This window comes from Osmerus mordax, chromosome 15 (assembly GCF_038355195.1).
Source record: "Osmerus mordax isolate fOsmMor3 chromosome 15, fOsmMor3.pri, whole genome shotgun sequence".
Taxonomy (NCBI): domain Eukaryota; kingdom Metazoa; phylum Chordata; class Actinopteri; order Osmeriformes; family Osmeridae; genus Osmerus; species Osmerus mordax.
Window position 1 is genome coordinate 11,343,763 of NC_090064.1, and position 141,005 is coordinate 11,484,767.

At 44.5% G+C, this 141,005-nt stretch overlaps 10 protein-coding genes across 13 annotated transcripts; 4 read left to right on the plus strand and 6 right to left on the minus strand.

Annotated features, from left to right (window-relative positions):
- Positions 1–10,624: 10,624 nt before the first annotated feature.
- LOC136957830 (zinc transporter ZIP12-like) lies at positions 10,625–17,534 on the minus strand. Its single transcript, XM_067252031.1, has 12 exons — positions 17,271–17,534; positions 15,775–16,098; positions 15,352–15,559; positions 14,970–15,127; positions 14,505–14,676; positions 14,170–14,342; positions 13,669–13,821; positions 13,092–13,187; positions 12,180–12,249; positions 11,831–11,989; positions 11,510–11,697; positions 10,625–11,330 (listed from the first exon to the last, which is right to left on the minus strand). Exons 1-12 carry the CDS (start codon positions 17,532–17,534, stop codon positions 11,202–11,204), a joined length of 2,094 nt encoding a protein of 697 aa, XP_067108132.1. The 3' UTR covers positions 10,625–11,201.
- Positions 17,535–19,771: 2,237 nt separating this feature from the next.
- Positions 19,772–30,437, minus strand: mrc1a (mannose receptor, C type 1a). The gene is made up of 30 exons (XM_067251430.1): positions 30,368–30,437; positions 29,682–30,083; positions 29,350–29,523; positions 28,522–28,677; positions 28,229–28,342; positions 27,929–28,072; positions 27,605–27,781; positions 27,090–27,247; positions 26,707–26,823; positions 26,401–26,516; positions 26,134–26,282; positions 25,732–25,931; positions 25,477–25,592; positions 25,249–25,324; positions 24,972–25,122; positions 24,843–24,881; positions 24,487–24,650; positions 24,328–24,392; positions 24,076–24,176; positions 23,807–23,946; positions 23,450–23,558; positions 23,147–23,316; positions 22,474–22,579; positions 22,120–22,352; positions 21,721–21,886; positions 21,342–21,494; positions 21,048–21,164; positions 20,712–20,867; positions 20,581–20,613; positions 19,772–20,351 (listed from the first exon to the last, which is right to left on the minus strand). The coding sequence occupies exons 1-30, from the start codon at positions 30,435–30,437 to the stop codon at positions 20,113–20,115; spliced, it is 4,311 nt and encodes a 1,436-aa protein (XP_067107531.1). The 3' UTR covers positions 19,772–20,112.
- Positions 30,438–35,660: 5,223 nt separating this feature from the next.
- Positions 35,661–38,884, minus strand: LOC136957999 (transmembrane protein 236-like). Its single transcript, XM_067252219.1, has 4 exons — positions 38,613–38,884; positions 38,004–38,076; positions 36,870–36,993; positions 35,661–36,349 (listed from the first exon to the last, which is right to left on the minus strand). Exons 1-4 carry the CDS (start codon positions 38,882–38,884, stop codon positions 35,661–35,663), a joined length of 1,158 nt encoding a protein of 385 aa, XP_067108320.1.
- Positions 38,885–42,283: 3,399 nt separating this feature from the next.
- On the plus strand, positions 42,284–48,069 carry hacd1 (3-hydroxyacyl-CoA dehydratase 1). The gene is made up of 7 exons (XM_067251597.1): positions 42,284–42,427; positions 44,027–44,144; positions 44,244–44,262; positions 44,364–44,452; positions 44,629–44,750; positions 46,083–46,261; positions 46,404–48,069. Exons 1-7 carry the CDS (start codon positions 42,309–42,311, stop codon positions 46,484–46,486), a joined length of 729 nt encoding a protein of 242 aa, XP_067107698.1. The 5' UTR covers positions 42,284–42,308; the 3' UTR covers positions 46,487–48,069.
- A 97-nt stretch (positions 48,070–48,166) lies between these two features.
- LOC136957564 (collectin-12-like) lies at positions 48,167–72,865 on the minus strand. The gene is made up of 10 exons (XM_067251596.1): positions 72,636–72,865; positions 71,595–71,645; positions 56,211–56,333; positions 52,212–52,298; positions 50,986–52,029; positions 50,311–50,796; positions 50,008–50,144; positions 49,709–49,818; positions 49,386–49,531; positions 48,167–49,200 (listed from the first exon to the last, which is right to left on the minus strand). Exons 1-10 carry the CDS (start codon positions 72,640–72,642, stop codon positions 49,151–49,153), a joined length of 2,241 nt encoding a protein of 746 aa, XP_067107697.1. The 5' UTR covers positions 72,643–72,865; the 3' UTR covers positions 48,167–49,150.
- A 2,711-nt stretch (positions 72,866–75,576) lies between these two features.
- LOC136958000 (clusterin-like protein 1) lies at positions 75,577–79,013 on the plus strand. The gene is made up of 8 exons (XM_067252220.1): positions 75,577–75,676; positions 75,810–75,958; positions 76,733–76,903; positions 77,096–77,537; positions 77,827–77,955; positions 78,092–78,306; positions 78,450–78,648; positions 79,003–79,013. Exons 1-8 carry the CDS (start codon positions 75,577–75,579, stop codon positions 79,011–79,013), a joined length of 1,416 nt encoding a protein of 471 aa, XP_067108321.1.
- Positions 79,014–79,115: 102 nt separating this feature from the next.
- tyms (thymidylate synthetase) lies at positions 79,116–81,267 on the plus strand. Its single transcript, XM_067252079.1, has 7 exons — positions 79,116–79,365; positions 79,567–79,640; positions 79,797–79,971; positions 80,102–80,203; positions 80,275–80,450; positions 80,591–80,662; positions 80,813–81,267. Exons 1-7 carry the CDS (start codon positions 79,143–79,145, stop codon positions 80,948–80,950), a joined length of 960 nt encoding a protein of 319 aa, XP_067108180.1. The 5' UTR covers positions 79,116–79,142; the 3' UTR covers positions 80,951–81,267.
- A 108-nt stretch (positions 81,268–81,375) lies between these two features.
- On the minus strand, positions 81,376–85,103 carry enosf1 (enolase superfamily member 1). Of its 2 annotated transcripts, XM_067252078.1 has the most exons (15): positions 84,943–85,103; positions 84,679–84,781; positions 84,014–84,129; positions 83,793–83,879; positions 83,642–83,668; positions 83,423–83,495; positions 83,303–83,341; positions 83,065–83,147; positions 82,843–82,965; positions 82,397–82,531; positions 82,258–82,299; positions 82,031–82,160; positions 81,817–81,916; positions 81,650–81,731; positions 81,376–81,471 (listed from the first exon to the last, which is right to left on the minus strand). In XM_067252078.1, the coding sequence occupies exons 1-15, from the start codon at positions 85,021–85,023 to the stop codon at positions 81,379–81,381; spliced, it is 1,314 nt and encodes a 437-aa protein (XP_067108179.1). In that variant the 5' UTR covers positions 85,024–85,103; the 3' UTR covers positions 81,376–81,378. The 2 variants fall into 2 exon arrangements, with proteins under 2 accessions (XP_067108179.1, XP_067108178.1); XM_067252077.1 differs by having other exon boundaries at positions 83,303–83,495.
- A 233-nt stretch (positions 85,104–85,336) lies between these two features.
- LOC136957417 (tyrosine-protein kinase Yes) lies at positions 85,337–101,511 on the minus strand. The gene is made up of 12 exons (XM_067251335.1): positions 101,376–101,511; positions 94,595–94,879; positions 93,188–93,287; positions 92,764–92,862; positions 92,282–92,385; positions 91,990–92,139; positions 91,172–91,327; positions 90,410–90,589; positions 89,603–89,679; positions 89,089–89,242; positions 88,189–88,320; positions 85,337–87,083 (listed from the first exon to the last, which is right to left on the minus strand). Exons 2-12 carry the CDS (start codon positions 94,869–94,871, stop codon positions 86,875–86,877), a joined length of 1,638 nt encoding a protein of 545 aa, XP_067107436.1. The 5' UTR covers positions 94,872–94,879; positions 101,376–101,511; the 3' UTR covers positions 85,337–86,874.
- A 2,702-nt stretch (positions 101,512–104,213) lies between these two features.
- Positions 104,214–109,622, plus strand: adcyap1a (adenylate cyclase activating polypeptide 1a). Of its 3 annotated transcripts, XM_067251626.1 has the most exons (7): positions 104,214–104,268; positions 104,527–104,631; positions 105,308–105,442; positions 105,843–105,947; positions 106,551–106,685; positions 107,170–107,290; positions 109,156–109,622. In XM_067251626.1, exons 2-7 carry the CDS (start codon positions 104,534–104,536, stop codon positions 109,162–109,164), a joined length of 603 nt encoding a protein of 200 aa, XP_067107727.1. In that variant the 5' UTR covers positions 104,214–104,268; positions 104,527–104,533; the 3' UTR covers positions 109,165–109,622. The 3 variants fall into 3 exon arrangements, with proteins under 3 accessions (XP_067107727.1, XP_067107725.1, XP_067107726.1); XM_067251624.1 differs by lacking the exon at positions 109,156–109,622 and having other exon boundaries at positions 107,170–107,326; XM_067251625.1 differs by lacking the exon at positions 109,156–109,622 and having other exon boundaries at positions 104,238–104,268; positions 104,530–104,631; positions 107,170–107,326.
- The last annotated feature ends 31,383 nt before the right edge of the window (positions 109,623–141,005 follow it).

The following is a 141,005-nucleotide window of genomic DNA, read 5'->3' on the forward strand; positions in this document are numbered from 1 at the left end:
GAGGGGGAGAGAGGGAGGAAGGGGGAGAGAGGTAGAGAGAGAGAGAGGCACGAGGGCAGGAGAGACGGGAAAAGAAGTAGTGGAGAAAGAGAGGAAGCCCACCCCCCACCCCACCCCCAGCCGCAGGGGATGAAAGCAGAGGACTTGTCGTATCCCGCGGCGCGACCCCCCCACCCCCTCCTCCTCCTCCCCCTCCTCCACGTGCGTCCTCCTCCTCCTCTATCGGGCTCAGACACCAGGCGACTCTCGGCGGGACGCTCTCCATAGACAGACGCACGCCGGTGTCTCCTCCGGCCCCCAGCCCTCCTCCATACCCTGTGGCGAAGCACGGACACCGGGAGCTTGGCAGCGAGGCACGAGACTGTCGTAGTCGCCCCACCCTAAATCCTCATCTCCTCCCTGGAACGCAGCAAACGGCGGGGTTAATTCCTCTTTCTCCCCAACTCTGCCAAATCCTCTGCAGTGTTGCTGTGTGAGCTGTGCCCGCCTGTGTGGTTGACTGGGTGACTTGGCGGCTAGCTGGTTAGTTGACTGACTGATGGGTTAGCTGGCTGGTTTGTTGGCTGACGCCTGGCTGGTTTGCTGGCTGGATTTGCAGGCAGCCTGGTTCAGGTCCTTGCGGGTGTGGAGGCTAAGAAGGGGCACCCAGCTCTGATAGGTTCAGACTCCACCGGAGAGGCGCAAGTGTCCTTTATTGACCGCTGTCCCTTCACCGAGGGGGGCGTCACCTTCGTTAGACCCGCCTCCTCTCCCTTCCGTCGCTCCCTCAGGTCCCCTCACATGAATAGACGTGAGCAGGATTCTTCCTGGTCCTCCTTGTCTCTCTCTCTCTCTTTGTTATCTCTCCTCTGTCTGGGACAGAAGTGCTGTGTTGTTGACTCTGCTGGCACCGAGCTGTGGGGCGGTGGTCAGGGCAGAGGCATAGGGAGCGGCTTGCTGGTGGATAAGTGTGTGCGTGTGTTTGTGAGTTTGAGTGTTGGGTGTAAGTGCCTGTCGATGTGTCTGTGCGTGCGTCTTTGTGCGTGCGGTTGAAGTGTGTGTCTGCATGAGAGTGCGTGTGCCTGTGTCTGGTGCAGAGCAGGACTTACCCAGTGGTGCAGAGAACACTCACTCACACAGCCCCTCTGTCATGTCAGACTAATATTGGGCTTGAACCTTTCTTTCCCTCCTCCCTCCCCCTTCTCCCTATCCCTCCCTTCTCTCTTCTTTATCGCTCCCTCTCGCTATCTCACCTCTCCACTCTCCCCACTTCCTATCTCTCACTCCTCCCTCAACTCCTCCCTATCTTTCTCCTCTCCTCCTTTCCCCTACTTCCCCCGCCTCTCGCCCGCCGAGGGCTCTAACAGGATTGAGACCAGACTCAAATATATCTGCAACAATAAAGCCTTCAATCAACTACCTTTTTACTCTATTGCTCCTTCTTTCTCTCTCTGTCTCTCACTCTCTCTCTCTCTCTCTGCCTACCATCCATCCCCTATTGTCTTTGGGTGCATGTTAAGTCACTTTCCATCCGAGTGTTTTGTCATTGAAAGGGACAGACTGGAGAGAGAGGGGACAATAACAAGAGGGAGAGAGGGATACAGAGTTATGGTTGTGCATGCATCTTGGTTGTACAGTCTCCTCTGCATGTGGTGAGGCGGATGCTGTTGTCTGCTTACACAAGAGAACACACAGACTGAATTTCAATGGGCAGCCACGTCTGCCGGCTACAGGATTAGCTTTCCCTCACTGTGTTCCTCTAAGTCACACGCTCTAACTTCATGTCTTTTTTCTATAGTTTTTTTGGGTCTCCCCACCCTTCTATAACAAAGAATCCTTGCTTATGTTGCAGTCTTAGTGTGTATTCACAGCCATGTATTTCTGAGTCACTGTAGGCCAAAATGAACTTATGATACACAACTTAGGTTAAACGCTGGCCGTCCTTTGTGTCACTTGTCCTTTGTGTCACCCCCTGTGGTACCCTCCTGTTAATACAGACAAATGTATTATTATTTATGCTGTGCAGAGGTGACATTGATGTGAAGGCAACTGCTGTGCTGTGACTGAACAGCAGGCGGGAAGCAGCAGGGAAGCTCACAGTAAGTACCGCTGCCCGTTCACAGGGCAAGGGCATCTCATCACTCCTCCTCCTCCTTTTCTCCATGTCCCTCTGCTTCTCAGTCATGCTGGTATCCTCTTCCTACTCCCTTTTCTCTTCTCCTTACCTTTCTGTGCCTCACTGCAAGTCACCGTCTCTTCTCCTCTCCTTTTCCCTCCTCTCCTCTCCCCTACACTCCTCTCCCCTCCTCTCCTCTCCCCTACACTCCTCTCCCCTCCTCTCCTCTCCTCTCCCCTCCCCTCCTCTCCTCTCCTCTCCTCTCCCCTACACTCCTCTACCCTCCTCTCCTCTCCTCTCCCCTACACTCCTCTCCCCTCCTCTCCTCTCCCCTATACTCCTCTCCTCTCCCCTCCTCTCCCCTACACTCCTCTCCCCTCCTCTCCTCTCCTCTCCCCTACACTCCTCTTCCCTCCTCTCCTCTCCCCTACACTCCTCTCCTCTCTCTATTCAGCAGGTGCAGCTCAAAGAGCCATTTGTGACCAGGATAAGCTGACACTGACCAAGTGCATACGTACAGTAAATACAACATAGGGAGCCTATGGTGAGCTTCTATCACGTACAGAGATCCATCAGTCTTATCTAGTCACCTCCTAAGGGTTAGTGAAGGCTCTACAAGGCCCTGGTCAGACATAAACACGACCGGCTCTTTCATCAGTTGATCCATCTGCGTTCCATGTCCATATTTCAGTTGGGACAGTGTGTCAGTGCTGTGATTGAGGGTCGTCATTACAGCCAGTGACCCAGGCAGAGGAGCCAGGCAGGGGGAGAGGGAGAGGAGAGGAGAGATACCATCAGTAACTCTGTCACATCTCTGAACATCCTGTCTCTCTCTCAGAGGTGGTCATCACTCACCTGCTTGTGACTGGCCGTGACATTGACTTATAGGGGAACAAGAGCACGTCCTGGAACACAGTCTGAGCTATCTGAGTTAGAGCAGATCAAATCAGAGATTGTCCATCAGGGTGCATGGTGGGGCGTTCTCTATGTAATGGGTCTCTTACATTACCAACTTCAGTTATTACCATATGCATTGTCAAGTACGAGTACTGCGTTTGATTAATAATCATTAACATTTTACTTACACACTTACATCACTAAGATAAAGCAGTAATGAAATGATCAATCAACAGAGCGATATAAGTCATGGGCCCGGTGAGTCATGGCGATCTAAGGAGACAGCGTACCCCTGAGCGAGTGGTCAGGGGAACTTGGCAGGTCTTTAAGCACAGCCTGTCCCGCAGACTTTCTCAATTGATCCCAGAGACAAAGAGAGCCTGGGTGGGACAAAGGCTGCACATTCTACTGAGGACGTGGACATGTAATGGCTGCCAACAAGAAAATTATGCAAAAAGGAATCCATCCCACATTAAGGTAAACAAGACAAGGTCACCACTGAATAAGATCCCTTCTATGGTTCACCAACAGCTTGCCGATATGTGAGGGAGGCAGAGGCTTTCTTTAAATGTGAACTGATTAAAATCCGTACGATACAGTGACAACCTTATCCTCTTTAATCTGTGACATTCATCATTTCAACATGAGTCATCAAACAAGTAAACCCTGCCAACAGATGCCTGTTAGCATGAATACACTCATGAGCCCTGCCTTCGCTGTTGCATTGACGCCTGCAGATGGCGGTCTTGCTATGCTGCACGCACTCCATATCTGGAGAAACAAAAGGGGTTTTAGGCACCCCCCACACTGTGCATCCCTCTGGTAGTACAGTTACAGGTATGGCAGGCTGAATGAATACTAACACTACATACTAGAGAGGTGTCTGAAAATCTCATTGATTCAGTGTCCTAGAGCTGCTGGTGGAGACACCGGTGTAGCCAAATTCCATAGGAAATGATGTGCTCTGGACTCGGTCCTAACTCTTCCCCTCCAAGGTCTGCGGTGTGCTGAATGGCAGCCACCCCATTCCTCCATACCTCAGAGTCCCTTGTGTGGGAATGGGAGACAGGGCGGTTGCCAGATCTGATAAGTGGCAGAGCCAATACGCAATCTTACGTAATACTCAACCCCCCCCCCCCCCCCCCCCCCCATCCCTTCCCTCACCCCCCACCCATTTCCCCTACCCCAACCTCCCCCCATTAAGATGAGAAAACATAATCTGGGGGATACAAAGAAAAAGATTCCGTAATCAAGGGAGTGAGAAGGAGTTTCCTGCTTCCCCCATCACACTCCCTCAAACATGGCCACCCACCCCCCCCCCCCCCCTCCATATGTACAAGATGTCCAAGCATGGAAGCTATAGCAGAATTACAGTACATGCTACAACAGTAAAGAGTGAAATGCTCCTGAACTGATATCAAGAGATTCACACAGCCTGAGCCACAGTCACAAGAATACAGGGGGTGAGAAAGAGAGGGGGAGAGGGAGAGGGAGAGTAGGAGAGAAAGAGAGATAGAGGGAGAGAGAAAGAGAGTAGGAATAGGGAAAAAAGAGAGGAAGAGGTGGGCGAGAGAGTGAGAGTGGGAAGTCAAGTGAGACCTTTCACATAAACACAGCAGAGAGTGGGAAGCGGCAGGAGGTAAAGTATGACATAATTCCATGAGTATTATGTAAACCCGAGTTTCACAAACAGAAAATGCGATTATACCAGACAGCACATCAGACTGGCCTGCCATGGATTCCACTGAATAAACCTGAGACACATATAAGCTTGTGTTGGTTTACAATCCAATGCTGTATTGCACATTACTATATGTGGCCCCAGTATCTAATTCTGTTTTTCAAATCTATTAATAAATGCCTACAGAGCCTCTGGAGACCTGCAATGAAGTCTCTTAAATCCCACAAAGACTTGGCAGGGCTGAGCTTGGTTCCATTAAGGCCCCAGCCGAGGGCCCGAGAGCCCTAGACAAATTAGCCAGCAGTGCCCTTCATGCTTTCATCCTGGCAATTACACATACACAGAAACACAAGGTATCAGCTAACATCCCCTCAGAAACATCCATCTGGGTTTGGCGGGCCGCAGAGAGGCGCACTGGCCTTTCCCTCCTCCGTGACGAACTGGCGGAGGCCGTGCGGGAGCAGAGAGGGACCCCTGGACTCCCACAGGCTGACTCGTCAAGTGGACGTGGACCACCACTGAATGTGCTCCACCTACCACAGACATCACTCTGAGACCCGCTGGGAATGAGGGGTTAGAGGTCTAAACTTTCTTTTCTTTTTGCTCTCTCTCCCTCTCCCTCTCTCTCTCTCTCCCCCTCTTCTCTCTCTCTTTCTCTCTCTCTGGGCTAAGTACATTTGATTTTGTTTCCCGTTTCAAACCCCTCCCCATCACTCCTTCACCTCACCCCTCTGTCTTTCTCCTTATTTCTTCCATGGGTCACGTAAGACTTTCTCTCTGAGTAGCAGCTTAACAGTAGAGTGCATGTTCATGATGCTGCCTGAGGGCTGTGATGGATCGATGTAGCGGTAAGCCCTGCGATCCTCTCATGCACTCAGCACGCCCACGTCAACGCTGCCTTTCTGTCATGCTAACGTGCCACCGAATGAGAGAAACATTTCTTAGGGGGAAAAAAATGTAACTGCGGTTTTAAACAACATCTCTTAGTTTGAAAAGATGTGCCATGTTCACTGAGGTGGAGAGGAAGCACGCCGATGACAGAGCAGAAGATCATTACGGTGGAGAAAGAAATCGTTTTATAAGCATTCCAGGTATGACGTTAGTTTAAAGGTTTAGAACCCCAGTGTCATACTTGTGTGAAAAGTGAAAATAATCACAGCCCACATGATTGAGAGAGAAGAGAAGGGAAAATAAGGCATTCTAAACCACTATTAGGATAAAACTCATTCAAAAACGGCATATTTACATTTATTGCCCAAACACATGAGTTACTGGAATGGATGCTATCCCTTCCCTCCCGTGAACATCTGCAAGAGGATATATCTGTTGATTGCCATAATGGAGCCCTATCAACCCAAACACTTTGGCAACTTCTTCCTTACTCTATTTCTCTCGTCTTCTGTCTGTTTTTCCTCTCAATCTTTCTGTCTCCCTGTGTAGTTTTGTTTCTCAGTTGCTCTCCAAGTAATTGAGTTTGGCCACGATGAATCAGTCGGTGGGGGATGATGACAGCTAGTCTGGGGGAGTTTGGGGGACGCTGCTTAATGAGACTGTTGGCATACCCTGGAGGATGGTGGGAATGGACATGTGGTCCTGGAGTGGGGGGTGAAGGGATGGGGGCGAGTCACTGAAGACCTCTATTACCAGCATCCCCCTCCTCCTACGCATCCAGCCACTTCTCATCTATCTGCCGAGAATATAAATACTCGATAATAATAGCCTGTTTGAACTTCCTCGCGTCTCACACAGTGCACATTTTCTGTATCCCTGAGACAAAACAGACGAACGGTTCACCGGGTACCATTATTGTTCCGATCCACTCTAGTTCACACCGGTTCTGCTGCCGCGAGCCCACCGTGCCAAAGCGGGAGGCCGTATCTGTGTTGCCTCCTCTTCCTCCAAAAAAGGCAGAAACATTTTTCGGGCAGCGGCGCCCATCCTTAACCCGTCCTATCCTATTCCCGGCAGGTTCATCTCAACAAAGACCAGACACCTTGGGTGCTTCACACATTGTGTACCTCAGAGGTTCTGCTTTATAACAGGCCGCAGTGTCGCCTCAGTCAAGCACCAGCTGCATAGTTGCAGAGCAGTGCCTCCTGCTAGCCTGGATGGTTAACATGCTGTACCCATGACGTGTTTACAGAGTGGAGGGCTTTCATCGCAACGTCTCAACAGGACATCTCATCTTTGATATATGATAATGACATGACATTTTTGCTCTCACAGGAGATGACCCTTAAAGATATTGGGGCTGTGAGTGAAAAACAAAGTTCTGCAGACAGTCAGAGAAGGAAGATACATCTCTGAAGCTTTGCAGAGCGTGGTTCATTTCCAACCAGATAAACATGTTATTTGTCCATCTCTCAATGTTGGACAGACAAGTGGACAGTCTCAAGAAGACCGACTCAACACAATGTCTATCCATGACTCCACAAGTATCACAAGTTCAGTTGGTTTGGGAACCTTGTGCTCCTGATTCAGTTCAAGCCTACCTGTCGCACTAGGCTGTTGGTCGTGGTGTCTGAGGAGGTGCTGCCATCGGAGCCTTTGAATCTGCCTTTCCTCCGGGCTCCTTTTCCATGAGACTAGCGAGGGACAGAATAAAGACTAAATGAAAAGATGGAATTACAACTGGTAGTTCATTCATTCATTCAGTCATTTGGCAGACGCTCTTATCCAGAGCGACTTACAGTAAGTACAGGGACATTCCCCCGAGGCAAAGTAGGGTGAAGTGCCTTGCCCAAGGACACAACGTCATTTGACACGGCCGGGAATCGAACTGGCAACCTTTAGATTACTAGCCCGATTCCCTAACCGCTCAGCCACCTGACTCCCATGTAGTAGTAGGTAGTTATTGGAATGTTACAGTGTATCATTTGGCATGATCACAACCCCTTGTACTGATTCATAAGAAGCTCAGGCTCCAGTTCAGTTGTTAAACAGAGACCGGCAGGTACCGTTGGAAATACATGAAAAGGGTAATGTATAGAAATATTAACAAGAACAGGAAAATTCATCATGGTGTACTTTATGGGTACTTAAATTAGTTACTTAATTACTTAATATTAGTTGGTAATGTGGCATGTTTAGCCCAGGACACTGAAGCACCACACATGTATTCACGTTCACGTGTGGCAACCGGAAAAATCTGGCTTTTTATTCCAATCCATCCTCTCGGGGCATGTAAATCATGCTCATAAAATGACAGCTTTGGTGTCAGTTACTTAGTAACCAGTTATGTTATGGTAACATTTCTATTATTTACCTACTAAATAGACAACTTATTTTCAGGCAGTCGGTAAATAACAATAGCCTACATAAGGAAAAGAAAAACCTTCGGTCAACAACATATATAATTCATATTGAAGTTGAGAAATGAAAAAGTATTATTCTCAAGATAAGTTAAGTTGTTAAATTAATCAACTGTCTGGTGCACCTGTTGACGTGCTTTTCAATGGATTTGATACAGGCCATGCCACATGCCCCGGAGGCTATGTATCCAGTTTACTTTTTATCCTAGTGGAACATTTGGCGCTGACCGAATATGTACTGTAATTGAGAGCAACATGTGTGCTTGCACAAACTACGCTGTGGAAGATGATTGATTGCTTACAACCAGGTTTTCTGTTGTGAAAAAAGCATAGGCTACTCACTTGTAGCACCGGGTTTTCGAGGGAGTCCATGTGCCGGTCCAAAGGTGTCTTTGAGGTGTTGTTTAGGACCATTTGACATCCGACTGTCTTGGAAATATATAACAACTACATTCAAGCGTACAGTATCTGCCTCTGTTATTTAACATGCTATCAAGCATTCTGGTACATCCTTGTGAGTAAATGAATTTAGTGGTGGAAACGAAACAGTTGGTCTAGTCTCCGCGCTCTCTGACGTATAAAATCTTGAAGTTTGAGTCAGCCTGCAACCGGGAAGACTAAAGAAGGAGGAGCAGTTCTCTTGTGTTTCTGTCCTCACTCCCACACTATGCTTCCGAGAGCCCTCTCTGTTCCACGTGCTCTCTCAACTGCGTTGAAGCTGACCCAGGTAGGTAACCTCGCGCTTAGTCTGCAAAACACTCAGGTTAAAAGCGTTGGCAAGAAAATCGCACTTTTATGGCTTACAAGACATGTTTACATGGTTTTTATTTATTCATTTTTTACATCACTCACAGTGGGTGACTGTTTTATTAGTCAACTGCAAGCATTTATTACCTAAGATGGCTTTTTCTGTATGCTGTTTATGTTTGTGTCTAGACAGTGGAAATGTTCCTTCAAACCCCCAGTGGGTTTTCAAACTCTCTCAAATAAGCCCACAGGTACATTGTATCTCTTAAGATTTCTCAGTGTGCCAATGACTACATGTATTCATACATGTAGTCTGGCTTATTGGTATCATCCTCATGAATGTATGCTTCTAGAATGTCCGTTATACCTACATTTCATGATGCACTTGAGACCTCATTTTCGTGACCTTTAGCCTGGGTTATCATGGCCCATGTGAAGATGTCAGAGGACAGAGACCCTTGGAAATGGTCCCTTGCAACATACAGTATGTATGTTTGGTACTGCAAGTGGGATAATTCCCACAGTTTTTGAATGATTCATTGCCCTCTAGTGGTTGTCTTTGCTTGTTAGACTGGACTTTCAACATGACCAGAGTTCATAATGGTTGATATTTAGAGAAGTTTCATACATATATCCCTCATATTTTCCTTTCCCATTGTATATTTAATATTGGATAAACTACGGTTGGGCCAAAATGTCCATCTAACTATACAGGCAGGTATTTCTGTGTGTGTGTGTGTGTGTGTGTGTGTGTGTGTGTGTGTGTGTGTGTGTGTGTGTGTGTGTGTGTGTGTGTGTGTGTGTGTGTGTGTGTGTGTGTGTGTGTGTGTGTGTGTGTGTGTGTGTGTGTGTGTGTGTGTGTGTGTGTGTGTGTGTGTGTGTGTGTGTGTGTGTGTGTGTGTGTGTGTGTGCTTGTCTGTGGCTCAATTGTCAAACAGTAGCAAATACTTTTAAGGTCAAAATGTACATTCATTAACTGTATTCTTTGGTGTAGCGTTTTTTTAAATGAGGAATAGAATGTATCCGTTTCATACCAGAATTGCATTTTGAAATCAAAAAGGAAAGGAATGGACTGCATAGCTAGCGTTTCCCATTGTGTGTCGGTTTTAGCCTTTCCCGTCTGATCCCCATTCTGCTCTGTACTCATGACTTTTAACCTTTTCCTCTTCTTTGGAAGTTCTGTGCCGAGGGAATGATGATGATGGCTGCATATACAGGGTGAGGTCACGGCACATAGCCAAGATTAAAAGCCTTTCCTTCCTTCCCAATAACGCCTTTCAACACACAACCTTGATGAAGAGGGTCTTTAAAACAAAATATCCGCAATTTTAGCATGCACACACATGCACAGAAACACAAATCATGAAACCCATACTTTTCCCGGATATTCCAAAAGGGTTTACAATCCAACAATAGGCTAAAATAATGCCACAAACGTCCTTCTATTGTTAGAAATTGACTTAGTGGGAAGTAATAAATGCTGTCAGCTGGTTTCTCCTTGCTTTGACACATGCTGATGGAGAAAGTGATACTTTTGAAGAGACCAGGTGATGTTTCAGCAATAATTCAATAAATCACCATCCATTTTCTTATTATATGCCTGGACCATTCACTAATTTATCATTCATTCATGCATTGGTTCCTTCAAGTGAAACTACGAACCATATTTGTTTATATGGCATTGTTTGTGTGGGTTAGGGTTAGGGTCTTTGAAAAACAAATACTTGTTTTTCTTGGTGCTGTTGTACAGCCATGAGGGCCATCACACGCCGAAAGAAAGAGAGAGGGATTATTAGAGGAAAAAAGTGACAGTGTACCAGAGAGAAAGATGGACAGAGCCCCCCCCCCCCAAAAAAGGGAAAGAGACAGCACAGAGAGCACTGTGTGGGCGCTCTGTAGGCTCCAGCGTGTGGAGGGGGACGAGCAGGAGGATGAGTCAGCCAGCACATTGGATGAGGGGAACAGGGCACCCAGGTGGGTGGACCTGCCTCCATGTTGGCTCAGAAAGAAGAAATAAAACGGAGGCTTAGGGGCTTGGTTTAAAAAAGGAAATGGATTGCAGTTCATTTGATTGTCGGTGGCAACATACATCTTCCATCAATAGGATATAATGCACTAAGAATGTACCTGTTTTAAACATGTGTAAAATCGTACAACACTAGGTACCATAAAGGTGTGGAAAAAGACTTCAGGTGTCATATATGATATCTCTTAATACACATACAAAAATAAATCATCCTCACATGGAAAAAACTAAAGATCTAAGCTTACACATTGCATTCTGAATGACACAAAAGTAGGACTCTGTCATCACTTTTGAGATGTTTTTGACTTACGATGTTTACTGTAAGTATGACCTAATAAAATAATGCAAATAAAGGATGGCAACATTGTAAAAAAGCTTGACCCTACCAGTACCATCAATTTATATGTGTGCATGTGAGAAAAGAAAGAGAAAAAGATCGAGTCCTTAGAACTTGAGTTGATGTTCAAACAGAGCCAGGAGCAGCAGACAAGCCCATCCCATGAGGAGACCAAGGTTCTGCAGGAGGAACATGACGAAAGGCCTGTTGGTCTTCACACGGTTCATCTCCGGAAGCTGGGAGAGACAATGAGAGAGAAAGAGAGATACAGATGTATAAAGAGAAAAAGACAGGGGGAGATACAGGGAGAGAGATAAAGATGTGGAATGAGACATGTAGAAATAGAAATAGAGGGAGAGACATGAATTGGGGATGAGATGTCAATAGGTTTTCCCTGGCCATCAGTTAGTCTCACCATCTCAACGAGGGACAGATAGAGGAAGATCCCAGCAGTGACAGTGAAGATCCACTGCTGGACCTCGGTCTCCGTGGAGACGAACAACCCGATGTAGAGGCCAACAAAGGCTGTCAGTGCGCTGAAGAGGTTCATCAACACAGCGTTCCGCACAGAGAGACCTGAGCTAAGTAGCACCGCAAAGTCACCTTGGATCAGAAATGGGTCCATTTGGTTATTGCAGGATAAGTGTGTGTACTGTTTTGATCTCACGAGTTTAAAGAAATGTTGTAAAAGTTTTTTCGAATGTATTGTGGGATGTGTTGGTCTGTAATTTTGTACCCATTTCATGTGGTATTTCATGGCACAGTATGGCCACGGTGGTTGCCATTCCCGTCTCAGCAGATGAGGAGAAGGCTGCACCCACCACCAGACCGTCAGCAAAGTTATGGAGGCTGTCTCCAACGATTACCATCAGAGCCAGCAGAGGAACCCCCTGTCCTGCAAACACAAAGACCGACTGTCTGGCGCCTCTTGTCTTGTCTCAGAAGTCCCTCCCATTGACTGTGATAATCACTACCCAAGCTACTAATTACACTCCACAGTACTGAGCAGGACAGAAATCAGTGAATGAGAGTGGGTGCTGTGTGTGTGTGCGCGTGTCTGTGTGGTGTGTGTGCACGAGACTTACTTTGCATAGGTGTACTTGTGCCTGGATCATCAGAAGTTATCTCTGTACACTCCAAGTCTTCCACAGTTTCCTGCAGGAGTGATGGACACAGAAATCACCCGAGTTTCATCTCTATATTCACTTTCATATAGTGAAAATGTATCTATGGTCTCCTTTCCATGTTCTGTAAAGTGTGCACATCATCACTGTACAGAAATGCACTAAAATGGGTCGATTTTGAAGTATCCTCCCAGTGTTCATTCTATTATCCTCAGAAGGCCTGAATGACTCAGCACTGGCATCAAGCTTTCCTACCCACACCATGCCATGATCCTCTTTCACTGCCGCCTACAGTGTTGTTCTCAAACCTGTTTGTGAAACAACTGGAACATGTCTACAGAGTTTAGAGAATTGAAGTAACTTAAAACCTACTAAGGCCTATGCTTTTTTTACGCTCAGCCCCTATGTATTCCCACCCAGCAGATACCGTTGCTGCACTGCTCTATCACACCATTCATGTTTGCTCTGATTCACACTTCCCAAAATGGAGAATGGAAATCAATCACTTGGAGATCAAGTACTGGTTCTGTTGGCCCAGGTCAAGGTGGCAGGCTGACAGATTAGCAATCTAGTCTAATTTCAAACCCTGTGATCAGGAACACAGCTCTTCTAAAGCAGCTGCCTGTTTTCCTCAAAGCCATCAGCATTGCTGTTTCCCCTTTAAAGACAGCTCCTGTCTAAACAAGATCATCTCCGGGATGTTTCCATTTGCTCTGAGGCCCCTTTCTGTGCCCACTATAGAATTAATATACTGTGGCCTCTGTCCTCAGTCACTGTTTGTTTATTGAAGCAGTGCCTGCATACTTGTTGGATTGGAGCAGGGCTGCTTGTACGGGTGCTGGGAAGAGACAAACTGGACCAAGAGAGACTCACCAGCTGCATGGTGGAGATGGACTTGCCCCTCTGTGACTGTCCGTTGCAGTTGAGCTCCAGGGGGAGGTCGTGGGAATGGCCCATACCCTGGTGGCCCTTCAGGGACAGAAGAGGTACGTTAAACCCAGTTCACACAGGACAGCAGCCACGAGGCACTAGTTTTGGAACATCCATGTTGCCATGACGCCATGACTCTTTCATGTAGAATCTTAAAAATGTCAACTTTTAATGTTGACATTTGCAGTCACTAAACAATAGAACTAAATTCTGAAGTGCCTTCACAGCTGTGGTCTGTTAATCTGGCTTTAGTTTCCAAGCTTGATGGATGGTTGCATGCACAGTCAGCTGGTTCCACCCCAGGTTCACAAGGAAGCTAAGCTTAATTACACTCGTGACAAATCGTGACTCACTTTCTGTTGACAAATAGTGACTAGTTTTCTGATGATTCAAATTGGCATGGAAAGTGATTCCTAATCAGGCAACAATAAAGTACAGCATATCTGTTGTTTTTAAGCATACTTTGTCTTATTGATTTGTTTTTTGATTTGTTAGAATACACACAAGAGAACAATCTTACATGGCTGTGAGAAGGCAACACTAGGGAGAAGACTCTTTCAATGAGGAAAAATCCATAGATGCCAGCAATGATCCCCAGAATTTTCCACAGGTATTCCTTGCCCTCTGTAAAGTGATGATCATCATGGTGACTGTCATCGTGGAGGCCAAGGATCTCCAAAGGAGACAGGAAGAGAAAAAAGTGAGACATTTACTGATCAGCCTGAAACATATTGTACAGAACATCCACATTTTAGGGAACAAAGGTGAAATGTATTGGAAGGCCAAAGAATCCCCCGAAACAACCTTTCAGTAGCTATCAAAGGCAAGAACCTTTGTTTTATTAAATTGTACTACGTTGAACCATGAACAGTTCTGAAAAGCTATTTCAGTGTGTTCTCCCACAGGGGTGACCAGAGAACCCTCAACAGTTCTCAGGAACAGGAACCAGACTTGAGAGAGTTTGTAAAAGTGTACCTCCGACGGATGGCACATCTACCCTTGATGGCAGCATGCCCTCTACCTGTGGTATGAGGTGCAGCAGAGCATCTCCTGAGAGAGTGCCCACTGCCAGGCCCACGAAGAGCTGCAGGATGAGGGCGTAGGTATCCTGGCAGGAGTTGAAGAAGATCAGGCAGATGCCAAGCATGGAGCCCACCGTGATGAGCAAGACCGCAGCAGTGCTGTAGCCATACTCTACACAGACACAGAAAGAGAGAGAGAGAGGGGGGGGGGGGAAGGAAAGAGATGGAGACAATGTCTGTCCCAGACCTCTGTCAGGACTAGTGACTAAAGTGACTAAGTTGTTCTAATCGTGGCCTGTGGTGAGTCCTCTCCACGTGGAGGGTAGAGCCTTACTCTCAATGGCGCTGGGTGGTGATCCTCGTGCCTTCAGCTCTGAGGGATCACAAGCGTTGCCTAGCAATTGCTGGATTATGGCAGGACACAGTTGTCTGAAGTGATCTCTGGATATGGGTAAACGAGGATTCAGAGCAAAGATATCCACCAGTTCATTGGCTGAGAAGCACACCTGGTGATTATGAGAACACCAAAAAATATATAAATCAATCAAAAAATTTCAACAACTGACACATTTTTAAGCAATACATTTGTTCATCAGTAGCTTTTTTCCCCAGTTTCTTATCTACATTATATCTAAACTTGTCAGTCCCTGTGATCTCTAGAAAATACTTTGTTTCATCCTCCGAATACTTATAATAATAATTTTGATCTTCAACATGGACCGAACAGGCAAAACAGGATAGGTGAAAGCTGAGTTAAATCCAATGTTATTAGACAATCTAAATAAGGCTTCAGTCTCACATGGGCCCAGTCTGTGCTGATGCCCAGAGGCTCATGGGCACAACCATCCAATTGATGCCTTGAAACTCTCTGGGCGGTGCCTGTGACGCTCCGCCTGGCCCTGCTGTGAGAGTGAGAGGCTCCTCCAACACCCAGCTGATGCAGCAGCTCTTCCAGATCTGAGGAGAGTGACATCATCACTGTGGGACACTGACAACATCAAGCAGTGACTGTCTTAGATTCCTGTGGAGGCGATGTACTGTATTATTGACAAACACAGATGGACTTAGATGCAATCTAAGTCCTAAACAATTACAAAATGTTCAATTCAAGTTTCAAAATATCCCACACATTTCTGACTCCCTACCCAAAATTACCATGAAAAGACGTTTCATAAACAAACCTATGATCTGCAGGTTGCTGGTGCGGTTGAGGGACTGGAAGATGTACTCGGTGAAGAAAGCAGGGGAAGGGAGGTTCCTCCTGCTGAAGCAGTGCCCCTGCAGGGTGTGACTGATGATGGCTGCAGCAAGGCGGGGCACAGCTGACAGGTCAGCACCCCGGCTGTCCGTCACCCCGACCTCATCCATCAGATTGGTGGCGTCTACACACTGTGGGTTCACAGCCAACAACCACCTTCAGCTTTCCCCAGCTGTACACTCCTTGATTACATATAGTCATTTTTACATATCTATACATGGTGTTGATGAAACACTTCCAATATTGCCTGTGGTTTCAACTTGAACATTTGTGTCACAAATATGTCATCTTACTAAATATGAGAAAATAGAGATATTTCTACATGTTTACGAGGGCCGGTTTGTACCTGTGAGTGGGAGGAGGTGGTTGTCTCCAGGGCATGACCTTGATAGTGCTGGTTAATGAGCTGAAGAACACTCTCTGTCTCATTAGAGGAGAGGAAGTGTCTGTCCTCAGTTGGGTGTAGGTTGGTGAGGGCCTGGAGGTAGTCCTCGTAAGAGAGTGATGAAGAGGAGGACGAAGAGGAGGAAGCGGTGTTGGGACTACAGAGGTCCTGCAAGTTGATGATGTAGTAGAGCAATGCTGTGGAGACTCTGAGGTAGTCCTCCTCGGCAAGGTACGCCTTCCCATCATCCACCAGGACAGAAAGGACCATATCAGGAGAGAGGCACTGTAACCATAGCGATAGAAGACAACTGAGTGGGAAGAACTGGGAAATGTGTACTGAGATGCTTAGCAAATAAATACTTTACTGGAAACAAAATGAGTAAGTAACTCAGATACACCCCCTCACTGACCAAATACAACTGAAATCATTAGTATCTTGCTGGTTACATAATATTATATGTCCATTGATTAGTAAACAGTGATTCTGAAGTGTACAGTAAGTTTAGTCAGCCATATGTTACAGTATACAGTATGTGACTGTTAACTGGTTTCCTTTTGTTCCATTTTTGTCTGATAATGGGTCTCTTGTTTCTGAATGTATGGCATTCAAGAGCTCCTTGTCAAATGAAGGCTTTTGTGTTGAGCTGATCACAGCCCTGGCTGAACCCACACATAAACACACAAGAACTCAGAAGACCAAAAGAGTGGGCGAAGCACTAACCTTTCCAAATATTTTCAATGGACTGTTGAAAGTTGAACAATGAAGTAAAAAAAATTGAGAGGGATTTTCTATTGAACTAAATTGTTTTACTGTTTTCTAAATCCACTTTGCTCAAGGGGAACTAGAACACACACAAACACACACATGCACTACCCCACCTGTACAAACACATGAAACCAAGTGCCTCATAGATTTCTCTCTATATAATGAGTTCAGTCAAACTGAGGGACGTCGAAAACCACTCAGCATGAATTCCTCCAGAGGTCAGGTCTTTGAGCTTCCACACACACTCACATTCCAGCCATAACAAGCAGGAGGCCAGAATGACCAGGCAGCATTATTGCACATGACAAAAATACTATAGAAACTTTAGTGGCTGTTGGCATGGAAACCACGTGTTAGCGCCATGTTAATTAATTGCAAAAATCTTGTCAGCGTTACAGAAATGTCATACAATGCTCTACAGCTGTCAATGCCTCATTCACATCTTCCCTCTATCATTAGTAGATTCACGGAGAGACCTTTAGGAACCGTTAGAGAGTACCAGTTCACGGAGAGACCTTTAGCATCCGTTAGAGAGTACCAGTTCATGGAGAGACCTTTAGCATCCGTTAGAGAGAACCAGTTTATGGAGAGACCTTTAGCAACCGTTAGTGCGAACCAGTTCACGGAGAGAACTTTAGCAACCGTTAGTGAGTACCAGTTCATGTGTGAGAGTACTGGCTGAGTCTTACCTTCTCACAAAGCTCCGGTGACCCACTGATCCGTTCTGGACAGCGTACCGTCTCGAGGAGGGTGGAGAGCAGGACACCTGTCTGGTTCCTGCGGAGCTGAGGCTGGCTCCCTGGCCCTGGGGGTAGAGACAAGACCCTGAGGCTGTCCTGCAGGTAGCCTCGCTCTTGGCCCATGCCCTGGGTCTGCACCCCCATAAGTCTCCCTGTCCCCAGCACAGTCAGGTGCAGCAGCAGTGTGGAGAAAGCATGGCCCCCGAGCCACATGTTGCCACCCGGACCCTCAAAGTCCCTCACACTCACTGGATTGTCTGAGGGTTAAAGAAACCGGCAAGGAGGGGAAGAGAAGGAACAGATAGCTGAGAAAGAAATACTGAGAGAAAGTGGAAAAAGGGAAACTAAAGGAAACAGTTTGAGGTAATGGAGGACTAACGAGGGAAAGTAGGAGAGAGAAGGGATAGTTGTTAGGCAGGGAGGCAAGAAAGAAAGAGAGAGAGAATGTTCTCTGGCTGAGGGAGGCGTTAATAATGGGTTTGCCTAATCTCGTGGAGGACTGCAGGAGGGCTCTGCAGGCACCCTTTACCCGAATTAGACCCCATAGCACTAGGATGGCCAGCCTGGGGAAAGAGAGAGAAAGAGAGAGAGAGAGATGGTCAGCACAGAGCAAGGGCCCCTCAGACCACAACAAAAGGATTAGTGCAGGCAAGTGAGAGAGCATTGAGGCAGGGAGAGGGTGGGGGGACAGGGACAGGGAAGTGCTTTGATTTAAAAAGGAGTAATTATCTTACAGGGTTCAAGCTTACAGTTTGTTGACAGTGACAAAATGCCCTTCCACAGAAACTTAAAGAATTAAGCAACAGAAAATTGTTTTCCTTCTTGGGAAAAGCTGCTATGTGTGAAATGTAAGCTTTAGCTCAGACTGAATCAGTATTTCTAAACTCTTTGCCTCACAACTGAGATTTTTTTTCTCTCCCTCGGGCAAAGAAAGAGAGCAATCTGCAGATGACGAAGCCATTTCTAAAGGAACAAACAGTACAGAATAGTTCATAACAAAATCACAGTGAGCACTTTGCATCAACACAAGATATGTAGAAAAAGAATTGTATGCAAAAAATGTCAGTTGCCTCCTTTGTAGATATGAATCAGACATCCATGTTGCTGTAAATCAGATTATCACACTGAGTCTAAGTGTAAGTCTACAGCTAAAATGGTTAGAAAAAGACAGTACACTTTTTTTAAAGCTGTTTTCTAACCATCTCGCTCAGTATAAACATGAGAGAGATGCAGAAGTCAGCAGTGTGCTGAGTAAGAGCCCGTGAGCTGTTTAGGCACTGCTCTGTGGAAGGTCCCTGATCCCAGAGATAGACTGTGATCCCTGAATCATCACGGATCAAACGCACAAGTGTACGAGCATATAAACGCCAACATTGCATCTCTCAGCTCTACTGCCAAGATCCGTACATCCTCCCACATTATATGCAAACCAGAAGAACATACACTTCAGCAGCAAAAAAAGAATGAAATAAAGAAGAGTCATTCTGAAAATAGAACTAAAAGAAAACATGCTGGGTAAGGAGACCTACCGCTTGTTCCTCTCCACCTCTTAGTAGCTCAGCGGGGCTGTTTATCTCAGGTGGTTGCAGGGAGAGAGGACTTGTTCAGGGAGAATTCCAGAGCATTGGTAAAACCCTCTTATGAGAAGTCGGAATTGTGTAAGCTCCCAAGGATTAGCCACAGCCTTATAGGGCTCTTGTTACCATGGAGAAACCTGCCTCATTGCTACAATGAGGACACTGGGAGCACAGACAGAGGGGTGGCTAGGACACTAGCAGGAGAGTGGCAGTGGTGGAGGTGACCTTAAATAATGATGAATGCCATACAGATTTTTAATTGGTTGTACAATCTGAAAGGTACACATGGCATACCATAAAGTCAGATAGCTGAGCGGTTAGGGAATCGGGCTATTAATCAGAAGATTGCCGGTTCGATTCCTGGCGTGAAACATTACGTTGCGTCCTTGGGCTAGGCACTTCACCCTACTGAATAAAAGCATTTGCTAAATGACTAAATGTAACAAGAAAATAAATGTAAATACCAGATGTTTCTAAGGCACTTTGTGCTGGTCATGGGAATGTAAAACATTTGTCAGCATGTCTCTTAATTGTGTGTCCTAAAGAAATTAGATGCAAAATACTTTTGTTTACGAATTATATATATATTTTTTTTGCATCATTGGAGGAAGAGTCTTAAATTGATCTAAAATACCTGCATCATTCAAACCAGGCACAACAATTGCATTACATTATTGCATAGTAGATTAGTTTCACATTCCTGTATGTAAACAACTAATGTGAAACTTTTCATAGATTATTAATATTTGATCTCAGAATGTCCTAAAATCTCCACTCAAGCGAACAAGCATTATCATGACAGTCTTGACTGAATATTTACACTACAGAAACATAGAAGGGAGTGGGGAAAGATTTGCAAGGTGATACTAGTGCCTTTGTTGAGGTCAGATCTATTTAATCTCAGAACCAAGGTCAGTTTGTTTGACAGTGTTATAAGCACAAAATGCAAAAAATACATTTAAATACTTATAATTGTACTTAGTAGTACATTTATAAGTTAGTTATAAGTAACATTTATTCATTTATGTCACACACAAATCAGTAATCAGTATGTTGCAGGTCTGTAATACAGGAATCCATCTTATGTACATGTTAGTTTAAGCTGCGTATGCTTCCTGTTTTTGGCTCTCACCTCAAGTGTCATTACCTCCATCTCCATCTCAAAATGTTATTTGGTCGAAGAACCCTGTTGGAATGTTTTTCTAGGTCTGCATCTAGGCCTGTTCATTCTGTTCTATGTTGGCCACCAGGCCCTTGGTGTCAACGGTGGTTATGGTGCGTGATGGGTCACTGTTGAAGTACAGCCTGTTATCGAACGTGCTCTCTCCCAGCACGGGGCTGGGGATGCGATTGCGGAACAGGAAGAAGACAAGTCCCACCACAGCAACTATCATCAAGACGACGGCTACGGCGATGCCAGTGTAACCGTGGGGGGCATCCTCGACATTCTGAGCTGAGGAAATCAAACCAGAACAGCATCACTCACACACAGCTCTGATGTCCTTAATGCTAGTTTAGTCTTGCTTCATTAATTATCTTCTTTCAGGTTTCTGGGTGTTTTCTTACAGTAAATGCAGTATGCATATCTTGTTTAATGAAAGGCTCAGGAGAACGAAACAGTGTTCTTATTACTAATGTTTGATGACAGTTAAATTTGATTTGTAAACATTTTATCAACTTACAAGTGATTGCCGGCATCTCCGTTGGTACGATCACTGCAAATGTAACATGAAAGATCATATATGAATTTACCTCAACTTGAAATATACCATTTAAATCAAATCAATCTGATCCTTGACACACATTTACTCACTTTTAGGACTTTTGCAGATATAGGATTTGTATCTCATACAGCTGTTAGTGCTCCACTGTCCAGTGTCAGCACGTATCTCAACACAGTCCCCTGAATGGGATCCTGGTTTCCAGTTGGTATAGTCCAACACGTCGTTATTAATCCACATCCACTCACCTGTGGTAAACAAAGTTATACTGTACCTTAGAAGTACATTCATCTTTGGCTTTTTTTTCTGTATTTAATTACGCTAAACATCAAGACTTTGTTTTGTAAGAATTTGAGTATATTTGGTTATTTCAACGTTTAACACAATGGCCAAAACTGGTCTTTGCAAGAGGCGGAAAGGGTTCTGACCTTCGTAGCTCTTATGCATCCCGATCCAGAAAGTCTTGATGCCATCCTGCATAAGTTCTATATTTTCCTGGATAAAGTGGTTCTCCAATGGATCCTCAATGCTCACCAGAGATCCCCCTGTTGAGCACATCATCATGGTCATCCTCATTATCTTTGCAGTCCTTCAACTCCATTAACATTGTTAATGTATCTTATCTTATGCTGCTCTTAGTCAAAAAAGACCGCAAAACCTTGTTGGCAGTACTGTGGTTATTGATGGTAATCAAAAGTCGGTTGGGGTGTGTGGTGTCTTACCCATTCTCAAACATTCCACTGAGGCTCGGGCCCAGCTGTCCACCACTGAGTTGAAGAAAGCGTAACAATGGCCTCTGAAGGGCACCCAGGCCTTTCCCCTCTTGGGTTCTGGACATTTGCCTGGGAGCTGGGGAGGTTGAGTGGGAGGCACGTCTGGAACACGGTAAGACTACACTGATTGGCTTGGTAAAATGCACATTTTATCAAGAAAAAGAACTTGTATTCATTAAACTAGACTAAAACAGACCTAGACTATGTAATTTGCGTATTGATTGTAGTTTAGAGGTGATTACCAGTTAATCAGTTTATCAGTTAATAAATCAATAGTTAACAAAAACATGTTATAATGCAGTGTGGATGGAGATTGAGAAAGTCTGACCTTTAGAAGTCTTGCACAGAGAGTAGTGGGTGTCACTACATGAGCCTGTCTTCCACGATCCATCCTCATCTATGTAAACACAGCCTTGGTTCATCTTTGGCTCTCTTTGACCCCATTTGGTGTAACCCAAGCGCCAGTTATCAACCCACCGGAACAAGCCATCTGTCTAAAAGATGGACAACCCTACAGATGAAATCCATGTCCAATACTATCGGGTTTAATATTCTTATTGTGACTGAAATCAATTCAAAACACATTTGTAAATTATTATGTATAATTAACAAATTGAACAGACACATTGTGTGTTTTTTAACAAAATGTGTGGGTTGAGTGTACAATGAAGAATAATGGTGGACATGATCTGTTTTACTGTGTTTTAGATGTGTTAAGGCTAATTACCAAATTGCTGTTGAGGCCAATCCAAACAGACCCTCCATACTTGTGGATAAGCAATGAGCTGTAAGCCTGCGTGATAGGGTTCAAGATGCTTGCTAGATCAGCATCTTCTGCTTTGCATTGTCTCCGGGCTTCATCCCATTTCATCTTCTGTGGCACCAGTTTCAGGGAGTTATTGCCATATTTTATGAAATTATTTGTTGATGCTGTTGTGGCTGGTGGGGCAATCTGAGAATCTTAAACCAAAAGTGACACAGTGGTTAGAGGGCCACTAAATCGAGTAAACAAAATAAGAAAGAAGGAAACTGAAACTGAGTGAAAATTCCTTCTGTTTCATATTTGATGATAGTTTCTCACCAACAGTTCTTTTACATATGAAGCCTTGAGGGATTGAACAATCCTCCACTTTCCATAATCCAGTTTGTTTGAAATTGCTTCCCACCAAAACTGTACAGTCAAATGTCTGAAAGGGAGATGGTGTGGACATATTTAGTCCTCAATGAAAATGACACATGGTAAATGAATACACCTTTGTGTCTGCATCCACTAGAGGGTGGTATCCACTAGGACTTTTCAGACACATTTTGTGTGTCTTCACTCAAAAATATTATTATGTTACTACTAAGCGTTGTGACAACTCATTCAGTGCGACTGATATGTAATAGTATGGTAAATACTTTAACATACATACTATAATATGGTAGTATGGGTATTGGGACGCAGCCCTTGTTTTTCAAGAAATGGCCTGGAGTGCCATGCTCCCCCTTGAAATCTGACTGGCCACTGTAGGGCTTTATGCTCTTCCAGAGGTGAGAGCTTGTACCTTTTAGTACCAAAGCTATCCTATATCCTGCTTTTCCTAGAGGGTTTCTGAAATTTGCAATCTCTTCAATCAATGTTCCAGACTTGGTAAGATATTATGTTCACATCTTGGGTGAGCTGGAGTGATGCCTGTTTTTGTGGGCTGTATTCTGTGACCATGACAACGTAAATATGCATTTACATTACACCACCTATCTTTCATTCTCACCGAATCAAATGAATAGCGTCCTTCAGGCATGGATACTGGATGTCCTTTAGCCCAGTTTGTATAGGAAAGCTTTTTGCCTTCAGTCCATAGAAATCTCATTTCCCAGTTGACATCATTAAGGCCTATCCACATATCGTATGGATACCTGTTCATCTGAGTGGTAATGAAAGCTGGAAAGGAGGAAGCAAGTCATGAGAATGTGATAAAGGAGTTGTGTTTCTAAGCGTGAGGTGATTCTTCATCCCTTACATGTTCACAAGCATTATCTGACTGTTAGGTTTCTAAGAAGGCCTGACCACTCACCTTGTTCTTTTTCACTGAGGATAGAAGCCAAGTTTCCTCCATGGTTAATGCAGTAATCCCGAGCATCGTGCCATGTTTTCTTGTTGCTTTCCATATTGAATTGGTAGCACTGTTTCAACATGATCATCATGTGTTAGCAAAGCGTTTTGTAATCACATGCAAAATACAAATAGCCTAGGAGACATGTCACAGTTAATAGCATATTCAACAATCAGATTCAATGGGGGGCCAACGAGTCGACAGTCTGGTCACATGGGACAAGGAAAAGTGATAACTTGACCGTAAGGATGTGTAGCATAATAAGTAGTTTATGAAAAATGCTACACAGTAGGAATGTCCATGTCATACTGTAGTCACCTTTCCATTAAACTGGACCCACTCAGGGGCACAGCCCCCTTTAGGTACAGTAGTTGGGGCAAGAGTTGTGTTGATAAAGTTGCTGCTTCGCTTGCAAATGGAGGGAAGCTCTACTCCACAGTTAATGTCATTCCAGAAGCCTACAGTACAATGGCACAGAATAAAGAGGAAGTCAAATTGATATGAAAGTGGTCACTGTAATCCACTCTGACATGTCACTGAAATTAGATCCCCCACATGCATGACCTAACCCGATTGAACTCACATACCCATGTTCTTGTATATCGTCACACAGTTTTCATCATTGTTGGCAAAGTTGGGTTCATTGTGTTCCCATGACGTGTATGCGACTGGAGACCCATCCAACCAGCTGAAATTGAACTTGCATTAACCAGACAGCCAGAAACATATGAAACAAACATATTCCCATATGTGCATGCCAAACATGAGACAATCTCCGACAAAATAATGGATGACTCATTATTTGAAGAACAGAGATCTAAAGAAAAGTATTTATTCACCTGAAAGACTTATCCAAGTTTACAATCATGCCTATGTAATATTGATTGTTTGACTCCTTTGTTATCTGTGAGATAAAAATAGAGAATAATGATATCAAAATTCATGCAATAATTGTATATCTGTGAATTCCTCACCAGAAATTCTCCACACATCCTTACCTTTTTCCATAAAAATTTCCTCTCACTATTGCCAGTGATGGATGCCAGGTCCCCAAATTTGTTTTTGCAGAACTCTCTGGCATCGGCCATAACCATTTCCTCCATATTGAAGTAGTACTGTGTGTCATTGTATATGATCCAGCCATCTGATGTGGTGTTGTACTCTGGAGAGGAGGGAACATAACCTTACATGCTACTCTGACAGCCATGAGTATCTGTGACAGGTGGATGGTCAGGGATGTCAGGAAATATAAGAAAGTTACAGGAAGTATAAGAAAGTTACAATAAAACAGTTACAATTCAGGTGTGGAAAGATGACAAGTGGAATGTGAGAAATGTTTCTGCTAGTCTATTACCTTCGATAACCACAGCTGGTTCAGGTTTGGGTGTATCACCTGCAGGAAAAGTACACTTCAATATCAGGAAATGAAAGACCATGTGGAAGGTCATTACGATGCATGGAAAATATGGTCTCAGCGGCCTACCTTTGCGTATCTGACAGATCCAGTCATTGTTGGCCTCACAGTTTCGGTCATTCCATCGAAATAAGCTCCCAAAGTAAGTCTTGGTCTCAACACATAATTCTGCATCATTGTGGTTGTTAGGTTCTCCTAATTCCCACTCCTCAAATGAAAACTGGGGAATAACAATGAGGTGTTATATAAAAGGCAACATTGGTTGTTTCAAAAACTGGGATACTGTACTAAAAGAATCCCAGAAATTAATGGTGGCCGTCTTAGAAAAGAACAGCGTTATACTCACTGGGCTCCCATCAGTCCAGACAAAACCTGCATTTGGATCCTGGATGCTGAGGCCGATCCAGGCTGAACTCACATAACTAGGGAAAAAACATACTTTCTCTAAGACGGTTGCACATACACTGACAGTGAGACTCTATAGGCTTGGAGGGTTTTAAAATGTCCAGTCCCAAAATAAACCATGAAAGAGATGCAGCGTTATAAATGTGGAAGCTCTGAGGAGAGAACTCACGGGAGATTGTCCATGTCAGAGCCAGAGTGAATACTCAACAAGTCTCCTCCAATGGCCTTGCAGAAGTCTCTTGCCTCCTGCCAGTTCTTCTTGTTTACGATAGACTTTTTGAAAAACTTGAACAGAGGAAAGATTGAGATTTCATCGACTATACTTAAGAGGTTAGAGTTCAGTCATTTGTCTCAGAATAATAATAATAATACTCATCATCATGAACATTATTTAATGGTTGTCTGTGGAAGTGCATCTTTTTACCTTGTAGCAGATGTTTCTTTTGGGAGACCCAAGCCACCCGTCCATACATCTTGGGGCTGCAGTGGTGGGAGGGACAGCTGTTGTTGTGACACCGTCCGCCATCTTTTTGCAGATGTACTTTTCTTTCCTGTCACAACTTAAAACATCCCATAGTCCAGCAAACATGCCAGTTGCTATGGCAACACAGCCTTGTTTTCTGTCTTTTACAAACAAAACAGAAACACACAAAAAAAGGAAACAAAAAAATGGAGATGGTAAATGAATACACAATTTCTAAGTTTAGTAAGTTGTGAGATTTGACAGGTGTGAGATATAACAATCTGACCATTGCAAAACTGAAAATATGGCAGATCCATATGTGTAGGTATGGTTAGGAGCCACTGATAGAAGGCTACACAGTACCTGGCATTCCAGCATTGAAATGAGTAAACTTGACTTCTGTTCCACTGCTCCACAAGAATGTTTCTATATCTGCCAAGTTGGACAGGCCTGTCCAGAAGTACTTCTCCGGTCTCAAACCCACCAAACTAATCAGGAAAGCACTCTCATATCTATATGTAGGACAAACATAGCCACCTTTTATGTGAGGAGCAAACATTTTTTATTTTTTTTATAGATGTAACAAAATATTTGTGTAGTCAAATATGGAATGTGAAAATGTTGTTGTACCTGTTATCCACATGCACCAGATTGGAGTCACTTTTTTGGCAAATAGTTTTCGCCTCTTCAAATGTTTTGGTCTCTGATCCAATGTTATAGCAGTATATTCCAAACCTGATCCAGCCCTATAGTGGAGAAAATTTAAGACAAACATTTAAACCACAACTTTAGGAAAGCCCAGAAATGACTAATACAATTGCATAGTAGTTGATATTTAAATCATCCTCTTTTACCATGCAACACACTTTATGAATGATCCCTCTCACTTGGGACAACATTATGGCAAAACACTGTATACGAGACAACGTTGCTTACAGTTTTGCATCCTGAAATGACTTCTTCTGTGGCTCCTTCTGGTGGCTTGATAGAGGCTTTCTTCTTACAGATATATCCATGAGTTTTCTCACACATGATATCAGCCCACTTGCCATCCTTATTGGAGGAAGATGTGGACCACAGCCATGCCAATGTTATTTTAAAAGGACCCTGATTATATTCTCTACAAAAACATCTATTTCTTCCCCCTCATTGGTTAACTAAAGATTTGACAAGTTGTCATGCCTGTATTGATTACAATATTCTTTGACATATCTAATCACATTAAATGTATGTATTTATAAAACAGGTATCACGTTACATAAACACAAAATCGTAGCTTAAATTAAAAATTGTGCTCTTAGGAATACTGTGGATGTTACCTTTCCCCTGATGAGAACACAGTCTTCCTGGAAGTTAGTATCATGGGAGGGCTCACCCATCTGCCATTGGGCGAACGTCACATGGGAGCGGTCTGACCACTCAAACAAGTTATGGTTCTGCTGGTCGTTGAGCCCAATCCACAACTCATCCGAGGCCACTGGGGTCATGACAGGAAGTGAGGAGTTTTAAAGGCGACAGGCCTACAGATATGAAACTTGACATGGATGTGGTTAGACCACAGGAAGGATTCCACCAGAAAGCTACATTATTCAGTAAATGTAGCAAGAGTAGCTCAGTGTTGCTTCCTCCCTTTCTGGGTTTTGATCTTGGATCCAGCAAGTCAGGCCAAGCCACGGTGGGTGGGTGGTATTTATAGTTTAACTAATTCAACTCGATTACACTTTATCATCAATCAGGACATATGTGAGAATATCTACTTTCAAAGCATCTCAGATCTAAAATGTTTTCTTAAGTAGAACCCTTTTCACACAAAATAACCATTTGAGGTACTTACAGTAACCAGACTGTGATATGATAAAACTTTGCTCCTCAATGTTATGGATACTGGCCAAGTCCCCTCCTTCTTTGTGACAGGCAGTCAGAGCCTCCCGCCACATCTTCTTAGTACGTTCCAGGAAGTAACAGTGACCAGCATAAGGTACCCAGTAATTGGGACAGAAGCTGGGCTGGTCTTTGGGTAAAGATAAAAAGAAGTTAAAGGGATCGGTAGAGTTAGGTGGTGGAGATGAAACAGACATTTTAAACTTCAGTCTCAACATTACCTTGGCATGACATTGTATAACGTCTGTGTAAATTAATCATGTATGGGTATTCTTACCTATGGGAGGAGGGGGGAGATTGGTGGAGTTGCCTTTGCGACAGATGTAACCAAGTTTCTTAGAGCAGGACAGGCTCTCCCACTTGGAGGCTTTGCCCGCATGCAGAGCACCACAGTTGAGACCAGGTTCAGTTGATGGGTGCCCTGTCAAAATCATTGACAAAATATACATCATATTGGATATTAGGCTTCTCACCTTTCACGTACATCAAAGGGTACACCCTCCTCCAAGACAACAACATTTGTGCAGCAGCATTATAAGGATACTGTGTTGATCATGTAATCTGTTTCCAACTTTACCTGGAGCCCAATTGAGGTATCTAAATGGGTTTCCATTGCTCCACTGCCATCCACTTTCAAAGTCCAGGCTGTTGAGCCCAATCCAAAGAGCTGTGCTGAAGATATGGGTCAACCCTGCATGAAAGACACCCTTTATACATGTATAGGTCTGTGTTTTATGACATTCGGCTGTAAGGTCTATGTGACTATCAGGTGTGATTGTGACATACAATATGTTTGATGGACAACATGCCACCCTCATGTATAAGATGAAGGGGGACAACCAGAGGGCTTCTTTACAGGTAAACTCTCACCTGAGATATACGTCTGCTCGTGAAGTTCCACGATGCTGAGTAGGTCTGCCCCCTGCTGCTGGCAGCTCACCCGGGCCTGGTGCCAGGTCAGAACTGACTGGGTGTTCCTCTGGTACAAAACTCCTGTTACTGGGTCACTGTCCCAACCTTGAGCAGCTGGGAAAGGGGAGGAGGAAGGGGAGAAAGGTAGTGAAAAACCTTTCAGCAAATCAGAATGCTGCATGCATGTTTTCATATGCATTTCAGATTAATATAAACAGCTGAGCATTTAGACCAACATTGTTTTTGAACTGTGCAATATCCTCAAGAGAAAATCCCGGTGAACATTCATTTTACACAACTTCCCCTAGATCTGCTATGCGATTCCACCAGTGAGCAGCAGCTTCCTGGCTCTTCCTGTCCCAGTAATGAAACAGTATCAGGGGATAGACAGGATTGTGTGTAAGTCAGGTCGGGAGGATAAGAATGAGGGTTGCATCTACAGCTCTGAAGACAAGAGGAAGTGTTTTTCTGTACAAGGGGTCAGAGACCAGACCTGGTAAGCACTGACCTCAGCAAAGATGGCCCATGACAAGGTCACAGCAAAACAGGAAAATAAAACCATTCTGAGTACTCAAGAGAGCTGAAATTCAGCAAATTCACAGGCAGACGTGGAAGATAATCTACATTGTTGGATCTAAAGACTCACTGAACACCTTAATTTTCTATATTATCATGCATTTCTGACTCGTACTCTAGGCCAAAACACATCATAAACTCTTGCCCAACATCAGAAGACAGGATAATCTAATATGGAATCTAAGATATAACAAAGCCATACAGACTTACATTTGCTTGGACAGAATCCCCATTTTCTGTCCTTATTGTAGTCTGTCTCTGTGGCGCACCATAACAGTCCATCTGGGCGGCCCTCAAACGTGCACTCTGCAAACCACTTCTGTTCAAACTTGAAGGGGAACTGGCAGGGACTGCCGAAAGCATTCCCCCCTAAGCTGAAAATCTCTGAGATGAGGAAACAAGCAGATAGCAGAAAGATGGAGGAAGAAAAGATGTGGATGTGGTTCAAGTTTGTATTTCAACCGCACCAGACTTAAAACACCTAGGCTAATAGTGTTCAGTGTTAGTGTGAGACTACCCCAAGTAAGCATGGTGCCTCTTACCTTGGTATCCCTTGGAGCAGAGATCATTCTGTGGGCTGTACATGGTCCAGCGGCTCCATGTTCCTGAACCCTGGTAGATCATAATGTTCTTCTCATTGCGGTTGCCGTAGTTAAAGTGCAGGTTCTGGCCCTTGAGACCAAAAAGCGTCTCATTCTTACACTCCCATTGCTGTAGAGGACTAGTTTCATCGCAGGGATAGAGCAGCACCTTGACCCAGTCCTTTATTTCCTGGGCCCCCAGACACAGCTTCTCGGACAGGCTGAGGAGGCGCAACTGTGAGGCCCAACGAAAGTTCTGGTTCTTGGCTGTGGGGTTACAAGTTGCTGTATGGACCACTGTGGGGCTCACAGCAACCACACACTTGTTATGTTCTTTATTGTAGATCAGGAAGGAGCCGGTGTCTGTGACATGAGGGAGTAAAGAACAACTGTCTGACTAGTCTCAGGTGGAAGACAATTCCTAAACCACTCAAGGCTACTGATACCAAAATCTATTGTTGCCTTCATTTTCAAACGTTCTATATACATAATCCCCCAAAGAAGTTAACAGAAATAGTTACACATAAGACAGTAAAATCACATAATCTTTGCAGTATAGTTGGCAGCCCCCAATAAAACTGAACGGGATGTACCATTTCCAGTAGGATTTCTTAAAATTAGAGTAAGAGAGGATCGGCCTGACATACCTATTACCGCTGTGCAGAGGAGGGCTTGTGTGAGGCAGAGAAGCACCACCAAGGAGGGACTGGGTGCCATCCTAGCTGTTGCTTAGTTTGGAGTCTCAGACAAAAGGTCAGATAGTCCTCCAGTCCTCGGAGATGGGGTCCGTCTGTGTGCTCAGGTGTCTGCAAGAAGAGCAGTGAGAGGGAAGCGTAGCGCGCCTCCCCCCCCCTTAATCTCACCGATGAGCATCCTGTCACATGGCACGATGGGGCTGTGGCCAAACAAGGTCTTTTTCAACAAGCTTTCCCTCCATTGGGATGAGACGAAAGGAAAAGAGAAGGAAAAGGTGGAAATGTGTAGCATTCACTTATCTGGAGTGTGCAGAAGACAGGATGCCACCAAGCATGCACAGGTCCCTGGTATCATTGTGTCCTGTCACCACATCTCAGTGAGCCAGTACCTCTTTCCAGAACCGCTGAAGAGGTGGGCTAAAACATTTTAACATTTCCCATATTTCACTTATATTCAATGCAAGGGGGAAATGAGGATAAACAAATATCAACAGGATGCCACAATAATCATGGACTTTTATTACACAGCCAAGCTTATTTTCAAGTATATTTTCATCATACAAAATGTGCAGGGACATTCGGTGACCAAGATGGGATAGTAGGATTTACAGGCCATACATGTCATGTCATCCCTTTACATTTCCTTTACATTTCCTGGTAGGGACACTACCAGATAGGGCGCCAAATCAGGCCAGGAAAGTGTCCGACAGTGTCACAGGGAGGTCACCAGAAATCAAAAGAGTGAAGAAGAATATTATGACAATGTAAGAAGTAGTGAAAAAGAAGGAAAATTATCAACAAAGAGGTATTTATGGAGGATGGGTAGTCATAATGCTGATGCAGGCGATTGCTGAGACAACGATGGTGCTCCAGAAGAAAGAAGACAGGAGGATATCCTGCTTCCTGCCCAAAGTATCGAAGGAAGTCTAGTGTGAAGCCATGTCACCACAGTCCTGCTGCACCATGCACCATCTATCCTCCAGAAGGCTAGATCATGTGTCAGGGAAAATGCATACATTATGAAGTCCTGGTGTCATCATTACCTCAAATAAGGTAAGTAAACACACCAACACAAAGGTACAGTGCAAAATTACAGATGTTTAACCCAATCATATTGTGGAAAAGTGCCACTGTTTTCCATTATTTTCTTTATTAAACAAATTAAATCAAAAAGGTAAAATCAAAAAAGTGGTCCTGTTCTGTTCCGTCTGTCATCATATTTATCAATGTAAAATAACACAACCTTTTCTTCCTTTAATCCTAGTCTGTATGGTGATTGATGTTGATCTGTGGGGATAATTCAGTTATAATTCACATCAAACTCCTTGGACATGATAACATTTCTGGGACAACAATTCTCGGCTGTCTGTTTAGTCACATCCACACAGCAATTCCAAGAAGTCATGAACCATCCTGTGAGACAGCATTGTTAGAAATGTGCCAATTCAGCGCTGTATTACGAGCAGCACTTGGTTGGGCTTCCAACCTGTTTCCTGCCCATTTCCTCAACTTGAGAACAGATCCCATGCCACACCAAGGTGTTTGACATCACCGCTAAGTAGCAGTCTTTGATGCACACACAGTGAGACTCTGTATGTCAGAAGAGAGAGGGACAAGAAGCCTAACGACTCAGGGAACTCCGTAAATGTGTCATGTTCTATGCTGTTTCCGAACCGTCATTCCATTGTAGTTTAAGTGTTCGCTTCTATCCCTCACCTTGACGAGGATTTCTGGAATGTGCTTAGCTCAGGACTTCACCGGCACAGCTAGGGCACTGAACAAAATGATCCGGTGTTCATCCGGGCTGAATTTATAGTTGTTATGTAAAAGACAGCAGATAAAATGGGAGCTGAGGTCAGGCCAGGACTCAACGTTCTCTACAGACAGTTAATGAAAGCAGACCATCTCTAGGATTGTATGTCATTCAAGATGGCTAGTTTGAAGAGAGTAACTGTAACGAGAGGCCATATCTGTTCTCTGACCATGGCCTACCTGACCAGACCCTAACCTAAGTCTCGATTATAAGGACCTGGCTAACTGTTTGACTAGTTAATACACTAATGAACTGTATATTTGAGATTATTCGATTTTTAATTAGATTTTGAATACTGCAATAAATTATAAACTGCCTGACTTTGATGAAACAAATGATTTACACATTGACAACTTTCAAATAACTATAAACCTCTTGTTTGCCGTAGCAGCTTCTTGCATCAGTCTGTGTTACTTACAACCACGTAAACCAGGTTTAAAATAAAGTAGAACAAATATTTGACATTGGCAGTGATATTGCAATGCATTGCAATGGAAGGGAAATAGGAGAGTAGGGAGGCAAACTTCACTTTATACATACATCAAAGGGTTCACTATTCACTAAGAAAACTAAAACTGTGCTGAGTTTTATGTGTCTATAATTGCTATCAGTATGCTGTGTTGATTTTGTAAACCATCTTTGAGCTATAGGCCTGCTTGTGAAGTTCCACGATGCTGAGTAGGTCTGCCCCCTGCTGCTGGCAGCTCACCCGGGCCTGGTGCCAGGTCAGAACTGACTGGATGTTCCTCTGGTACAAAACTGTCACTGGGTCCTGTCCCAGCCTTCAGAGGCTGGGGAAGGGGAGGAATATGGGGAGATGGAGCTTTCAGAAAATCAGTACGTCAAGCACACTAACTCATGCTTTACTTTTTGTGAAACTAAATAACTAGTTTGGGAGGCGGCTTCCTGGCTCTTCCTATACAAGTTGTGAAGCAGTGTCAAGGCAAAGAAAAGATTGTGTCCCAATCAAGTTGGGGGAAAAAAACACAACAGTGTTGTGTCCACAGCGCTGAAAATGAGAGGAAACATGTTTTTACAGTATGTGCAAGGGGTCAGAGACCAGACCTGGTCAGCACTGACCTCCACAACGGAGGCCTCTGACAATGTCACAGCAAATTAAACAGGAAATCAAACGTGTTAATGGAAGGGACAATTCAGCTGAATTACAAGCAGTAGGGGAAGATTAACTGCCTTGTTGGGTTTAGAGAACTCCATGATTTTCTGTTGACCCATGTATTTCTGACTCATTCTCTAACCCCAAAGACATCATACTCCTTTTTCAACATCCCAACAGGGGAAGAACTGCATGTGACTTGACAAAGGAGAAAATAATCCAATCAAAAGAAAATGGGGAGAGAAACAAGCACATTCAAACAAAAGAATGATATTCCTGAGTCTTAATGCACTGAAAAAGAAATTGAGTTAGAAGACTACACCAACTTATTCCATTTACCATGTTAATAACACCACTCAGTCATGACTTAAATTTGACTTCCTTAAAACCAGGTAATTTTAAACAAGGTTTTCCACCATGGAGATGAGACGAAAAGGAAAGGAGAAGCAAAGGAGGAAATATGCCACTCTAATTTATTTGGACTACGTGTGGGTCAATTGAGGGCAACTAGACAATATCAACAGGATGCTACTGTACAGTAGTCATGGACTCTGCATCAGGCAGCAAAGTTAAACTTTTCTGTTGAACTGATACAGCGTAACAGTGTTTTTGTTTGATGTCACACAAAAGGCCCCCTCCCACCAGACATGTGATTGTATGTTTGGCAAGCGAGATAGAAAAAAACGATGCATGCACAAAATGCAGGATGAGACACACATTACATTCCTTAACAATGTCCTGACGGTGTCAGACAAGGAATGAAAACGGCAAGGTCGTCACAAGGAGGTCATCTCAAATCAGAAGACTGAAAAGGAATACAACAACCATTGATGGACTCATCAGTGGATTTGTACAAAAGGGATGAGGAGGCCCAGGGCAGCCCCCAGCGTGCGGGCACAGGGCAGCCCCCAGCGTGCGGGCACAGGGCAGTCCTCAGCATGCGGGCACAGGGCAGCCCCCAGCGTGCGGGCACAGGGCAGCCCCCAGCGTGCGGGCACAGGGCAGCCCCCAGCGTGCGGGCACAGGGCAGCCCCCAGCGTGCGGGCACAGGGCAGTCCTCAGCGTGCGGGCACAGGGCAGTCCTCAGCATGCGGGCACAGGGCAGCCCCCAGCGTGCGGGGACAGGGCAGCCCCCAGCGTGCGGGCACAGGGCAGTCCTCAGCATGCGGGCACAGGGCAGCCCCCAGCGTGCAGGCACAGGGCAGCCCCCAGCGTGCGGGCACAGAGAAGCCATGGCATGATGGTTCTCCAGGAGCTAGGCCAGAAGGAGGCCTGACCAGGCCAGGCTGGCATACACGTCATGAAGGAGCTGTGAGGAGCCATGTCAACCAAGTCATCCTGCACCATCCTGGGCTGAGGAGGACGGGGGGAGTCAGATGGCTGAGCGGTTAGGGAATCAGGCTATTAATCAGAAGGTTGCTGGTTCGATTCCCTGGCCGTGCAAGTTGATGTTGTGTCCTTGGGCAAGGCACTTCACCCTACTTCCCTCGGGGGAATGTCTCTGTACTTACTGTAAGTCGCTCTGGATAAGAGCGTCTGCTAAATGACTAAATGTAAATGTAAAGACAGAACATGTGCCGGGGAAAATGCACACATTGGGAAATGAGTCACGTGATAGATGCATCATCACTTCACAGAATAACAGGTATACACAACACACACACACAAAGTTACAGTGCACATTACAACTTTTGGTCTGTGGCCAAATTATATGGTATTAAAAAAGCTTACATTTTTCATTCTTTTCTTTATTAATTTGATCCAAAAAATATGTATCATTGGTACAAACTCACGCTTTGTTTTCATTTTGTGTATAATGATCATAACCTTGCAAAGAAAAAAATCTGAGATGTCAACAACATTGATGTTCACATTATTCTTATGCTCATACACATTCACTGCACTTTATGGTAATAGAAAAATCTGTAGTTCGGTGTTATAAAATCAGTAAGAAGTGACTTGACATGTTCTTTACATTCTCAAAGTGCCATGGTTCAGGTTGGGGATGAATGGGGGGTAAAAAACAACAAGAACAAGTAGGAAACAAGATAACAGTGAGACAACACTTAGCTCTCTGACAGCTCATGTTGTCCTTCCTTTCACAGGAACACATTGCAAAAGAGCTCCCTTTTGGCCTGCAAAAAGCACCACCAATGTAGTCCTGTTCTGTTCCTCCTTTCAGCAGTCTCATCAGAGTCACATCAAATTACATCTTCTTCTCTTGATGTGCCTCTGCTACTCTGTATGGGGACTGATGAGAACCTACAGTTTCTCTCAGTGACTCCTCAGTCTAGTTCCAGGTCCTATCATCTGGCGAATCATCCGAAAAACATCCTCTCAGTGTTGAAGATTCTCAGCTTGGTCATGAAGTTGAAGTAAATAAAGGCCAAGCAGACCAGCAAGTTCTTCATCAGGTACAGAAGTGGTGTGATGAAGCCAAAGAAGGCAATGAGGCCAATACGGATGAACAGGAAGGGCAGGTCCTGGAGGGCCACGCCTAGAGATGATAATAGGGGACTATGGGGCATGACCACCAGCCTCAGGCATGACAGGTAGCTGAAGATGTAGATGGGGAACACCCAGCCAGAGAAGTACAATGCCGGGTGTCCTGCTGACCTAACCATCTCCACTGTATCCATCCAGAACAGGAAGCTCTCAACGAACATCTCAGCTCTCGCGTCACTGGCACACAGGAAGCGCAGCGGGCCCGTGTATGCGTAGGGCGACACGTGGTACGGTGCCGTCATGCTGGCAGAGCGTGAGCTCATGCCCGAGATGCTAAACTGCCGTCCCTGATTCCCTGGAAACCCGGAAACAATCCCATTGGCCTCTGATCGTGACCCTGCACTGTTCTGGTCCTTCTCGCTCTGCTGGCCTGGTGCGGTGGGCGCAGTGGCAGGGGCTGTTGCCGCGGCCGCTGCTGGCGTTCCAGGCGTCCCTGAAGTGACCTGCTCCACGTGTGTGAGGGCCGTGGTGGGGATGTCAGCATCCCGCTCCAAGTCATTGGCTGGGGAGAAACACAACAGTACAGAAGGGGTTTGCGTCAGAAGGCGTCTGCATGATAAAGTTGGTAAGCTGAGCAGATCTACTGCCTAAAAATGAACATCAGAAATGGGTCCTGTGTAGTCCCTTGTATGCAATGATTCCAAGCAATCCCAAACCATCCTGAGACAGCAGTATTTTGCCAATTTTGCTCTACAAGCAGCACTTGGCTAACAACCTGGTTCCTGCCCAGTTCCTTAGCTTGAGAACAGATCCCATGCAACCCTAAGGCGTTTGGCCTGCCACAGATAGGCACTCTTTAATGCACAGGCCCAGCACAGTATGACTGAATGTCAGGTTTGTCTTTTGTGGTTTATATTCTGCTAAGACATTGAGCAGGCACAGCAGTTCACCTTCATGTTTCATGATGTCTGTCTTTTTAACATATTATGCTTTAGGCCACCATGGATATACACAATTTGACCTCATAATTCTTGCACTGTTATACAAAGGTTTACAAAAAGGAAATTAAATAAACCACTTACCCTGTCCTGTGAGTCTACAGTGGCGAATCCTTTCGACAATGTCGATGCAGATGAGAGAGAAGAGGACCAGCGACACAGGGAGCTCCGTAAAGGTGTCGTGTTTTAAGTTGTTTCTGATCTGCACCTTAGAGGAAACAACACTTAGACTCAGACCATATTATTTCCATGGTCTGTTATTATCCTGCATCACTGAATCACTGAACAAAGCTAAATTCCAGTCAATTGCTAGTTTAGATTCCTATGGAAATCTCAATATCCCAAATGACAGCCGAAGAGGTTAAATGGTTACTGTGTGTAAGTGCAAAAGACCCTCTCTGACACTGGGTTAGTGGACTAATCTCTAGCATCTTTGGTATGTGCTTAACTCAGGACTTCACTTGTACAGGGCAGAGAACAAAAGAATATAGCGGTCATCTGGGCTGAATTTATGATTGTTATGTAAATGACATCAGATAAGGAAGGAGCTGAGGTCAGGCCCAGACCTTTACAAAGTTCCTCATAGACAGTAAATGAAAGCAGGCCATCTCTCAGACAGGAAATAACCCAGGATGGCTGATTTTCAGAGAGTGATTTGAACAGGAAGAGGACGTCAGCTGCTTATCAGTAGCTCCTTAGCCATAGGGCTGTAGATTGCTCCCCCGAGGACCAAACTGCTGGTCTCAACTCATCACCTTTTACCCCTCTCTTACAAGGTCCCCACTGGAATAGATCACACTTTTACCATGGCTTCTTCACTAGCCTGACAGTAATGTTGGAAATGGAGGATATCAAACTACAGTTATAGGGGTTGGTACAGCAGTGGTAATGATCACTTCCATGACTTGTGATCATTCGTGTCTTGTAGAGCTGTTTAAGTATTTTATGGATATAATTTGAATTTATACAACAGACAAGCAAGGTTACCTGTCACACCAAAAATCTCCCCTTGGGAACAAAATAAACTGAAGTGAACGGACCTGAACTGAAGAATCAAGTACATTTCGAAGAGTATTCCTATCATGCCAGGATTAAGACTACAGGTCAAATAACAAAGGTCACCTCCAGAGGTGGATCTAAGCTAAAGGTCAAATAAACAGTTGAACTGAGACAGAGGCGCAGATGACAATGACCAACGATTGGTGTCACATGGTTTACCTCTGAGCTGGCGATGAGAAAAGCAAAGCAGGGTAATGTTGAGAGGATAACATAGACCAGGGCCACCGGCCTCCTAAGAGAGTGAAAGAGAGAAAAAGTTGCTTAATTTAGTTTATTTTGCAGTTGCCAATCAGGCTACCGACATTCAAACTATTGCATTCGCATGTAACATAATTACAACCAAAACAACTTGACAATTATTTACTTTGCTAGAAGCCAGAACCAATCCACAGTCAGTTCAGAACCAACACAACTGTTGTTTAGCCTATACATTCTGTAATACAGACCAGACCAGTCAGCCAGACATTTGCAGTGTGAGTCAAGCTTCTTATCTAAACACAAATGTTACATCAGTTTCACACCAGGCCTTATCTAGAGACACAATCCTGAAGGCCTGGCTTCAATGCCTTAGACCCCTAGCTCTAGCCCCTAGCCTTCATAACCAACTCCAAGCTTCAACCTCCACAACTTGGGCCCTACACCTGGGCCCTACCCTTGCATCCAGGCCCCACATTCCAGCACCATGTCCACACATCCAAACATCCAAACTCAGGCCCTAAACAGGCCTTAAACGCATCCATCCTCCAGCCACCAGTTTAGACTACTCACCACTTTCTCCTCCCAACTAGGAATTTCTTTTTCACAAACAGCATGTACTTCAAGGGGACCCAGACCAGCAGGGCTGTGGAGGTCACGTAGGCGATGGAGGACGCCACGATCAGCCAGTAGGCCGTCCCTCCATCACTGGGGGGCTGCCTGACACTTTTAACCTTAGCCACGATGATGGCGAACCTCTGCATGACGACGAAGAGCGGCACGCACATGCCCGCGAACTGCAGCACCTCGCACAGGGCGAACTTCAGCGTCCTCCCCGAGCCCATGCTGTGGCAGCCCCTGCGCTGGGGGGGACCGGAAAAAAAGAAAAAAAAAGAGGGAGGGAGAGAGAGAGAGAGGGGCTGTTGTCGCAGTGAGGCGACCCCTGTCTCTCTGAGGGCCGGTCAGGCCTGGGACCATGGCATTGTCTCTATCCACTAGCATTTTCCACACACCACAGGCCTGGCTGTCTACTCACCCGATTGCTTACACTGCACTAGGCATTGTGTACCTTTATGACTGTCGGTGTGACGGGGATGTGACTGGCCCTGTAAACTCTTTATATGGTGCTTGCAAACAAATCTCCCACACTCCACATCACATATGGGGTATTTATCTAAAAACATAGATGGTATGACTATCTCAATCCTGGTCTTCTAGGATTGAGACAGGTCATTCAATACCAGACAGAAAGACCCTGTACCTCTGGGACACAACACTGTTGTCTGTCTAACTGCAGGGCAGGAGTCTGATTTACTTGTTCAGCCTATGACGGCTGCACATCCCCATCTAGTGGTGTTTTCCTGTACACTGCCAACATGTTGCACAGTATAAATGAATCCATTCACTTAATGTACTATAACATGGTGTAACGGGAGACGATACAATGTGATTGAGTATCTTCCTCTGCAGAGTGACAATGTCCAATAAAAGAGAAGGATAACAGTAAAAATGGGTGTTTGATACGGTAATCAAAGGCAGAAGTGAAATGTTGTTCTGCAATAGATAATTATCAGTGGGTCTTACAGTGAACCAATTATTTTTTCTCTTTTGATCTTGAAGATACAAATGAAGCAGTAATGAGACACATAATTATGTCTTGTGAGTCCCTGCCTCTGTGGCCCCATGTTGGTCAAGAGATGACCATCGTAAAACACAAACATTTCGTTTGGATCAACTGGCAAGCAGGGCAACAGTCCCAATTGCATTTACCCGCATCAGGTTACTCCAGTGCCCCTTTACAGACTGTGAGATATGTGCTCCCTTTTTGACAGTGCAGACCTCAGGATAATGAGCATGTCTCGGCATCTCCTCCTGTCAGTACACACACATGATTCACATACGTCACATATTTACATCTGAAGTGAAGGTCTCCAAGCTGGCCTTGTGGTGTTGAGTCTTCTGTGTTTGTCCCCCTCTGAGCTGAGCTCCTGTGGCAGCCTGGGGCTGCAGGCAAACAGGGGCTCTATCCCAGAAGATTCACTTCTTTGCCTCAAACTCATTCAGCATCAAATGATCCCCGTGGTCTCTATTCCCGAGTTTTGATTGGGTACTGTTTTTTATGTTTCTGTGTCTCAAACATGCCCCACTGCGCATGCACACCCCCACATGATAAAGTGAAGAGGTAATTAGAAATGTGTGAAGTGTGCTGTTAATGTAGGCTTAAACCCTGGAACCTCACATTAGGTGTCCCATTGTGACGGGTCTGGGCTCCCATGACAAACAAAAATGGTCCTGAATAATGTAACTGGATCAGGATTAGAAGGCCTGCATTATATTTGGCGGTGTCTTTAGTTTACACACATTTCTACAGAGCACTACGACAGGATCTAATTTTAGATCCTGCAATGATGCACTTTCTCAGGCTGTGCCTCCACCACTCAACACCAGGCTCAACACTACAGTGCAGCCCTCCATCCCAGCACACAACAGAACAGCCCTCCATCCCAGCACACAACAGAACAGCCCTCCACCCCAGCACACTACAGTGCAGCCCTCCACCCCAGCACACTACAGTGCAGCCCTCCACCCCAGCACACTACAGTGCAGCCCTCCACCCCAGCACACTACAGTGCAGCCCTTCACCCCAGCACACTACAGTACAGCCCTCCACCCCAGCACACTACAGTGCAGCCCTCCACCCCAGCACACTACAGTACAGCCCTCCACCCCAGCACACTACAGTACAGCCCTCCACCCCAGCACAATACAGTGCAGCCCTTCACCCCAGCACACTACAGTGCAGCCCTTCACCCCAGCACACTACAGTACAGCCCTCCACCCCAGCACACTACAGTGCAGCCCTTCACCCCAGCACACTACAGTACAGCCCTCCACCCCAGCACACTACAGTGCAGCCCTTCACCCCAGCACACTACAGTGTAGCCCTCCACCCAAGCACACAACAGTACAGCCCTTCACCCCAGCACAACAGTGCAGCCCTCCACCCTAGCACACTACAGTACAGCCCTCCACCCCAGCACATTACAGTACAGCCCTACACCCCAGCACACTATAGTAACGTGCCTGTAGCCCACAATTTCTTTCTAGCCCCAGTCCAACCATCATAAAACCCGTACAGGCCAGGCTAACCCATCCTCTGGGCCCCAAATCTACTCAGCCTCAACACATTATTCCTATAAATATAAACTAACATCAGAACAACAAAGCTAAACTTACCGTTTCTTAGTGCAACTCAAATCCTCTTCTCCAAGCCCTGACAATAGGTGGCAGTATGCTCCCTACTGTAAATTTTAAGAGGACAAGTATAAATGCTCAAACATGTACTTGAAAAAGATCCACCATGATTTGGGTATCTGCACCTGTTGGCTATTATCTCACCAAAAAACTGCAGTGGATATTTAAATTAATAGGTAAAAATATCAGTTTTTTTAGACCGAGGATGAGTTAGTTTCATATTGAACATTCCACATTTGTCTCACATTCGGAAGACTCTACTTTGCAGCGTCGCGTTAGGGACCGGGTGAAAACTACCCATACAATTTTGAAAAATGATGATTTATATATATTTTTTATATATAATATTTTTATAAATATAAAATCTTAAACGGACACCAGATTATTCTAACAATGTCTATTATACTTCTACTGCCTTTACTTTTTCAATTAAGGTTTAAAGAAATTATTAAAAAATTGCTCATCTCTGAAAATAGCATGAAATCCTCGCTAATCTTAATAATTTTTTCAGAATTGTACTGAAAAATCTCAGATATACACCAGATTATTCTAATAATCTGTTGACTACTTCAACACCCTTTAATTTTTCAATTACGTTTTTAAAAAAATGACAGAAAATTGCTCATCTCTGAAATTAGCATGAAATCCTCCATAATCTTAATATTTTGCTCATCTCCTTTTTTATATCTTTCACATCTCCTCGTATATTTCATGACCACAGCTAGTTATAAGCTTGCCGGCCTACGGTGGTTCAATTAACACTAAGCAGTGGGCTACTCGAAGGACTGCAATACGAGAAAGAGTGTATTTTACGTTCTTAACGTAGTTGCATTGTTTAATTGAATGACGGGCAGAATAACCGAAGGCTCTTTTATCAGGGTTTTGCCAAGCACTTGTTGCAGCAATAGTCCCGCGAGAGAGGTGCCGTGGGTACATGGATGCATGACCCTGCTGCCCCAGCTGTCAGCTGCGCTCGCGCACCGTTTCTGACTTTCCCACTCTGTCCCCGGTACCATGGCGTCCAGCGAGGAGGACGGCACGGTTGAAGAGAAGGAAAACAACAATAAGAAGAGATCGAAAAGTGCCGTCGCTATCGCATGGCTCACATTTTACAACATCGCCATGACGGCCGGGTATGTGGATTAATCTGCCCTATAGCTGATTAATAACTAGCCACTCCCTGAAACTTCGCTATGCAGCAGAGAGCTCTGTCGGCAAGCGTGTTGCTGTTTATAGGACCGTGTCTCTGACAGTGCAAGTGCCCATTCTCTTTGAAGAATTTAGTGACGGATTGCGGCCCTTAAGTTAAACTAGGCAGAAAAACATAAACAAATGATTTGTTTGAAAGCCTGTCCAGTTTGTCAAAACTACTGTGTGGAGATTAAGGGTATTTTTGTGAAAGACGCCCGTGACTGAGCGCCCCCCGGCGCTGGTACAGCCTTTCCAAATACGGTCGATTATACGGTGTCAACGTCATGTCCACTACTCCAACAGTTGCAGTGATAAGTATAGCCAGAGCTGACACTGGAGCTGCGGACTGGGAGAGTGAAATGCTCAATTGGCAAATTTTAATAACTTGTTTAAATGTGTGCACTCTTGTGTGCACGATCACGCGATGTGTTTATTGATATTATTCAGAATTGAACTTACGTTTTAGAAGTAAGTCAAAGTAATCTTTATTACATTTGGTAGGCCTATCTTCGTGTAAATCAAATGTCTTCGGACATGTAAGACTTAAAATGTATTAGGGCGAAGCATATTGGCGAATGAGACATTTGGAAACATGCGTAATTGAGCACCATCACAAGTTCACCTGCACAGGTGCATTTGTTTCTGGTTCATATCATGCTATCTGTGTTTAAGGTGGGGACGTTATTTCGGAACAGGGAGTTAGACAGTCTGAAATAATGTACATGTACCGATGTGGTAAATCAGCCTACAGTGTACATATTCAAATGATCCTCAAGCCCCTGTTGTTGCTTCATTTGTCGTTAATCAAGAAGTGATCCTCAGAGTGGGATTAGTCTTCAGCATTACAGCAACCATCGAAATCCTCTCAGATGTCATATGGCCATGAGGATAGGTTACTTGTAAATCTCCCCCATTTAAATGGTGTTTTCAAAGTGAACTTTGAAGTTATCTAAAACTTAGTGATGGATTACTTAATGGTCACAGTATGTGACAAAGGAACCTGCTACTGTTGAACCAGCTTGACCCCTTCATCTGTTGCTGTGTAACTCCTGTTATGAACTATTAAAACGTCTGGTTTGTTTCAATGTTGTTGTATTCTCAGTGTCGCGCAGGCAGACGTTTGCACAACAGTTTACATACTCTATATTTTACATGGAGAGAAAATGTGTTAACTGTAGGGGGGCAATGTTTTAGTTAACTAAAATAAGTACCAGAATCCATTAACCGTACAGCTTCGCAAATGCTTTGTTTGTTTACATTATTCCCAGTATGACCTTGCTGTAATGATGGATATCCCAGCCAAACATACTCACAAGGGCGTTATTGCCTCCATGTTAAAACTATGTTCACAGTACTGTTTCAAAAAGGAATTCACAAAGGAATTTCTTGATTTACATTTTGCTTTCTTTCCCAATCCAACTATTACTGAAGTTAGGTCTCCTTAATATACACAGTACAATGACAGCAGTGGTTGTTTTCAATACCTTTGCTTCTTGCTATCTAAGTGTTATGTAAAGTAGGAATTCTCTGTTCTGTTACAGGTGGCTGGTTTTGGCTGTGGCAATGATGCGCTTCTACATGCAGAAAGGCACACACAAGGGTCTGTACAAAAGTATAGCAAGGACACTCAAGTTTTTCCAGACCTTTGCTTTACTTGAGGTAAGTTCCTGGAGGTTCACTTGAGCGAGCAGTTAAACTCTGCAAGGTTGAGAAGAGATGGTAGCTGACTATTTGATTACAGTATCACTTGTTTTTCAGGTGGGACACTGTGCGATCGGTATGTAGCATTCTTTTTCTGTTTCTTTCACTAAACGAGCTGTACAGCACTGTTGATTTCTGATTAAATCAGTAGAGTTGATATTTTCCTTGTCGCCGTAGGGATTGTGAGGACCTCGGTAATTGTAACTGGGGTTCAAGTATGCTCAAGAATTTTCATGGTTTGGTTCATCACCAACAGCATCAGACAGGTGACTATCTTCAAGGGTTAGGGCTTTGTTACCTTACAGTATGTAACTAATTGGTCTTGTAGAATGAGCTAGTACAGAGATGGCCCTTTTGAAACAGTTTTCCTTTTCCTCTCCCACGACACTCCTCCCTTTCCTTCTATCCCTCCCATTGCTCCTTTCATATTTTGACTTAAAAGATCCAGAACGAAGAAAGCGTTGTCCTTTTCCTGGTCGTATGGACGCTGACAGAGATCATAAGATATTCCTTCTATACATTCAACCTGCTCAACCACCTGCCTTACTTCATCAAATGGGCCAGGTGGAGAACAACATGTCAATGCCAGTGTTTGGGAGTTGTCCTTTTTTGCATGCTGGTTTGGCCCTGGCATGCCTGCCTCCCTTCCCCCAAGACTGGCTGATTGTCAGTGTTGTGTTTTCGTAGGAAGTGGTGCAGCCATGTATTAGGTGTCACCCTGCTCTCTGTAGGTCAGACAGAGTGTGTTTATTGATTAGCACCTTGTGAGCCATACTCTGTGAACTAACAGCTAACACTGGGTTCTCAGGCAATGTCTAAGGATTTGGCATGGACACGTTTGCATGTTTCATGTAACTATTCACACATGGCATCAGAACAAAGAAAGGTTCAAACCTCCCATCGCACAGAAGACGTTTAAGATTTGTTTAAGATCCTGCTCAAGGCAACATGATGTAGTTTACAATTCTCTGTTATGCGCGCTGCTCATAATGCGCTGTTTATGGCTGAAGACAGGGCCAGGCCAGGAGTGACATCATGTTGGCCTGTGAGGAGCTGCCTGTGACGTGTTTTGGATGTTCCCGAGCGCTCCCGTGGGAAACAGGAGCAGCCGTGTGGAATGGCAGCTACACACAGAGCAGCTATCCGATTCATAGCCCTGGACTCAGATTGCTGCGAAGATGGCTTCCTCTTGGTTTTGAAATGTTACTAAGACCCAGAGCTTTCGTAAACACCCTTTAACGGGTGTGAGATTCCCTTCGTGGCAGCCTCAAAGAAAAGAGAATTAGAGCTTGACTCATGAGGCCTACCTTTGTCTGGTTCCCTAATCTCGACGTTCAGTGAAGTTCTTGTTTCCCTCCCCCTGCCCCCTCTCATCCTGTCCCTCACCCTCACATCCCCCCCTAACCCCCCTGTCCCATTTGGAAGGACGGGTGCGAGGGTGGGGAGGGGTGTTTAAGCAAGAAAAAGACGACAGGCCCTTCAAGAGGGGCTCATGTTCAGCTGCTCCTGTTTTTTAAGACCATCTGTTTTGGGCATGGAATGCTCGGCCCAACATTTCTCTCACATCCACCGAGACGCTTACCAGAGCTGCCGCCGTGTTCTTGAGTAAATACAGGGCCCGTGTCACAATGTAGAACAGATTCCGTACCATTTATCCGTCACTCTGTAATGTTTTAGTGGAATTCCAAGTCTGTGTAGCGATGGAATGATAGTGAAAACAGCACAGCAACTGTGTCTGCTTATGTTTTCTTGGTTACGTGGCATGTGAGCGTGTGGATCATTAATTGATGACTGTGGGTGTGCGTGGGCATGTGTACATGAGTGTTTTGGGATGATGTGTGTATCATGATCCCTTCAAATGTATGTTTCTGACTCGGGCCTTCACCTCTGTGTCAGATACAACCTGTTCCTCATCCTGTACCCGCTGGGTGTGGCTGGAGAGCTGCTGACTATCTACGCCGCCTTGCCTTACGTCCGTAGATCAGCTATGTACTCCATGAGGCTCCCAAACAAGTACAACGTCTCCTTTGACTACTACATCTTCCTCATCATTGTCATGCTGTCCTACATCCCACGTAAGGAGCCCCTCCCTCAATTGTCCCTCCTCCTTTATTGATGATGCACAGGCAGAGCAAGCATCTGTCTCTCTCTTTCGGTCTCTCATTGCTGTCCTCTTTCTCATGCCCTCTCTTCCCGCGTGTCTCTCTCTCTCTCCAGTGTTTCCTCAGCTCTACTTCCACATGCTCCGTCAGAGGAGAAAGATGCTTCTCGGGGAGGTCATAGTGGAAAAGGATGACTAGCTGATGCCTTACCTGGTCTTTACGTTTGGGACAGCCAGCCTGCACAGCCTACCCAAGCCCACCCGACCCCACGAGTTCTGCAACCCCGCCAACCCACACCTGGCACAGTACCATCTCCCTCTCCTCTATGTCCCTCTATGCCCCGGGAGAACCAGACTACGAAGCACCGACTTGGATTAAACACAATCTGGATATGATTACTTCTACACATGGAGACACCACGAGTCTTAACAGGAGTAAAAAAAAATATAGTACAGCCCCCCTGAAAGTTATCCTCAACAATATGAATCACCACGGACAAACAACAGGGATCCATTCATTCGTGGCAGCCAGGACGTAATCACCATCTGAATGATCCCCATGGAAACAGGAATAAACAAACATTGTATTACTGGAATAATAAAGGATCACCAAGGAGTCTCCAGCACTGTTTGGAACACTTCCTGACAGTCTACTGTTCCTCCTCAGCAGCTGTAAAGATACAGGTATATCCTTCTGGTGAGTCCACTAACCAGCCTGTCTAATCACAGTGGAGCCCCTACACAGCCTGATAACAACCTACCAGCCAGCCATCCTGATACACAACCCCCCCCCCCCCCTCCACCCCACCACCCAAAGCCCAGCAGCAACTAGCTAACCTGTGAGATAGAAGGATGTAGACAAAAGGGTGAACGGAGAGGAGGGAAGAGAGAGATTAGGTTCCCAGCAGTTTACTTATTTTACCGATTGGCAACTCATTTTGTAAGTGTTTTCCACCAGTTATTTTTTACGTAAATAGCATGTGGCAACCATGACTAGACAAATAACAAGGTTATTATTAAACTAATGATACCTCGACAATAAACAGACATTTGGGTAAGATGCTGCTTCCTTTGTGTATGTGTGTTTTATCTTATTTGTAAACTATGCAATGTGGAAGGATCATTTGTGTTTCATGTGCAGGTCTCATATCTTTAGGACTACTTAAGTTATTTATTCACATGTTACGGTTGGCAATTTGGAGTTTTGAAAGTAACCATGAAACCAAGACCATTCAAATGTGTTTTTTCAGCTTTGCTTCATGCTTACGTTCTCTGATGTTGCTTTAATATTTACCAAGAATTTCAGTCAAATTAATGTAGAGTGCATCTTAAATCAGTTGAGAGATAAGTACTTGTCTGTGTGTTAAAGTCAACATGTGGAATCAGTAGACAAGACCACATAACTAGTTACTTCTGAACACTCAGTCTTCATCACTGTTTCATTTAGTTACATCTTTTTTTTGTTCAGGGTCTGTAGTTCTTGTTTGTAGAACTGTAGTTTGTTTTAGACCCCCCCACCCCTACCTAAGGTGCTACTGTGAGATAATTTCTTTTTTGAAGGAGAGACTGTGATTGGGGTCGACCTAGAGATGGAAAACCAGAATGTGAAATGATTTGGAGGAAAATGTGACTTGAGTAATGTTAACCCATGGACTAGCCCATGCCTTGAATCACCATCGTACTTGGAATCAGGGCTAGACAAGAAACAAACAATAAAAATTTGACAAAAATCGTGTCTATTATAATTTATGCATAAAACAATAAAGATGTTATCCAACCTAATGGCATCAAAGGTAACATTTGATTGAGCTTGCTGTCACAGATTTTTAGTCTTTTTATCCAAAGTAGCTACGCATTAGGATTGTCCTTAATGTCTATAAGAATATGGTTTAAGACAATGTCAAAAAGACACAACTTTACTTACACATACAATATGACAGATGTACATGAACTTACCAATTCTCACACAATTCCTTCATAAATTGCATCTTTATTCTTGTTTTTTGGTTTGTGGAAGTTTGGAAGTTAACCTTAAATCAGGAAATGTGCATTATGAGAGCAAGTTGGTAGCTTAATATAATCTATTAAGATCCACAGTCTCTTATTACTACAGTATGATGTTGGAAGTTTATCTCAAGTTAATATCAATACAGACTTCATCATCACTCACATCATACATACAAAAATACTAAATTGTAAACTTGCAGTCGTGACTTACAATCAAGCATATTTTCTAACAATTCATATAGGTAAATACTTAACTTATTTTCAGGTATGTGATATTGTAGCTGAACTGTAGTCAAATAGAATTTGAGGTTTGGGCAACGTTCCTTAAGGATAGCATATCAGCGATATCTTTTTTCTTTTTACGCATCATTTTGCATATCACACAATTTATTCAGGAACTACTTTCAGATATTAAAGACACTAGGGTGAGTCCCAATGGCATTGATGGAATAATTTCTGCATATAAAAAACATACACAGTACAATGTACATTCAGATAATCATTTGTAAGTGTGGAATACAGTCATATAAAAACAATACTATAAAAATACAATGAAAAATATCTATATAAGTCCGATAATTTGGTCAAAAATGAAACACAATCAGTCATCTTAACTCTTCGATTGTCCAGCGGCAGGATCGCAAATGCTGGAATGTGTGATCTGAATTCACTTTGAAGTGAAGATCAATCTGACCACCAGTGGGAGGAACCCAGTGAATACAACCATAGCCTATGTTCAGACTTGTGCCCTGTATGTCCCTCTTCTCTTTCCATAGGGGATGTCCATGCACAGTGTCAGTGGGTTGTGACACTTTGTGGGTGGAGTCTACCTGCTCATCGCCACACCCTCTCTGACTCAGCTATGCCCCTCCCTCTCCAGAGAGGGCTTTTGTCCTGGAGTTTTGTCTACAAAAACAAACATATTTATTAGTGTTTCAGTAAATAAATACTGTGTAATATTGCATATGAGTGAACAGGTAATATACAGTAGAGAAAACTATAATACATTATAGTATAATATAATACTATAATAGATATGTATGTATACACATACATATCTATAAAATATTGACAGAAAGACAGTTACTCACAGCTTTCGATCTCCCTTTCACAGATGAAGCTGATGAGATCTTCACAGAAGAAATCATTCCACAGTCCCTCGTGGGTGAGTCCAGCACAGTCCTCTCCTCGTTCATGTCCGTGGCTCCAGTTGTCTGGCTGACCAGGCTTCCACTTCCTACATAGAAACAGCAGAGGGCACTCACACTCCAAACTCCTCACTGGACACTGGACACACTGACTGGAGGCCACTGGCCCTGTTTAGATGATCTATAACTGCACTCTTCCATCCTATGAAGAAATCACTATACTGCAGGAACGAAGACACAAGGAAGGACAGAGTGACTGAACTCACGTGAAGGCAGGTTCTGTTCCGTCCAGCCATTGCCACACATTCTCCTCCTCCTTGTCAGTCAGACCTATCCAGAAGTAACCCTTCCCAGAAGTCTGCTTCTTAAGCCATTTCTGAGGAGGGCAAACAAGGACACTGTTTGTAGATACTTCTTTAAAAAATTACAATGACTTCAATAAACCGTGCAGCGGGAATATAATGCAGTCCATTCATAATGTGGTATTGGCGGGGCCTGTTTCTAATTTCTCGAGTGGTTTTAGAAATATTTTGTAATTGTGTGTCAATGTGAGTTGGTCTTTTACCTGTTCCTCCATATCGTTGATGATCAACATTGATGCAGACTGAGCTTGACAGCTCCTCTTGGATTCGTCAAAGCTGTGGAGCTCTTTGGAGAAGTAGTAGCACTTGTCTCTGAAGCCAACCCACTCTGCAGGACAACCTATGTTGATAAATTATAAAATGGCCAAATAGTTACTATACTTTGACTGATAAGACTCCATAACAGATATGACTCCATCATGCAGTACCTCCAAAGCATCTCAGTTGTGGGGCAAGGATTCATACATTTCACCAGTTACAAACAGAAGGAACTGACAGAGTCTGACCTGGGGCCCACAAAGTAGGAGCAGGAGGTTCACTCTGCAGAGACATTGGGCCCAGGGGCACTGCCGGTGGGTAAGGGAGTCCTGGCAGTCCTGGGGGTCCTGGAGCGCCAATGGGACCCACAGGCCCCCTAGGCCCCTGCTCCCCAGCTGGCCCCACTGCACCTCGGATCCCTGGTGGTCCTTGGGCCCCCTGAGGGCCAGGCTGCCCATCTCTCCCTGGGAGACCGGCCGTGCCTGGTTCCCCTTTGGCCCCTGGGGGTCCTGCCCTGCCTCCAGACCCTCGGGAGCCTTTGGACCCTGGGCTGCCACGGGAGCCAGGCTGACCTTTGAACCCTGGTAATCCTGGTTGTCCAGCAGATCCTTTCTCTCCTCTGGGTCCCTGGAGCCCTGGACTACCCTTGTCTCCTTTTTCTCCCTTTTGACCAGGCTGACCAGCTGATCCTTGGGGCCCTTTGTCTCCTTTGGGGCCTCTGGGACCAGGGGGCCCTGGAACAGACAAACAAACATGCCATCAGAGAGGGGAAAACTTATATCATCATGACTGAGAAACCATACCTTCCACAATGGCAATGAGTAAACCATCTCTGATCGATGGTCTTGGTTAACATTGTACCCTTGTAGATATTTTTGGTTTATGGGCTCAAAGATACATAGTAGTGGAATGAAATAACTTACCCTGTAGAATGGTGAAGTTAGTGATGAGCTGCGAGTGTTTGCTGTCCACCAGCTTCATCTCCTCCATGACGATGGAGAGGCTGGTCACCTCCTTGTCCAACCTGGCAGTCAAGTCCTCCTGCTGGGACCTCAGCGTGGCTGCATCACCCCTCACCTCCGCCACTGAGCTGTTCAAGCTGAGCAGGAAGTCGGAGTGGCGGCCCACAGTCTCGCCGCAGGTCCGCAGCTGGTTGAGGTTGATGTTGATGGCCCCTAGAAGCTGGGTGGTGAAGCTGATGTTGCCGGTGACCCGGTCAATGCTCTGCTCTGACTCATCTAGGCGCAGCTCCAACTGGTCGAACTTGGTGGAGGTGTGATTGTCATGGTCCCTCTGCTGGTCCATCATCTCCCTCAGGGTCTGGTCGTGGCCTTCAGCCAGGCTGCTAGTGTTCTGGAGCTGGCCCCCCAGGGTACCCAGCTGTGAGATGATATCCTCCAGACTGTCATTGTTGGCCTTGGCCAGGGCCGAGGCGTTGGAGGCCAGACCCTGCAGGTTCTCCACCTTCTCCCTGAGCCAATCGGAGTCGGAGCGGGTCTGTCGGGCGGTCTGCTCCAGGTTCTGGAAGTCGTTGTGTATCTTCTGGATGGCCTGGCTGGTGTCATCCACTGAGCGCTGCAAGGAGGAGATCAGCCCCCTCTGTTGAGCCTGGGTGAGGTTGAGGTTGCCGATGCTGAACAGGACGGTTCTCTGGAGGTTCACCTGCTGTTGCAGCTCCGTCTGCAGCCTGACCGTGTCCTCCTGCAGACCCTCCATGGAGCTTCCGTAGGCGAGCAGCGTGCCATTCACCGAGCGCAGCGTGGCACTGTTGGTTTCCAGCAGCCTCTGGAGGGAGGCCCGTGTGCTCTGGAAGTCCAGGCCCGCATCCTGCAGACGGCCCAGTGCGGCCCGGTTGCTGCTGCTCCGCTCTGACACCTCTGCCAGCTGCCGCTGTAGAGCACGGATGTTGTTCTTGAAGGCCTGGAACTCTGTGGTTGTGTTTTCAGTCTTCTGTTCCGTCTGATCGTCTGAAGAGAACAAGTAGGACGGTGAACGGATACACCTGAAGTTCATTTGGCGATGCCTTTGCAGCATTTAAGACCAGGCAACAAGGTATCTTTGACCCGCAGCACAATGGTCGATGTCTCAAAAGTTTTACAAAGAATATTGTGTGCTCAGCTAGTGAGTACTGATCTGTCGTGAAACTCACCTAGCTTTTTCAAGTCTGTCTCCACCTCTATGATTTTCCCACCGTAGTTCTCCATCCCCTCTGACACGTAGTCAACCTTCTGCACCACTGCAACGAAAAAATGGACAGGTAAGACTGGGCGGGTAGGCTCGATACATTATTAAGTGTCTGAGATAAAAAGACTGAATAGCCGGAGACCCCAGACTTCCTATTTAAAAGGGATCAGAGAGAAATCCAGCGACTCTCACTGGCAGACGCTGTATAAGATGTCTACATATCTGTTGGGTATGTAATAACAACTGCATCAGGTATAGCTAGCTCCAGGATTAGGAAAGGTTAAGTGTATGTGAAGTATTATATAGCTGCAGATATGACTAGGCTGAACATAAACACTCAGGAGAAACTACTTTACAATTTCCTAAAAAGGTGTTGTCTGGAGTCACAAATGGTTCTTCAGTTCTTCCTCTCATGACCATAAGAGAACCCCATCATAAGTTTTGACGATACGTTCAATGGGTGGTCGGAGAGGGGGGACCCTCGGCAACAGGAAGTGACCTCAAGGGGGTCTTCAGTAAACAGGAGGATCAAAGGAAGCCCTGGGGAGACAGACGTTGTGTCAGGGAGGGTCTTCACGCCCCCACAGGCCACCGGACCCTTAATTTCCTCTGGAATGTGTCTGGGATTCCAGGGAGCCATCTCACTTCCAGGGAGGCATCCCAGTCCTGAGCAGAGACCACAGCCCTTCTCATGCTCCGGCTCTGCAACCCTAACTGTTGTTCATCCGCCAGTTAAGAAAACAGGTAAAGGCCCTCCAGGCCTGATTTCTGATGGGCATCATCTGTTTGAGTTTTGCTCCCAGGGATCAGTTCATCATTAATATAAGACCGCCAGACCCCATACTGTACATCCCTTTACACAGCCTTAGTCTGCGAGTGTTGAAAACAGTCACCAGATCCACTTTCATTTGTGTTTGTGGGGAATACAGTACTCGTTGTACCATGTTGTACTGATGTCTTATTGTGCCATTTGCTTGGTACACAGGATGCTAATCACAGGCAATGAGTCTGGAGAGTTTACACTTCTACTCTATAGCTGAAACAATACAAAAAACAAGAACTAATTGGATTAAATGCTTGAGGATCCCCACTTCAATGTTGGGGAATCCTTGATAATTAAAGAGCCCTAACTGGATCGGACAAAATGAAAGGTAACGGCTTCGAAAATGAAAGAGGCTCGAGTAACAACTGTGAGTCATTCTCCAACCACGTAAGATGAGTATACTTTCTCATTGTCAACAAACAATGGAAAGAAGAAAAAAGCCTCTGAAAATAGAAACCCAGAAGTTCACGCAAAACCTTCTTTAATGACTTGCATGTGTGTTCAGCCTCATACAGAGCGAAAGCTAGTCTGGCTAAGTCAGCTTGTTAGGAGGGGAGTCCAAATCTAGAAGACAGTACATAAATCTTCAAACTAACTAGAGTAGACAGTTCGAATACTAGAGTAGACAGTTCGGATGGGTTGATATAATTTGAAAAGCAGATATTCATAGCAGACAGAACTACACGACATGGCTTAAGAAATACAAATAGAGTAAAACATTGTGAAAGCTTCCCCCTTTTGACAGAATGTCACAATAAGTATGTAACATATCCAGATTTCCTAATCTCCTTTTAGCACAGGAAACGCAACACCAGAACAACACTGATCATCATTCCTACAATGCCTTTCAATTTCTCTGAAAACTGGAGGAAAAAATACAAGAAAATCTCCTGCTTAAGAATAAACAAGTGGATGAGCTGGAAAACCAGTGTCACTAGTTTTTATTGTGAACCTGTATGGTTTCCATTCATATCTTCCTAGACAAAAATCAATCCTCTCAAAATACAAGACTAACAGATGACAGATTTGAGTTTACCAAATGAACTACCCTGTCTTTAAAACATTGTTTAGGGAGGTTGTGCCAGTGAAGGCATGGTCAGACTGGGCTCAAATGTTCCACTGCAAATGAAATTAGACACATTTCCAGTCACCAGACACCGCAAAGCAAAAAAGACTATTTTACCTCAGTCTGCAGACCAAAGCATAGAGTACACATTACTGTACATTGTTTCACTTGTATGCCAACAAACACATACAAATTCATACCATATATCTATGTATTGAAGTCGTCATCGTTTTAGTATACCTGCAGCTGTACTGCAGCTGTGTGGTATTTTTGTCATTCCAATTTAATACGATTCACACATACACACTCAAATAAAAACTGACATATGAAGTGAAAGTAGCATGAGTGCAGAGTGAGGGAAGTCTCCAACCCTATCCATCCATCTCTCCCTGTCTGCTCTCTCTTTCTCTTCTCTACTCTTTCTCTCTCTTTCCGTTCAGACTCTTCTCCTTAATTCCCATCTCGTTCTCAGAGTGAGCCCCTTTATCTAGCCTCGCTGACCGGACAAAGGACAAGATTCAGTAGATAAAAGAGCTGAGGAAAAAAGGTTTTGCTGATGTCCTGCATGGTGTCTCAGGGGAGTTGACATCCTGTAGAGGAAGATGGGACACCAGACAGCCCTACTTCGGCTCAGTGGTGAAGGAGAGAGGGATCACGAGTTGAGATCAGCAATCCAGTCTGACAGGAACCTGCAGGACAGATGTTTTCGAGCACGGAGTCAAGGGTTCTACCACTACATACCACCATCTGGACCTGAGAGCTTGTTTAGGCTGAGGTGTGGTTCCCTGAAGAACCGAGCCCCCAAAACCGAGCCCCAGCGCCAGTAAAAACCCAATTTCGGTGGGTTCTGCTAGAGTTGCACCAAGTTCACTGCTCATCTGGGATCTATTAGGGCAGCATGAGACCACAGAGCCTGGGACAGGAGAGGCTATGAGGACAAACACAACCCCAGTGTGAATATAAGGAACATCATTCTTCCAAATCCCTGATAACCGCTCGACATGTTAAGTTCATGTCACTGCAAGACAGTGTCAATAGGAAGACACTTATAGACCGCATATGGGAATGTTTAGACCAATTATGGCTGGAACGTTCCGAGTTCGGCCTTCGAAGTATGGCAGGATGGTTTCCCGAGCTGGAAAGTATGTCAGAGCCGAACAGAACAGGAAACTGAGCTGTGGCTTTGTAGAGGCCGGAGGTGTGAGGTAAAATAGGGGGTGTTGGTAAAATAAACGTAGAGAAGGTTCTGGAGTTTAGGTCAGGGTAAAATAAGGTGTATACACACACACACACTCAAATACACACACATATTGGAGTGGCAGACAGAGGCCAGAGGGTGCGGAGTGAAGTGGGGGGTGCCGCTAATGTGACTTTTGTGAAAAACCTAGTCTTGTTTTAGTTACACAGAGTCTTACAGTCAGGCAGAAACACTCATATTTTCCATGAGTCTTTCACTGCTTTTAATTAATAACAATGAAACATTGCCCAATATCATCCATGTCATTGTTGGGCAGACTTTAAAGGGTCACATGGGACCTTGGCTCAAACACACATACCACACACATGCACCCACGCCTCCAATGCAAACAGACCCAAAACGCTCATGTTGATCAAGCAGTAGTGATCTTATTTCCTGGCAGGAGGTGGAGAGCGACCACACGCGATGTTTGGACACCTTGGCCCTCAACGAACCTTATGACTGTGGTTCAATATGTATACAAGGTGTTACATGTGAGGGTGTGAATGAGGTTATGCAGAGAAATGTTAATCATTCTGGCCCCATGTTACCATAAAGAAATCAAATGAATATTTTTGCCTCAGCTCAACTGACAGCGTTTAACACACATGTAACTGAAGACAGGTCCTGTGTGCCTCCATCCAAATACTTTTTTAAATATTTTGAAACACTACTTCGTGTTTGATTGATCTTGCCTGGCACATTGGAGACAAGAATCTGGTCCCCTCTAACCTGATACTTCAGTATGACTCAATCCAATACTGAAATGATTTGAAATGCCATTGTTATTATTAAATAATATTTCAGCCAGCCTTGGTAGGAGAGGATCTTGCCTTACCTTTGTATCCGAGGACAGCCACAGCGATGGTGAGGAGGGTGCACAACACGTACAGCAGGCCGATGGAAGTCTTCAGAGCCCATTCATTCTTACACTTGGTACACTGGGTGCCCTCCTGGATCCCTATGGAGGGGAGACAGACACAGTTGCACACTGATGACCACACGTCTGTTTAAACGCACTGTATTATTCAAAACCCAGTTACATCAAGAGTCAGGTGGCTGAGCGGTTAGAGAATCAGGCTAGTAATCAGAAGGTCGCTGGTTCGATTCCCGGCCGTGCCTAAATGACATTGTGTCCTTGGGCAAGGCACTTCACCCTACTTGCCTTGGGGAATGTCCCTGTACTTACTGTAAGTCGCTCTGGATAAGAGTGTCTGCTAAATGACTAAATGTTTTGTAATGTAAATGTAATCAAGCTTTCTAAGAAAAAGGAGATACCAAGAACGGTGAGGGTTCTTGGAGGAACCAACATAAAAGGTTGGTTCATGTTAACTTCAGATTTAGGATGACCTAATAGCGACAAGTATTTGGAAGTTGCTTAAGCAAATACCCCCAGAACTCTCTGAATCCAATGAGCCCGTACAGTAATCTGGCCTGGGGGTTCGTAAGACCATATGAAGAAGAGGCCCTGTGTGGGCAGGGGACTCCTCAGGCTCTAGGCCTGGTCTCTGGAGCCCCAGACTCCTACATCTGGACAAACACCCTGTGGGCCACATGAAAGGGCCCTGTGGTCCCCAGAGCTCCTGGGTAGTGATGGGGGTGGGGGGCAAGGGGGAGGAAAACAAGCACCCCTACAGGCCTGTTTACTCTCTGTTAAATGCTTATTTTTTTGGGGGGGGGTAGTCTTCACTCTGCAAATTCACTCAAATTCAGACTCATACATATACCCACACACACATCTTCACACACACACAAATGCAAAATGCACACACTCTGTCACACACACAGACAAAAAAGTGGATTGCAATGCAGTACAAATAAATCTGTGTCAAACATTCAAGTAAGAGTACAGTATTGCACAATACACTGTGTGTGGGTGTAAAACAGGGACCACCACTGTGCCATTGTTAGGGGTCTGTACTTTTGTGTTTCTAGTCTGTCCTGCAAGGTGTGGGACACAATATCCATCCAATTATTCAAACCATGGGTTCAAATCTTTCTAAACAACAGGGATGCATACAGGAACATACAGAACCCTGGTATTCTACGTTTTCCCGGAATATGTCTTTCCTCCGATATCTTTCCTGACAGACTAGTGCCTGTATCCGCAGTGCTGACGGGAACACAGCTGTATTTCATTTGAATTCAGGAAGCGGGGGAAAAAAGGTCTTGGTGTTCATGTAGTTTACCTGAAATAAAACCCCTTCATATGCCGTGTGCTGGACAAGAAAGTGAAAGAGAATTCTTGGAACATGGAACTTTCCATGGCAACACTAAGAAACCATTTATCCTATTCTGTATGTTCTCCGTGTACGAAGAACACAAAGGTACACCTATTCAACACCCAGTGGCAAACGATTGGACAAATTTCAAATGAATGGACGCTGTAAATGATCCTGAGGAATATGATTATGAGTCATTAGAGAAAGGAAACGGACAATCCATTGTGGATAAGTGTAACCCAGGAAACCTTTGGGCGCCAGAACCCCTCGCCACCCACGCTGCTCAACCGCTTCGAGCTACTCAAGGTACATCTTAGCCAATTATTACGCTAGTCCGATCGTTTAGTCCGTTTTTATGCAACCACGGTCCAGGATGCGGTTTAGGACACCGATGTTAACAGCTCTACCCTCCCAATAGTTACCAAGGGAACAGTAATGATCAGTGTGTGTCAGGCCTCGGTTTAACACTCCAGCTGGAGGACGGATCATGCTCCCTCTGCCAACTCGAGTGAAACCGAGATTTACCGGACAGGAGTGTTGAGGCACGGACATAGCTTATTATGCACACACGGTTAAGCTGTCAAATGTCTCTGCGTATAGCCAAACTCCGGTACTCAACTCCTGCATTTAGTCCAAACAGCGGTGTCCTCAACTGACTGGGGCTAGTGCTCCATGGCTAGCATAGCCTGCTTTACACTGCAGGATGTCATATTGTATTTTGAGTACACTACATAGAGGAGAGTTTAATTCCCCCTTTAGTGAAATTGTTTGATAATAATTATACCAATACAATAACAAAAATACAATGGTAGGCCAAAAAGTGCCTATTAACGAGAGAGAGAGAGAGAGAGAGAGAGAGAGAGAGAGAGAGAGAGAGAGAGAGAGAGAGAGAGAGAGAGAGGGGGCGCAAAAGAAAGAGCGATCATGAGCGTGAAAGAGAGCGAAAACGTGCGGTGGGAGGAGAAACAGTGATTGAGAGTCAAAGGGGCAGGAGAGGTGAAAGGCAGCACCTGTCCAGCGCTGTTTCCGTATGTTTCCTGCTAGCTGGCTCCCTCCCTCCTCCTCCACCTCAGAGTGACTCACCTGGGCCCTGGGCACATGGCCGTCAAGAACGGGCTTTTTGAAGGGCCTCCGCGGCCTCTTTAAAACTTGCTTAACAAGGCCTCGTGCCTGCCAAGAATACCTCTTAAAATCCCTTCCCCAATTCGGAGTGGAGAGAAACACCTCAAGCACACGGCTCCAAGAAAAGACGACCATGCTTCAGTGGCGGACAGACTCCCCATGCCTCTCCTCGTTCAGCAGCTCACTTGAAGCTTAGTACAGATCATTTCCAAACAAAGTGATGACTCAACATTTCTGAACACTTGTGATTATTATTGTCTGTTTATACGTTCGAGGATCACTAATGCTAAGCAGGCATATCAGCCTGAAGTAAATCAAACAGTTGATTGGGCAAGATTATGGTGCTCAATCCAAACCCATTGACAGTGTGTATAACTATAAATGCTAAAATAGAAAATGCTTTATAGGGGAGGTTGTGGGCTGTGCAGTCAATAGACATCAAGCTATAACTCATGGGTCACATGTTAAGAATGCTGTGCGGATAAACTGGGCTGAGTTTTGGCTTTCGTCAAATATGGAGGACACCTGGCAAAATACAAACATGGCTGACAACAACAGCAGTCAGTTGCATTCTCTGAGAGCAGGACAGAAAGAAAGAGAGAAATGGAGCTCAGAATAGGACAGATGCATCATGGGAGACAGCTGTGTTGTGTTGAACACACTTATGTTTCGCTACGTTCCACTTGGATGTCCAAGGGCCAGTTTGGGGTCGTGACCCAAGGTTCTGTTAGAATGCTTTGGTCCTGACCTGGATGTTTGCCTCTCAGTAGGTCACATCCTGGATGGGCCCTGGGTCTGACAGCATCACAACAAGGCACAGATGCTGCCCTTCTCTGACTGTGTCACATCAAAGTCAGGTCAGCCCTGTGAGAAAGGCTCAGGCAGCAAAGACACCTGGGATATGGGTTCTATCTTATTGTATTCTCATTGTCTTGCTGGCTGTGATCCAAGTCATACATATGTTTCCTTAATTTCATATGTACATTTTGTCTGTAATCATGTGTGAATCATGTGCAGATTCTTTCAGATTATTCAAAACACTGAGTATCTGTGGCAGGCACTAAATGCCTTTCCACTTCTGATGGGTAGGCTTTTGTTTGTGATTCTTTATAATGTGTCTGGTCTGTCAGCTATAAGAGTTCAATTCTACTGTGAAACCAAACCCAAACTCTACAAGAAAATGCTTGTCTTGTCTTGTCATTGTAATTTCGGGGGAAAAGTGTGTTTGACCAAAAACAGACAGAACTAGAGACATAAGTGAATGCCAAACTCCTTGTTCACAGATTAACTACAGCCTGGTATCTGTATCTGTAGAGTTTTGTCATCGTCCTCATTCAACTGGACAGTAATTCAGTTTAGCTCTGTCGATCCTGACCACAAAACTACATTCAGGATGCAAAGACCACATGCTGGCAAAAAAAAGAAAAACATTACTGCCTGTGGCAAAAGACATCGAAGCAATACAAAAACCCATAGAACCTTCTCCACAACAAGAATAGCACTTAAATCCCTTTCTACATCAATGTGGTTTCCCTGGGTGTTTAGGAGGGACAACATGCTATTGTTTTGTAGAAGCCATTAAGATGATCTGACATTCTGACAAGGTTCGTCTCTTGGCTCAGTAGACGTCTAGGCTGGGCCTTCAAGATCTATCACTGAGATTTCCTGAACACTAATCCTGCCCAAACATCGTTTGTTCAATCCCCATCCCCCCAAAAAACAAAACAACTGAGCCTTACTAAACAGTCAAAATGACCTCCCAGTGACTAGGTTAGCTCAGAACAGATAAGCGAGCCCAGCTCATTAAAATACGTTTATTTACAGTAAATAGTAGCAGGGACGCTATAGTAACGGATGACAACACAGAGCTCAGAGATCTGAGGTCAGACACACTGTGTTTTGGAGCGCTGCCTTGCTTAACACACTCAGCCCTTTCCAGGAATCCGACCCTCAACTCACATCTACTCCAAGAGGGCAATCAGAGCATTGTTATGTGCAATGAGATCTCTGGCATGCTTGACAAGAGACAGGGAGCAAGGAGTTTCAGAGACTGAGGACACTCTAAGACAACAGCCAGTCGGTCACTTCCTTCGGGTTAGAGTGGGACCAGACAATAACAGGTCCAGACCATTCCTTTAAATTGTTACATTTGTTTTGTAAGTCACGCTAAACACTCTACTTGTTTATAAGAGGTTTAAAATAGCTGCAACCCCTCAGTCCATCTGTCTCTCGTTACCTCAAACAGAGAAGAGAGGAAGTTTAATAAGATCTTTTGATATGCTGTAATCCAAGCCAAGATCTTTTACTATTTGGAGGGAGAAGAGGGTTTAATGAATGACTCATACGCTGCTCTGCTTTCTCAATGGCTTCGAGGAGTAGTAAAGAGACTGAATCAAATTATGTGTGCATGTGTGAGCATGAGTGTGTCTGTGTGCATGTGTGCGAGGTGCATCAGTCTGTGGGCAGGGGGACAGGGAACCAGTCTGACCAGGGTGGGCTTCAACTCTATATCCAGGGTCCAAACTGGGCCTCCATGCAGTACATCTCCAACAGGCCTCCTCTCCACCTCCAGCATCCACAGTGGAGGTCCAGATCTTGGCTCTATGGAAGTCCTGCCTAATGATGGACTGTTTAACAGTTTGAATTGGCTCTGATCTAAAACATACCCACTGTTCTAACTTAAAGCCTGTACCTGCCAATGACCTCATCTCCTGGGGAGCAGCATGGCTCGTCGGGGGTGGTGCGAGGGCCCCTGAATTCATGGATAGCTCCTGGGGCCCAGAGAAGCTGACACCATCCCTCCTCCGTGTGTGGCCAAACGCCCCATCTCTTTTACTGCATGTGATGGAAACCATACGCCTTCGCCACGCGAGACAGCCAGGCGTGACACACGCGGTTATGAGTGAAAGAGGAGCGGGAAGAGAGAGATGAGAGGGACACAGCAAGAGTGATATCTGAATGATGGAGGAAGAGAGAAAGAGGAAAACAGGAATAGAGCAATACAGAGAAGGAGGTGGAGGCCAGAAGTATGGAGACACCAGATGACATAAAGATGAAGAGGAGGACATAGCGAAAAAGCAGACCGGACATAGCCGTGACAGTAGATCTGCATACCATCACGCTATAGAGAGGTTAGCCAGACTGCAGGCAGGGTCTGCAGTGTGACAGTGTGTGACAGAGAGAGAGCTTAGAGGACTACTTACGCCAGAGAAAGACAGATAACACAGACAGAGAGACAGAGGGGACATATTTTACAAGTTGGACAGCAGGTGGATTTAAGGTAATACAAAGCCAGCAAAAACCCAGCAACCCCATCATGGATGCTGTAATGTCTTCACACCATCTGATAGTAAAGATGGACAAAGAAACACAAATGGGACAAGTGGCCAGCAGACAGGCAGGCAGCGAGCAGAAGACAGAACCTGCTTAGTAAGTCCCATCCACCCTGACCAGAGGCCCTGCCTGGGTCTGCACAGACTCTGTGTTAGACAAGCAGGTCGTCTTTCTAGAAACCTCAATCAACAATAGAAACAGGGAGAGGGAGCGGGTTGGCCGCAGCACAGCTTGGGGATTTGAGGCCCAGGCAATGACTCTGGGTTTTGGTTACAAAGCAAAACAAGGGTTTAAGCACCCCAAACATTGCTGTCTTCCAGTTTGTGTGTGTGTGTATGTGTGTGTGAATGTGTGCATGTGTGTGGCCCAATGTTTAATGACCTCCATCAGCGTCCAGAAATTGATACAGAAGAAAATAAAACAGACACTGTCAGCAAAAAGAACTAAATGGGATCATGGGGAGTTTTGATAACTATAATAAAATATATTAAACTCAATGACAGATAGAAACTGAAACAATACAAGCACTGATGTTCCATTGATCTTCGAATGAGAAAGATCAAAAGGTCAAGCATTCTGTACAACTCCACATGCAATCCTGCACCATCTCAAAAGCTTGAAAGAGTAAAGACTGGCGTATTCTCATTTCCTTCCAGTCAGCATTTTAAATGGAGATGTTTGGCAGTCTCTCTTTTCCCCTCTCGCACACCCTCTCTTTTTCCCTTCTTTCAACCTTCCAGAACCTTCTTTGGTTTTTCTTTGTGCTCAACTTCTTGTTTTAGGAATGGTTGGAACCTGGTCCTTGTCTCTGATGACCCCTTGTCTCACTCTTATGGGTTGCTATCCCATAATTGGCTCCTCTGGGTGCCCCTCAAAACTAAATCTACTAAGACCCCCAGTGACGGAGAAGCAAGGGGCAGGGAGTCAAGCGCAAATAAACCGCTGGACGTAACTGGTCGTAGGAAAGGGAAATAAAACAGACAAAGGGGACATATTCTCACTGATACACAGCTGAGAAAATAAACCATAAACTGGTATTCGAGGCATGACGTTTCATGACTGGCTCTTCTGTTGCTGCTGATGGAGGTCTGTGGTGGCCACGTTGGGGACTTGACGTTAACATCATACAGTCCTCCCTCCCCTTCTGCTCTCACCCTTTCTCTCCGTCTTCTGCCTCCCCCGTTTCACTCGCCCCCTCTCATTCTAACTTGGAACTTAATCTGCTTGCACACGGTAACCATGGCCATGTGCAGGGGTCTAGAATGAGTGTTTTAGTCTGTCTCCAGAAAGTTCACATTTACTTCCTACCATACACCATAAACAACATGGCATTAGTAGTAAATACGGTTTTATAGAACACAGTGTGAATGTACTCCCCTCTGTGCAACATGACAACACACAGTCTGAGCTCATTCCCCATAAAGAGGGCACACTACTCTCCCTCAAATCCAGTCCCAGGCTCCAGCCCTGACCCTGGACACAGCCCTAACTCCAGACCCTAGGCCCTCAGGCCAAACTCCAAACCCAAGGCCCACCTCTAGACCCCCAGCCAGAGGCCCCCAACATACCTGTGTGTCAGATGCACTGTTTGTGTCAGTATACCTGACTTGCCATGCCTTTTGGTGTTTGACAGTAAGGCGACTGAGTTCATTTGGGTCTGCGGTGGGTATGTGCGTGACTACTTGACTGCATACTCTGAGTGCTCTACAGTAACATACCTGTGTGCTTCTGAGTGAGGAAAACACAAGGGGAAAGATGGATGGAGATCTAAAGCAGCTCCACTCTGCCAGCAGCTATTTAACTTCACAGGAGCCATGAGGTTTTACTTATATTAACCTAGTCACACACAAACTATATGCACACACGCACACACACAAACTAACACACACATGTACCCACAGTATCCTTGGTTACATAGTGTGATATTGTGAGCTCAGGTTTGCCATCGATATTACAGCTAAGAGATTATAGCACTGTTGCCAGTACAACCTCAACAAAGTCAAGTAACTGTCTACATCCCATAGCTTTCGGTTTATATATCTGTGCTATAACTCCAAATCAACCTGGTCTACGTCAAGGCTGCAGATGTGGATCCAGATAGAACCATTAGGTCATAAAGAAGCTAGGCAGATTCTTGGGCTGGTTTAACAGGAAGCATGTTGGGGGAGTCACAATGGGCCGGAGGTTTTACTGCCCAGGCAGAGTCCCATCAGCAAAACTCATCACTCACTTGGCCACCGGCCTCAATGTAGTCAGACCCAAAGCCATGTGGAGTGTTGAGCTAACACAAGCTGAGCTTAAACCTGCTGGGATAAAGCTAAGATGAACCAACGCTAGCTGAGGTACAGAGCAAGAGAAGCAGGTTTTATTCAAATCACATCCTCTTCAGAGAAGGGTTGGCTTTCCCATGCAACGCAACGCTCTGTGTTGTACTGCTGTGGTGTTGGTTGGGTTGCAAAGATTTACTGTATGGTTGTGAAGAGTTGTCAGGGCTTATGGTCAACCTTGAATCAACCACTCTGTAATTTAAGGGTTTTAAGGTTACATTTTAATTAGAAGGTAAGTCATACCCGCTCCAGTTTGGCCTGTAGAATTAACTAACCATGGTTTGAATAAAAAAGATGATTACATATTTATCTGTCAGAGATTCATAAAAGTGGCAATACAAGTTAAGTCCTCAAAATGTGGTGGCGGGGGTTCGATTTTTACTGACAGTTACATGTAGCAGGAAATTCAAAATTTGGATTTGAGTTGGTTTATAATCCATATGGACACAATTGAATGAGAGGAAACCACATGACAAATTATACATTTCCATAATATCCTTTCCCTCCCACACCTGAGTAATGTCCAACATCAACATATCTACATAAAAAGAAAAGCAGACATAAAAGCTATGGCTTGCATTCTGAAGGATGTAACAATAAAGACTGTCTGTCTGTTGCATCGTGGGTAATGGAGCTCCACATGGGTGGCCTACCACAACTGTGTTGGTATGCGGGGGCGTGGCTTGTCAATCTCCATGACACCAAGCTGTATTTGGACAAGAAGATGGTCTGCACGTTTGTCTGTCAATGTCTTCAGAGAAGCATGCTCTTTAATGTCAGGCCTGCCCTGAGCCAATTAAAACACTGTCAGAGCTGCCTTTACCCAATCAGAGGAGCACCCGCCTGACTGTCAGACATCTGGGCATATGAATCACGCAGAGTATACAGCAGTTACTGGAAACACTAATCAACAACAGAGAACAAAACGTTTAAAACTGTGCCCCCAACAAAGCTGTTTACTTTGTTTGCAGTTTGTTTTGAGGGGCTAAACAGCCGACTCCTCTCCCCTGGAAGTTTTTTTGATGTATACCTCAAATGGTTCTCCTCTGGCACCACTCTGAACAGCCACGGTTGGGTTTAACAGGAACCTTTTGATGCTTCTTCACCCATCAACGTCAGCGCTATAGTTACCATAACCTACATCTTGGTATAATATACATCGCTGTACATTCCCCAGTGGATCAAACACTGAAAGCGAAGACCCACTGGGTTCAGGAAAGTGTGTAAAAAGAAAATACACCAGTGAACTTTTCTTCCTTCTGAGTTTTAGCCACATCTGAAAATGTGATAGTCATTATGGTTCTGACAGGGATCTGGACTAGACTGCATCTCCTTTCTACCTCTGCTCTGGTTTTCACAACCACCAGGAAGCAGCGGGTTGATCTTGGCAGCTTGCTGAGTCGATTTATTTTCTTTCGTTAACGTTTCAACCTCTGAAAAACAGCTCCTATGTTTTTCAGTATGCTAAACGAGTATGAATAAGAACCACCGGATTCATCGTTTACATGTGTGTGTGCACTTTTTCACTAATGCTTACAACACACACACACAAACATTATACAGAATCCATTATACCCAGGGGGTATATATGTAGGTGCAGTATAACTCGAACATGGCCTCTTTAAAACAAAGGCTTGCCAAGTGTAATACACCACTTTTCAAGGGAGGCCTCAAAGGTATGCAGGTGTCCTGGCATAGCTCACACCTTCTCTGCTGTTCCACTCTCCATTTGTGGATGTTATATTTAGACACTATGCTTGAAAGCCATGTCAAATACACCGCAGGGGAGGCCTCCCTGACCCTGACTCCAACACTGGGGGTCAGCCTGCTGCTGCATCACTGCATGGGTCACCTCCAGGAAACACCGGGGCTGGTGACGTGGAGCTGAGCCGGGGAAGTGGAGCTAGCAGGGGTGGGGGTATAGGGATGGAGGTTGGGGGTAGTATGTGAAGTTGGGGGTTAAGCTAAGGTGTGTGTGGGGGGGTTGAGATAGAGGTGGGGGTTGATGGAGGACGTGGGGTGGGAATGGGATACAGAGAAGGGGGGGTGAGAGAGGAGATGGGGGTGGAGGTAGAGATGAGGGGCCAGAGGAGAAGGTGGGGGTGGAGGTTTGAAGTTGAGGTAGAGTGGAGGGCAGCTGGTCTTCCTCAGGTGAAAGCAAAGAGTCGTTCACACCAGACGCTGGATTAAAAAAACAAGATCTAACTGCTAGCATGTGTGTTGTTCAGGCCAAATCACATGTTGACTGGATTAACACCACTCTTTCTGCTGGGGGATCAGGAGAGAAATAAGGGTTTTGTCTGTAGTTGTGATGACCTATAATGCAGGATGATGTTGATGAAGGACTCTATGTGCAGACAAGATTCCTTTGTCTTCCTTGATCGCCTGCCATTTTCCCTTTGGCTCCTATATTGATGGGAATGAGTTATGATTGTGTAAGATAAAGTTTTCCCTTTCTGGATTCACTGTCTGCAGGGTTTGGATGTGATAGTTTGCAGTCAATATATACTTTTGTCGTAGTCTTTTGATAAAATACTATAAAGGAAAACCAAATAATTTCTTTTGGATACATAACCTACTCAAAATGTACAACAGCACAACTTAATAAGGCCAAACCTAAAAAGTATTTTCAGGTTTGGTGTGAGTGTGTGAGGAGAGCAGGTGAACAACAAGATCGTCAACAGATTTTTCTCCATAAACAATGTCCAACTGGCTTTCATTGTTAGAATCCCAGTCTCCCCCATCTGTCATATACACACACACACACACACACACACACACACACACACACACACACACACACACACACTGTAACTAGATCTTTACCATTCTTATCTATCCTTTCCCTCCTCCAAATCCATCTGTCCTCTTCCTGGTCTTGTCTTTCAACAGCCTGGTTCCCCTCCACCTTTTCTTCCTTCGTCTTTTTCACTCCCTTCCTCCCCCTGGGGAAGAACCCCCCCAAGCCCAACCCACCCACCCGCCTCTCTCTCCTTCCTTCTCAGCACCTCTTGTTCTCCTTGCACATTCACCTCATCGATGTTATCTCGCTCGATCTCTCTGTCTCTGGGAGTGGGTGTGGACATTCTAGGGAGATGAGAAGGGGCAGCGTGCAGAGTGTGTAGATCATGTCTGCTCTGGTCTTTATGTCCAGCTTTAGCATGGGTTCAGATAAAGCATCGATGGGGTGTCCAGCAGTTTTAGGTTTTACTGTAGGATTGATTTATTTTTGTTACAGTAACTGCCAAATTGTAACAGAGTTGGGGGTTTTTACAGTAAGATGTGAAAGGATGTCTTGTCTGTTGGATCGTAGCCCTGCTCTACCCAGATTTACCCAGCTCTAATAGCCATATAGTTTCTACTATATTTGTGTGACCTGAGACTGGTCTCTCTTCCAGCAGACAGAGATATGTAAGCCATACTAGAATGTTACTGCAATAAAATCTGGAAACTAAGACCTTTCCTGTGTCCTGTTACACAACTCAGTTTCAATTTTATTCCTGTGTTACTGGAAAATGATTCATGGTTTTCACCCACCCTTTCCTTGACACAACATCGATGATGACCCCCCCCCCCCCCTTTCTCTCTTGCTCACTCTTCTCTGTTCATTCTCTCCATCATTCTTTTTTAATAGTGTCTTTCTATCTTTTCTCTTGCACGCTCTAAGGTCTGGAAGAGTGTTTTACTAGCTTGCAACTCAGGTTCGATGGCCCAGTCCCTGGGTGACTTCTACAAGTACTTTCCCATCCCTCCCTGCTCTCTGCACTGCATAGTGGGAGGTGCACAGGTGGTTGACCTGACACGCTTGCACGGTCAGGTAAGGTTAAGTGTGTAAATTGCCCTCTCAATCTTATGGCCTTAAGTTTCAGAAGAGAATATGATGGGGGCACAGTATTGTCTGAGCTCTGTTATGCAGAACTAACCTGGAGATCACACCTACCCAGAGTGACGTGATTAGGAAAAAGTTAAGTTGATGTTGTTTGATTTTCACCAAAACCACTGCCCTAACAGAGAGAGTCGGGAAAAACAAGAAACGAGGAGAATGAAAGAGACAGCTAAAGCAAACAGACACATGCTAAAAGGGTAACCAATCTGACTTGTGAGGGACTCCCTAGTTCAAACGCAACCTCGACAACAGTGGTGACTGGTAAGCACATTTAAGGCTTCTTCAACAATGAAAAATAGCTAATAAAATCCTGTTGTTGTAATGTTGAGAGAGGAAACTGATGGAGAGCGTTTGAGAAACACCACAACTTGAGCAAGGGAGCCACATAAAAGTGCATTCCACGCTGCTTGACACTGCAGAGTGGCACATAGAGCAAAGCCACGGGAAACACTGGAAGATTGAGTTGGAGATACACTCCACGTCTTGTTGAAAGTCAGTCTAAAGTGGCTTTTCTGTGTGTTTTTCCTATTTCATCTGGAGCATGGTGCCAAGAGTAAGTTGGGGAGGTTGGATAGGGGGTGGGAAGTCAAGTTCGACTCCGTTCCCCGCCAGAGGGGCCCATCGGACAGAACTGGGAGGCCGGCTGTGCTGACACAGCTGGGCCTGGGCAGCGACCCCAGCTCTTCACTCCAGCGGGCCATGCTGAAGAAACCATAACAAGTGCAGGAAACAGATCAGCACACTCTAGGTTCTAAACCGGCCACAGAATGCCTGGCCCACGACTCCAGACCCAGATGTGGGAGGAGAGGCTCCTGAAGCCTCGATATCTCTGGTGTAACTACCTCCACAACGGCTCCTTAGAACAATCACCTAGGTCAAGTGCGAGCGGAACAGACTACTAACTGGAGAGGGACATTAAAGTCCTCTAATTACAAAACAGTCCTGGGCTCTCTCCACATCCATGTCACTGCCTGCCAGTAGGGTATGTAGGGGTAATGCCTGTGCTGAAGCCAGAAGGACAGCTTCTCAAGCCCATGACAGATTCCCTTCATCCAGCCTTTAACAAGAGCTGAGGGGGTTCAGCTAAAGAACAGACTGGATTTTTGGTCTCATTCTAATGACCTTCCTATGTCAACCCCCCACAGGAAAATAAATATGTCCAAACCTTGAGGACTGGAGAGGTAATTTTGAGCTGGCTTCAATTTGGCAGAAAGAAGGAGATGGGATTACCATATGAATTCACTCAGCGCCCGTGTGTGCGTGTGTGTGTGTGTGTCCATCCACATGTAAGAGAGTGAGAGAAAGAAGACAGGGGGAAACAGAACCAGTGTTTCATACGTATCTGGGTTTATGAACCCAGGGCCGTGTCCGCTCAGCTCATTCTGACGATGAGAAAGCGAAATGGTTACCCGGGTGATTCTGCGGCACATATGTCAGCAATTGCACATGACTCCACCAAAAGCACATAAACACATTTCAACATGTGGTCCCATACAGTGCTCAAGTGTGCTGATTTTACACCTTTGCGTTTTTAATGCAGCCAACCGTAGGCCTCTGTGTTGGGGGGTGAGAGAGCAAGGTAAGGGTTCTGGTAAGGGTAAGTTCCTTCTGCTCTGGGAAACACAACCATCTTGTCCTGAAGGACTTCTGAATCACTGAGGAAGAATGTTCTGGATGAAAGCTTCTCTGGGAGTTATCTATCTGTCATACAGCTTAGCCTACATTTCATTGGAAGACTGGGATCAGTGCTAGACAGTACAAGCAAGCGCTCCCAGAATTTCAGGAATTCTCCAAATGGGGTCAAGAAAACCAACACACAAGTTGTGTCTAACAAACAACTTTTCTCCCAAAAAATGGAGACTGATAAGTCAACGCAAATAATCTATCAATCCCCAAACAGCACTACAGCTACTTAGCCAGCACTTGTTCAGAACATGGTCTGGAGTCAGCTGAATTAACTGTACAGTCATGGCCAGATACTTTACTCTGGTGCCTCTGCAGATGCAAACATATGGTTCTCCTCCAGCAGAGTGCCAAGATAATAAAGATGAAGGCTGAAGAGTGAGAAGGTACATGTAGCATGTGTGATGGTGTGGGCAATGAAGGCTTGCAGCAGCTTTAAATTGCACAATATGGCCCTTGGAGACAGCATTTCGGACAAGCCTTCAGTCCAGTCCAGCTGCTGCTGCTGTGGTCTTCCCTCCCTAACCCCTCAACGACCTCCCCCACCCATCCACCTCCCCTCCCTGGGCCTGCAACCCTTCTAGCTCAGCCTCTTGAGCTAGCTGCTTTCTCAGCCAGAACTGTTCCACACATCCAGAGTTCATTTGAATAAAGTTGAAAGCGAGTTGGCCTTGGGCCCGGTCCCCACACCACTCTAATGTAGTCCAGGAGCCGGGCTGCCTCACTCCCTCCCTCCCTCCCTCGCGCACTCAGAGAGAAAGACAAACAGGATGCTTCCTCTCGGGTGACACTTTGATGAGGGAGATTGTGTTTTAACACAGTTTGAGTTTGACTCCGCCGGTGCTGGGGTAAAAAAAGAAGAGAGAGGGCCCGCTCCCCATCCTCACACTGAGGCCTACGACCTGGGCCCCGGGCCCAAGCATGAGTGGATGAGTCATACTGGAGCAGAGCTGAGAGACATAGAGGCTCCCACATCCCCTCCTAGATCAACAGTACACTACAGTGATGGAGTACTCTCTCTAGCTCTCAAGAGAACAGAGGAGCGTGTCTCCCTCCCTCTGTGTGTGTGTGTGTGTGTGTGTGTGTGTGTGTGTGTGTGTGTGTGTGAGAGAGAGAGAGAGAGAGAGAGAGAGAGAGAGAGAGAGAGAGAGAGAGAGAGAGAGAGAGAGAGAGAGAGAGAGAGAGAGAGAGAGAGAGAGAGAGAGAGAGAGAGAGAGAGAGAGAGAGAGAAAGAAAGAAAGTAGCCAGTGTATGTATGTGTGCATCGCTCTGTAAATAAATGGGGGAGTGTGTGTTTCTGAGGCTTTGTCCTCTTGACCTCCCAAGCTGTGTCCGCTGTTCTAGGGCTCTGGGTGGGATGGCCCACACAGGCTGTCAGGCGCAGTTAGCTGCTGCTCCGTCGAAGCCCATACTTAGGCTGTCCACAGTAGGAACACTTTGGTGACCTCCTGACCCCTTGGCTGTGAGGAGACATGGCCCACACTGACCTATGTCTGTTGTGACACACACTGCCTCTTTGTTTAGCTTTCTCTCGGAGGAGGAGGAGGAGGAGGAGGAGGAGGAGGAGGAGGAAGAGGAAGGCAGCCGTCAGTCTAAGGCCCAGCTGAGACAGATCATACAGTAGTAGTAGGGGATTTTCTTCTACTCACCGAACCTCTTGTATCCAAAAGACTGTACTTCCTCCTCGTCTGCAAAATCGTCTGTAAATGTAAGAAGACACATACATGTACAGTTAGTACAGTAGTTGAGCATGGCTTCACAGACATACAGTACATACAAACACAAATTGCCTCTGTAAAACACCTCGCCCCAGATCAACCAATGAAGCAAAGCGCTAGTAAGATGCTTTTGCATATATATATGCCTGAGTCAGCAGACAGATAAGGGTATGTGACATATGCTATAACTCCAGCGTGATGGTGAGTCAAGTCAAATCAGACATTGGGTTGTAGGATGAGCCAAAGCCTGTGGTTTCTCTGACTTGACTGTGAAACCAGCTAATTACACTCTTTTACCACTCTGCTATGGGACACAGGGTAGGATGAGGCTTGGGGGGAGAACATCACTGGTAATGGCCAACAGATGTCTGAGAGATACAGAGTTGACTGGTCGGCATCGGGCAGGGGGACAGGACAGACAAGGGCAGGGAACAGTAGAGGCAGTGGGGCCAGGGGCAGAAGAGACAAGGGTAGAAGGGGGCAATGAGAGGCAGGGGCAGTAGGGGGTAGGATGACTTATGTACCCAATCACTCTGCTCAACGAACATCTAAAAATAGACAGGGCAGAATGAGTAGATGACAAGCCTTTAAGACTTTTAGCCCAGACTGCTCAACACAGTGGCCATATTTGCAGCTGAGCTCTGACTCCATCATCATTAACTTCGATGGCCGAAGTAGAAGGAGAAACACATAGACATCTTCTGCAACCAAATGTAGTCTTGATCATGTTGATGGATGATGAATAGAATAAGGTATATATTCTAATAGAATAGACATATGCATACGACAACGTATTTCAAAAATTCCGTTTCAGCACTGCGCAGGACGATAATCTTAACCAGATGTGACATACCGCGCAAGCACGCACATCCAGACAGAGACACATCGAAATAATACCAAGCAACACTTTCGTCAAAAAAGATTATTAAATGAATAGACAAAACACTGCAATATTTCAGTCCCTTTGCCTACCTTTCATGGCGTTCTATAAATCTATAAGAATGGTGTATGAGTAAGAAGTTGACGGTCCCACGTTCACTTTTTGCGCATCCCCACATCCAGTGCAATCAAACACGTCTGATCAGCGTTTCTTAAAACAGTTTATAATACTATTAAAAACAAAATAAAGTTTCTGTCTTCCAACTTCAAATCCAAACTTTACTTCTTCATGATGAGCGTCCTGTTAAGAGTCCCATATCGTTTGAGTCTGCGTTGGCAAAATGATTATTTCAGCATAAAAAGAAGGAATATTCCTGAAGCCTGGCCCTTTGAGTTGTTGTCCTGTAGACTGCAAGTTTAGAGTGTTGGGATATTGATATCTGTTTGCCAGTGCGTTGGTTAACCACCTCTCAAACCCACAAAAATGTCAACGCGCAAAGGAAGTCCCGCGTCTGCAGAGTGTTCTCCGTATAACCACGTGTTTTCTACATCTGTCCGCTCCTCCACTGAAGGTTTGCTTTGGAGAGGAGGATAGGTGAGGTTATGTTTCAGTGCAAACCCTGGGACGTCGTGCGGAGTTTGGATAGCCGGAGATGAGATTAAATTACTGGCCTGATGGCAAACGCGTCCCCCGGGTGAAAAATGTGGAACCTATTAGAGATCGTTTCAAAGGGAGTGGGGAGAGAAGTTTAACGTCACTGAAACAGCGACGTTGTGGGGATGGCTCATTGTTTTACTAATCCTCTCCTACATTCCTTTTTTGGGACATATACAAAATATTGTGCATCAGAGCACGTTATTCTATTAGTCAATTATGAAATTAGCTAACAAGGCTAGTGAAACACATTTTGCCCATTTTCATACTGCAGAGTGCAAATTTCTATTTGAGTTTGAGGGTAGATCTCTCAAATGCTCTGAAGGACAATACTTTTTGTAATTGTTTTTCTGTAGAGAGAGATTGACAGACATTCATCCTAGAGAGTAACAAGACCCCAAACACAGACTTATGTCCATCTATCTCCACCCCTGTCTTTGTGCCCAGCAGATACAGTTCACCGATCAAAGACGGAGCCCAACCCAACTATCACAGTCAGTCAGGATCTTCTCAGACTAATAGGAACATCAATGCAATTAGCGGGAGAGACACTTTTATCTTATCTCTGAAACACTTGTGTTGGAGTGTGAATGGGTTACAGATGAGATCACACACATTACACCACAATCTCACTGTGTCTGGCTATTGTCTCAGAACGGTGAACGTCTCAATCGTACACTCTTTGGCAGTGTGTGTATGTGTGTGACGTCTGTTTGCCCTCAAGTTAGTCTTTTGGCACGCGTTCAGTCGCAATCTGATTTTACAAACAGATCGATTTCAGGCCGAAGAAAAGACAAAGTACACTGCTTCTGAACAGAATTCAAATCCTAGGCTTTCTGGAGTAGTCAAAAGATCACATCCCAAAGCTTCTCTTTGGATACTAGAGCCTATAACTCCAACCCCTTTGCTTGGGTTAGGACACAGTCCGGCATGGATTAAGTTCTGAGCCCGTCTGAAATGATAATAGAGGTCATTTTGTGTTTTTTTAAGGGCAGCAAAACTGTGTGTTTTACCGTTAGCCATAATTGGAGCAGCAGGTTGGTATTAGGGCTCAGGTAGGGATCACTGTGAGATGATCAAACACAGCTGTGGGTCAGGTAGCCTCACAGCCAGAGGCCTTCTTGAGTCTCGTTTAGAGGTTGGGACCTCATTTGCTGGGTCATAGCTCTCAGCAGAGGGTTGAAATTAACAAGAAGGACTGATACTGCAGGGAAATTCCACATTTTCTAGTCCGGTGCTGCAATGTTTAGATACCCACACAAATGGCAATGTCGGTAGACATGATGCCGCCTGTGCCAGGTAGACAGATATACACAGATTAGGAGGAATAAACCATGTGTGTCTGCCAAGGATTCCAGTACAGACATGAGTTCAGGACAATCTAAGTTAAGGAGGTGACAGAACAGTGTCCAGGTTAGACCCCTGAATTATATGTTAGATAGATTATGGCTTCAGAACTAGTCAAAATACTGAAAGTGTCTGTAGGTTAGGTGATAACATTCATTTGGTTAGGATGGTGGCAGGCTTAATGGTCAGCTATACAAATACACTAATAGGATCTGAGCTGCTAAGTGGAGCCTTATAAATAGAACAATCCTCAGCAGTGTTATCACTGTGTACCTATCTTTCTCTCTCATTCAATTTCTCTCGCTTTCGGTCTAGTAGTCTGTCAACCACCACGTTTCCAATTTCGACAAATTTGTTGATGCTTTCTCAGTTCTTAAGGTAATAAATGCTAGTTTCTTTACCATCGTCTGATACTGCAGGATTGCAATATTTTTCTCTGGTTAGCTGTTTAGATGAGGCTCATTGGTGACTTGTTGTGATAGCATTGACAGACCTCTTTACACAGACTGGGTAGTGCCATCGGTTGAAACAGATTGTGTAAAGGTAAACTACTTTTTGATTGATTCAGAATAGTTATTTGGACATGCTGAGACTTACACTAAATGCAGCAACTGCAGAATACAGTTGTGTCCATTGTTTCAGACATTGTTTGAGACAACTCTCATTTACACGGGACCCTTTACATGGGACTGGATACTTTAAGCCGTCCTGTTTTGAAAGAAAGTTTTCTGGCTGTGCTAAATTTGTACTGCGTTTGCAGTTGCTTGAGCTGTTGATAAACAGCACTACCTGGTGGTTGATCTTTTTTGAATTTGAAAAGAAATCCTGAAGTATCCCCTTCTCATAGATTAGTCCTAAAAATCTAATGAGATCGATCCTCCTTAGCACAGCAGTGACTTCTAGGAAGCGTTTATAAGGTTATCTGTTATTACTGTTGTGTAAGACCTCACCTTAACCCTCCAGTGGTAAGAAAGATGAATTTTACTTCACTTTGTGATGTTTCAGTTCTGTGTCTGCAAGTGTCCCGTTAAGATGAGGACCCTGGTTGTTCTGATGTTCCTCGTGTCAACTCTGGAGTTCCTGTTCTGCACCCCTGTCTACCCAGTAGGGACAAATGAGGAAGTTCTCAAACGTGAGTGTTCTTAAGGAGTTTGAGGATCTAAGTTAGGGTGGAAACCCATGCAGCCCTCAGCCCCCGACTACAAGGCATACATGTGTGAGAGGCATGTCGCTGATGTTAGTGTTTTCTCTGGCTGTGTGTGCAGAGCTGTCCAGGGAAGGCGAGAGGCATGTTGACGAGGAGATGAAGAGAGCCCTTTTTGGGGTCAAACAGATGAAGGAGACGATGGAGAGGAATGAGGAGAAACACAAGCAGTTCATGAACAGCCTGCAACACAGCAGTGACAAGAGAAAAGTAAGAACGCAGAGGAAATAAACAGACAGATTGTTCACACCTTAGAAACGTCTGCATCTTTTTTCATTAGATTGACTTAGTAACTGTTCGGTACTTTGGACTTTACCAACTCTTTTGTATGATTGTGGCTAAACCAGCCTCAAACCATCCTAAACATGTGACTCACCACACGTTCACACCCACAGAAGACCCGACGTCTGTTCTCTGTCTTCCCCAAGCAACGACACGTATAACGGCCACATATTTTCTGCTTCACGAGCAAATGTTGATAGAGAAACCCACAAAGCAGACAGTGAGTAGTGTGGTTATGGGAAAGGGGAGTAGGGAGTAGAGAGTATAGTTACAGCACATTCAGGATTAATGAACTGTCTGTAGATGTGTCCGTGTTCTGTACAAACGAGCTGCTGAGAGCCAGGGTTCTAAACCACAGCATCTTCTTCCAATACACAATACACTCACAAAAGTCCTCCTACACTGAGAACAGCCCGACAAAGATCATAAGAAAAGGACCCCCCCCCCCAAAAAAACAGCCAAACAATCCTCAGCAGACTGATGTTTCTTTTTAAATTGCAATGTTTCCCTCACTCCTGCTCGCTCATCTGATCTCGACTGGATTGGTGACGGCCGTGTGGTGAGGCAGCTGTTTGCACCTATTCCATCACGTTAGATCAGAGATGACCTTGAGTAGGGGAGGAAGAAGGGAGCTTGCACTACAAGAGAATTCAGAGACAGTCTCTCCATTCATCATTCCCCTTTACTGTGCTCTTCGCTAAGGGGGCGGTGCAGTTGGCCACGGAGGCGGAACACAAGCTTCAGGAGGCTGAGCAGCAGTGCCGTGATTCGCTGACGATGTCGTTTGAGGAGTGTCGTCCCTGCTTAGAGGACACCTGTAGGAGCTTCTACACCTCCACCTGCCGGAGGGGCTTTTCATCCTTCTCATTCAAGGTGAATCCCACAGTTGGTATTTATTGCACTGATCCATTGCATTCACAGCAACATGTGATATAAATCAATTGCAGTATTTGTGAAGAGTATTGGTTCCAGGCCTGTGCCACAGTAAACCTATGTGTAAACCAGGCTGTGTGTTGTACTGTATGCTCTGCGCTGTAGTTCAGGAGTTCTTTTCCTCTTCCTTAGGTGGAAGAGTTCTTCAAGAAGATGTCGTCCCAGTTGGAAACTCAAGACGAGGTCTACAACCAGACCCAGGACCCAGACCAGAGCCAAAAGCCCGAATCCCAGACCCAGACCCCCGACGGAATGGAACAGGAGATGGTACAAGTGGAGGCCTCCTTCAGACAGCTGAAGAGCAGAGTGGGCCTCCTCTACAACACGAGCGTGGAGCTGGTCAACAGGATGCACCAGGAGTTTGGCCATACCTTCCATGTAGCCTTTACCAACGATTTGAAGCCCAGGTTGCTCAGCCCCACCGAGGACACCCCTAGCCTGGGCTTCCTTAGGGGAATGGGTCTGGAGCACATCCTGGACTCAGTGTATGACTTTGGCAAGACTATGCTGGAAGAGTTCAGTTATGCGATGACAGACACATTGGACGAGGTGAAAGAGACTCAGCAGCAGAGAGGTATGCTGACTACATTCTAAGATACAACGTCATAGGTCTGCATTCTGCACACTTTAATGGACATATTGTTGATCACTGATTTCCAATCAAAAGTTTTAGAGATCGATCATACACAAATTGATGATAAAAAAGCAATCGATATTTCCGTTACAAATAGAATCCCCTGCAACAGTACCTGATCTCATTGACTTAAAATGTGTGTTGCCATGATCAAGTGAACACGTTTCCTGTGCATGCAATAATTCAAGGTGCTGATTTGATTGGCCGTGTGCCGTGCACCTCTCTCCAGCTCCAGGGTCGTCCTCGGATGGGGGTCCGGGCCACAGCAGGTACCTGTGCAGACGGCTGCGCAGGCAGGCCTCAGACTGCTGGCTGCTGCAGGACCAGTGTGAGAACTGTCAAGAGGCTCTAATAAGAGGTGAATGTTAAAGATCAGAATGTGGGAATAGAGTGCAAATACATGATCTTCTCACAGTATCTGTGGCATAGTTGATCGATGCATAGCTGCATGCAATGTCTGCAAATACACGTGTGTCTTCTCTGCTCCTCTCCAGAGTGCCCCAGTATGAGGGAGCTTCACTCTGAGCTGGAGGAGATCCACCTCCTGCTGAACGCCTCTCGGCAGCAGTACGAGGACACGCTGCTGGTGGTCCAGAGACACACGGACGACACGCTCACATGGCTGGATGTCACAGCAGAGAAGTACGCCTGGGTGACCCTGCTGGCTAATGACACTCTGGGCCCGCAGCACATCTTTAGCATCACTTCAGTAAGTGACTGATGGCAGTGACACTGATGGCAGTGACGCTGATGGCAGATCTTTACTCATTTGAATGAAAAAGCAGAGGTAGCCTATTAGCTTTGTGATTCAAACTGTTGTGGTTATGTGTTATTATTATTGGTGGTTTCTAGGTGGTTCCACACATGCAGATGAGGGACAGTGGGTCTAAGGTGGACACCACAGTGGCTGTGAAGGTCCTGGACTCTCCATTGTTGACCCTCTCAGTTCCAGCTGAATTGGAGATGCAGGACCCTGCCTTCATCCAGTATGTGGCCAAAGAGGCCTTGGTGCTATACAAACAGAAGTTGAACGGTAAGCATCAGACCCCTTGTACAACTGGGCAAATATTCCTTCATTCTGTTAAATGTTACAAGTTTACCCCAGAGAGTTTACTTTCGAATCCAAACCCTTCTTCTTCTTTTTTACAGAATTGCAATGATATGGATATCTGCAAGATACCTCTGTGACTGAATATTCAAGTTCTGGTATTTATGTAAAGTGTATTGCACTGTATTTTTCATCTTTCTCCAAGTAGAAGCATTTAACATGGTTCTTGATTTTGTGAGAACTGAACTGTAAAATAAAACATTTCAAAATGATGCTTCCATTTATGCGTGATTGAAGACATGGCTTTAACCAGAGCCATGGCTTTGGCTTTAACGTGTGGAGGTTTTTGTTCAGTAGGCGGGACTTAAAGTGTGCGCGTTTTTCTTGAAATGTTATTGGTTTTCCTCAATACAAGGAAATGCGTCAAAATAACCCGCGAATATTTGTAGTTGACAGTACGACTTTCGTGCGTGCAGTTATTCCATTTTAAAAGCAAAATGCCAGCAACATCTGAAATACACACAACGGAGTGTCGCAATGGTGAAGAACAGAAGAGAGTCGAAGGGAAAGCGGATAATATTCAATTTTCCTTGTTTTGTGATGAACGGGGCTACTTGAATCAAATAGAATACATTCTGCAGCACGGCCACAAAAAGGGAGATCGCACTGGAACGGGAGTTGTCTCTGTATTTGGGTCACAAGCAAGATACAGTCTCCGGGGTAAGCAACCAGTAGCCAGTCAGTAGGCTACACCGTTTTCTCTACATGTTGATAATTATATTGGTGAAAGGTTTGGCATAGTGATTTTATTAATTTGAACAATCAACATATTATTTAACTAGGTAGTTATTTCCCGCGTATGAGGTCAACGACTGTCAAAATTGGCTGCAGCTTGAATAGTATCCCGTAATTTCACTTCAGATCAGTTCCCGCTACTAACGACAAAAAGAGTGTTCTGGAAAGGAATTCTTGAAGAATTGCTATGGTTTATTAAGGTAAGATAACCAAAGAAAATGCTTGTTGTTGAAACCAAGGTGCTTGCACACGTTAACAGATTGCACACACACTTCCTACAAACCCAATGTCCGGTAGATGGCGCTCTACTTCCAAAAATAAATTAAGCTGACAGTAGATTTTGGTCTTTGCTGCAGGGATCAACAAATGCCAAAGAGCTGTCGGAGAAAGGGGTGAAGATTTGGGACGCCAACGGCTCACGGGATTTCCTGGACAAGAGCGGGTTCAGAGACCGGGAAGAAGGGGACCTGGGACCAGTGTATGGGTTTCAGTGGAGACACTATGGGGCAGAATACAAGAATATGCATGCAGGTAACTGTAATAACTCATAATCCAATTAAGACAATGTAAAGATTAAAAGACAATACACTAATACGATTTTACTACACACACACACACACGATAGTTGCATTGGATTAAATCGTTTTTGTCCTCCTGCAAGACTACACAGGACAAGGTGTGGACCAGCTACAGAAGGTTATTGACACAATCAAGACCAATCCGGAGGACCGGAGAATCATCATGTGTGCGTGGAATCCAAAAGGTTGGTTGTTTGACACATGGTCACAAAATCCATCAAGCAAGCCTGCTTCTGACTTCCTTTGTGCCCCTCAGACCTTCCCTGCATGGCCCTGCCCCCGTGCCATGCCCTGTGCCAGTTCTACGTTTGCGACGGGGAGCTGTCCTGCCAGCTGTACCAGCGCTCTGGGGACATGGGACTGGGCGTGCCCTTCAACATTGCCAGCTACGCCCTGCTCACATACATGATCGCCCACATCACTGGACTGAAGGTGGGTGTGTCTTGTCACTCGCTTCCCACGTTCACAAAACTGGCATTTTGAATGGAAGCCGTGAGCTCTTATGAGATTTAAGATCCCACACAAGAAGGAATTTTTACCCCCCCACCCCTTTGTCCTTTCCGCCTCCACAGCCTGGTGACTTTGTGCACACTCTGGGAGACGCTCACGTGTACGCCAACCACATCGAACCCCTCAAAGTTCAGGTAGGCTCGTGCTCTCTGTGCGTGCGTCTGTGCGTGCGTCTGTGCGTGCGTCTGTGCGTGCGTCTGTGCGTGCGTCTGTGCGTGCGTCTGTGCATGCGTCTGTGCATGTGTGTGATCGTGACGTTCATCTTGTGGACTCCTCCCTTGCAGCTTCAGAGGGATGTCCGCCCCTTCCCCATGCTCAAGATCCTGAGGACGGTGGAGTGCATTGACGACTTCAGAGCCGAAGACTTTGAGATTACAGATTACCATCCCCATCCTGCCATCAAAATGCAGATGGCTGTTTAATCAGAATTCCATGGAATGAATCCTTATGTTGTATTGTGTGTCCTGCAATGGAGTTGATTTCTGCTGTATCGACCTGCTTTTATGTTGCATTTTAGGTTCATTGTTTTTGTCTTTTTAATTCTTGTTAAATGTTTTAATTTCTGAAAATAAAGAATTTATATATTCCATTGTTTAATGTAGCTATTATACAACAGCTTATTGTACAACAATGGAAAATCAAGTATTAAAAAAATGCAGTGACATTGGTTTAAAAAGAACAAAACATAAGAAAGTATCAGGTTTTTTGCACAGTTTGATAGTCACTAAATTATTCATCAAGTACTTTAGTGTACTTGATTTATCACCCCCTGCAGTGAAGTGAATGGGTCGGTGCCAACTGAAAATCAAATAATTCTCTGATGTCTGCTTCTTCACTCTTATTTTCCTCCTCACGGATTCAGGAGCTTCCTCCAGACCTCTCCCTGAGGGTACTGGTGTCTCTGCACAGACGACTCCACCATCTCGCAGGAGTATCCTGGATCCTGATTGGACAGGGACCAAACAGCATTGGCTCAGTAGCCTGTCTGACGGTGGTAAATGTCTAGCAGTGCATCTACTGCTGCTGCAGAGAATGAAAAAAAAAACTCCACCCACAGCGTCACCGGTGATAACTTTCAGTCTGGTGTGGGGTTGATGCAGTGGTGTTGAAATGTACTATACCTTGGGGGGCATGTAGTGGGTGTCCCTCAGCACCACAGGACTGATAAAGTGCTCATGGAGGTGGTCCACGTACTCACACATCCTGAGAGAGGAGACAGGGTCATGCGACAGCAGTCAGAACAGCAATTACTCATGTTATTGAACATGTTATTGTGGTTGGCACTGACCGGTTGTGGAGGCTGGCGGACACGGAGATGTAGTCGAAGAGAATGAGGTGTTGGACCAGCTCACACAGTCCAACTCCCCCAGCATGAGGACACACAGGCACTGGAGACGGAGGGGAAAGCTTAACACGGCAACGCTAACATGCCAGGCATGAGCCCCCCACACACCAAGATAAACATGTAGATACCGTACACACACAGTAAATAAATGTAATACCCTGGAACTTGTGGGCCATGAGCAGTACAGCCAGGTTCTCATTGACACTGCCCAGTCTGCAGCTGTCAATCTGGACAAACTGAAGCGCCGATGCTTGTAGGAACTGCTTAAACATCACCCTGTTGTGGCACTGTGATGATGGGCAATATCATCATGTTACGCCATTTCAGATCCACATTGACACACAGGACAAGTGGGGGGTAAAACACCAGCATGGTGGGACGTACCTGTTCTCCTGTGGCTACTCCAATCCCCAGAGGAGCCAGGGCCTGGAACAGTAAAACATAGATCTCAATCTCACCAGCATTCAGAAAGACACAAATGTCAGGCCTCTAAAACTCCATCCATCCTACTACTGTTTGTCACCTTGGAGATGGTTGCATGGCCGAGGATATCGTCAGGACTGGTGGGCTCCTCAATCCACACGGGCTTGTACTGGGCCAGCTCAGACACCCAGGAGATAGCCTCTCCAACATCCCACCTCTGGTTGGCATCGATCATCTGACACAGAGCAGGTACTATCAACTTTGCCATCAGGAAACATACTGGAAAAAAGACTGGGTAAATGCTAGTTAATGATTAAGACTCAGGGCCTATTCTGATGTCTACTAAAATAGAAAATCCCAAAATGAATTATTTTTGCAAACTTAAGACTCCTTGGCCTGGACATATTTTCTGTGAAGAACATGCATCCATATGTGGTGTTGGATGATGTTATTAAAAGTGGGTGTGTCGGTAGGTGAAAAAACGTAAACCTGTGTGCCTCATCCACAGTGAGGATTACTGATACCAATAGCGTGGCAGATAATTACCAAAGTGTTGTTGGGACCAATCAGCTTCCGTATGAGACTGCAGCGACGGATGTCGTCCTTTAGGTCGGCTCCAACCTTCACCTTAAACTTGGTCCATCCACTGTTGAGGGCATCTGAGCACAGCTTGAGAAACACCATATAAACTGGTCTGTCTGTCAATCCATCCAACAACAAGCTAACCAATGAATCAGTCAACAATTCAGTGATGTGCAGATCCGTTACCTGTGTGAGTAGCTCATCAGAGTATCCCAGCCAGGCACAGGAAGTGGTGTAGGCGGGGTAACCCTCCGTCAGCATGTATTCCTCTGCACAGGAACAGATGGGAATTTAGATGATACACTGATACCCATGGAGTGTGTTATTAAATGGTACAATTCCCAGGCACCATATTTCTATCTGCACTCTTAATTAAAGGAGGAGTTCTTAACCACGGCCATTCATGTTTCATTAGTGTGCTTACCTCGTCGGTCCTTGCCCTCCTGAGCTTTCGTGAGCATATCTGAGAGACGGTTAAAGAGAGATAGTGAAGTGTGTCTGTTCATAGTGGCAGTCGGTGTGTGTGTGTGTGTGCGAACATTACCCAACGCCTCCTGCTCTGTCAGAGCATCAGTTATATATCTGAAGTCAATACACGATACAAGCTTCCTGGGATCCTGGAACAACAACACAGCACAGTACACGGCATGCTGCATGGTAACTAACACTGGGGGTTTACACACATTTATTGAGATCAACTTGGATCAACTACAGCAAACAATAGTTGGATATAAGAGGCAGACTCGATATTTCTCCAACATACCATGTCAACAAGTAGCTTCCACAGTGGCTGGTGTTAAAAGGGTAAGAAAAAAGAACACAGAATATTGTTAGTTTGTATTTGGCATGGTTAGCCATTGGCCAGTGGTACAGGTGTGTTTTCGAAGCCTTAAGTGACATGAGTAGCATCCCACCTTGCCCTCGGTTCTGGCCCAGAGGTCCCACACTGCGTTGAGGACGGCTGCAGTGGCCAGTTGGATAACGCCTTTCTCTGGTCCAATCTGTTGTACATGAAACATGAATTAGACCAACATTAATTTCTCTCAACTAACAGAGGATTAAGAGGCATACATGGTGTTTAAAAAAATGCTTCCCCACATTCCTCTATGTTGAAACCAAACGTCCTTGTTCTCACCCATCGCATCTGTCCATCATTGGTCAGGAGGCGGTAGAATCCACGGAAGTCACTCACTATCTCCTCCAGAGATTTCCCCACCACAAAGCCAGTCAAGGCCTCCACAGCACACACCACTGCACACACAAGTTATCTACATTTACAGGTATTCATTTAGCAGACGCTTTTATCCAAAGCGACTTCCAAGAGAGAGCTTTACAAAAGTGCATAGGTCAATGATCATCAACAACGAGATAGCCCCAAAACATTGCGGGAAGGCAAAACATGAAGCACACATTGTGAAAAGCAAATAAGTGCCAATGGGAAGGTTTGCATCTTGTTAGTATTGTCAAACAAATGTAACAAGTCTAGAGCCACGAGACTAGAGATACCCTGTCTCATTTTACTGTTCACTAATGGGACGATACATAACTCAGACTAACAACTCGTTTTTCATACGCAGTAGTTAAGAGGACAATCCATGAAGGAAAAAAGGTGATCATTGCGTTAATGCCTACAACCACACAACGGCACTGTTAGCACACTTTGCACTTGACGAAATAAACACGAACTTTTGTATATCAGACTGACAATTGTAATCCAATATATTTGGTATGTCGTTTCCAAAAAATATCCAAATCATGCTAGAACAAATAGTAGTGTGCAGTAGTAGAACGCAATCTTACCGATTTCTGTTCCTCTTCCTACAGTGAATGTCAGGCCGTACCCTTTCATACAGGATTCAGTTTCGATCACAACATAGGCGACTGAGTAGTCTGGGTCGGTGTGCTGAAAATAACGTCGATCGTAAAGCGGTTATTTCATTTGGTAGACCTTGTTAGGCTACAGGATAAGGCACAACACTGGTTCAGTTGGCCTGTACTAGGATATTAGACAATATTTTTTGATAGCAATAAAGTTGGTAATAAAAGCAGAAGCGCAATGCTTACCATTGCATCTGAACCATGGTGCTCCAGAGACGTTGGAAATCTTACATCGCTGACAGTCAACTTCGTAATTTTATGTGCCATTTGTATGCCCAGACAGCTGTCACTTCGACAATGATCTCATGCAAAGTTGCAAACTGTTTTAACACACCCAGACTTCGGATTGGGTGAAAAAAAATATTCCGTAGGTACACAATGTGATTGTCACATGACTTTTGAAGGGTAACAGTGTAGCTGTATGATTTAAATTTATAAAGTACAATTTACAGTAGGATACAGTAAGATACAGTAAGACTCCTGTATCATGACTAATAAGTAAATTCAAGTTAATAATGTTAAAATTCATTAATCTTAAATGTCCTTCAACTCAAGATAAACAAAAGGAAGTGTTAGGCGATTTAAAATCAGAAATGTTTTATTTTTCAACTGTACAAATTCCTCAGATTCGTATTCAAACCGTAGTTATTTCTTCACTATACCACCATAGAACATGGCATCGCAATTTTCTTCATATTCTAAACAAAAGAGGATTTCACAACTTTGTACAAAGCCCTTAAATTAAATCATTGGACCATCTGCAGATAATTCTCAATCACACAGGCTACCGTGCTGACTTGAGTCTAGAAAGTAAAAGTTAAAAGTGACATGTAACAAAGTAACAACTTTGACACCCAGGTGACACTCAGTATAAAAAATTATAATTGCACAATTTGTTTGTACTGGTTTACATGTTTTCTTAATGACCCATAAAAAAAGAAATACAAATATTTCTCTTTGCCACTGATTTGAAGTCACAATGTTTTCCATTCAATAAGTAAAACAGAAGAACAGTTTTTAGGTACTTTGGCAATGTCTCCTTTGTGGACATAACTTGAAGTCAAATGAAAAAACAGCTGGTCAATAAGGCCATTGGCTTGGCCACCACTGTTTAAGACTGCAGATGCAAAGCCTGGAGACTAACACGAGCAGACCACAATGCCTTGGGGTATTCACAATAAGTAAAACAACCACGGCTATATTTGGTGGGTCTGTTAACAGTTCTGGACTTTAAAGGTATTTATCTCGCCTTATTTTCAAATTAATTCTCAAGCACCACAAGTCATGTAGTCATGTCATGATATGTGTAGAAACAACTGTTGAGTGACTGTCACCGCCTCGGTTACCATTGGTTTAGGTTGAGTCAGCTTACAGCTGAACATTCAGCAGGCTCACAGTGATAGAGACAGCTTCAGTCTCGCAAGGCTCATTCACTGGAGTGAATTCAAGAAATTGTGGAACTTGACCTAGCAATCATCTGTGACAGGCCTAGGAAAAAAAACTGCTGTTAATGTTATGAACAACTTTGGAAGCTAACAGAAAAACAGATGACGGACTTCACAGAAAGCTATAATTCTTTTTTGATATCAGTCTATACGCATCACTAATGTCACCCATTCAGATAAACAGAAATAAAAGAAAGATTCCAGTCAAACTGATAAAATGCAGTGAGTACAAAATGGAACGCAAAATAGAAATTGTTCATTTTCAAACCCTCAAAAAGCTCTTCATCCAAAGAGCCTAGTTGAGACACCTAGTCATATGCCTCTTCCATGATTTAACAACATCAGAAACACAACAAAAAACTGATTGGTCACTTCAGGAAAGTATCAACGAAATTAAACAAGGGAAACTTTTATGGTCAAAGCAGACAAGTAGTACCTAAACAGTGAAACTTGTGTTTGTAAATAAATGGAAAATAAAGTACATTTGTTGTACTTAAAAACAAACATGAAATGTAGTGGTATGTGCAACTCATAAGGACAGCTTCCAGTTAGCTTTCTAGAGCTCTCAGTTCATCATTCATCGTGTTCCCTCCTCTTCTCAAGAACTAGTCCGCAATCCAGGACAGAGGGATACACAGAGTGTTTAGGCCGTGCTGCAGTCCGATCAATCTGACTATAGGTTGTCCCCAGGCTGGTACTGTGGTTCTGTGGCTGTGAAATAGTCCTCTAGGAAGGACTGCAGGTACTCGAAGGTGGGCCTCTCGTCTGGGTCCTTCTTCCAGCAGACCTTCATCATCTCGTGGAGGGACTCAGGGCAGCCCTGGGGGCAGGGCATACGGTACCCCCTCTCCACCTGCTCCAGCACCTCCCGGTTTACCATGCCTGGGGAGGGAGGGAGAAAGGGAGGAGAGGAGGAGGAGATATAGAGAGGATGAGGACCAGACGAGAGGAGAGGAGAAGGGATGGGGAGAAGAAAAAGGAGGGTGTGACCCTCAGTTTAAAGCTCATTGCATTAACTGTGCAGTCAAGCATGAAACCCGGGTCACAACAACATAATGAAGATGATCCCACACAAAGATTGATGGGCTTTGGTAACACGAGGTACAGTAGATCATCTAAATCATACTACAGCCCCCCCATTCACTCATCCCACCCACAAAGAAGCTTTGAAAAGGGAGGGGGGGGTTACGGAGTGAGCCTGAAGGTTGGTGTCTGTATCAGCATCACAGAGGACCAGTCAGCCTGCCCCCCCACCCCCCAAGAGGACTGTCTGTCTGGCACAGATGGCTATAATACAAGAATGGTGTTCAGCCTCCAGATCAGCCCCAACCAGATGGCCTCGTCTAATCTCAGGGTGTGTGTGTGTGTTCACGTGAGTGAGTGTCTGTGTGTATATCTGTGTGTGAGAAAGACAAAGAGCGTGTATGCATATGTGTGTGTTTATGTCTGTGTGAGTCAAAAGTGTGAAAGTCTGAGTGTGGGTATGCCCATTTGTGTGTATGATAAAGAAAGAAAGAGAGTGTTTGTGCATATGTGTGTGTGTGTGCGTGTGAGAGAGTGTGAATGTATGTGTGTTTATGGACAGGAGGGTGTTCATCCAGCAGAAACAAAAGCAGACAGTGTCGCTTAGCTCTCGAAGGAACTGTGCTTCCTAGGACAGCAATGCCTCACATCTGTGTTTCTCAGTGTGTGACCAGGCCGACAGTGGGGAGAGTTCTCTCTGACTAGGCCTGCGCTCCACATGTCTGTGTCTCTTTTCAGAAGAACCGTCTGTTCTAAAATACTAAGCTAAACCTGGGCCATAAAGCAAGTGCTGGTAGCCCCACTGTTCAGCCATGGTGTCATGTTACCAAAGCATTAATTACTTCTTACATTATCTTACATGATGTCAAATGACAGCTTTAAATCTGTGTAAGAAAACGGCTAAATCCACCCTACAATATACTAAACCTGTGTGTTTGTGTTTTCCTCCTCTAACACCTCTCACCTGGGTAAGGCACTCTGCCTTTAGTGACCAGTTCTGTCAGCAGGATACCGAATGACCAGACGTCAGACTTGATGGTGAAGCGCCCGTACAGGGCAGCCTCGGGGGCGGTCCACTTAATGGGGAACTTGGCTCCTGCAAACCAGGGGCAGGGTGGGAGGGAGGGAGGGTGGAAGCAAGAAAGAGGGAGGGAGGGAAGAAGAAGAAAAAGGAGGGCGGGAGTAAGGGAGGGAGTGGAGAGTGGGCGTGAAGGAAGACAAGAGACAGAAAAGGAGAGGGAGGGAGTTGGAGGGGAAATGGGGAAAAGTGAGGAGAGGACATTAGATTCCACTAGGGGTCACCAGAGAGCCAGATCACAGCAGGGAGTACCCAGGCCCCACTGTGACAGCTCAACTCTTGACCTCGGTGCATGCACCGTCTTGGATCTGGATATTTCCGGATAATCTAAACCTTGGTAGAAAGCTTTGGTATTTTGTCAGAACGGGTTCAAAAGAGAGAGAGAGAGAAAAAAAAAGTATTTTCCAGAAGTTGTCTTTTGCACACTGAAAGAAATGAAAAATGTTAGTGACATCGTTCGTCTTCAACATTTTGAGAGGTTTAGAGGGAAAAAATGACCTTCCAAAATATCAAGTTCACTGCAGAGAGACTTTCAATGTGTTGAAACAAAGTAGCAGAAACCTGCTTAGGCTGGAATGTGCTCACCACAACTAATGTGAGTTAATGGAAGCATCTGCTTTCCACGATTAGACAAATTTACCACGAGGAAAGCAGCAGGCTTCATCCATAGTAGTGATATCACTCTTTCATCCACGAGTATCCCTCTTTTCCCCCCTCCTTCCCCACACCTCCTTTAACGATGATTCATTAACTCATTATTGTCCTTTGGGCCGGTGATCCACTGACCTTGCCTGGCTGTGTACTCGTTGTCTTCTATGAGTCTGGCCAGACCAAAGTCAGCGATCTTGCACACCAGATTGTCTCCGACCAGGATGTTGGCGGCGCGCAGGTCCCTGTGGATGTAGTTCATCCTCTCGATGAACGCCATGCCGTCAGCGATCTGTAAACAAACAAACACGTCCGTTCAACCGCGCCTTGTCTCGGGGACTCCGATTTGAATAATTCATATCAACTGGAGGCAGACCTTCTGTCAGTAGGAAAGAGAGAGGAGAGCAGGGATGCAGAGATAGAGAGAGAGGGAGAGAAAGAGAGAGAGGGAGAGAAAGAGAGAGAGATAGAAAGAGAGAGAGATCACCAAGAACACAGCACCATCATACATTACTTTGGGAAGGTGACATTCATCTTATATTAGGCGTCTTTAAAGTTTACATCAATATGTACAGAAGCCAGAACATTCAGTAAAACAAGGCTTGACATCACCTGTTACTGACGAGAAGAGGCACAGTGTCGCCTGACTCACCTGTGCTGCCATATCCACCAGCAGAGGAAGCTTCAGGAATTTACCATCGCCTTCTTTCAGGAAATCCAGCAAACTTCCTAGAAACACAGTACCAGTAACATTCATGAGGATTGGCAGAAGTGGATGTGTATCACCATGCTATGACATTACTTCAGAGGCTGGGAAATGTTGAATGTTACATTTTCTCACACGACACACACAGGAGCACAAACACATGCAAACATTGCTTGCACACACAGGTCACTGAGTTGACTCCAAGGGACAAGTCATTAATGTTCAATCGCTTACAAAGAATGACGGAAAAATCTGGAAATCGCATTGCAGCTGAGAAGATGAAAGCTAGCCGCAAAACTGCTGCAGTTTTCAATTAAACATGTCCGCTTCAGGCCTCCACAAACCACAAGGGGATTTCCAAAGACTTTGAAATGGTACAGAACATTAATTAGAACGTCCAGAAACATACATTTTCCTTCAAGGAAAATCTGCCAGAAAAAATCCGATAGAAAAACGTGTCTATGAATATGTTTAAAACAAACTTTATTAACCCTGTGCCTGAGGAATTTCACAAGCTGTTTGATGGAGCGCTCTTATGGCCTCAGTCGGTTGTTGTTGGCTCTCATTACAGCTGCATTACACCGCTAATCAGACGTGATGTCACAGCCTAATCATGCCAACTGTCCTCGACATGCCACATCTGGAGGAGGATGGTCTGTGTGTGTGTGTGTGTGTGTGTGTGTGTGTGTGTGTGTGTGTGTGTGTGCATATGTATGTCCACGTGTGTGGCTGTTTCTGCTTGCACACATGTACCTTTGGCCATGTACTCTGTGACGATGTAGATGGGCTCCTCAGACACCACGGCATACAGAGGCACCAGCTTGTCGTGCCGCAGCTTCTTCATGATCTGGGCCTCCTGCAGGAAGGCCTCGGGGGACATGGTGCCTGGCTTCAGGGTCTTGATGGCCACCTTGGTGGTACCGTTCCATGTGCCTGTAGCAGCCCAGAACAGGCACAGTACTTTGGCTTATTAGAGCAGGAAACAGGAGTCAACAAAAACACAGGGTACACAAATATCAACACTGGCCACATTCTTGGTCGTTAGGTTCTGATTACTTCAATGCGTACTGTCCAGAGCAGTTACACAGGAAGGCAGTGATTTGAGGACGACAGCGAGTTCTACTCGAGATCAGAGATAAACAAGGAAAAGAACACATCGATAGGAGTTGTCCCAAACTCTCACAGAATGCTACTTCCTGTGAAGATAGAGAAAAGACAACCAATGCAGGAAGCATCTGCTGGAAGTGGATGATTCCTACAGCCCAGACAGAAAGAGCAGCTATAAATAAGCCTATACGTCTATATCCGTCTTCGTGTCTGTCAGAGTTTACTGTAAGCAATGCGCCTTTTGTCTCATTCAAACAGACTATTATTAGACAGTCCATCCTTGTACACAGCAGCATGTCTGTGAGTGTATGCGTGATTACAGAGGATGCGTGTGTGTGTGTTCATAGGTAGACATCTAACGCCAATACAGGCATGTGTGTGTGTGTTTGTGTGCCTGCGCTTCCTTACCCATCCAGACCTCTCCGAAGCAGCCCTGGCCCAGTTTGAGCTCCAGGCGGAGGGACTCGCGGGGGATCTCCCAGGCGTCCTTGGCCAGGCCCTGGGTCTGGGGCTTCACTGTGGGACACACCGTGGTCAGCCGGTGGCACAGCCCGTCAGCGTGTTCTGGAGAGAGAAGGGGGGAGTCACGACCCGCTCTTTGCCATTCTGTCTCTTCTTTGTAGAGAAAAGCAGTTATGTAGGGTGTCCTACAGCTGTTTATTTATTTTTTAAACACACATCTTCTGCTTTTTTTCCCCCTTCGGAGGACTTTATAGGAAAACTGATATTTAGGCTTCGTTTTTTACGCTTCTCACGTGACGGTGTGTGAAGTGACCAGGGATACACAAACAAGCCTTTGGTTATGAATCATAGCAGCTTGCTCACACAAGGGAACCTCAACACACACACACACACACACACACACACACACACAAGAATGCTGAAAAATGAATGAGGGGTGAGTTTCTCTATGTTAGATCTCCAGACCTGAAGAGTGTGAGAGAGGAGAGGGATCCGGGTGACTTAACCTCCTCTCCCCCAGCAGAGAGAAAACCACTCAGGAATGGCTCTCATTAAATATTCAATTTGAGGAAGGGCGGCCAGATAGAGACTCCCAGACTCAAATACAGCTACCTAAAAACCTCCCAAGAGAGGATTTGATATGAAAAATGAATAGAAGAGGCAAATGAATTAAGTTATCTGTGAGACAATGAGGTCGTTTTAAAGAGTTTAGAGAAGACACAAAGTTTTAAGGAGAGGGTAATGAGGGAAAGAGGGAGACCTACCAGTGTAGTGTTTAACAAGTTTCTGTAGCGTATCAAACTGCGCCCGAGTGGTGATGTAGTAACCTCCGTTGTCAAGTTTGCGGATTTTGTAGTGTTTCACGTTGTCCCCTTTGGTGTCATCCCAGTCTCGTATAGACAAAGAGTAAGCCCCTGTCGGAGACAAAGACACATTCTTCGTCCATCCACACCAAGAGTGTCAACATCTACAACCAGAGACCGAGTACATGTGCGAGGGGGCGTCAATGTGGGAATTTGTCATATGCATTTGTGTCAGTGTGAAAACCATCCTAACCTTTAGTAGTTTCACTCTCTCGCACCAGGAAGGTGCCTCGATGGTTTCCTGGATTCAGTAGCAGCCTCTCAGCGTCTTTACGGCCCATTTTACCAAAGTACCACCTGAATGAGCACACACATCACATGATCTAGGAGAGCCACGCTTCCGAAACCTTTATTACAGGCTTCGGACTAAACACAAGACGATTACAGTACTTACTACCAGCATATGAACTATACGAGGTAAAGCCATTGCAGGAGTCATCTGATACATATATTGGCTTAACTGCTACACAACTAAATGCTTCTCAGCTTAAGGTATATACCCCCACCCCACCCACAGGCCAGAGCGCTGCGTAACCAGGATGTGGAGCACTTGAGAGCCATGTGATGAACGGTCACCCATGCAGTTAGGCCCACCCCTCCAGTACTGCTGAGGTGGGGGTGTGGGAGGAGTGATGGGGTTATGGAGGGGGGGGGGGGGTGACATGGCTTACTCACTCTTCAGCCTGGATGGAGTCGGCAGGAGCCACATAGTTGCTGGGGATGTAGCCACTCTTCCCTGTGTTAATGGAGCGAGCCTCCCACCAGTCCCCTTCTCTGTGGGGGGGGGGGGGGGAGACAGGGAGAGAGAGGGAGTGACAGTGAATGAGAGAGAGAAAGAAGGGAGAGTCAATTTCACAGTCAGACAGTGACTCACTGTTTGGGCCCTGCAGCAGTCTGGTTTGTCTGTGAGTTTATGTCCAGGGGGGGTCTGAGATCTACTCTAACAATCTCTACTTCAACATGTAAAACAGAGCTTCTACACTTTTCCATTTTCATCTCAGTTTAACATGTATTTTTCGCTGTGTTTCTGTCAAAAGAATAAACAGGAAACAAACGCAGTCTTCAGTAAACCAGGAAGGGAAGATCCTGTAATTCATACGTGTTGTTTATGATCTGGAAGCGGTCTCCTTTCTTGAAGGACAGATCGTCGGAAGTCCTGGCTTCATAGTCGTACAAGGCCACGAAGAAGGTTACCCCACCTGGAAACCGGGAAGAGATGGAGGACGGAGTCAGAGGTTAACATAAGGATGTTGGAGATGAGAATGTAGGTGTTTGTGACAAGACTACTGTGTAGTCTACACGTACTGTGAATGATCTACCAGGTCAGTTGAGGGACCAGTCATGCAGGTACATGAGTGTAACACTACTGACATGAGGACCATGCAAGGCATGTCAGCAGATGGGAGTTATGAGAAGTGTCACGCTGGTGCTTGTGTGTCTGTGTCCGTGTGTACATGTCAGTGTGTATATTTATGTGTGTGTGTGTGTGTGTGCATTGCGTCACTGGTAAAGACAGATCTGTGCATTGTAACTTGATGAGTTCCCATCGATTCACCGTGGCCTGTGGCCTGACTGTACTGAATGGATATTCCCAGTCTAAACAGAAGCACAACAGGTCCAACACAACATAAGAGTAACACTGCGAATCGACACTGAAGGGCTTCGGCACAGATAGATGGTGTGTCCTAGAAGTAATGAGCTTCGGCTGTGGAATACTGACCCAGGCGTGAAGATAACGGACACATGGGCTAAATGAGGTGGACGATATTTAACAGGGCAGTGCTGTTGGATGACCCTGTTTGGTAATTGCAACCAGGTACTGCTGAAGTCGGCTATATGCTAAGGTAAACAAGACAAGTCTGTAAACACTGTGTTTAGTTGGTACAGACGGAAGCTCAGCAGATGACACACACCTCCCATGGAGATCATACACACCCACCCACCACTGAGCACAAAGCCACCAACACTAATCCCATTATCTGCTGCAGAAGCTCAATACCATGCAGCAGGTTCCTACCCCCCAACCCATTCCTCTCCGAAAACCAGATAATCTAGCATAGAGGGGGGATTACAAGACTAATCCCCCTCTAAACAGGAGCGCTCAATCTCATCTCTCTGGCTCTTATCAGCCTTTCAGACACTTCGGAGCGAATCCTTCTACCTGAGAGGACTTGAAGAGGAGGACCTGCGGGAGAGGAGGGTCACGGAGGACAGACAGGACTCAGGAAGCACCTCTGATACTGGCGTTTGATCAGAGGCTGTTCTGGGAGGCTGTAGGTAAATATGACACCACTACTGCTACTACCGGTTGCTTTCGTACTGTTACTGACAGTGCCAGTAGACAATGTGATTTTAAAAATGTTATTTAACCAAGCAAGACTTTGAGGTTCAAGTCTTCATTCAAGTGGCTTGACCAGACAGTGCACAGGAGGAGGGACGGTGTCTGGAACAGGACAGGGGATACACACACGCGTGTTCAGGGACACACAAAGACGCTCAGGCTTACCTGACACAGTCGGAATGGGACCCGAGAACGAGGACGACGCCCCGCCGAACGGCGTCATGATGGATGAGGCGCCTCCGAACGGCGTGATGACGTGGCTGTTGAAGCCGGCGGCCGGGCCCGAAGATGAGGGAGGGGCCTGGTTCTGCTGGAGCTGGGTGGGGTCCGGCCCGTAGTGGCCCACGTGCGGGGTGGCGGTGCTGGGGTCGGAGGCAGGGGTGGTATCCGGTCGGTACTTCATAGTGGGACCTTTGTCTTCTTTACTCTCGATGCAGCCCATACTGGCGTCTAAACAGACACACGGCAACATATTAGCTTTAGTGAGCTTTAGTCTTGACTATGACTTGTAGAGAACCAATATCTGTGGTCTATTACTTGCTGTAGATTCATTGGTCTAACTAAAAACTATTGTATGGACGACAGCCTAGCCACATTACCCACTGCATATTGACATCTGAGGACATTTGTATAAAAAAACGTAAGGGTTGTAGTTTCGTTTTGACTTCTTAACTTATTAGGAGTGTTTTTATGTCATTAAGTGAAGAAAAGCAACATTTTCAAACTGCCTAAGTCATTATGTGTCTGTTAATGAGGGAACAAATCACCAAATCAGCATTATGTAGGAAGTAATTCATAATAAATGCAATAATACTTTTGCTACCCACACATTAAATGTAGATATGCATTGCTTACGCTTTACCTCAGAACCTTTTTATATTCTTCACCTTTTGTGAAACCATGCAGATAAATAGTCATTGTGGAAACTTACAGACCAGTGTTCACATTCTGCATTACTGTCATTCCTCTCCACAACAGAAGTAGCCAGCCTGAACATCCAGGCATTTCCCAAGCAAAGACAAGCACCCAGGGAACATGGACCCAATCAGACACGCTCCTATAAAAGGCTGCGTTCTGGGAGACAGTTCTCCACCAGATCCTGTAAACAGCACAGCCAGGAGGAGTTCAGAGGTGGGTTTTTTATCTCCATCAGAGGAGGAAGAGAAGGAGGGGGATGGTACTGGTGTTTCATCGAGTTCACCAGCAGAGCTGCAGGAAAACCATCAAAATGAGCCCACCCCAGAAAGAGAACTCAAAGTGCTTCTTTTTACATAAACTTAACACTAGTTAAATATAATTTTATGGTTCGACTATTTGCTAGTTCTCTAACCTGATCATGAGTGGTCAGCATTTGCGGATACTGTATATTTGCCTAGGCTATATAAATCTGATTTCTGATAAATCTTATCCAGATTTTGTTGAAGATGTTCTGCCACATGGATTTGGAACAAATCTCCCTTTTAAGAGCCAAACATGATCTCCCCTTGAACCCCAACATCCTGGTGTCATTCACTCACTACTACAAGATTGTTGGTTCAGTGGACTGTGGCCAGTTTCAAGTTGACGATTAGAATAAAGCAGTCTCGAGATTCAGGGGTCAGCAAAGGACAAAGGCCATGATTTAAGGACCTGACCAGCATCCCAGGCATGCTTATTTGCCTTGGAGCATCTGCAAACGATACAGGGAACAGATGGTAGATTTTCTTTCAGGGACACAAAAAAAACATCTGTGTGTTTTTTTTTACTTTGATGAAGCCAGCACCACAGTCTCTTGGCTCAATCGTTGGTAATGTGTCCCAATGTATTTAATACCCTTTCAGACCAAAACTCTTAACTTTGGAGGTAGGTGAGGGTAAGGCTGGGATTGGAAGCATGTGGCAATAAGAAGTGTGCTTTGTAATCAAGCCTTTCCCAACCTTAGTTGGCAGGTACAAGGAGAGGAAGGAGGAGAGTATCAGGAAGCCGGAAACCCATAAAGACCTACTGCAGCAACAGCAGGGGTGTGTACACACACCTGTTCCTCCAGCACATTTGACTAAACAGAAAGGAACACAAAAGGGGAAATATGATATTATGACCCTAAAGCAATAAAAGCAACATCCACAACTGAACACTTCTGTGAGACAGCACATTATAAAACTATTCTTCTCTTTTCTGCACGTTGCCCTACATTTGAATCAAATTCAAATCTTTGTATGTCCCAAGTACAATTTTGTGTTTAGAATTGATACTGACATACTGTTGGCTGTCCACACTTCATATCAATACAAGGCATAACCCTGACCCATAATGGAGTCTCTCTCACAGTGGAGATGAATAACAACATTAGTGGTGTTTTTCAGTGTGTATGTGTGTCAGATATGACAGTTACAGAATAGGATAGTGTGCCAAGAGGCTTCCACATACGATGGGGTCAGAGCCATTTGAGATGAAAGCCATGCAGAATCATCCTGACCAACCACAGGGAGGATTAGGACCAGGGAGGATTTGCCCTGGCTGTGAGGATAATGACAGAAAATTGACTAGGACCACCAGTCAGACAGACAAACCTGGTTTTGTGTTGGCTGTGTCTGACCGTGTGTGTAGGAGAAAGAGAGAGAAAGGGAACAGAGGAGGAGTGGAATGAAACAGCTCAAGATTTAAAATAGAGCTCATCAATTAGAAAAACTCCCCAGCCTATCGTTAGCACAATATGAACTGAAGAACTGAGACTAGAAAACAACACAACTGGTCTGCCTCGAACCTAAGTGAGATCTCATCTTGAAGGACTTCAACAAGGCTCTTAGCTGTGAAGACGTGCTCTTGGGTGGTTTTGGCAGGCAGCTTTCGGCAGCTCTGAACGAACCCCCCGACGGCCTCAATAGCATGTCTTCAGTTAATGACACATGATGGGCTTAGCTGCCACGTTGTATTTCAACACAGATGAGAGATGATAGTTCAGAAAGCTTATTATTGGGGAAGATGATTTAGACTTGTGGGAGCATCACAGATTAATGTACTGAACTCTGACATAACTTAACAAAATGCTACAAGTATGAAGGTTTGTTATGCAGATAGACTAACCATTACGAGTAATCTCAGAGTTTTGGCCAGTAGGGTGTTTTTAAAAAATCAATGTGAACCCTGTTTCTAATGTGGATTTTAATAATCCCATCATATATTTCCATCACAAGGACAGAATATTTGTCACAGATCTAGGGATCTAGAGTTTAAATCTGTTTCAAAAGGCAAGGATACAACAGTGCATGGGCCAAGTGATATTTTTAGTAACATGGTGCTCTAATTGCTGACAGCACAGCACTGCGTTGCCCTGAGCGCTACATATGACCTACAACTGTGTGCTCACATAAAAGGGATCCCAGTTGTGGCATCCAGTGAAGAACAATGTCTATCTGGGAGATGCACGAAACACAGGAACTCAAAGGCGGGTGAACAGTTCAGATTGGGGGAAGGTTCAAATATTGCATCACTCCATGGCTCACTGTGCTCTGAAATGGAGATGATGGGAGACACAAATGGGAGATGTCCAGTCAGCTGTTTTATGTTGCTCAGTTAGGGCTTGGCATGTAGCCTACCATTCAAATCTAGGTTAAAGTTGTCCTTGTGTCCCTCTAATTAGCCTCAATCAAAGCTGTTTGATCTGGGATAGTGATAGATTCAGTTTATGTTGCCATGCAGCAAACTGAAGCAAAAATAGGCCCAGCGGTTTAAAAAAGAAATAAGTCTTTGTTCAAACACTATTTTGACAAGAGAATTTGAGGTCCTTTACATGCTGTTCCCAAGCTCAGCACATCATTCTGTTATAGGACATGACAGTGGAAGCTGAAATTAGATCAATTGGAAAAACTGTGTACCAGAACTCATGTTTGCTGTCGAATCTGAACTGAATCTCGTCTCCTCGGCCGATAAAAGCTCCCTAGACATAAATCACCACGCCTACCTGAGGCTCCTTGTCATCTCTGACCTCTGACCCCCAGACAGTTTACCTCAGCCAAGGCTCTGATATAGATTAGGGCAGTGAGGAGGTTTGTGGGAAGAGGTCCAGTTTTCTATCCCCAAGGTCAACCTTGGGTGGTGGCCAAAATTAATGGAGGATGACCTTAATAAGGTATACAGAGGTATAATACCAACTGTTCAGAGGTCTGTGTTTTTATGTCAAGTTTAAAGTTTGGCTGCATACCCCTGTTGATCCCAGCCGTTCCACGTGTAAATATCTTAATCGTAGAGGATTGAAAAATGTCACCCTAATTCCACATGAAAACAAATGGGGGGAAAAAAATCTACTTTCCAGTTCTGGTTGAGGGGGATTTATTATGTTCAATGCCAGATGTCACATTCCAGAAACAAAGCAGTTTCAATTTATTTTTATTTTTTATTTACTATTACATAATGACCAGATTTTGCTATACTGTGCATTCTGCAGATTTCAGATCCTATACAGCCAGACAGGATTACTGACGAAGGGCAAGTCTGTAGTTCCCTCTCCACCCTCCTTCCGAGAGGGAATTCCACACAAGCTTTGCGAGAGTTGTTGGCTCACACTTTCTCTCAGCACACAGAACCTCTTTCAAACACACACAACTCACACAAACTCTTAAAAACAGACACAAGTACACACTCTCTCCCTCTTGATAATACAGAAACACACACCACAATAACTGATTACCAGGGCTTTGTACTGACTACTCAGAGTTGAGTTAGGGACCAACTGATATAGTTGGAGCTTCAGTCCACTGAGCTTTTGTGCTTTAGGACACCTGCTGCCTCCACATCCCCTCTTCAGCCCCCCCCCCCCCCCCCCCACACACACACACACACACACACACACACAGGAAACACCAATGATGAATACCCACATTCAGGACAGCCAATGGAGTGTCTAAATGACACCTTTATGTGCTTCCACAACCACAAGAGAAGGACTGAGAGAGGGTGATAGAATGAGTGTAGGATGATAGAAAGAGGAAATCAAAACGTTCAGATGGGCTCAAATTAGGCAGCAAACCAATGTCCTCCCTGCTCTGCAAAAAACTCACTCAGTGCACAACATCTTCAGACGTGTTCCCTTTCATTGGGTATCCCACATGTCCTCTACCAGCTGAGATGTGGATGATTGACAGGGGAGGAGTCCCACCCACAGTGGCCAGGGGCCTGTGTGAAGTCCCCCACCTCAGAGCTGGACGCAGCAGACAGCACCGCTGCAGTCAGGGAGGGTCGTGAGAGTTCTACCATGCTGTGCCCGGCTTTACACCAACAGACGATGGCCCACGCCTTCTTTCACATTGCACCGATGCCAAGGGTAGAATCTGGCCCTGGGAAACTGCAACCGCATACAGTACCAAAAATGAAGCGATGCCTCTGAGTCAAAGGCAGATTCATACTGGGTTATGACTCATGATTATGAATCCTCATATGGAAATGAGTATAGCTCAGTGGTTTGGATGAAAGCATCTGCTAAATTCATTTATTTTATTTTATTGTAAGAGTAAGTAAATGAGACCCAGAGCGATGTCCAACGTCACTCCTTTGTCCCACTGTGTCTCTGTGGTTACTTTTCAGAGTGTCTGAATGAGAAACAGAGACTACACCTGAGCTCCCACACCTCCCGACCACAGGCCAGGCAGCATGAGGACATCTTCCCTGGGACACATTCAGGAGGAGAGCCAGCCAACTCCAACATGCTGGGTTTGAACTTGACATTGTCTGAGAGCGGATACCAGGATTTAGTCTGTAGTTGTAGAAAGGGCTGACATCAGACAACTGATTCAATTTTAGGGAGTATTTTCAAACGATTCTGACCTCTGCATATGACCAAATCATGTAATTTCACAATGGCAATGGCATTGAGTAAGGTTCTGACCGGTAAACATTTTTTTCGTACAGGTAACTGAGGGTGAAACCTTCTCAGGAGCTTGCTGCTTGCTGGTAGTCCCTCCAGAGTATTGCTTCTGATGATGATGATAATAATGACAATGATGATCAAGGAAGCTTTCAGGAAACTCACTCAGTCATAACTTGACCTTTCTTGAGGCTGAGAACTCAGTCACATCAGTGTACTACATATTGCTAGTTTGACTCCCCATGCAGAGAATGTAGTGTTTCACTGAATGCCCTCAGTCCAAGGAAGTACTCATACATGTTACAACTGGTATTTTAAAGGTCTACAACTCTCAACACTTAGCTGGGACTTCTAGGTGACAACTTGAACGTGAATACATGTGTCTCTCATCAAGGCACGGGGATGTTCTGTCTCAAGCCCAGCAGAAGACATAATAATAATAAAATAATACTTAAAGGCCTTGGATGTTTCAGACATAATATTTTGGACCTAATAACATGGTCTGCTGCTCTTCATCTAGTGTAAAGGTGATCCAACAATTTTCTGTTCGACTATACCCAGTGTTAACTATACTGTTCCATTTACTTAGTATGGTGTCGACCTTTCCCCAATGACATATGGTGTAAAGTTAATGCCATCTTGATTGAATAACTTGACAGCAAACGCTACGCTGCGCCTGCTGAGTCTAATGCATGGCAAATATTAACGCTCTGTCACACGTTCCGTGTCCAAACATGACTGACAAACTTGATGCAGCTAACTACAACAAATTAGAATCACATTTTAGATAACGTATCATTGCCATGCGGTTACATTGAGTCAGGACAATGCAACATTGTTGCTACATGGGTTGGTTGGTCCATCTTTCTATTGAACTGTTTCATGAAGATGTCGGATACAGTAGCCTATTACAAACAAATGGACTAACATGAAGCGAAAACTATTGATGGCCAAAAACATAACATGCTTGATTCTGTAGGATACCGCAATTTTCTTGAGGTCACTCTGATCTGACAAAAACAATCAATGCAAAAGCGACTGTCGGCCCAAGATCTTTGCCTTTAGACCATAGGCTACTGTGGTTATCACACAAAGACCTAAACCTACCTTTTAAAAATCCACGTCCTTCTGTCACATGCGTCTCAGTTTGTATTTCCAACCGTTTCTCTTTCCGAGCAAAATATGTGCTATTTAACCCTCGAAATCACAGTCAACCTCATCCTGACTCCATCCATGCAGCAATCGGTTTGTGCTTAGGAGATGAGTAGAAAGATGAAGTTCTATCGAAGCTACACAAATGCTCTAGGAAATAAATCAACAGACGAGTTGACAAAAGATGCACCCTAAACTACCACGAATCAACCGGTATGCGTTTAACGACATGATGGCAGCAGAATAGTCCACAAAGTCGCTGGTTGTGAGTGTGACCTAGACTTCCAACCGCTTCCACTCTCCACTCTCCACTAAACTTGCATCAATCCGTACAACAACATGGCGGACCTTGGGCTACTCCAGGGAACGCTTCCAAAGCTGATGGTACAGAAAACCACTGAGGCTAGTTTAATAATTACAAATTGGCAAAATATTGATCATTAAATACAAAAACAATAGGCCGAGTGAATCTAAAACATTCTGCTAAATACATTATTGAAATTCGTCTCTGTTGGACTTGCTCTGTGGCTTTGCATTTACTGTCAAAAAAGGTCCTGCCACACCCCCTACTGGCCATTTATTGTTCACTACGGTAATGTCCCTAATCTCTTCTTCGGTATAGGCCACCATCCTCCTTTACATTGTTCATTTCCAGACTGGCTTTAAGGTTATTTAAATATGTGCGTAGCCTGTCGTTTTCAATCATAGTTGTGAATGTAAGAAGATATGCATCCCTAAATTGATAGACTATTTGAGCGTAATGAGTATGAGTCAATGTAGTCCTGTGTCTGGGAACATGCGTTACGTTTATAGTATTTTGTATCTCGAGTAGACGAGACAAAGTAATGGAAAATTATTTTCTAATTTAAAAATTCTCATTACACATACACATGCACACACCTACAGTAGGCTATATACACATCTCAATTTCCTTATGCCCTAAACCAAGGCTGTATTCATAGTGTTAAATCTATAGCCCTAACCCATTTAAAGCAAGTCATAAAACACAGTCAACAAAATAGTGGCTTTTATTTTTATAAAAGTACATGATATCGTGAGTCACATGTTCCTTTTTAGTTGCCCTGCCCTGTTTACCCACTAAACCCGCGGTTAATTTAGCCTAATCCAGCATGTGGGTCATAAAGGAATAAACATTTACTGGATTTCGGACAGGCACTGTTTGCAGAACCATTCTGCTGAACTGAATTGTTATGATTATAGTATATAGACAATCTCATCCATCTGCTATCACATAAGTAACTTTTCTACTTCCTTCACATCAATATTACCTGGGGATCGCCTGACCTATGGTCTTATCGAAAGATCTGCCTGAACAATAACGGCGTATGCTATCCTTTTAGTCGTTCAGAGGCCTACTCTTAATTGAATGCTACCAGATGTCGGGTAAAGTTAAATTGTTCAGGCATTTAGCAGACCTATAGCCTACCTTACGTTTCTGTCGATTTACGTAGGCTATTTAAAGGTGAACTTAAACATATGGCGCATATAGTATTTTTTGTGTGTGTCATTGCAGAGTTTAAGAAAACACGTTTATTTTTCGGGGCCCAGCACTTTCTAGTGCACTTACCTCTTATAACCGCTTGAGTGCAGTACTCACTCAATGCTTGCAGCGCATGCAGTTTATAAACGAACTTCAGATACTTTTTTTGTGGAAGATGTTCAATGTCTAGAAAGAAAATACAAAAGTGCAAGATTTTCTGCTTTTAAGTCCATAAATGTTCGTCACATCTCATGACGTCAACACGGGTGAAGATGACATGGTCTTAATCATCAAGATTCCACACATGATCCAGGATTTGCGCATGAATCGTGAACTTATTGCAGTACCTGTCCATTCATGACACATACTTAGCTTTTATATAAGACAACAATATCCATCCCTCAATTTTAAACGAATATCAAGCAGCTGAAATCTAAACTAGAAACCTGTTTCACAAGTAATTGTAAATAAATAAATAAATAAATACAATCATAGGGCCACTTGGTTAAGTTTGAGAATGAAACGTGTGTGTGAGTTAATTCCAATTTAAGATTTGAAACTATTCAATACCTATTGTCTGTAGACGTGATCTAAAACAGTCATACAACGAAGGTTTACGGAGTTGCAGCGCGTCAGCACCAGGGATGTGGACAGCTCCGCTCCAACACAAGTCTTCCATCCAAAAGGTAGCCTACTCTTGGGGCACAATGTCCTTGACCTTCAACCTTTTGCTAAAAGATATCTCTTAGTAGAGTGTGCCAGGGCGCAGTTTCTCTGGGCATTGACACAATCGTGATAGATTACCAAAGTACCAACTTCCTAAAATGACCTCACTTAGTTGTCCCGGTTATTGCCATTCGTCAAATATTAGTATTCATAAGTCGTGCTATAATTACGTGTTTGGATTGAACATCCGTTGACTGACCGTTTCATTGAGGGAGGAGGAAAAGTACTACAGTACAATATTCTGAGAGGATGGGGGCGATGACGTAGGCTCTATCCCCTATGTGACAGGTGAAAAAGGCATGCCTTTGGATTCAGGAATAGGCTACATAACCAGAGGAGACTGGTTCGCAGAGCAAAAAAGTTTCCTCCGTGTAGACAGATGTTTGCACTCTCTATCCTTGGGTTGTGTGCACACAGAAATCTGAGAATCGCATTTCACGTGTGAGCGCACGGAGGGTTGGACACACTGAAGGAGCTTCAGGAGACAAAGAGACGCTTTACCGTGGAAGCAGAAAGTGAGAGAGGGATACAGAAAAGAAAGGGAGAGAGAGATCTTATCTCACTCTCCCATTCACAGTTTACCAAGGATCGCATCCAGCGGCTAACTCCACACTGCAATAGGTTTGTAGCGTTTCCAAACTTTTTACGCAGCTGCATCAAGTAAGAAAGGCGCAATAAACAGACTTTAAATGTTAAGTTTTTGATACATGATTTGTAGTAGGCTAAGTTGATAAACTCTCACGCATGCAACGAGTAAAGGTGAAGGTGCGTGTGTAAATCTGTATCTCATGTATGTTCGTTCCTTTCGACCTAACCGTACCAATGTTGTAGTTGGGAGAGAATTGCACTTATATCTAACGTGTGTTGTTTCTTTCACAGCAGGACAATGTCTAGTAAAGCGACTTTAGCCTTACTCATCTATGGAATCATAATGCATTACAGCGTCAACTGCTCGCCTATGGGGCTTAGCTATCCTAACGTTAGGTACGTACAATTTACCTATCTTTACTTTTGCATGGATAACCGCCATACATTATGTTTAGGAAAAAGTATTATTATTTTTTACCCCGCTTAGCCACACAAGAAATTTATTATTTGAATATGTTTGTATTTTATTGAAAGAAAGCAAGTTGTAAACAATTTCGGATAATATGCTGTACTGTTTTATGGGCTTGGACATCGATGCATTAGAATAGGGCTTATATAGAGTCGATGATACAAAGCCATTGCAACTAGAAAGATACCCTAGAGCGAAAGGGAAACGTATTTTGTCAACTCGTGATTCGAAAAAACTATTCATCGATTCTCTCTTCTGTAGGCTGGTCCCATTAGAATTGCAATATAGTTATTTTTTCTGATTCTATATTCCAGGAAGTAATTTTGTATTGTTTTGAAAATATTTATTTATTTTGTCGCATAGCCTATTAATCATTTGGGTAGTTTTTGGCTAGTATTCCATTGGCAACATTGATTTCCCAGTAAAGTTATTTATGATCTTTTCATTTAAATGAATATTTTAAATACATAATTGGCAAAACTGGATTGACTTGTGGAACCCTTCACTTATTGACTAATAATCGATATCCTAAGTAAAGGATTTATGCTCATTTATTAATTATAACATTTCCCAAACATTTTCCAAATCTATTTCCGATTTCAGACTTAACAATGAGGTTTATGACGAGGATGGAAATTCTTTACCGGACCTGACTTTTGACAGTGATCAAATTGCTTTGCGAAGCCCGCCGTCTGTTGCTGACGACGTTTATAAGTTATACTACCCACCGGAAAAAAGGTGACTATCATTTCACCCAGTCTATTTCTAAATGTAGATGACATTCATGCCAAACATTTCATTATTGGGCTCTTATTTTTATGTTCATCTATGTTAAATGTTTTGTGTTAATCAATGTATGTCAAGAATCCCATTTTTTGGAAACTAAATGGAATTAGGCCTCAACATTTAGGCAATTAGCCTATTTGTCACGAGCTTGACAAGTTTGATTGAATCAAGACATAGGCGACCGGTTTAATAACTCTCAATTATACAAATGAAAGAAGGCTGGCATCGGGCACGAATGTAGCTTGAGTAAAAACAGCTTACATTTAATATTAGATAATAAGGCGCGTTAAAGTTGGTGAATTTGTTCAGCTGGGTGTGTGATGATTTCCTGTTTGGCGTTTTATTATCCCAGAACGGAAAGGCATGCAGACGGAATGTTTAATAAAGCCTACAGGAAAGCGCTGGGTCAGTTGTCAGCAAGGAAATATCTTCAGTATCTGATGACAAAACGTGTAGGGTAAGGACATCTTCTTGGTTGATCATCTCTTATTTTAGGATCCAACTAATTTTCTGGGGGGAGGGGTGAGTGTGTCTGTGTGTGTTTACTGTTTATGTCTTTGTGCGTTTTTATTTTAACGGATCCTCAAATTGCTCACAATTCATATTATGTTCCGTTTAATTTTACTTTGTGTCTATGGTCTTTCGCCAGTAAAATCCCATGACTCGTATGTACTCATATTTGAACGGTATGAAATCTACCAAGTGCACTACGTGTGGAAGCTATTGTCTGATTATCAGTTGATCTCAGCACAGATATTTCCCCTTTAAGGAGCAAATCTCAGAATCCACGTGGCTGAATATATTTAATTTTCATTATGAATAATGTATGGTGGCTTAGTCCCCAAGGGATCAAGATGGGGCTTTAGGATGCAATTACCAAGCACATCCCTGGCTACCGCAGTAATCGAAAAACACTTTTTTTTCTTTTCCAAATATCAAAAACTGTTTAAAACATGGACAAAAGTGTGAATGTTAAGACTTAAATGCAGTGCAACAAAGGGCACTCGGTGTCAGGATAATTTCATGACAGTGAAAACTGTGCTGCCTATGTTTTTTTTAGCGGAGGCAACACCATGGAAGACGACTCTGAGCCCCTGTCCAAAAGGCACTCGGATGGAGTGTTTACGGACAGCTACAGCCGTTACCGAAAGCAAATGGCAGTCAAGAAATACCTGGCGGCCGTCCTGGGGAAAAGGTATAGACAGAGATATAGAAACAAAGGACGCCGACTAGCGTATTTGTAGCGTTGCTAAACCAAACTACCATGTGTGTACAGCCCAGTCATTTTGAGATAACTGAACAATCAGTGGATCGCTCTTGTGTTCTTTAAACATGTATTTATGTATGAAGTAAAGCCATTAAAATGAATATTTTGATAATAATATTGTTTTTCTTTTGTACTTAAGCACTTGAGAACGCACAGATCTACTTTGTGGACCAATCCTTTTTGTTCAACCTAAATATAGCCTATATTTATTTATTTTTAGAAGTATTTATTGAAAGATGATGAAATTGTGCACATGATCAGTATGCTACTGTAACCCTGTCTTTTAAACATTTAGATATAGCTTACAGATATGAATGTGAGGGAAAATAAATAGTTTAAAAGACAATCAATGTATTGAATGTTACTTTTTCGAAACTGAAATTAAGAGTTTAGTTGTTTTTATTTACAACAGCCCTGAAGACATAGGTTTTCACCATATTCTACAAGACATAGACTTTGATGTCCTCCTGGATGGGGATGAGTTTGAGGCAATTTTGGGAGACTGGCTGAAACAGTTCTCTCCCGAATTTCCGGTGAGTCCCTGGCTCTTTCCCGAGGCCATGTCTTGAGGGATACCTTCTGTCCCTCCCTCTTTATTCTCACCTAAACCTTCCCCTGTGATTTTCCACTCCAAACACACAACCCGATCTCCTTCTCTCCTCATTTGTGCTCCTGTCTCTCCTGAGATGTTGTACATGCAACTGTATCTCTATTCACAACTATATACTGCATGGCAGACATGCATGTACAGTATGTATGAATGTGAATATGGATGCAATATAAACAGCCCTTGGTGTTATGCATAGATATGTTGTACATATCAATGTTAATGGCTATAAATATGTATCTAAATTCCTTGGAAACATCCTATAGGAGGATGTGAAAATGCCGCTAAACATTATCGTAAAATAAATAAGCAATGGTTTGACCAAACATGGCTTTAGAAGCTTACAGATGGCAGTCATCCATTTTGACGGTCCTTTGAGGACAATGGTGGGGACACTAATGAGAAAGTCCCTCTTTACATGACATGAGGACCAGAGTGCTTTTGAGGTTTTTCTTTCTTTCCTTCCTCCTCTTTGTTGTAATTGAAAACAAGCCTACACCTTTGAACTTGTGCAAAGTACCTATCTTGTGTTCCTCTCTAGTGCTATCCATGTGTTTGAAATGCTCTTGAAAACCTGGAATGCTGTGAAAGGTTTTCTTTGTCACTTTGTCTATATAAGAAGTATTGTGATTGGAAAATTGTCATGTGGAAAAAAAATAATTCTTACATCTTACTTCTTAAGTATAATTTATTTACTTAAACCAATGATACTTCTTATATGGGTTCACTTTTAATCGTCAATTTGTTGTTTTTCATAAGGAACATATCAGAGGCAATCTAAAGACTTTGTGTTGCACTTTCCTGGTCTATAATTGTGCTTCCCCTGTGTGAACCTATGTAAGACCTGCTAGATCGCATGATTAAAGTAATTGCACTAGCCACCAAATCTGTGCAAACCACTGCAATGATATGATTCTGTTTGCTCACTGATTCACATATACATACAGTACCTGTATTTCTGGATGTTGTTTTGTTTTTGATCTCCCCCAACATTAGTACACAAACTATGTGATGGATGTTTCACTACTGCCGTATTCTGAGGAAAGATCTGATGAATGTACTACCAGAGAAAATCTCTTAGATCTTCTAGACCCCTTAGTCTCTACCCCACTGTCCATTTTATTTTGTCTCACGAGCAAGATTTTATAACAGTCCAATGTAAAGTTATATAATGCCAAAAACAGACTTGTATGATTGTTGTTTTGAATGTTTTAGCATTGAAATGCTGGAAAAACCACCCAACAGACAGTCCGAGAGAGACTTAACCCTGATGTAATGTGCGTTTGGAAATGGATTCCAACCAAATCTTAAGATGTGAGACCTGTTGATTGCTCAAGTAAAAAGGCGGGGGTGGACCATGCCTAATCAATTTTACACGAGGGAAGTACTGACTGAAAGAGGGAGGGAGGGAGAGGTATTTATGTTCAACAGTCTAGCAGAAAGCCAGTCTCTGTTTTGTGTGTTCACCCTTGGGTGAAACCAGGTTTAGGTAATATAAACCAATATTGCCTGATCAAAACATGGGCAAGATTGAAAACTCACTGAAACACGTTCTTATGAGCCTTGTGAAATGAGAAAAACAGAGCATTCGTCTGTCCCCGAGCACAAACACACAAGGTGCCCTCTTCCTTGACACTGTTGAGAACTCCCATACCAGGCACAAATCCTGCAAGACACATATATCTGAGCTTTGTATCATGAGCACTGTGGGGCAAAGTTCTTCGATCTGTACCTGCCTGATGAGTCGTGTGTATGAAATCAATCTTTCTTTAATTCTGCATTCCCCCCCAGGCTTTGTGACGCAGGAAGCAGCTTGCGGCTATGGTGCCTTGCTTCGACTTTAAAATCGCCACGAATCACAGATGGCTATTTAGTGGCCCTACAATGCTGCACATCATCAGCTTACATTCCACTATCTGGTTGTTGTTTTTGTGTTGGGCAGACCTTTGATTGGATCTTTAGTGCCATCCGGCTTAGAGCCAGAGCTCTCTTGCTCATACTAATTTCTTTTTGCATTTGTTTTTAGAGAACTAGACATTCAAGTTTTGTGATAGATAGCAGCAAACATCATCATTTACCCTCTCTCCATGAAGCATAATGTGTATCATATTGAAAGCGCCAATAGCCTTACTAAACGTGAAGATTAAACTTCAAAAATCTATCTATATATTTATTGTGTAGAAACCTGAATATTAGAGAGTACCATTATAATGACAAATGGCGATCCACAAGGGTCAAGTCTATAAATGTTAAAAAAAAAGGTGTTGTAAGATTTGTATGAATAAATTTTTGTAAACAACATAATTCCGTCTAATCTTTGAAACCCATAACACACATAAATTGTTACCCACCGATAGCTTCACTACACCAACTCAAAGTAAAGGCTTCCCCTACACTGGTGTAGGGAAGAAGGATTTAGGAGGAAGCAAAGTTAAAGTACAGGGCTAAAGCTTAAAAAAGACATAGGCAACCTCATCTCTGCTTTACTATATCATTATGTGCATAAATTAAATATTCTGGATTTTCATTCATTGAAAACACCAGCAGAATAGGGCTCCTTCAAAATGTGTCAAACTGGAAACCCTAAATAATAGTTGAATAAAAAAGTACAAGCCAGTCAAATAAGACCCTTAATACCAATCAACAGAAAAAACGACAAGAAACAACATTAAAAGTAGTCTGAGATTTTAGACAAACCCTAAATCAAGGTAATTCCTTTGGTGTCCATAACAGCCTCCACAAAACAAAGAGCTGGGTGAGAAGTGAGAAACACTGGACAGTCTAAATCTGCAGGTAGTACAAATGGATGGTCACTATTTGCAAGGCGAAACCAGTGAACCTTTTAGATATTCCAGACAGACACTCCTGCAACAAAGCTACAGAGTATGACCACTGAAAACCAGACGCCAGTTTCTGCTCGAGCTCCAGAGAACGTGTTACTTTGTGGTGTGAAACAGAGACACTTCATTCTGTGGGTGTCAATCTCCAGCACACCTTTGGGACAGCCAGTGACAGGACGTAGGAGGAATCGCCCAAGCAACACCGCCCCGGAGGGCCCGCAGCCCCACACTGCTGCAGGACACCACCAACCAAGAACACAGACTACTGATGCTGTCTGTCTGTGCTGCCAAGCCCAGAAGCCTGCCGTCTTTACAATGCACTTGTCATTTAAAAAAGAAAGTGACACAGCTATTACATGTATAGTATCTAGGACATGGTCCACACTTCAGGACAGAGTCTACACTATACTACATTGTCTACACTAGGACATAGTCTACACTATGTTGAGAAAAAAAGAACCAAAAATATACACAGCAAACAGTTTTCCAAGGTATGGTAATGTCTCAAAGTAACAGATTTGATTAGATTCATGTTTATTGAAGAATGATAGGAGTGTCAGCTGATTAGTTAGTCAATCCCGCAGGGGCCAGACCCACCAATCACATGCTGAGGTCTGAGAATCTCCCGTCTACTCATTGGTGAACTGCTGATCTAACATAGCTCCTGTCTAATCAGTGATGAGGAACCAAGGAGATCAAAAACAATAGCCTCGGGCCAGATCTTAGCAAAGCACAGTATACAGAAATCAAAACATTCACAAAAACAAAGACGTTCACGTTGAAATGCAACTACTTCATCTTGAATGATACATTTCATTCACTTTTATGATAAACTCCTAAAAACGGTTGAATATCTTAATGCATGTGTAGGGCATTACGCAATATACTATATTTCAAATATTTTGCTTCTTGACATGGATCACCGATTGTGTTGTGTAATGTCTCACTAGGTTGCTCACTAGCTCGGCATCAAGATGCCCATGGAGATTCTCACCACAGTTGCATACTGATCTACTGATCCCAGGTTGATCATGTTTCAGGTCGCCATGTATGAGGCCCGTAGGGGGCATTCCCCCACCCACCCCACACTCCCACAGTGTCGTGACTCCTCCAGGTGCCTGGAATAACGCTACAATCCCTCCAGGACACCAACAGAACCTTTTGACGCCTGTCGTGCCAGATTAGAGCTAATGGCCTCAAACTGAGCCCCCCCCGCACCTGTTATGGCCTCAACAGGACTTTGTAGAACGCTGGAGATATGGCGGAACCTTTCCCCCGGGTGGAACCTTTCTCCCGACCTATCACAACGCGGGGCCGACGCCCAGCTCCCCACCGTTTCCTCCCCTCTCATATGGCTCATTTAGAATCACATCATTTGTCAAGGGTAATACCGTGGAGGCGTGGCTTCAGACTGGACTCCTGCTGCGGACTTAGAGAGTGTGTGTGTGTGTCTGTGGGGAGGGGGGTGGGTGTGAGACTGGGCAGACAGTCACTCAAAGCCCTTCACATTTTCAATCCCCTCCGCTTTGCGCTACCCCCCTCCCCCCCCCCCCCCCCCCTCATATATGTGTAACCCCCCCTGGCCAGGGTTTGACGAGCGGCCAGGGTTTGGATTTTGCGGGGCCCCTCAGCTCAGCGAGGAGAGAGAATGATCAATGAGAATGATCTGATTCCTCCAGCCCCGTGCCAGACCCCTTCTTAACCCCGCTAACCCAATCAGCCATGCGTTGCCTGGCAACACGGGGAGGGGGGCCCTGGGAGGAAGCGAACGTGTCTGTGGTGGTTGGGGGGGGGGGGGGGGGGGGGGGGGGCGGCGCTGGTGGCCGTCCTGGACACCCGACGATCTCACCGGACATATTTCACTTGGATGGCTGTAGCCTGAGCGGCGCGGGGCACTTGTCAGTGCTCTGCTGTGATTGGCTGCTTGAAGTGATGAATAGGCCTTGGAGATGCAAACACAGAGCTCTGAGACTCCGAGTGGCGTCTCTTAGCAGAGCTCTCACAGTAGCATGAGGCTGGAACGACCACAGCTTAGACAGACATTCAAAACCACACCCTGCTCACGCAGAGGACACAAAGGGAAACTCTGTCCATTTCAGAGAGAGAAAGAAAAATAAAGAGGCTGAGACAGACTGAGAAACAGACCCCATTCCACTGCTAATCTCTGTTTACAGTATTTTTATTAGGAGATCTCTACCCAATCCACCCCCGCCTCCATCTCCATCATACCCACCATCCCTACCACAGCCCCAGCACTGAACCCAGAGCCCCTGCTTCTCTGGAGGCTGTGTGAGTGACAGCTTTCTGGAGGGGAATCCACATGAAGCCCTTTCATCAGTGCCTCCCTCAGGACACTTTCTGACTGCTACAACAACGCAGAGCATAGGCCTGTTGAAGCACTAAGAGGTTGCACAAAGGAGGGCTTGTGTTTGGGGTTGTCTTTGTGTGTGTGTATGAGGGGGGGGGGGATTCAGGAGGGGGGGGCGCATTCAGGATGTGTGGGTGTCTGCAGGAGAGAGGGATATCTCTGTGTGTGTGTGCTTATTTGTGTATGTGTGCAGGTTAGAGAGGCTACTGTTGTTTGTGTGTGTGTGTGTGTGTGTGTGTGTGTGTGTGTGTGTGTCATGGGGTAGGGGCTTAGGAAACCCCTGCAACTTCTAACACATAGTGTAACAGGCTGTGGGCAGAGGTGTGTGAGATGTCTGCATCCAAACCTTGTCATCTGGTCTCGAAGGCTGGGTAGAAAAGGTGCAAGTCAGTTCTCCTCTGCAGACCATATATCTGACCAATTAGCGTCTCCCTGGCAGAGGTGCATGATGTTAGGGTCAGGGTCAAGAGTCAGGGGTCAGGGTACATGTATCTGGTTTGAAACCGAAACTCTGTACTCATTACCCAGCTGTCAGCTGACCCCTGATGTCACCTTATCACATAATTAAAGATATATGTCAGCTGAAACTCACACACATACACAGGTCATAGAGCAATACAGAATGAAATGGTCAAAGAAGGAACATTGTTACTCACATCCCAAAGACCAACATCCCCAGTTGACTCTGGAAAGTTCTCAGCTTGGTTACAAAGGTGACAGAAATACACTTACATTGTAAGTAACTTTTTACTGTCTATTTGACTTTATCAAACAAGTTTACCTTTCGCAGGCAACATTGTGCTTTAAAACACAGGGCTGGAAGGTGGGGGACTGCACAGAGGAGGCACACTTTGATAACTTAGCAATAAAAAGAAGTATGACTATTTACAAACATGAAAAAGTCGAGTCATTAATCATGGTTTGACTCACATCAATATGCATATGATAATAAATCAAGATAATTGTCAGGTTCAAACCTTTAAAAGAAGGTTGTGGGTGTACAGTGCCTGCCTTCACCCTATCTGTAACAAAGAGAAGTGCAGATGAGGCACAGATAAATCACACAGCGATTGATTTATCTCCGTGCCGAGTGTCAGAGAGTGATGTAACACCCCACCCATTCTACACCGCCCCCTCACCCCCCACAGCAGAAGATATTCACCTAATCCTATGCATATGTATTATTGTATCATGCAAGTTATCTACTTTAGTTAGTAACAAAGAACCAGTGTTTTTCAATAGAGCAGCAGAACAGAGGTATGTGCCCGGCTGCTTTAGAGCCCTGGTTGCACGGGAGTCCATGGATCCAGAACCGCCCCTGTTCAATGTCACATCCTGAGTGCTTCCCTTACCTACCCCTCCACCCCCCACCCTCGCCAACCACCATCTCTTCTCTTCAGGGAAGGCACTGTAAATTAATCCGAGCCCCTGCCTCTCCTGGGAGAGGTAACCGTGACAATGGACCTGTTTCGGCGGCGACGGTGTCAGCCGGCCACTGTGGGTTGGATTGAACCAGATCATTCCTTGTCTAACACTACCTACCTTCACGCACTGGCCCATCTGAGGCAGCGAGAATTAGAACAGCTCAGAGATCTGTCATCATATGGTGGGGGGGAGATGGGAGGCAAGGGTGTTGTTCCCTCGATGGTCCTTGTTCTCCTGTACGTCAATCTCTGTCCATATGTGACACGTGACATCACTCACGGCAAGAGAGAAAGACACATGATGGTTAGCCGACCAGGGGCTGTGTCTGCTGAGAATACTGGCTTGCCAGGGAGAAATCCACGACCGCCTTGCCATTATTTACATTACCGGTACAAGCAAGTTTGATCAAATATTTACGTTGAAGGAAAGATGCCAGGGGCGAGGCTGTAGCAAACATCGCCTGTTTCTCTTTCACCCGACCAGACCTAAGGGTAGAGGGTCATCTCTGAGACAGAGAGAAACCAACGAGAGATATTCTTCTGAATGAAGAGAACCCAGTGTGAAAAGCCTTGAAGGCTGGCTAATCACCTCACTCTAATGTGAACATCTGCTGTCTCTCCCAATGTTCTCAATGAAGTCTGAAACCATGAAGTCTGGACTCAAACTCCTCTCCGCGAGAGAGAGGGTTCGGCAAACATGGAAAGTGAAATTTGAGACCTGAATAAATTGAGCTCGATTTTTTCATTTGAAATTTTGGAACATTCATTGTCAATGATTGCCATTCCTTGGTGGAGAGCGGGCAGTAGGTAGTAGTTCCAGCGGAGAAGGGAGAATCCATCAGAGAACAAGAGTGGGTGGACAGGGACATGACCGGTCATACCAACAGGCTGGTCTCCTGTATCTGGTGTCTGCTGGGGATCAGGATATCCATGGTTTAGTTCATCAGCATTCAATAAATGGACGTGTGAGTGTCCTGGTTCTGGCTGATGGCATTCTTAGCCAGAGACACTGATTCATGAACATGGATTGCGTCTGAGTTTAGATATAAGAGAGGATTCCCGTGCCTCTTTTTTAGAGCAGTGCGTGAATTTGTTCTTAAAGCTCGCTGTTTGGATGACGCACGGATAAAACGGATTCCATTTCCAAGCTTCTTTACAGTTTCTGGTTGTTTATTCTAGGAGGGTCATCATCACTGTGCTTCACGAAGCGTGACGTTTCCTGTGGTGACCCCTTGCCTCCCCCTCCTCCCCCCCCCCGTCTCCCCAGGTAACAGGATGCAGGGCGGTGGGAGAGCGCGGCGGTGGAGATGTGATTAAAGCGGATCAGAACGGCAGGGTGTGGTGTTCGGGCTCTTCCGTCAGAGACATCAAACAGCCAGGTGCCCTCGTCAGGTACATAGCCAGCCAGCAGGCAGGGGAGTAGGGGAGGAAGAGAGAGAAGTGACTCAGTCCCTCCTCACACCCTCCCTCCCTCTCTTTGTCTCTCTACGGAGGTCCTGCCACAATGACCTCTGGGTTTGGGGGTAGGTTTCTGTCTTCCACTGTGTGGGCGTGTGTATGAGAGAGAGAGAGAGAGAGAGAGAGAGAGAGAGAGAGGGAGAGAGAGAGAGAGAAGGAGTGAGAGGGACATGGATGAATGAATGTGTAAATGAATTAAACTTGACTTCTCTCACTACGGTGAAAAACTCATTTCCACCTATTTCACACCCCTCATCCCTGGTTGTTTAATTCATTAAGTCTTGTCGAGAAGAGAGATTAAATAAACCCTGTTCCATGGTAAAGAGTCTCAGACTTGCTTTTCCACCATATAATATCCTCTCATGGTGCACTATAAGAATCAACTGAGAAATCTTTGGGTAGACCAATGATTTCTTGACTGTTTTATCTATTTTTGCCTACCACACTTCTTAGTGGTTGACTTAATCTCCTGTGTGGTCCAAAGAGACCGATGCTCCATCAATTAGCAAATGGAACATGCCCCAGTATACAGACAGAACCACATAAGAAGCAGATGCACAAAAGAGAAGGGTGATAGAGAGGGATGGATGGAAATAGAGTGAGAAAAAAAACTATGTGACAAGAAAAGCGAGGTGATGAGTGAAAGAAAGGGACAGAGTTGTGTGTGTGTATGAGAGACCAACAGAGAGAGGGAGAGTGAAATGGATAGAGAGATAGAAGGAGACAGTGAGAGAAGAGAGTGAAAAAAGAGAGAAAGGAAGAAAGAGAGAGGGAGGGAGAAATAGAGAGAGGGAGGGAGAGACAAAGAAGAAAGGAGATAATAAGAACATTATGGAGAAAAAGGAGAGAGGTAGGGAGAGAGGAAGGGAGAGAGGGGGGGATCAGGAGGTAACCCATTATTCATTCACACATTTAAACCTGAGCAGATTGTGTTCAGCGAGAGGGGTCAAGGAAACTAATTTTCAGACAGTGAGGGAGCACTGCCTCTTTGTCCGCCATCCAATAAGGTGTGTGTGCCTGTGAACCTGCGTGGGTGCTCGTGTGTGTGTGTGCATGTCATCGTATTCAAGTGTGACTGCGTGTGTGCTATGTGTGTGTGCTATCTTGTGCATGCGTGCATGTGTGAACTTGTGTTAGCATGAGCAACTCTCTGACCAACCAGAGAGTGCGACGGCAGACCTGTCCGTCTGCTGTGAGCGTCTGTCGCTCTGTGAAACATCTGCTCACGCGGCTGAGCTTTGGAGGTGAAGAGGACCGCAGCGGTCATATGTGTCGACCCGGTCCAGTGACACCCCACCGCCGACGCCACCACCCACTGGCACGGTGAAAGCCAAACTCAGATCTGTAGCAAGCTGCTGTTGGATCTGCATCACAGTGTCCTACAGTTGGGTTCAGAGTGTGTGTTTGGCTGGGGGCCAGAAGAACTGATGTAGGGGGAGGTGGGTCATGTCATACTGTGAAAGCACTGAGACACAGATCATGCAGCTGCCTTGTCACACAGCTCAGGCAGTGAGACAATGTTTACTCTTATGCCCATCTAGGCAGAAACCTCCACAAGATCCTAAACTGATTCTTTATTACCGGGCAGGTATGAGCTCATTTGCAGCAGATTCAACTTGACATCATGCTCTGATTCACTCAGCCCTAGCTCTACGGGTCAGAACAAAAACCAGGCACCAAATCAAGTTGTTGAGTCGGAGATTCATGGATTCTTCAGAGACACATCCTCTCATCCCAGTTTAGTTTTACCGACACTTTCTCCATACTGAGGCAAAGGCTTCGGACATAATATGGTTTGGTTGTCTGCTCTTAGACTTCCCAGTCATATGTAGACAATCACTATAAATTGTTTACCTGAAAAATAAAAGAGTAATCTTCATTCTGGATTAGGATGGTAGACAGAAAACATTGGTTTGTGACTCCAGAGCTTTCTCTCGGACAAAGACAAGGCAGCTAAGGATTACAGATTCAGAGATTCAAGTGTTTCTCTGCTTGTAGAATCATGTACCATGGTTCCAGGGGGTTGAGATACACAGAGTTAGGGTGGTGAATCCAGATTGTGTGGACGATAGACTGGTCACTGGGTGAGTCTGGCTTATGCAGTAGGAGAAACCAGGAGAGTTGGTCACCCCTGCGTTAAGATAAGCCACAGCCTGTTTAGAGGCGCGGCCAATGGAACATGTGTCGAATGCCTCGTCTGGCTTTGAAGAATGGCCTCGGCTTGTCTCTGATCTGCCTCCCCCAGCTGAGCCCTTGAGTCATTCTGGGAGGGTTGGAGGGTGGTGGTGGGGGTAGGAGGGGAAGGGGGGGGGGGGCAAGGTCTCAGACACATGCTGCCCAGTGAAGTCAGGCAGTGACCCTATCCTTCTCCTCATTATCTTCTCTCTGGGTGTTAGAGAAGAGGTGTCTCTGTGTGTGCGGGTTTCTCTGGGTGTCTGTTCATGTGTGTGTCTGTGCATGCATGTGTGTTTGTGTAACCCAACACTCCCCAAGGGACAGGGAACAGATGGGACCCCATCTCTCTTCACACAAATCACTGCCACCGAAGATCCCCCCCTGTGCCTCTGACTGCCTCTAAATGACAGCACTGTTCACCGTTAAGGAGGGAGGCCTGGGAGAGGGGAGGACTGGTCTGCCGCCGCAGCAATCAGATGCTCACTCACGGATACAGAGAGAGCCTGTCAGAGACGCTGAATCAGCAGCAGAGACAGAACTGGCCATAGGGGAGGAGAGGAGGAGGAGAAGAGGACGAGGAGAAGAGAGGACAGAAGGAGAGAAGGGAGGAAAATGAACTTGAGAAGAGAGGAAAGGAGAGTGCTTATGGATAGGATCTGTCAGCAGATGCTAGAGACTGGATTTATATTAAGTAACACAGTCATTTGGTAAAGGTGTGAACATCACAATGTAAACCATTAGCGTAATTAGCAGAAAGAAATACATTGTTTCTGTCACAAATGATTCATTATGAGATTCGTTATTATTTTATTGGCCCAGCCACCTGTTTGAGGACCAGGAATCATGGGAAATGTAGGCGCACACATGGGAGGTAATTAGAGGGCTGCCACCTGCAACACCAATCCTCTTCGTTCTTCTCCTCTCATTTCTCCACTCTTTTCCTTTCCTCACCTCCCTTCTCTTCTTTTCCTCTCCTTCCTTATGTAGATGGTCCTAGTTAGTCATCAGAGAGCTTGCCCGTGTGAAGAAATACTCAAATTAATCTACAATGGTAATCTGACACTAATTAGTATTTTGGGCAAAAGCCCCTCAGATGTCCACAGAGACAAGACTATTGATTCCCTGACTACATAATTGTACTCGTTAGAGCCAGGAAACAAAAACAGATCAGAACACAGCAATTGCATTTTAATGAACAGCCATTAGCAGGACTCACTTGCCAGCTTGATAAACCATACTCCCTGTGGAGGTTGGAGGGTGTGGGTGTGGGTCACTTACCTGGGGTGACAGATTAACCTCTTGATGGCACATCATCACGTCATTTATGACTCTCCAAAAAAAAAGATTTCCAATCATTGCCTTGCTTGCGTCATGACTTTTGGAGGGGGGGGTGTGACTTCCTCTTAGAAGAATCCTTGGAGAACATTGGGTCTGTAGGGCCCAGCTGCCACCAATGCTGGACACTCTCAATCTCACTACATTGAAATCTAACCAACCATAGTTGAGTTCAACTGAAGTCAACAAAAGTGACTATTACAGTTATACTACAGACTACTTCAACAAACCACTATGGCGTGGGTAGTTGAGCTGGGAGAACCTGTGTTCGCAGCTTCTGAATCCATATTCAATCAAATGTTGATAAGCTACAGACTGTAGAACATCTCAGACTAATATTCTCAGACAGGCATTGGACGCTGAACATCCCCATGCTGATCGAAAGTATAAATTAGTAATCCCAGCGCTGGTGTTGAGACTACTGGAGGTGACCAAACAGTACGGGTTGCCAGGTGTGTTGCTGAGACAGTGCAGCAGAGTGACGCTGAGCGTCGGATTCGGCTTCAGCTAGTAAGCCGTTTTTGAAGAAGACAGATGCTGACATGGACACTCACATAAGAAACAGACGCCGCTTTATCGGCCCGCCATCCGCTGTGAGAGCGCAGGGGGATCCCGCAACGATGAAAATTAACATCTCTCTCTCTTTGCCTGTCAGTCATTCTCTCTCTCTCTCTCTCTCTCTCTCTCTCTCTCTCTCTCTCTCTCTCTCTCTCTCTCTCTCTCTTTCTCACCCACTCACTCTCTTACTCAAGACTCACTCACCCACTCAGTGTACTTATTGTTGACTCGTGCTAACATGGGAATAGGTAGCAATCATCCCACAAGGGCCCATACCGTGAAGATGACCCCGTCTGGTCTCTGAGGGCTCCTGGGAGCAGGAAGCATGTGACAAGGCAAAGACTGCATACAACCAGCTCCCAGACCCACTGTCAACTAAAGCTCACTTTCACTGTTGATGAAACAGTTTGAGAGGTATCTTTGTGCATTTTATTGTTATGGGCTGGTTGTTATATGTTATATTAAATTGTAAAATGTATGTCAGTACACTAATGATTGTTCTTTATTTAGGAAAATCTAAGGGGGAAATGTTTCTTTTCAATTACTGTATGAGATGTCAAGAAATTTGTGTCAAGAAAAATACATCAAATGCATTCAACCCAACATGCTGTACACATGAAAACGACACACGCACACCAATGCACCTGTAGAAGGTGCATCAGTTAGCAGGCTTTGGAGAGTCACATATCTGTTTAAAGATGGCATGCTGGAGTTCCGTTCCGTCTCTATGTCTGGAGACACAGACTGGAGCTTCCTGTAGTTCTCCAGCTGGACATTTGTGTAGCAGGTAGAGCCAAGCTGGTCTAGACGGAGAAAAAGATCCTCCCTTGACTGACAAGACAACAGATGGCCATGATGCGCTGTTGCTAGGCAACCACTAATCAAACACCCCCGGCACGCCACTGTGAGATAAAATAAAAAAAACATAAGAAGAAATGTTAAAAAAAATCTTCCTTTCATATTAGTGAGTTAAATTCTTGAGATTTGGTTAAAATTCACTCAAGCTGCTAGTGGCATGGTCTGGAGGAATAATAAACGGCCTCTGAAACGGAATCATGGACAGGTGTAGAGACAGGAGTTGTGGTGATTGGCAGATGGTGTTAGCATGAGCTGGCGGTTCTCCATCCGGTGTACAGTAAATGACCCCAAGGTCATCTCTTTCATCAAGGGTGTGAGGGAAATGACATCATCCTAAAGATTAATGATCTTTGATATTTTGTGATATTGTAACGCCTTGCCGTAAACTGTATCCGGATGCACGGATACACCTTGGGTGTAAGGCGGACACCGATACACCAGATCCTCCGGAGGACCAATCGAGTCAGAGGTGAGAGGCGGGAAACCTGGGCGACACAAACAAATCGACCTGCAGGAACCACTGCTGGAGGAGCGAGGGCGTTGTTAATTAACACTCTATATTTAGACTGCTCTCACACAAAGTCATCATGGGTAGCCTACATAGCGTATCCACAACAGAAAATGACAGATCGTACCTGAGTTGAAGCTCAGGCTATTTGTGAAATGTCAATGTGTCTCGGTAAATCCAAGAGGATGCTCAGTAAAAAGGTAAGAAAGAAAAAGAGAAAGAGAGAATAACACTGTGACACTAGTATGCTAGTATATAGATAGTATATATGTCTGTGGCAAGACCACGAAGGAAGGTCTGGTAGTCACCCTCCCTCCCTACCTCCCCTCCCCAGGTAAAGCCTCTGATTCTCTGCAGCTGCACCCCGGGGTGCTGCTGATGAATTGTAGGCTTCCCTTCCTATTTCACACTGCTTGAATCACGCGTTCCATGGTTGATCTGGCTTAGGCAACCCCCACCACCACCACCACCATCCACAGTCCACATCCACCTGGGAGCCCACACTCCACCTCCCTCTCTCTCAACCCTCTCTCCCCATCCCTCCCCTCCCCTCCCTCCTTCGACCCCCCCAGTTGTAAGAGTGTAGGAACGGCCAATCACCCGGGTGTTGCTGGCCAGGAGATAAAAGGCTTTATTGAGATGAATGGACCAGTGGAGAAACACATAAGGAGTGGTGCAGCAACAGACCAGGAGACTGGAAAGACAATCCCGGAAATGCTATTCTAAAGGGAACTAATAAAGCCCTGATAATCTCAATGAGGTCTGTTGTGCTTCACTATATGTGACTATAAAGGTTAACAGTGATTCATTTTCTCACTGCTTGTTTATGGTTTTCATTGGTGTTAACTCTAAAGCATATGGGTCTGTGCACGTGTATGCTTGCATGTGTGTGTGTGTGCCTGTGTACTTTCTAGTATGTGTGTCTATGCTTGTATGTTTTTTTGTGTTTGGGTTTGCGTGTGTGTGTGTGCGTACCTCGAGACCAGCCCTGGCAACATCACACACCGTGGCTGACGTGCTTGTTTACACCTCCGCCCACTAGAAGCTGCCACATGGGGAATAAGCAAACAGAAAGACAGAAAAAAGCGCTCAAGAGTGCAGAATCTGCAATTAAACAGCATCACCCACAGTAACGAGACAGAGGGAAATAATTAACGTCAACATTTTAAAAGAGAAATACAGAAAAAGACTAATCACTGTAGTTTAAATTAGATTTAAACATTAAGATGACAGACAAATCATTTTTCTCTTGAGATATGCCACAGTTTTTTTGAAGCCATCTGATAAATGATTAAAAGCAAATGGCAATTCAATATTGCAGAAGGTGAAGCATGTTTAAGTCTTCATTCAACCTGCGGATGTAGATATTGGCCAGGTTTCCCAGATTCGTTAAGAAGTTCTTAACGCTAAGAGCTTCTTACGAGCGTTCTAAGAGCGTTCTAGAGCGTTCTTAGAACGCTCTTAAGAAGCTCTTAGCGTTAAGAGCTTCTTAACGAATCTGGGAAACCCGGCCATTGTCTGTAGACAAAGCAACAATTTCATATCTCATGTAGGAGAGGAGCCCATAGGTGGCTCATTCCATCTAAATGTTTTCCCATTAAACTATGGTAGTTTGGCTCATCCCAGTATGTTGCTTGCTTCCCACAGTACTCAGTTACCCAGTCAACTAGTACCTACAAGAAGTTCACTATTGTTTACATATCTAAGCAACTCATTATAATGAAACTATTACTAACTTAACTTAACTGGGACGAGTTACAGTGTAATGATGTTAGTATTGCTGCCAGAGACAACATCTCACGCACGCCATTTCCATCAGAGGAAGTCCAACAGTCTTTTCCATTTAATGAATTCCTTCATTTCTCATTTGTTACACACCATGCCCTCATCAAATGACCCCCTCCTCAGTATCAAAGTTCCACACTCTCTACGAAGCACATCCAACGGCACACTGCTTTGAGCTCAATGGATTTTGGCGCACATTGATTTGCAAGCTCTCTCTCTCTTTTATTCCTGGACGTGCTCATACATGCAAACAGCAGGATTATACATTGGAGACAAGCCGTCATGAGAGAGCACCATGGAGGGTTGCTGAGGGGCTTAGGGGAAATGGTAATGTCAATTGAGAAGAGCCCAGTGTTACCAACCTACTCATACTCTGTCATCCATATATTCACTGTGTTTGTAGGAAAAAGTGTGGGCTAGTGTAGGTGGGTATATGTTTGTTTGTGTGTGTGTGTGTGGGTGTGCGTGCGTGCTGGGGGGGGGCAGGTACTGAGGGAGTGAGAGCGTGATAAAGAAAAAGGGAGAGTAGCCTTAAATATTTGCGTTTGTGTTCCAAACCTCTGAAACATTTAAGGCATTTAGAATTCTACACAGTCTATCCAGAAAATCAAGGAGTGTGGCCTGCTTCTCCTTAGCCTCCTCAAAGAGGCTACCTTCCTCATGAATGCAACACCGGTGCAAGTTAGTTAGCTACGCACTTCTGTATCTCAAAGCGGGTGTCCCAGAGCTGGGACATAAGTGGGTCATTTAGGATGCGTCTTTATTTATGAGTCTGAAGAGTTTCCCAGAGTTGTATTTTTATCCGCAGTAAGACGCATTACCATCTCTTTGAATCCAACACCTAGATGACGCCGGAAATGAAGAAGCAGTACAAAGAGCTTCACACTGGAGCCATTAAAGTTTAACTGAGAGGATAAGCAAGAACAAATACAAAAACAACTCAGGGCTGAGTCACATACCCTGGTGTCCTCCCTGAAGTGGGGGGGGGGGGGACACAACACATAAAACAAAGCTAAATAAACATCAACAAAGCTCTCTGCATAACCTTGTCCGAAGTTTAAAGAGATAAGTCGAACCAGACATGATTGTTACTGGTTTAAAAAGGTTTTAGCAAATAGATGACCATAGTCATGCTATAGGATTATCGGCTATCAATGTAGAAAAGACTGAATCGTGAATTTACCTGGTAGCCTGCTTTTTTTAGCTGCTTTTTTAGCTCTACTACGGAGTCCTGACTGTACGCTGAGTCCAGGGTGTACCTGGAGCTCCCTTCACCTTCATCTTTCTAACTCTCCTAAGGGGCCAGTAATCAATGGCCTGTCTGGACGGCTTCACTGTCACACTTCTTCTCATTAGTCCACTGCACCGTGGGAGCAAACCCACGTCTAGACTTTCTGATTGATACACAGCTCACTTCAGTTTGTGCAAGAGAAATTCAGAGAAATGTAATTATATCTCCCACTTGCAAATTTGGGGGGAATTAAAATGGCTAAATTGAGGTGAAGACGACGAAGTGTTCGAGGTCGATGGTGCTGCGGCTGATTGTTTCTGTGAGGAACGGTTAAAACAGTGTCAGTGTTTTATCCATAGCTGAGCAGTTCCCAGTGAAAAGGATTTCCCACACACACATCAATTACACGACGGTAAGGTGTTCCCTAGGTCTTACATCTCAAAGAAATCCTCTGAAATTAGAATTCAGAAAATTATAAAGGGATCTCAAGAATTTTGTGTTTTATGGTGTGGGCCTACAGATTAATCACATAACCCACTGTTGGGAACTGTACCCCTTGCTATTTAAACAAAAATATCAATATGCATCATGATTAGCTGGTTCAAATGATGACACAAACAACATGAAAGGAAATGAAGGGATAAAGACGTCACCAGCACCTTCTAAACAAACTCCACTAATCCTACTGTGCAGGAAAAGCAAGGATCAATACCCAACTACAGACTAGCGGGACGTCAATTCAGAGAAAAAGCAAGACAGAGAAACAGTGTTTTCAAAGGGGCTTGTGTCTGTGTGGTGGTGGGGGTGAGTGGTGGGGGTGAGGGGTGGGGGTGGGGGTGAGGGGTGGGGGTGGGGATGCAAACTATACCCACACCCTGTGGCGTTTCCACAAAAGCAAAGTTTGTAACATTTGTTTATTATGCTAATTTGGTCCTCCATTTTACCCCTGAGAGCTGACTAAAATGCTCGATTCAGCGGTCACACCAAAAAAAAGGGAGACAGATACAATATGTTGATTAAAGCTAAATGGTATTTTAGTTGTCGCTTTTCTTTTATTCCCTTTGAAATGCGGATTCAAAGACACGATCATGCAATTTATTTTAATGGAAGCTGTGTTACAGTCAGAACCAGTGAAACTTTACCGATGAGTCTCGTCAGAAATTTGGATAGCTGACTTCTCTCTGTTGTATCTCTAAATTTTAGGTATTGTCGGTTCTGGTTTCTGGATATGGTTGATCTTTGCACAATATAAACAATGCAATAAGTCTATTTGGGGGAAAAGCACATTCTATGCAGACGGAGGAAAAGGCTCCAAGCTCCATTACAAGGATCTGTTCCTGTTCACTGATCTATGATTGAGAGAGGATTCATTCCCTCTTGTCTGTTATCGAGGCAGAGTAGAGCTAGTGTGCTGTCTGCCCTTTGCCCTCGTTGTCCTTTAGCCATAAACACATTTGGAAGATAAATACACATGGACAAACACACACACATAAACACACACATGCAATCTCAGGCTAATTAAAAGCTAGATCAGTAATAACGTTCATTATGTTGTATAGTATATCCACAAAATGTTTACCAAAATCATTACAGTGATCAATGTGGTACAATTGTTTATGATTGGCCCCATGTTATTAGGAGATTCCAATTTCCTGTTTGAGAAATAAGATAAATGTGTGGTGTGTGAGTGTGTGCGTAAGTTTGTGCATCCGTGTGTTTGTGTCTTAATAAAACAATGCTGCAAAATTTGTTTGCCAATAACTCATTCCTGACATTTAAACCGGCTTGCATTATTAATTTATAATAAAACTCCAATACTTTGATATGCAACTGAAAATGTAACTTTTGTGATTTCATTTATTGAAAAGAAACAATGCATACTAAATTATTTATATCTCATCGTTTCCTTATTGTCAGGTTACGTTTGGGTCACTCAAAGAAGACTGGAATCTATTAACATAAATTCTTGAAACTCTGTACCAAAACAATGTACCATGGAAATATCTAATCCCACTTTCCTATATGGGTGCATTTTAATTGTGGTTATTGAGCAGGGACAAGGGTTAGGTAATATTGTCATTATGAGAAATACCCCTGTGACAGGGAGAGAAATGTAAATGCCGCCACAGCCAGCCATTGCTTAACCTTTTAGGGTTCATTATACCCCAAATAAAACTCCTACTTTACCAGCAAATGTCTCGGATAAAAATATTTAAGGCACCACCATTCAGTGTCCAATTACCCTGTAGGCAGTCTCCCTGAGAAGCGATGTTCACAGCCACTGTGGGGGAGATAGCAGGTGAGGTTGCTGCGGTGATGTCGGACATAGCAATAAAATGCTGATATTCCCACATACATTAATAGCATTATAGGCAGGTGAACTTACAAGCTAAAGTTTTCTTATGTCCCAGCCTGTAGGTGTACTATCACTGAGGAAAACACACTGAACACCAAACGTCTTCTAAGAGCTAGACCAGCTAGCTGGTTAAGCCCTCAGATTGAATCCAGGCAAGGTATGAATGAGCACACAATGTTCTGAAAAGCTGCACTGATCAGCTTTTAAAAGGTAATTTAACAAATGATCTGATGTTCCACATACTGGCGCCCACCAGTGCTCACACACGTCTCAAAGTCTGACCATGACAACATTTTACCGATGCATCCCAAAACAAAAAAAACACACTTTATTGAATTACATTGTCCCTTTATAGCAATTAATAATAATAAAAGTTCGGGAGATTGATTTAGCATGTCTGCCTTGTGGGAGGCATGCAAAATCTCGACCACAACATTGGAACAAGTACTTTGTACAGGCTGTAAAGTGGATACAGGGTTTAGAAAGCTGATCTGGTATGAGTATTCAGGTAGGGTAAATGGACCACTATGAGCCTCATTTGTTCCTCACTGGCTGATCAGGCCTCAGTTGACAGATGGGAGTTTCCAGTTAAGGATGAAGGAAAGCTGGACAGAAAAGGGGGTTGTGGCAGCCATGATGTGATGCTTAAACTGAAGCACCAGCTCTGAGATCAAAGAGAAGCCATATCAGTGAGGGGAGGTGGGGCATCTGAAAAATACATGAGGGGTGCGCCCCAACCCCTCCACCACACGCTCCAGTAGTGTCATAGTAGAGGAAGCCTTCCCAGTATTGGTTCACTCCAGTCTGACGGCTGTGGGTCACAAGACAGATGTGGAAAGGCCTGATTTGAGCTTTAGTTAACATAAAAGGTTTCAACTGGCTACCATATTCTCTCAATGAGAACTCATTGCTAGTCACTGAACCACTGACGCATCCCAGATATTTATTCAAACATAGAGACATTTAAATAAGCTAAATTGAAGTGCACGCCACAACCTATGGTATTATGAGATTGCATTTAGGTTTATGTGACAAAACCAGTGACAGCAGGGGTATCTAAGCCACTGTTAATGAAATCAAAGTATATCATCCAGTTAGCAGTGGAGGCATAGGTTGTGTTCACCAATCTGTCTGTGACATTTCACCAGACTGAATGGGTGGGGGTGTGTGGGCAGTGTGGGGTGGTGGGGGGTGGGGGGGACCCCAGCTATACCAGTGCCCGGTATACCTGAGATTTTAATAGACTGAGCAAACTTCACAAGGCTGCATCCTGGATGGCGGTAACATTTGATCTAGACACTCTGGGTCAAAACAGCCAATCACACGTCTGAGGTGACAGGGCACCCTCTTTTTGGGTATGGAAAGTGGAGAATGATGTGCTGTTATCTTCAAGAGAATCAGCTCTAATGATAGGGGAGCGTGAGGATAATTGACGGACAGCTTTAACAAACAGAGTTAATTCTTTGTTATCAGTATTCATCAGAGGGATGCATGTCCTCTTAAAGGCTACGTGATCTTATCTTGACAGGGAGTAGAACCACACGCTAGCATACTTAACGAATCAACCTTAAAGTCTTGCTGAAATAACTGCTCTTATTCAAGGTGGAAAAAAACGATATTCGCATGGTGACGCAGGTTCTCTCTTTTGCTGTCATGCCACAAGGCCTTGGAATGGTTATGGAGGGAATATACCATACAAAGCAATGTGTGTTGCACCATTGTGTGTTGACCATGTCAGTGCAGGAGTGTGGCTGTAACTCTGAGTCCATCTCTCTCTCCCTTCAGCGTAACTAGTTCTCTGTAATATGAAATAACCTTGTTGCTTGTATCCTTGAACCAAGTACCTTGTGATTCTGCCGATATTCTCTGAGATAGCTAGGATAAAGACTGCCAATTAGCCTTGGCATGCAAGAAATGTTTTCATCTTGTTGAAAAGTAATGAGTGGTTTCTATGGAAACCCATCAATACTTAGGAACAGTGCAAGGTTGGATGACACTCTAAGACCTTCCCCCTCGCAATACTAGAGACTCGTTGTGTAATTGGTTGAAAGTGTGACAAGCAGTAACAAGCGTGCTGGTGATCAAAACTTACTCAAATTATTCATTGCCATCACTCTCTCTGGGATTTAGTGGTTTTCATTGCCTTGTCAACACAGAAAACACTCAGGCTGGGTAGTCAAGCAGAAGAAATAACTCCACAGTGAACTGAACCCACCCTGTCTGGGTGGGTTTAATTAAGCAATTAATACAAATTATTTTAATTCATCAAATGTTCAAATTAATATTCAACATGGCAATTATTTTTCTCCTAAAATCCAATCCCTCTGATTTGTTTTATTTTGTATGAAAAGGGATCATTTTTCTTCATCAGTCCAGTGAGACACAATGGTATAGGGGCAGGAGAGGAGGGGGCTGAGTTGAGGCCTGTGTTACCTGAGGCCCAGTAAAAGGACACCTACCTGCAGCTGTAGAGGTTTGTGAGAAGTTACTCCAGCTGACCTAAACTATGGATCCAATGCCATGCCTGTAAACAAGGCACAGGCAGGGAGTCTCATAGGCTTGTTACCAGACTAAAGAGACCGTCGCCGACCCGTCGATATTTATCGATGGTCTCACTGTCGGTATTTTTGAAAAGGGTGTTGGACGACTCAGCTGCCCACACTAAAATGAGTGGACATCAACTTTAGAGGGGACTTCCGATAGCCTCCGCTGCTCAAAGGGCATTCTCTATTTATGTCACCTTGGGGTAAATACCGACGGCTTTTCATTCAGTTTGTGTGAGACAGTGGAGGCATTTCAGAAGATGATGTCTCCACATCAGCAGATCGTTATGCATTGATAAACACCCGATCCTTCCTCGGCTTTGCAAAAGGGACAATCTAATCAAATTACACATATTTATTTTTGCAAACTAATCAAAACACGTTTTATCATCAGATGCATCATGTGCCACAATAGGCTATACGTGATGGCTTAACTAATCTGAAAATTAAGTCTCAATTTGAACAAACGTTAGAACATACCAATTCCAGCTGAGAAGACAATGATAGGCTCCAGCTGTCTCTTTGTCAGACATTAATGTGTAGGCTTTATGATGTATATTTTAACAAATTAAACCTCGATACATTCTTGAGTTTGTAGCCTATACTCAGATCAAACTTTATTCACAAACTCAGGGTCCAGACACAGACAAAACAACAACGAATTAGCCTTTTGAAAAGAAATATCTCGTAGCTATACGAAACTCGACAAAGAGCGATTCTCATTAAACATGGTCCAGTGTTGCTAGGGTCCTCATATCCTAGCCCTGCAATTGGAAGTGTAGTGACACAAAGCCTAACGGGAGAACAGGTTGGACTATCAATGGAGAGACCGAATAGTCTTTGCTGATTTGTATTTTTGGCGCTTAGTCTACTTGTGAATCTCAATGAGCTCCTTCTTGACGCATTCTCCACACAGCTGTTGATAAACGTTAACTTGTTAGAACTTGTGTGTAAGCGACTGCTTATAGAATTCTGATTTGTTTGCTGCGTCCAGAGGCAGCAATCTAACTCCAAAGTTCAGAGAACCAAATGCATATTTAATTCCCACCATTACTATTCCTATCCTGTTTGCACCAGCGAGACCTTTACACCCATTGAGACACAGCTGCTTGCCATTACATCTTCTTGCTTTAAAACAAACAAAAAAGCTATAGTTTTTTGGGGTTGTTCACCTGGAGGCTTGGAGGAAGAAGAACATAAATATATCCAACGATTCCCAATAACGCAGCCCTGATATGTTTTGCAGTATTACTCTTTTTAATGCTCTCAATAAATGTAGTCTCTTCACCTTCTGGAACATTGATATGTGAGCAATGGGTCCAGTAGTCGATTCTTTAACAACTAAATAATGGCCAGAGATGATGGCTGTGATTTTCATTACGACAAAATAAATGGAGACACAACTACCACAATACTGGCCCAGATGAGATAAAGACAGCTTCTCTCTACACCCCCCCCTCCCTAACACACACACACACACACACACACACACACACACAATCACACACATATTCATCCATTCAGTCAAGACCCACAGGCCTGTATTGATTTTCCTAGTGAAGAATGTTCTGCATTACTGAATGCTCTTTAGGCTTCATTCATCAAATGGCGAAAGTGGGCAGACTTTATCTTAGCAACTAAACCACAATGTGTATGTGTCATGATGTGCATCTCGTGTGTATGTGTGGCACCTCATATCTGTATGAGGACAGATCCATTATTCTTTCTATGTCTTTGGAACAGAGAGCCTGTAGTCCTGTTTATCGTGTATCACTAGCACAGAAAACAAGAGTGAAGGGGTTTATCTTTTAAATCTGTCTCATTCTGGGGGCATTTACTGCACTCAAATAATTGCTTTGTTAGTAATTGTTAATGACCTAAGTGCATGAGCTCATCTATGAAGTCATTAGAATTGGCAAACAGGGACAAGGCATCATAATTCTTACAACTGTTAAAAGATGCCAGGGTGTAAAATGGTGTTTGCTGTATTGTTATCTCAAAAGCAATTAGCAACTGTGAAGCAGAGCCTATTCCTTGATTTTCTGGAGGGTTAATTACATTTTAAGACTGATTACTTAATTACCCGATGCTTATTGTTCTTGAGGTGTCGCAGCAGCAGAGAGTATTATATAAGATTTTAGGCACAGACAGAGGCTTTCTGTTTCTATACATCTCTCTTCCATGAAGATCAACTAGTGCAGTGCCCGTGATGTCCGGGGCTGTGATACAGCTGATGATTAAGATGTCAGTGAGGACATCTTAATCTGGAATTGTAGGTAGATGTAAAGCTTAGTTCCCTGGGGTCTGCTCATGCGATTTGTGTCAGTCAGTACAAGACTCTTAACATGAATGATTGCACGTGCCTCCTACTCACACGTGCACACAAGTACAATCACGCATATATGCATGCAGGACCAAGGCAGACAGACACACACACACACACACACACTGTGCTTGAGCAACATTAAACTTCCATAAGCTCGATTACAGAGACAAAGTCACGAAAACTCAAGACTCCCCAAAATTCAAGCTGAGTCTAGTGATTGCAGTTGACTTTTACTCTGTGTCACTTTCCAAGCAGACGTGACACTTGCCAGTGTTAGCGTCTGGGCTGAGGCTACAGCAGAGCAGATGGACTGACAGTCCTGTCGACCCCTTGTGCCCGTTAATCTTGTTCAACACTCACTTGTCAGTGACACGTTTGTGGGACAAGATGTCTGCCTATGCTAAATTAGTTCTGGGTGACCGAAGCGGGCCGCCTATAGCTCGGCCGGGGGGGGGATCAGGTGCTGCTTTGTGACTCACTGCTCTCCAGGAGGGAGGGGCATTGATAATGACAAGGGCTGGATAATTAGCTCATGTTCATTCATTACCTTCATTAAATTGAAGAGCCCGACACATGCTCACTGTCTAAATAAAGGATGTCAGTCATCCTAGGGCAGTCACGGTGATTAAAGTTTGACTGTGCTTCTGTTACAGCCCTTACAACACGTCTGAGGCTTCACTTTGATCTGAGAAGTGTGCATGTGTGTGTTTGTGTGTGTATTTAAGAATATTTAAACATTCTTGCTAGGACCAGTAATGAGGAGCTGGAGTTAGATTTAGGATTAGGGTTCAGGTTAGGTTTTTGGGTAGAGATTAAGGTTACGGTTAGGGTTAGTCTAGGCTGCGGTTAGCTACAGGGTTAGTGGGTTAGGGAAAGCTGTTTTCTGATCGGGGCTGAATTGTGAGTACCCACAACAATAATATAGCAAACGCGTGTCTGTAATTGGGGAGGTAAGGGAGTGATGGCAGATAAAGTATTTGTCATGACCCCGTATTGCCAACACAAATGTTCCAATTAATAGAGATAACCTATTTGAATGAAAAAGAACAACCGTCAGTACAAGCATGCCAATATTTATTTAGCGCACTTCCCACTATCTTAAACCTCTGCCATAAAACCCTGACAGTCTCCTGAGTCACCCTTCTATGAGCCCTCGTGTTCCACTGCCGTTAATCAGCCAATCATTGTCAGTCATTGGCACGAGCGCGTCAGCCTGTACGAAGCCCAGACAGCGTGACTCCCAGCCTCCCTGTGTATCTCCTCCACATACAGAAAATTAGAGTGCTCATTACTGTCCGGCAATTCACCACTCTACTGTCTGACACCTTTGGTTCTTTTGTGCGGCAGGGTGGATATGTGCCTTGGGCGCCTTTATCTGAGGCTTTATCTGAGGGTCGATGCTGGGAACACTGGCAGAGGTCTGTCTTAACTGATGCAGGCTGGGATGTCCGCCACAGCTGCAGACACAGTGGTGAGAGAGAAGTGGAGCTCCACTCTTTTCAGCATGTGTCAGACGTTAACAGGCTTAACGAAACGCACACGCCTTTCCGCAAGGCCTGTCTGAGGGAAGTCGATACGACAAGTAGAGATCAGAGCAAGAGGAGTAATCTGCACACACTTCGGTTGAACTGTATCTCCTACCAATGTCTGTCAATACAAACGCCTCCGTCACCTGTGGTGGCCAACTACAGAGCTATTTCAATACTCATTTTCATGGAACATGAAGACAGATGCAATACCTCATAATAACTTAAACTGGTGACAAAAAAAATCTAATTAGATATACACCCACTTATCCATCTATGTAGAACACAATCATTACAGTATATATTACAGTATACAGACCATTGTGAACAACAGAACAGTATCGGTGAGGGGGAGCAAAGCCCGACTGTGAGGAATGCTTGAGCATTGCCTAATGATCCAGGTCACAGCTGTGCCAGGGGCCTCAAGGCCGGGCTTGTTGTCAGCCTGAGAAGGGCCTGATTGGTGCTAGGCTCATCTAGTGGCTTGAGTAGCCAGCAGGGAGGGCCACAGGAGGCTAATTGGTCTTTGGCATTTACCACATTGTCAGTGTAGGTGGATGAACACATTTCCCTGTGTGGTTCCTCTTCTGGGCTAACGTATGAGGACAGAGCAGGCCAGAGACCTGGAGAGAGATGCTAGTGGAAGCTGATATTGAGCTGTGGTCTATCTAGGAAGCTTGTTTGAGTTAAAGTACAGCTTGGTCTTACTTCTTAGTTTTAGTCTAATCAGTTTGCATCACAAGATGTAGCACTAAGAACCTCGAACAAGTGCAAAAGCATTGTGCTTTCAGACCTCTTTACAAAATTGTCCTAATGCAGATAATCACTTAAAGGTCTTTTTTTTTTACAGGCGAAGAGAGCACTGTGAACCCATCATGGTTGATGGCAGCTATTTCTAACAAATGGACAAAATTGAAAGCACATGCACTGACACCTCATACAGAGTTAATAAAATACGCCAATTGGAGCACTAATATGAAGCCATTCGAAAAGGGCCTTATGATTCACAGACCACACAGCCCCATGCCGACTCGACCCATCAGTTAAGAATGGTGTGAACACAAAATAAATTAACTAAGGAACATGGCATCCTATTTCTTACTTTGTTATGGCAGCAAGAACACAAAAAACACAGTTTATGTTTAATTCATGAGATTGGAAAGCACAAAGTAAAATTCTAACTAACAGCCTACATGTGTGTTGCGTTATTTCACAAAGCATCAGATCTATGGACACCAAGCCTAGTCTTTGAGTCAGCTTTTCACCAAGTTTAAAAGACAACAAAAACTGTCTCCTCTCAGCAACCCTGCTGTGCCTCTGGAATCTCACTGGTGACTCATTTGTTTACCCTGTAATTGCCCTCACTGACAACATAGGTGACAGAAATGTACACATGGCAACAACTCTGTGTATAAATATAACCTTTTTTGCTTTTATTTTTGTTCAGACTAACATGATTTAAGACTCAGTATGATGTAAATTAATCATCTGTTGATTTGTAGTTGGAGTGCATTTTCCTCATTTGTAACTGTCTACATTGTTTTCACATCTCACACTGAAACTCCCCAAAGCCATACTTGCTTAGCCATCACATCCTACTCTCCTTTTGAAACATAACTGAGGGACATTGTGAAATACAACATTGACTTTGATCCAAGAATCTGATACACAGCTTTCCTTTAGACAATTCTCTCCTCTGTAGGAATGAGAAGAGGAAGGCTAGGGTATTTTTTGCTGTAGCAGTGGGCAGAGAAAGCATCATGATTCTCATTAGTCTCTATGGATGGGTGTGATAGCATATTCCTGCCCTCTGCAGCCAGACAAAGACAGATAGGGCCCAATGGATGCATCGTAAAGCATTTACCTGATGAGTCTCCAACCTCATTTATCATACATTTACAGTTTCCTTTCAATCATTCACTTTCAGTTGAAGATGGCCTGTCAAAAAATATTTACCTCATCTCAACATAACCTCATTTGCCAAACAAACATTATTCAATACTCCAATGACGCATATCCACAAAATCCTATTTAGATTCAGGATATCACTCAAGGGACACTGCTCTCTCAGTGTTCTGAACAATTGGAATTTGTTGGATCTGCCATCGGTACATTGGATTTACAACCTCTGACGTACTGCACATCTAGTGACGCAATGTGTGTCGTAGTTATTATCAAAGGTAGCAGAAGGCCAGCTGTAACTTTGAGCAAGGTTCCAGTCCCCAGGGCATGGTGTCCTAATTATCCTCTCAGGTCCCAGTCTCGTATCGAACACCTCCTGCCACACCCAAACATGCATGCATGTACACTTACACACACAAACACAAATGTTTACTCATTGTTGTCAAAATGTTGTGTCCCAGGGGAAGATAATTGTTGCAGCAATACATTCACAGAACCCATTTACAGAATCTACAACTCTGTAGAAATGGTGCATTGAACATGTACCATTGTGAATAACTGCTATTGCACAGACATTCAGACTTATTCCACTTGCTCTAAACTAACTGACTCCTCTTTTCTCTGCTTCTGCGTCCATCTATTATAAGTCGATGAGGAATGTTGGTAGCCATAGAAACAGGAGTTTTGTGTTTATCCTTGTGTCCTGGGCGCACGGCTAAAAGACCCTTGAAACATATTTGTATTTCATTCAGGCAATGCTTTAGTGTCCCACAGGACCCCTGTCTCATCTTCAGTAATATAATACTCATCCCACCCTATTGATTGAGTTTCAATGACCATGAGGACTATAGGACTATCCTATCCAGCTACAGAAAACACACCCTTACTAGAATCTATATGTATATCCTGCCAGCATAAAAGCTGCTTTCTTTTCTTTTGTTAAATCTTTGTCAACAGGACTTTGTCTCATTACATTAGCAATTTTACAATGTCCACACCCCTCACTAAGAGGTAGAAAGAGAAGTGGTTGTGTGTTGGACGTGAAACAGATTGTGACTCTTCTGACGTGAAACAGATTGTGAGACATCTTCGTTTTATATTCTTATGTTCTTGTCTTACACATGCACCTTTGTCTCCTCGGTACTCTACAACTTTTAACCCTCCTATTATCCTGTAGTCATAATAACCCAACATCATATTCACACCAAAGAAAATGATTAAAAAACATTGATCGAAGTGTCCTCTTAAGTTTATTCCTAAATTTAGGGATTTCCTTCATACGTGTATTCTACACTTTGTGCTGTAACATTGTGCCAAATTTACCATTTGTATTCAAATGTTTAGTTGAGTTATGATGTAAATTGGAACCCTGGTTATAGTGACCCATAGGTAATATGGGGAGTCAGGTGGCTGAGCGGTGAGGGAATCGGGCTAGTAATCCGAAGGTTGCCAGTTCGATTCCCGGTCATGCGAACTGACGTTGTGTCCTTGGGCAAGGCACTTCACCCTACTTGCCTCGGGGGAATGTCCCTGTACTTACTGTAAGTCGCTCTGGATAAGAGCGTCTGCTAAATGACTAAATGTAAATGTAAATGTAATAGTTGATATTATTACTTAAGACAATACAGGATGAGGATTAATAGGAAGATGATACCAAAATAATTTTCCGAAACCCTCACCAAGAGACAGTTAAAAAATAATGGTGTTTATTAAGCTAATTGGACAATGCAGAAGTGTTGAGGGAGGACATTGTTATTCAGTGAATGAAGTATTCTTGTGGTGTATGTGTCTCATACTGGTAGATATACAATGTTGATATGTTATTTGAGCGTTTGTAAACAGTGGGGGAGGAAGTTGAAAAAAAATACAGCAGGGAACCACCCAGTTGACATTCGACAGCAAGGCCCTATAATGAGTTGAACTTGAAGCCTGGACAGCCTCTCTATAGGATAGATGGCTCCTCGTTTTAGGACCCAGAAATGTGACACTGGCACTCAAACAGGCTCAAATGGTGATTAATGGCAACTGCTGGGCAGAAATCAGCTGGAATGAGTCATACAGAACCGTGCCTGGACCTGCCCAAGACTGAGACTGAGACAAATTTGGGCTCTATTATATTAGTGAACCAACTCGGTCCTTGTCTCTCTACACGGTTGGAACTTAAACTGATGTCTATTTAGGACTCAGCTCACGCATGTAATTTACAGGGAAATACATTTACATTTAGTCACTTAGCAGACGCTCTTATCCAGAGCGACTTATAGTAAGTACAGGGACATTCCCCCTTCGGATTACTAGCACGATTCCCTCACCGCTCAGCCACCTGACTCCCCTATACATGGAAGAATAGATGGGTCATGGTCTTTCCAAAGGGTTTTGGGAAAACGGATGAGATGACAAGATGGACACAATGTAAAGTAGGGAGGAAAAAGTATGTGCTTTGAAACACAATCACACATATCCCTGCATGACATGATGCACACCAGAGGAGTTTATACCTTTTTTAGTGGTTCTAAAACTATATTGGGAGCTGGTTACTAATTAATTAGTGTGTTCAATATTCTAAATGGACCTTCATGAATCATTATTGAGACACATGCAGCCGGAATGTTCAAAGGCAGCTCCCTCAAGCACTTTTCCCCTTTTCTATGAATTCTAACTGTTTAAAGAAACATTACAGTTGGTCAAAAGCATACTCGGAGGAATACAAATGAAAAAGGATTGGACTGCTATATAAAACCATGTATATGTGTTTGGTACGGTAATTTACGGTATGGTACAGTATGATACTGTTCAATATGGTACTTTATAGTATGGTATTGTATAGTGTGGTATGGGATGGTACTGTATGGTATGGTATATGGTATGGTACGTATGGTACATTATGGTACACTTTGTTTCGGTACGTTACATTTTTGGTATAGTATAGTATGATTATGGTATGGTACGTTTGATACGGTACAGTATGACATGATAAGAATATGAATGCTTTAAAAACACCACCTTTATCGATGCACAGTGACTAGTCAGTGTAGCCTAGTACTTTCCGGATTTTTTTTTTTACGGAAACGTCGCAGAAGACATGACATCCCGCCAGAGAGTTAGAAGACACTCGTTCATGAATTAAATATTAATATGCTTAGGGAGGATAAACCATGGTCAAACAGAAAGTAAGTAGGGAAATCCTTTCATAATTTAAATTGTCATTAAAGATTTATGTATTTCTTCACATTTGTGCTTCACAAGGGGCGGTGCAGGTTTAGCAAGGTGCTAGGTGGTGGGGGTGGTGTGTCTGTTTGTGGGTTGGGGGGGGGGTATATGACAGTGTCTACATTCTACTGCACAGAATAATTTGTTTTATAAGTGCTTAGAAGATGTGAAAATGGTGTTACACAACATGAAACTCACAGACTAAAAGGTAAATTATTTTCAAGTAATCGTGTGCAACATTTTTGCTGATAGGCCTGAATCTGAGGGCTTCTGAATTGCTAAATTGTGGTTTTACAACAAATTGAACTCTCAAGTCAAGTCAAACTCAAGACTGGAGAAACAGCAGCGGTAGTATCGATCCTAAGCAGATTGAACAGCTTTTGATATCATGGTTCTCCCTTGTCAGGCTGTAACCCTGGGCAGCAGGGGACATTTCTAACTAGGAACCTAAGTAGCCACAGCCAACACTAAATTACAGAGAAAACCTCTACCAATTACTACGCAACGGAGAAACAAATCTCATTTGACACTATAACACCCCTGCACTAAATTAGACAATAATGAGCAAGTGCTCATTTTCAAAACGGAGGGATGAATAGGAGAGAAAAGAACCTCTTGCTATACAATGCATCAGGGCTAGTAATGAAGGCTTTTATCTCAATCACATTTGAACAAGACAAGTAAAAAGGTTCCAAGACTATCAGGCCAGTGTGTCTGCATTCCTCATTTGTGTCTTCATGTCAGGTAAGAGAGAGGGGATGAGAGAGAGGAGTGAGAGAGAGAGAAAACATTAAATACATTTTCCTCATAGGCCTACCTACTCATGTTTCATTGCTGATGAATTATTTATCTGGCTCCACTGACCCCCTGACCCTCTCCAAAAAGCTGAATATAATGGTGTTGAATAATAGCCATTTGTCTACAGGGTACTTACATCATCATTATAGGCCAGTTAAGCTAACACCAGGATACAATATACAGATCATTAGTGTTTGTCGAGAAATAGCGCTAATGGACAATTATTCACCCTCATACACACGATATATACCGGTATACCGGGTACATTTGTTCATCCCAAATGTGTTGGCTCAGTCCCCAGACACAAGCGTGGACTGCGCTTCATCAATGACTAAAAGGGACAACGCCCAGCCCAGCTCTTCCCATCAAGTTCACCACCTTCTATGCACAGTTTGAAGCAAGCAACACCATCCCGTTGGTCAGTCTTTCTGAGGGTCTCCAGTACGCCCTGTAGACCTTGTTCGCACGCGACTGTGTGGCCACGTGCAGCTCCAAGTTCACCCTCTAGTTCACTGAAAACACCACCATACTTCTTTCATTGTTTATTGCAATTTTTCTGATATATTTTCCCTATTTACTGCTTAGTTGTGAATTAATTTCTCACTGCTAGTTTTTCTATTCTTTCCCCGTTTGCTAGTTTTTACTGCCATTACTGCGTTTTGGCTATTTCATGCCTTTTTCTTTTGCTATTCTTTTTGCCAGTGTTTGTAAATAATATTTATTAAAAAAAAAATGTACATGGAATATTCTAAACTTTGTTTCTGCAACCTGAATAACACACAAAGCCAATAAGAGAGAGAATATACAGCATGTCTGTGAAGCCCCTGTAGCCCATATTTAGCCATGCCGCCATACAATCTACAGTATCTCTGGCCGATGATCACAGGCGGTCCAGCCCTACAGTTCGTTTTAATTAGACTGGGTGCCTCTGAGACAAATCAAGTGAGGAAAATCTCATTCAGTTTCTCTGCCTTTTGTGTCATTACCAAGACATCGTCATTGTGAGCAAAGGAAAATATCTCCCCTGGCAAATCTGGGTCATAACGGATACCGTTATTAAAATATTCACCACCAGGGAAGTGAAATTGTACCTCTTGGTCACACACTTGAATTCAAATAACAATGAATCTATGATAATGAATAGTCAGAGCTAAATCAGTTTTAATTGTACTTACAGTTGGTGAGCTGTTAACTAACCTTGGCTCATGAACTCTGGAAGACAACATTTTCTATTGAGGTACTTTTACAATGTATATTTTTTGCCACCTGGGTAACAATCACCATCTGGAAGGACTTATTCAATGAAACAAGTGAATGGTTAGGCAATTAAATATTTTCCAACTAAGAACAGCAAGTCTTCAGAGGTAGATTTATCAGGTCCTAGGTTGACAGTTCCATACGCCTCCTAAATGTAAGTGAAAAGCCTGACTTGTTATTGTTACGTGTCATTTTAAAATGGGGCCAACCAGGATGTGAATATTTAACTTGGTCCCTTGTTTGGCCTGGTAGTACCTGATAAAGGCTGCCAAAACATTTAGGCAACTGGGAGCTGTAGCTACTAGCAAAGAAAACAAGGTTAATTCTGCATCCCAGCACACCAATGTACGATACTAAATACATTTTTTCTATACTTTAACCATGAACTTTCCAATTAATTGTTGGCTTAAAATGGAATCTGGATTAATATGTTACTGGAGCATTTATAACATCATCCAATTTCAAACTGTCTGTTTGGCTAAATATATGCCTCTTGTGTACTTGCAGGATGGCAATATGGATGTGAGAATTCTCTCTCATAGAAAATGTGACATTTTTATGAGGTTCTGCTTGCACCACTGGGGCACTTGACGAGGTCGTCGGGCAAAAATATGACATCATTAGAGTAGTTCCCTCTGTGGAACAGGGGATTAGGAGATGTACAGAAAACAGGAGATGACCCCCCAGGTCCACCTCCTCCACAGGTCTGCAAACACTTATAAAAGGTTGTGCTGAATGATTTAGAGCAAAGCCTGTTCACAAACTGCGTGTTGAATCACTGTTGTTGAGGTACTTTTTCAGGCCAATGGTACATCAATGGCACACAGTGGTTTACAGCCTGACAAGGAGAGTATCAACCCTGACATTTTCTGTTTGTTAGTAGCCCGGCCTTTGTGAATGTGCAGGGTTTGTTGTTCCTGCCTGGCAATCATAATTTTTTTATACTAGTGTCACGAAATGTTACTTGTTTTGAAGGTAGAATCTTGTATCAAATTTGTTTTAAAGCATAATGTTTTAACATAAAGCATTCTAACAAGTAAGAGTCCTGAGCTAAGTCTTCTTGAGTGACTTCCCAAAGCCAGACTCAGTCAGTTGGGAGGGGGAATATGAGCGGACGAGTCACACTGATGAAGAGAGCAGTTATTTCAGGAGCAGTCACAAAGCTGTCAGCCTAGATGAACTG

What these genes read in the sequence shown, in the direction of transcription:
- LOC136957999 (XM_067252219.1), bottom strand. Translation starts at nt 38,884, where the DNA reads ATGGGCTCGGGGAGGACGCTGAAGTTCGCCCTGTGCGAGGTGCTGCAG. An exon ending in TTCTCATCGCCAGCTCAGAG is followed by an intron (nt 36,994 to 38,003) that starts GTAAACCATGTG and finishes GTTTCCTCTAAG; the next exon opens with GTGCAGATCAGAAACAACTT. An exon ending in CTGTAGACTCACAGGACAGG is followed by an intron (nt 36,350 to 36,869) that starts GTAAGTGGTTTA and finishes GTTTCTCCCCAG; the next exon opens with CCAATGACTTGGAGCGGGAT.
- tyms (XM_067252079.1), top strand. Translation starts at nt 79,143, where the DNA reads ATGCCAGCAACATCTGAAATACACACAACGGAGTGTCGCAATGGTGAA. An exon ending in AGCAAGATACAGTCTCCGGG is followed by an intron (nt 79,366 to 79,566) that starts GTAAGCAACCAG and finishes ATTTCACTTCAG; the next exon opens with ATCAGTTCCCGCTACTAACG. An exon ending in GTGTGCGTGGAATCCAAAAG is followed by an intron (nt 80,204 to 80,274) that starts GTTGGTTGTTTG and finishes TGTGCCCCTCAG; the next exon opens with ACCTTCCCTGCATGGCCCTG.
- adcyap1a (XM_067251624.1), top strand. Translation starts at nt 104,534, where the DNA reads ATGTCTAGTAAAGCGACTTTAGCCTTACTCATCTATGGAATCATAATG. An exon ending in CTGATGACAAAACGTGTAGG is followed by an intron (nt 105,948 to 106,550) that starts GTAAGGACATCT and finishes TGTTTTTTTTAG; the next exon opens with CGGAGGCAACACCATGGAAG. An exon ending in GCGGCCGTCCTGGGGAAAAG is followed by an intron (nt 106,686 to 107,169) that starts GTATAGACAGAG and finishes TATTTACAACAG; the next exon opens with CCCTGAAGACATAGGTTTTC.
- mrc1a (XM_067251430.1), bottom strand. Translation starts at nt 30,437, where the DNA reads ATGGCACCCAGTCCCTCCTTGGTGGTGCTTCTCTGCCTCACACAAGCC. An exon ending in AAAGAAACATCTGCTACAAG is followed by an intron (nt 25,593 to 25,731) that starts GTAAAAAGATGC and finishes CCTCTGTTCAAG; the next exon opens with TTTTTCAAAAAGTCTATCGT. An exon ending in AGTGGAATGTTTGAGAATGG is followed by an intron (nt 21,165 to 21,341) that starts GTAAGACACCAC and finishes TGTGCTCAACAG; the next exon opens with GGGGATCTCTGGTGAGCATT.
- LOC136957564 (XM_067251596.1), bottom strand. An exon ending in TAACTTCACCATTCTACAGG is followed by an intron (nt 50,797 to 50,985) that starts GTAAGTTATTTC and finishes TGTCTGTTCCAG; the next exon opens with GGCCCCCTGGTCCCAGAGGC. An exon ending in GGAACAGAACCTGCCTTCAC is followed by an intron (nt 49,532 to 49,708) that starts GTGAGTTCAGTC and finishes GTTTCTATGTAG; the next exon opens with GAAGTGGAAGCCTGGTCAGC.
- LOC136958000 (XM_067252220.1), top strand. Translation starts at nt 75,577, where the DNA reads ATGAGGACCCTGGTTGTTCTGATGTTCCTCGTGTCAACTCTGGAGTTC. An exon ending in TCAAGAGGCTCTAATAAGAG is followed by an intron (nt 77,956 to 78,091) that starts GTGAATGTTAAA and finishes GCTCCTCTCCAG; the next exon opens with AGTGCCCCAGTATGAGGGAG. An exon ending in ACATCTTTAGCATCACTTCA is followed by an intron (nt 78,307 to 78,449) that starts GTAAGTGACTGA and finishes GGTGGTTTCTAG; the next exon opens with GTGGTTCCACACATGCAGAT.
- hacd1 (XM_067251597.1), top strand. Translation starts at nt 42,309, where the DNA reads ATGGCGTCCAGCGAGGAGGACGGCACGGTTGAAGAGAAGGAAAACAAC. An exon ending in AACATCGCCATGACGGCCGG is followed by an intron (nt 42,428 to 44,026) that starts GTATGTGGATTA and finishes GTTCTGTTACAG; the next exon opens with GTGGCTGGTTTTGGCTGTGG. An exon ending in TACTTCATCAAATGGGCCAG is followed by an intron (nt 44,751 to 46,082) that starts GTGGAGAACAAC and finishes CCTCTGTGTCAG; the next exon opens with ATACAACCTGTTCCTCATCC.
- enosf1 (XM_067252077.1), bottom strand. Translation starts at nt 85,023, where the DNA reads ATGGCACATAAAATTACGAAGTTGACTGTCAGCGATGTAAGATTTCCA. An exon ending in GCCATGCAACCATCTCCAAG is followed by an intron (nt 82,300 to 82,396) that starts GTGACAAACAGT and finishes TTACTGTTCCAG; the next exon opens with GCCCTGGCTCCTCTGGGGAT. An exon ending in CATGGCCCACAAGTTCCAGG is followed by an intron (nt 81,917 to 82,030) that starts GTATTACATTTA and finishes CTCCGTCTCCAG; the next exon opens with TGCCTGTGTGTCCTCATGCT.
- LOC136957830 (XM_067252031.1), bottom strand. Translation starts at nt 17,534, where the DNA reads ATGTGGCTCGGGGGCCATGCTTTCTCCACACTGCTGCTGCACCTGACT. An exon ending in CAGCAACCTGCAGATCATAG is followed by an intron (nt 15,128 to 15,351) that starts GTTTGTTTATGA and finishes CACTCTCCTCAG; the next exon opens with ATCTGGAAGAGCTGCTGCAT. An exon ending in CCATCTCCACCATGCAGCTG is followed by an intron (nt 12,250 to 13,091) that starts GTGAGTCTCTCT and finishes TCACTCCTGCAG; the next exon opens with GAAACTGTGGAAGACTTGGA.
- LOC136957417 (XM_067251335.1), bottom strand. Translation starts at nt 94,871, where the DNA reads ATGGGCTGCATCGAGAGTAAAGAAGACAAAGGTCCCACTATGAAGTAC. An exon ending in CGAGTACACAGCCAGGCAAG is followed by an intron (nt 88,321 to 89,088) that starts GTCAGTGGATCA and finishes CCTGGTTTGCAG; the next exon opens with GAGCCAAGTTCCCCATTAAG. An exon ending in AGGCAGAGTGCCTTACCCAG is followed by an intron (nt 87,084 to 88,188) that starts GTGAGAGGTGTT and finishes CTCCCTCCCCAG; the next exon opens with GCATGGTAAACCGGGAGGTG.